At 47.7% G+C, this 127,877-nt stretch overlaps 42 protein-coding genes across 42 annotated transcripts; 23 read left to right on the forward strand and 19 right to left on the reverse strand.

The window, feature by feature from the left end:
- Window positions 1–10,563: 10,563 nt before the first annotated feature.
- Window positions 10,564–13,773, reverse strand: HO173_011776 (uncharacterized protein; the record flags this gene model as incomplete). Its single annotated transcript, XM_037313654.1, has 2 exons — window positions 10,564–11,643; window positions 11,701–13,773. The coding sequence occupies 2 exons, from the start codon at window positions 13,771–13,773 to the stop codon at window positions 10,564–10,566; spliced, it is 3,153 nt and encodes a 1,050-aa protein (XP_037159420.1).
- A 3,818-nt stretch (window positions 13,774–17,591) lies between these two features.
- Window positions 17,592–19,414, forward strand: HO173_011777 (uncharacterized protein; the record flags this gene model as incomplete). Its single annotated transcript, XM_037313655.1, has 3 exons — window positions 17,592–17,807; window positions 17,867–19,040; window positions 19,098–19,414. 3 exons carry the CDS (start codon window positions 17,592–17,594, stop codon window positions 19,412–19,414), a joined length of 1,707 nt encoding a protein of 568 aa, XP_037159421.1.
- A 1,802-nt stretch (window positions 19,415–21,216) lies between these two features.
- Window positions 21,217–22,473, reverse strand: HO173_011778 (uncharacterized protein; the record flags this gene model as incomplete). Its single annotated transcript, XM_037313656.1, has 1 exon — window positions 21,217–22,473. The coding sequence occupies one exon, from the start codon at window positions 22,471–22,473 to the stop codon at window positions 21,217–21,219; it is 1,257 nt and encodes a 418-aa protein (XP_037159422.1).
- Window positions 22,474–24,156: 1,683 nt separating this feature from the next.
- Window positions 24,157–24,931, forward strand: HO173_011779 (uncharacterized protein; the record flags this gene model as incomplete). Its single annotated transcript, XM_037313657.1, has 3 exons — window positions 24,157–24,317; window positions 24,459–24,570; window positions 24,746–24,931. 3 exons carry the CDS (start codon window positions 24,157–24,159, stop codon window positions 24,929–24,931), a joined length of 459 nt encoding a protein of 152 aa, XP_037159423.1.
- Window positions 24,932–25,735: 804 nt separating this feature from the next.
- On the forward strand, window positions 25,736–26,906 carry HO173_011780 (uncharacterized protein; the record flags this gene model as incomplete). Its single annotated transcript, XM_037313658.1, has 3 exons — window positions 25,736–26,343; window positions 26,417–26,495; window positions 26,598–26,906. The coding sequence occupies 3 exons, from the start codon at window positions 25,736–25,738 to the stop codon at window positions 26,904–26,906; spliced, it is 996 nt and encodes a 331-aa protein (XP_037159424.1).
- A 1,100-nt stretch (window positions 26,907–28,006) lies between these two features.
- Window positions 28,007–28,231, forward strand: HO173_011781 (uncharacterized protein; the record flags this gene model as incomplete). The annotated part of the gene is made up of 1 exon (XM_037313659.1): window positions 28,007–28,231. One exon carries the CDS (start codon window positions 28,007–28,009, stop codon window positions 28,229–28,231), a length of 225 nt encoding a protein of 74 aa, XP_037159425.1.
- An 861-nt stretch (window positions 28,232–29,092) lies between these two features.
- Window positions 29,093–29,272, reverse strand: HO173_011782 (uncharacterized protein; the record flags this gene model as incomplete). Its single annotated transcript, XM_037313660.1, has 1 exon — window positions 29,093–29,272. One exon carries the CDS (start codon window positions 29,270–29,272, stop codon window positions 29,093–29,095), a length of 180 nt encoding a protein of 59 aa, XP_037159426.1.
- A 447-nt stretch (window positions 29,273–29,719) lies between these two features.
- On the reverse strand, window positions 29,720–31,343 carry HO173_011783 (uncharacterized protein; the record flags this gene model as incomplete). Its single annotated transcript, XM_037313661.1, has 2 exons — window positions 29,720–31,242; window positions 31,295–31,343. The coding sequence occupies 2 exons, from the start codon at window positions 31,341–31,343 to the stop codon at window positions 29,720–29,722; spliced, it is 1,572 nt and encodes a 523-aa protein (XP_037159427.1).
- Window positions 31,344–34,761: 3,418 nt separating this feature from the next.
- Window positions 34,762–38,145, forward strand: HO173_011784 (uncharacterized protein; the record flags this gene model as incomplete). Its single annotated transcript, XM_037313662.1, has 3 exons — window positions 34,762–35,189; window positions 35,256–37,987; window positions 38,057–38,145. 3 exons carry the CDS (start codon window positions 34,762–34,764, stop codon window positions 38,143–38,145), a joined length of 3,249 nt encoding a protein of 1,082 aa, XP_037159428.1.
- Window positions 38,146–38,390: 245 nt separating this feature from the next.
- HO173_011785 (uncharacterized protein) lies at window positions 38,391–39,658 on the reverse strand (the record flags this gene model as incomplete). The annotated part of the gene is made up of 4 exons (XM_037313663.1): window positions 38,391–39,213; window positions 39,276–39,380; window positions 39,451–39,469; window positions 39,523–39,658. 4 exons carry the CDS (start codon window positions 39,656–39,658, stop codon window positions 38,391–38,393), a joined length of 1,083 nt encoding a protein of 360 aa, XP_037159429.1.
- Window positions 39,659–40,066: 408 nt separating this feature from the next.
- On the forward strand, window positions 40,067–41,251 carry HO173_011786 (uncharacterized protein; the record flags this gene model as incomplete). The annotated part of the gene is made up of 3 exons (XM_037313664.1): window positions 40,067–40,076; window positions 40,127–40,632; window positions 40,691–41,251. The coding sequence occupies 3 exons, from the start codon at window positions 40,067–40,069 to the stop codon at window positions 41,249–41,251; spliced, it is 1,077 nt and encodes a 358-aa protein (XP_037159430.1).
- Window positions 41,252–42,380: 1,129 nt separating this feature from the next.
- Window positions 42,381–43,259, reverse strand: HO173_011787 (uncharacterized protein; the record flags this gene model as incomplete). Its single annotated transcript, XM_037313665.1, has 1 exon — window positions 42,381–43,259. One exon carries the CDS (start codon window positions 43,257–43,259, stop codon window positions 42,381–42,383), a length of 879 nt encoding a protein of 292 aa, XP_037159431.1.
- A 1,905-nt stretch (window positions 43,260–45,164) lies between these two features.
- On the reverse strand, window positions 45,165–45,899 carry HO173_011788 (uncharacterized protein; the record flags this gene model as incomplete). The annotated part of the gene is made up of 2 exons (XM_037313666.1): window positions 45,165–45,715; window positions 45,779–45,899. 2 exons carry the CDS (start codon window positions 45,897–45,899, stop codon window positions 45,165–45,167), a joined length of 672 nt encoding a protein of 223 aa, XP_037159432.1.
- A 390-nt stretch (window positions 45,900–46,289) lies between these two features.
- Window positions 46,290–47,304, forward strand: HO173_011789 (uncharacterized protein; the record flags this gene model as incomplete). The annotated part of the gene is made up of 2 exons (XM_037313667.1): window positions 46,290–47,007; window positions 47,096–47,304. The coding sequence occupies 2 exons, from the start codon at window positions 46,290–46,292 to the stop codon at window positions 47,302–47,304; spliced, it is 927 nt and encodes a 308-aa protein (XP_037159433.1).
- A 652-nt stretch (window positions 47,305–47,956) lies between these two features.
- Window positions 47,957–50,618, reverse strand: HO173_011790 (uncharacterized protein; the record flags this gene model as incomplete). Its single annotated transcript, XM_037313668.1, has 4 exons — window positions 47,957–48,022; window positions 48,075–49,996; window positions 50,045–50,218; window positions 50,282–50,618. The coding sequence occupies 4 exons, from the start codon at window positions 50,616–50,618 to the stop codon at window positions 47,957–47,959; spliced, it is 2,499 nt and encodes an 832-aa protein (XP_037159434.1).
- Window positions 50,619–51,189: 571 nt separating this feature from the next.
- HO173_011791 (uncharacterized protein) lies at window positions 51,190–51,784 on the forward strand (the record flags this gene model as incomplete). Its single annotated transcript, XM_037313669.1, has 2 exons — window positions 51,190–51,198; window positions 51,254–51,784. The coding sequence occupies 2 exons, from the start codon at window positions 51,190–51,192 to the stop codon at window positions 51,782–51,784; spliced, it is 540 nt and encodes a 179-aa protein (XP_037159435.1).
- Window positions 51,785–52,065: 281 nt separating this feature from the next.
- On the reverse strand, window positions 52,066–53,246 carry HO173_011792 (uncharacterized protein; the record flags this gene model as incomplete). Its single annotated transcript, XM_037313670.1, has 4 exons — window positions 52,066–52,215; window positions 52,269–52,818; window positions 52,870–52,984; window positions 53,081–53,246. The coding sequence occupies 4 exons, from the start codon at window positions 53,244–53,246 to the stop codon at window positions 52,066–52,068; spliced, it is 981 nt and encodes a 326-aa protein (XP_037159436.1).
- A 446-nt stretch (window positions 53,247–53,692) lies between these two features.
- On the reverse strand, window positions 53,693–60,862 carry HO173_011793 (uncharacterized protein; the record flags this gene model as incomplete). Its single annotated transcript, XM_037313671.1, has 6 exons — window positions 53,693–54,403; window positions 54,457–55,256; window positions 55,304–60,174; window positions 60,225–60,319; window positions 60,408–60,578; window positions 60,638–60,862. 6 exons carry the CDS (start codon window positions 60,860–60,862, stop codon window positions 53,693–53,695), a joined length of 6,873 nt encoding a protein of 2,290 aa, XP_037159437.1.
- Window positions 60,863–64,323: 3,461 nt separating this feature from the next.
- HO173_011794 (uncharacterized protein) lies at window positions 64,324–65,336 on the forward strand (the record flags this gene model as incomplete). Its single annotated transcript, XM_037313672.1, has 3 exons — window positions 64,324–64,589; window positions 64,706–64,948; window positions 65,180–65,336. 3 exons carry the CDS (start codon window positions 64,324–64,326, stop codon window positions 65,334–65,336), a joined length of 666 nt encoding a protein of 221 aa, XP_037159438.1.
- Window positions 65,337–65,513: 177 nt separating this feature from the next.
- Window positions 65,514–68,872, reverse strand: HO173_011795 (uncharacterized protein; the record flags this gene model as incomplete). The annotated part of the gene is made up of 6 exons (XM_037313673.1): window positions 65,514–67,078; window positions 67,135–67,234; window positions 67,286–67,854; window positions 67,926–68,191; window positions 68,261–68,522; window positions 68,590–68,872. 6 exons carry the CDS (start codon window positions 68,870–68,872, stop codon window positions 65,514–65,516), a joined length of 3,045 nt encoding a protein of 1,014 aa, XP_037159439.1.
- A 334-nt stretch (window positions 68,873–69,206) lies between these two features.
- On the forward strand, window positions 69,207–70,097 carry HO173_011796 (uncharacterized protein; the record flags this gene model as incomplete). Its single annotated transcript, XM_037313674.1, has 2 exons — window positions 69,207–69,472; window positions 69,557–70,097. The coding sequence occupies 2 exons, from the start codon at window positions 69,207–69,209 to the stop codon at window positions 70,095–70,097; spliced, it is 807 nt and encodes a 268-aa protein (XP_037159440.1).
- Window positions 70,098–76,187: 6,090 nt separating this feature from the next.
- Window positions 76,188–77,111, reverse strand: HO173_011797 (uncharacterized protein; the record flags this gene model as incomplete). Its single annotated transcript, XM_037313675.1, has 3 exons — window positions 76,188–76,463; window positions 76,545–76,770; window positions 76,876–77,111. 3 exons carry the CDS (start codon window positions 77,109–77,111, stop codon window positions 76,188–76,190), a joined length of 738 nt encoding a protein of 245 aa, XP_037159441.1.
- Window positions 77,112–77,445: 334 nt separating this feature from the next.
- On the forward strand, window positions 77,446–78,930 carry HO173_011798 (uncharacterized protein; the record flags this gene model as incomplete). The annotated part of the gene is made up of 1 exon (XM_037313676.1): window positions 77,446–78,930. The coding sequence occupies one exon, from the start codon at window positions 77,446–77,448 to the stop codon at window positions 78,928–78,930; it is 1,485 nt and encodes a 494-aa protein (XP_037159442.1).
- A 369-nt stretch (window positions 78,931–79,299) lies between these two features.
- HO173_011799 (uncharacterized protein) lies at window positions 79,300–81,003 on the reverse strand (the record flags this gene model as incomplete). Its single annotated transcript, XM_037313677.1, has 1 exon — window positions 79,300–81,003. The coding sequence occupies one exon, from the start codon at window positions 81,001–81,003 to the stop codon at window positions 79,300–79,302; it is 1,704 nt and encodes a 567-aa protein (XP_037159443.1).
- A 318-nt stretch (window positions 81,004–81,321) lies between these two features.
- HO173_011800 (uncharacterized protein) lies at window positions 81,322–85,181 on the forward strand (the record flags this gene model as incomplete). Its single annotated transcript, XM_037313678.1, has 5 exons — window positions 81,322–81,359; window positions 81,414–81,573; window positions 81,628–82,838; window positions 82,889–84,774; window positions 84,874–85,181. 5 exons carry the CDS (start codon window positions 81,322–81,324, stop codon window positions 85,179–85,181), a joined length of 3,603 nt encoding a protein of 1,200 aa, XP_037159444.1.
- Window positions 85,182–89,142: 3,961 nt separating this feature from the next.
- Window positions 89,143–91,509, forward strand: HO173_011801 (uncharacterized protein; the record flags this gene model as incomplete). Its single annotated transcript, XM_037313679.1, has 2 exons — window positions 89,143–91,122; window positions 91,180–91,509. The coding sequence occupies 2 exons, from the start codon at window positions 89,143–89,145 to the stop codon at window positions 91,507–91,509; spliced, it is 2,310 nt and encodes a 769-aa protein (XP_037159445.1).
- Window positions 91,510–93,181: 1,672 nt separating this feature from the next.
- HO173_011802 (uncharacterized protein) lies at window positions 93,182–93,903 on the forward strand (the record flags this gene model as incomplete). The annotated part of the gene is made up of 4 exons (XM_037313680.1): window positions 93,182–93,313; window positions 93,385–93,499; window positions 93,567–93,641; window positions 93,713–93,903. 4 exons carry the CDS (start codon window positions 93,182–93,184, stop codon window positions 93,901–93,903), a joined length of 513 nt encoding a protein of 170 aa, XP_037159446.1.
- A 324-nt stretch (window positions 93,904–94,227) lies between these two features.
- Window positions 94,228–94,647, forward strand: HO173_011803 (uncharacterized protein; the record flags this gene model as incomplete). Its single annotated transcript, XM_037313681.1, has 1 exon — window positions 94,228–94,647. The coding sequence occupies one exon, from the start codon at window positions 94,228–94,230 to the stop codon at window positions 94,645–94,647; it is 420 nt and encodes a 139-aa protein (XP_037159447.1).
- Window positions 94,648–95,916: 1,269 nt separating this feature from the next.
- HO173_011804 (uncharacterized protein) lies at window positions 95,917–97,185 on the reverse strand (the record flags this gene model as incomplete). Its single annotated transcript, XM_037313682.1, has 2 exons — window positions 95,917–96,345; window positions 96,493–97,185. The coding sequence occupies 2 exons, from the start codon at window positions 97,183–97,185 to the stop codon at window positions 95,917–95,919; spliced, it is 1,122 nt and encodes a 373-aa protein (XP_037159448.1).
- A 2,866-nt stretch (window positions 97,186–100,051) lies between these two features.
- Window positions 100,052–100,645, forward strand: HO173_011805 (uncharacterized protein; the record flags this gene model as incomplete). The annotated part of the gene is made up of 1 exon (XM_037313683.1): window positions 100,052–100,645. The coding sequence occupies one exon, from the start codon at window positions 100,052–100,054 to the stop codon at window positions 100,643–100,645; it is 594 nt and encodes a 197-aa protein (XP_037159449.1).
- A 1,278-nt stretch (window positions 100,646–101,923) lies between these two features.
- HO173_011806 (uncharacterized protein) lies at window positions 101,924–102,599 on the forward strand (the record flags this gene model as incomplete). Its single annotated transcript, XM_037313684.1, has 3 exons — window positions 101,924–101,933; window positions 102,186–102,323; window positions 102,436–102,599. The coding sequence occupies 3 exons, from the start codon at window positions 101,924–101,926 to the stop codon at window positions 102,597–102,599; spliced, it is 312 nt and encodes a 103-aa protein (XP_037159450.1).
- Window positions 102,600–103,105: 506 nt separating this feature from the next.
- HO173_011807 (uncharacterized protein) lies at window positions 103,106–104,717 on the reverse strand (the record flags this gene model as incomplete). Its single annotated transcript, XM_037313685.1, has 2 exons — window positions 103,106–104,638; window positions 104,691–104,717. The coding sequence occupies 2 exons, from the start codon at window positions 104,715–104,717 to the stop codon at window positions 103,106–103,108; spliced, it is 1,560 nt and encodes a 519-aa protein (XP_037159451.1).
- A 1,314-nt stretch (window positions 104,718–106,031) lies between these two features.
- HO173_011808 (uncharacterized protein) lies at window positions 106,032–108,850 on the forward strand (the record flags this gene model as incomplete). The annotated part of the gene is made up of 2 exons (XM_037313686.1): window positions 106,032–106,091; window positions 106,184–108,850. 2 exons carry the CDS (start codon window positions 106,032–106,034, stop codon window positions 108,848–108,850), a joined length of 2,727 nt encoding a protein of 908 aa, XP_037159452.1.
- Window positions 108,851–108,946: 96 nt separating this feature from the next.
- Window positions 108,947–109,102, forward strand: HO173_011809 (uncharacterized protein; the record flags this gene model as incomplete). The annotated part of the gene is made up of 1 exon (XM_037313687.1): window positions 108,947–109,102. One exon carries the CDS (start codon window positions 108,947–108,949, stop codon window positions 109,100–109,102), a length of 156 nt encoding a protein of 51 aa, XP_037159453.1.
- Window positions 109,103–109,810: 708 nt separating this feature from the next.
- HO173_011810 (uncharacterized protein) lies at window positions 109,811–112,375 on the reverse strand (the record flags this gene model as incomplete). Its single annotated transcript, XM_037313688.1, has 3 exons — window positions 109,811–110,713; window positions 110,763–112,156; window positions 112,213–112,375. 3 exons carry the CDS (start codon window positions 112,373–112,375, stop codon window positions 109,811–109,813), a joined length of 2,460 nt encoding a protein of 819 aa, XP_037159454.1.
- Window positions 112,376–113,025: 650 nt separating this feature from the next.
- HO173_011811 (uncharacterized protein) lies at window positions 113,026–114,376 on the forward strand (the record flags this gene model as incomplete). The annotated part of the gene is made up of 3 exons (XM_037313689.1): window positions 113,026–113,859; window positions 113,922–114,281; window positions 114,332–114,376. 3 exons carry the CDS (start codon window positions 113,026–113,028, stop codon window positions 114,374–114,376), a joined length of 1,239 nt encoding a protein of 412 aa, XP_037159455.1.
- Window positions 114,377–114,560: 184 nt separating this feature from the next.
- HO173_011812 (uncharacterized protein) lies at window positions 114,561–116,367 on the reverse strand (the record flags this gene model as incomplete). Its single annotated transcript, XM_037313690.1, has 3 exons — window positions 114,561–115,405; window positions 115,468–115,923; window positions 116,079–116,367. 3 exons carry the CDS (start codon window positions 116,365–116,367, stop codon window positions 114,561–114,563), a joined length of 1,590 nt encoding a protein of 529 aa, XP_037159456.1.
- A 976-nt stretch (window positions 116,368–117,343) lies between these two features.
- HO173_011813 (uncharacterized protein) lies at window positions 117,344–119,323 on the forward strand (the record flags this gene model as incomplete). The annotated part of the gene is made up of 2 exons (XM_037313691.1): window positions 117,344–117,580; window positions 117,671–119,323. The coding sequence occupies 2 exons, from the start codon at window positions 117,344–117,346 to the stop codon at window positions 119,321–119,323; spliced, it is 1,890 nt and encodes a 629-aa protein (XP_037159457.1).
- A 563-nt stretch (window positions 119,324–119,886) lies between these two features.
- On the reverse strand, window positions 119,887–121,366 carry HO173_011814 (uncharacterized protein; the record flags this gene model as incomplete). Its single annotated transcript, XM_037313692.1, has 3 exons — window positions 119,887–120,734; window positions 120,799–121,258; window positions 121,319–121,366. The coding sequence occupies 3 exons, from the start codon at window positions 121,364–121,366 to the stop codon at window positions 119,887–119,889; spliced, it is 1,356 nt and encodes a 451-aa protein (XP_037159458.1).
- A 974-nt stretch (window positions 121,367–122,340) lies between these two features.
- HO173_011815 (uncharacterized protein) lies at window positions 122,341–123,985 on the forward strand (the record flags this gene model as incomplete). The annotated part of the gene is made up of 3 exons (XM_037313693.1): window positions 122,341–122,534; window positions 122,597–123,046; window positions 123,109–123,985. 3 exons carry the CDS (start codon window positions 122,341–122,343, stop codon window positions 123,983–123,985), a joined length of 1,521 nt encoding a protein of 506 aa, XP_037159459.1.
- Window positions 123,986–125,608: 1,623 nt separating this feature from the next.
- On the forward strand, window positions 125,609–126,311 carry HO173_011816 (uncharacterized protein; the record flags this gene model as incomplete). The annotated part of the gene is made up of 3 exons (XM_037313694.1): window positions 125,609–125,693; window positions 125,844–126,111; window positions 126,179–126,311. 3 exons carry the CDS (start codon window positions 125,609–125,611, stop codon window positions 126,309–126,311), a joined length of 486 nt encoding a protein of 161 aa, XP_037159460.1.
- Window positions 126,312–126,776: 465 nt separating this feature from the next.
- On the reverse strand, window positions 126,777–127,733 carry HO173_011817 (uncharacterized protein; the record flags this gene model as incomplete). Its single annotated transcript, XM_037313695.1, has 3 exons — window positions 126,777–127,205; window positions 127,290–127,374; window positions 127,519–127,733. The coding sequence occupies 3 exons, from the start codon at window positions 127,731–127,733 to the stop codon at window positions 126,777–126,779; spliced, it is 729 nt and encodes a 242-aa protein (XP_037159461.1).
- Window positions 127,734–127,877: the final 144 nt, after the last annotated feature.

The following is a 127,877-nucleotide window of genomic DNA, read 5'->3' on the forward strand; positions in this document are numbered from 1 at the left end:
ATTCGTAAAGATCTTAATAGAAATATTAATATATTTTAATTTAGAATATTAGTATTTAAGATAGCGAATAATAATTAATAACTTCTTATTATAGATCTAATAATTATATTTAATTAAAGTTAGATTTTTACTATAAAAGGCTATCGAGTAAAATATTCTCTTATTATTATATTAAAAAAGAATATCTTTATTAATATAGTCGAAAGAGTTAATCTCTAGAATAATTTTCTTTATTCTATTAAAATAATATAGAACTAAAATTTTAATAATAACGACTTTAAGAAAATAAAAGATCTCTTAATATATTAGAAATTAATTAAATATAATCTCTTTTATTATAAATTTTATTATAAATTTAACTATTTTAGAGAAGTCTCTAATAAATCGTCGATAAAAATTATAAAATTCGATAAAGATTTATATCTCTTTAAGATTAATAGATATAGTTTACTCGATAATAATCTAGATTTTAATAGAGTCTATTTATAATCTATCTATAGATATTAATAAATCTAGAAATTTAATTTTTTAAATATAGAATTCGTATTTAAGAATATTTATCTAAAGATCGATATCTTTTAATTTCTAAAGAATTTATCTAACGTATTAAATATATTTCTTTTTTATCTTATTATAAATAAGTATATTATCGAGATAAATCTAATAGAAATCGTTTAGATATTCGAATAGAATATTATTTATATATTATTAATATATAGCCGAGCCGTTAATTAGATCGAAGAGAAGAATTTAATATTTATATACTTTAAGAGAGATAATAAAAGTAGTAAAATTCTCGCTATTAAGATATATACGTAGTTTATTAAACGCGGCTATAATATCTAATCGAGTAAGATATTTATATCTCTAGATTCTTATTAAAATCTTATCTATTAATAAAATTAAATATTAATTTCTTTTAGTAATAGCGTTTAGCTTTCGATAATTTATATAAAAATATAATTCTTTATTCGACTTTTTCGCGAATAGAATAAATAAAACGAATAGTATATAGCTTAATATTATAAATCTCTTCTTTAAATATTTATTTAGATACTTCTTTATCTATTTTAATTTATATCTTAATATTAAATAGATTCTACTTTTTAGAAATTTTATTTTATTAAAGCTATCATTAAATTTTAATTTATAATTATAAAAATAATATAAGAAAAGTATATTCGTCTTAGTTCTATTAAAAATATTAAGATAGTTATAATACTTCGTAAATAGCTTATATTTTATCTTTTTAGAATTAATCTTATTAATACTATTAATCTAAATAGAGTAATTAAAATTATAATATCTTTTATATTTCTTTTCTAAGTTATAAAAATAGAGTTTATTAACTAATATATAAGAATCGCGAGATATTTAGATAATAGAAGATATATATAATATTAGCGAGTTATTATAGATCTTATTTATTATTAATATAAATAGTTTATTATCTTTTTTATAGACTAGTTAATAGTAGATCGCTATATTAATCTTAGCGATATTAATAAACTTAGACTTCTTACTATTCTTATTCTTATTTAATAAAAAAATATTTAAATTAATTTTATTATTATAAGTAGATAGAGAAGAGCTTTATTATTTTAATATAATAGATAAAGAGATAAATAATATAAATAGTCGAAGCTTCGAAGTTAATAGAAAGAAGAGTTCGTTTATTATTAATATCTAATTATTATTATAATTATATCGATTAAATAAAAAGAGTATCTTATCTTATAATATATTAAGAACTATCTTATATTTATTTATTTAAAATTTTTTAATTATTATATTATATTTTAATAATATAATTAATATTAGATATATTTCTTCTTAATAGTTTTTTACTATTATCGTAGAGAGTAAATAATATATAATTAATTATTTTACGATTTAGTCGTTATAATCTCTTAATAATTTAAATTATAATAATAAAAGTAATTTTAAATATAAGGCCTTATATATTACTAAAATTAAAGACTTATTTATAACTATATAAATATTAATATATTTATTATCTATAAGAGAGTTCTTAAGTAAATAGATTCTCTCTTATAAAGAAAGCGTAATTTATATATAAAAAGAATAACGTGCTAAGGCGTTATTAAGAGTATCTACTAGATATATTTTATAAGTATCTCTTATTATAACTTTAAAAGAGGCTATTTATTTCTCGAATTTAATAAAGAATCGTCGCTATTCGTAATATCGATATTATTAATTTTAAATTCTTTATCTATTTCTATTATATAAAGTTATACTTTCTTAAAGATCTTTTTATTAATCTCGATTTAGATAATTATTATATAATTCTTTTAATAGTAATCTTTCTTATTATAGTTATAGTATATTAATTCTCTTAATTTTAAATTAATCTTAATATCTAAAGGCGTAGTAATTATAATCTTAATAATAGATATAAGATATATATTAATTATAATTTATATTATAATTAACTTAATAATAATCTTTATAAACTCTATATCTTTATATCTAATACGATATAAGTTATTTAATTTTCGAAGATATTTCTTTATAGTCTTTAAGATAATAAAACCTCTTATAATATCTTATAACTTTCTTAAATTCTTTCTTAATTTATTTAAAAGATAATACTCTATTATAATAATTTCGTTAATATTAAAAATAATATCTAATCAAATAAAGTTTAAATAGAAGTTAATAAATAATTAAATCTCTTATTATAGAAGTATTTATCTTATATTATATATTATTATATTAATTTAAATTCTTATAAATATTAATTAACTTATTTATAATTTTATTAATAAATTAATATAAATTAATAAAGTTTTAAAGTCTTCTATATATAATATATTATATAGTTTTATCGCTAAGTTATAAGACTACGTAAACTATTTTAAAGTCTTTAATAAGATAATAATCGCTATTAGTCTTAAATTTCTATTTTATTCTAAAGAATTAGTCGTTTTAGATAAGATTAATATTATCGATAAATAGAGATAAATTTAAAATCTTAATTAATTTCTCTTTTAAATGTCTAGATATATATTCTTTCTCGATCGAGAGTAGCTATAAATTCTTTATCGATTATAAATTAAGATTATTAACTTTTCGCTATAAAAAAGTTATATTCTTCTAGAAATCTTAAATTAGTTAATTTATCTTCTTGATTATTCTATAAATTTAATATAAATCATTTATAATTAGATTCTTTTCTATTATAACGACGTAATATCGAATAATAATCTCTCGAAAATCGTCTCGCTTTTAATAAATCTTATTTAATATAATTATAAATTTGTCTAGATTAATACTTAATTTAATATTATAGTTATAAACTATTAGCGATATCTTAAAATATATCTATTAAGTCTATCTTATTAACTATATTATCTAATAGAATTAATATTTATTAAAATTTAATTTATTTTAATAAGATCTTAATTTAATCTATTTTTTTAATATTAAACTTTATTATAAAAAAAGAAGATTTAAAATAAAGTAAAGAGGAGTTTAAATACTTTAAAAGAATAGATATTAGAAATATTAGATATATTAGAGAATAGTAAAGTTTCTCTAAGACGCGTCGAAATTATTCGATATTAAGAATAAAAATTTTTACTATAAAGTCTAAGAGATATTTCTTTACGAGGGCTTAATATACTTATCTCTTAATTATTTAAGATATTAAGAAGACTATAAATACTTTAAATAATACTCTTTCGAGTATACTTACTTTATTTAGAGAGTTTCTTATCTTATAGAGAAGTTATATATAAGAAAGCTTATAAATAATATTTTAATAATATTAACTATTTCTTTTAATTCGCTAGTTATATAAATTGTCTAATATCTTATTTATCTCTCGACTACTATTTATCGAGTTCGATTCGCTTTAAAATCGAATTATCTATTTAATAAATTTATTTAGAAATATAATAACTTAACTTAATTTCTTATTAAAGTCTCTATTAACGCGTTTCTTTAAATTTATTTACTAATATAAATAAAATAAGTAGATTAATCTTAGTTATAGTATTAGAATTAATATAAATATAATATTAATATAGATATATTAAATAAGATAATTAAGATATCGAATTATATAGATAAAAGAGAGATATTAAATAGTAGATAATATCTCTATTAAGATACGCTAGACTCGAATAGATAAGAGAGCTAAGTAATATATTAAGAATATAAAATACGCTCGTAATAAAAATCTATAAATTTTATTTTTAAAAAAAAAAAAATTTTTTTTTTTTTTAAAAAAAAAAAAAAAAAATTATAAAAAAAAAAAAAAAAAATTATTTTAAAAAAAAAAAAAAAAAAAAAAAAAAAAAAAAAAAATATAAAAAAAAAAAAAAAAAAAAAAAAAAAAAAAAAAAAAAAAAAAAAAAAAAAAAAAAAAAAAAAAAAAAAAAAAAAAAAAAAAAAAAAAAATTTTAAATAAAAAAAAAAAAAAAAAAAAAAAAAAAAAAAAAAAAAAAAAAAAAAATATTTTTTTTTTTTTTTTTATCGCGATTTAAGATTATAATACTCTACGGCCGCTATAGCGCTACGAAAATAATCGTTCTTATATTTATTAATAGTCTTTTAAACGAGTTTCTCTTACTTAGAATAGAATATAAATATAATATAATAAAATTATAATAAATTATAATATAGAGTATTAAATCGCGAAAAAACGCGTCTTTGAGACTAGTACGTCTTTAAGTTATAAACTACTATAAGCGAAGCGAATAGTCGAACTACGATTAATATTTATAATTAAATTTTTTTAATTAGAGCTGTCGAGTTAATTTTGATAAGCGATCTTTAATAAGCGATATCTAAATTTCTTATCTTTAAATATCTATAAGACTAAATTTAGTAATTCTTTTTTTATATAAAAGCTTATATTATACTCTATAATTTAAATAAAAAATTTTAAAATTTTAATAGAAAATAAAAAAGTTATTCTAAAATTAAATAATATATATATATTTTTTTAATTAGGGCTGTTCGGCTGTCGAGCGAACTCTAATAAGCGATATTTGAATTTTTTCCCTTTTATAATTTTAAAAAAAAAATTTTAAAATTTTTAAAAAAAAAAAAGAAAAAAACAAAAAATAAAATTAAAAAAAAAAAAAAAAAAAAAAAAAAAAAAAAAAAAAAAAAATTTTTTTTAATAAAAAAAAAAAATTATTTTTTTTTAAAAAAAAAAAAAAAAATATTTTTTATAAATAAATTAAAAAAAAAAAAAAAAAAAAAAAAAAAAAAAAAAAAAAAAAAAAAAAAAAAAAAAAATTTTAAAAAAAATTTTTTTTTTTTTTTTTAAAAAAAAAAAAGTCGATATTAAAAGTTCTAGATATATTAAGATAAGAGTTTAGATAGAGCTAAGTACTTAATATACTTTCAAATTTCATAAATAGTATTATTATTCTTTATTTTAATAAGTATTAATACTCTATATAATAGCGACGCTATATATATATACGAAGTATATATATATAAAGTATATATATACGAAGTATATATATAATAGCGATATTAATAGAATATATAATAGCGATAATATTAAAGTACTAGTTATAGCGTAGGGGAATAAGAGAAGAGTATAAAGACTTTTAGTATATAAGTCTCGTTTATATAGTATAATAGATAGAAATCTTCTTATTATTCTCTATCTTAATTATCTTTTATTAATATATCTAATACTTAAAGTATTAATTATAATAATAAAACTTGAATTTAAATACTTACTTTAACTAAGACTAAGATTACTATTAAAATTATTATTATAATTATCGAAATATCTTATTAAATTATTAGTCGACTTTAGAAATAAGCTTATAATAGAGGATACGATCTTACTATATTTAAAAAGCTCTTAATATTATATATTATAGATAAGCTTAGATTCGAATATCTCTTAATTATTATACTTATACTTAAGAGTATAATTCTAGATACTATATAAAAAAACCGCTATAGTTATAAAAAGACTTCTTTTATACTTATTATTAAATAAGAAATCTTATTTATAATAATATTACGAGTACTTAGATATAATAATTTCTAAGCCTATAAAATTATTAAAAAATTATCTCTTATAGAAGCTATAATAAAAGTATATTATTAATTCGCTTTATAATATAAGAACTAGATTATAGAAAACTAAAAAAGAGTAATTTAAAGTAATAAGATTAGTATAATCTTAAATTCTCGGCGGGGAAGAGTGCGTATATAGCGTTAATCTAACGAGATCTTCGTTAAATCTAATATACGACGTCGTTTTATAGATACTATAAAGTTTATATTCTAGAGATATTTTTTTTATAATAAAAAGAGTTCTTACTATATCTAAAAAGTCGAGACTACTACTAAAAAGAAGAAGTATATCGAGAATCTCGCTAAAATTAATACTACTCTAGAACCTAACGCTAAATAAGCTTAAGAACTTAAGATCGATATAAGACGTATAGGCCTTCGGAATCCTCCTGGTAAAAAGCCTATATAAAACTTTACTACTAAGACTAAGAAAGTTACTATTAAGGGGAAGAAGGGGGGAATTAATTAATATCGCTATTAGAAAAAGATATATATCCCTATATTTCTTATATTTCTTCTTCTTATTAGATATAGATTCTTATTTTAAAGCTTCTAAAGTTCGCTTAGAAGTATAAATAAGAAAGACTTAATATAATAATTATAGAAGATAAAGTCTTAATATACGTATTAAAGTATTAAAAAGCGATATTTATATTATTTAATATCGTTAGAATAATCTAATACGATAACTCTTCGAATCTTAATATAATTAAGTCTTATTAGTTATAAATAAAACGTTATATTACTTAAAAAGATATATTAAAAACTTATAAGAAAGTTAAAAGATAATAACTATATTATTAAAATTATAAGTTTATTTAAAAGAGGATTTAGAAGTAAATAAAGCGAATATCGAGATATATTATAAAGATAATATATCTTAAAGATAATAACGAGTATAGAGAAGATCGTAAGGAAGGTAATATATAATTATATAACTTCGTCGAGCGAGCTAATAAGTATATACGCAATTATATAAAGTATTATTATTAAATAAATATAACTATATAGAAGTACTAAGAATATTAAGAGTACTAAGTATTTTAGCGCTGTCTAGAACTTTTAATATCGACCTCCGTAAAGGTCTATAAATTAAATTCATAATCATTTTTTTTTAATCGGGGCTGTCGAGTAAATTTTGATGAGCGATCTTTAATAAGCGATATCTGAATTCCTTATCTTTAAATATCTATAAGACTAAATTTAGTAATTCTTTTTTTATCTGAAAGCTTACATTATACTCTATAGTTTAAATAATTTTTTTTTAAAGTTTTAATAAAAAATAAAAAAGTTATTCTAAAATTAAATAATATATATCTACTTTCTTTTGATTAGGGCTGTTTAGCTATCGAGCGAACTCTAGTAAGCGATATTTGAATTTCTTACGCTTTAATAATTATAAGATTAAATTTTAAAATTCTTAAAAATTCGAAAAGCGTAGACTACGCTTTAAAATTAAAAATTTAAAATCTTAAAAAGTTAATAGAAAATAAAAAAGTTTTTCTATATATTAATAATATATATCTATTTTTTTAATAATTACGAACGCTAATTTATTTATCTATAATATTTAATTAAAAAGCGTAGACCTAACGAATTAATAATTAGCTATATATATAAATAATATATATAATAGAATAAGATAAAACTAAATTAGAAAATCTTAAATTTATATATAATATATAATAGAATAAGATAGAGCTAAATTAGAAAATCTTAAATTTATATATATAGCTAATTATAAATTCGAATTCGCTACGCTCTTTAATTAGATCGACTAAGTTATCGTAAATAAATAAATTAGCGTTCGTAAATATTAAAATCTCGCCATCCCGCGTCTTTCTTATTAAAAAAATAGACGTATATTATTAACATATAGAATAACTTTTTTATCTTTTCTTTAAAACTTTAAGATTTTTTTTTAAATTTTAAAGTGTCGTTTATGCCTTTCTATATTTTTAAGAATTTTAAAATTAAGTCTTATAATTATCAAAGCGTAAGGAATTCAAATATCGCTTATTAAAGTTCGCTCGATAGTCGGATAGTCTTAATTAGATATATATTATTTAATTTTAAAATAACTTTTTTATTTTCTATTAAAGTTTTAAGATTTTTTTTTTAAATTATAGAACGAAATATAGACTTTTAGAAAAAAAAGAATTATTAAATTTAATCCTATAATTATTAAACTGTAAGGAATTCAAATATCGCTTATTAAAGTTCGCTTACTAAAGATCGCTTATCTACTTACTCGATAGCTCTAATAAAAAAAAAAAAAAAAAATTTAATTTATAAACCTTTACTCGTTTATAATAATAATATATTTATTAAATAAAGAATAACTATTTATATAACGTATCTTAGAGAAAAAATCTAGTCTTTAATTACTACTTTTAGCGATTTCGAAATAAATAAGATTACTTAGCAAAAAAAATCGCGTTTCTTCTCCGACTTTATTATTATAAATTCAAAAAATTCAAAAAAAAATCATGTTTTTCTTATCTAAATTTATGAATATTAATTATTAAGAAGTCTTTTCTATATAGAATCTAGTTTTTTTAATAAGTTCTATTAGTCTTTTTTTATTAAGTTTTTTAAATTAAATTTTTATTTTTATTAAGTAAAGTAACGGGCTAATTATCGAATTATATCTCGAAACTATAAATTCTTATCGAATTATATCTCTAATTACTAAATTATACTTCTATATTAAAATTTAAGATATAATTCGATAAGAATTAATTACTTAAGATATAATTCGATAATTTATTAAATTTACTATATAGACTATTAGAAGTAAAGACTAGATATAAGAGTTATAGACTAGATATAAATAAACTAAGAGGTTAAATTTAGCTTACTATTAGCTAATATCTACTCGACTTTCGTCTAATATATTTAAGATGATAGATTACTTATTAAATGCGATCGAAGATATTTTCTCTTTTCTATAGTCGAATAGCCTAGATCGCGAATTTTCTCCTTTATAATTTTTATTATAAAAGGTAAATTATCGAATTATATTTTAAGTAATAATAAATTACTAAATTATATTTCTAGAGATATAATTTAGTAATTAGAGGTATAATTCGATAAGAATTTATAGTTTCGAGATATGAATTAGTAATTAGCTCTAAAGTAACGAAGTAAATATACTCTTCTATATAAAATTAAGGTTATTAAAAAGATTCTCTTAAAATTAATCTAAAAAAAAAGTAATAAAATTAGTAAATTAGTATAACTTTAATATAAATAAGATTAATAAATAATAAAAATTCATAAATCTAGATAAGAAAAATATAATTTCTTCTAAATTTTTATATATCTTTAGTAGCAAAGCCGAAGGCTAAGCGCGATTTTTTTTATTAAGTATTCTTATTTATTTCGAAATCGCTAATTAAAATACGTCTACGGAGGTCGATATTAAAAGTTCTAGATATATTAAGATAAGGGTCTAGATAGAGCTAAGTACTTAATATACTTTTAAATTTTATAAATAATATTATTATTCTTTATTTTAATAAGTACTAGTACTTTATATAATAGCGACGTAGTATATATATATAAAGTATATATACGAAGTATAACTATATAAAGTATATATATAATAGCGATATTAATAGAATATATAATAGTAATAATATTAAAGTACTAATTATAGCGTAAAGAAATAGAGAAAGAGTATAAAGACTTTTAATATATAAGTCTTATTTATATAGTATAATAAATAGAAATCTTCTTATTATTCTCTATCTTAATTATCTTTTATTAATATATTTAATACTAAAAGTATTAATTATAATAATAATATTAAAACTAATATAAATACGATACTAGTATAAATAAGATAGATTAAGAATAATAAGACTATCGAATTATATAGGTAAAAAGAAGATATAATATAATAGAAGATATCTTCGTTAAGACTCGCTAGCTATAGAGCTAAGTAATATATTAAGAATACGCTTATAATAAATAAGACTCGAATTTAAGTACTTATTAAGTCTTATTAGCTATAAATAAAACGTTATACTATTTAAAAAGATATATTAAAAACTTATAAGAAAGTCGAAAGATAATAGCTATATTATTAAAATTATAAGCTTATTTAAAAGAGAATTTAGAAGTAAATAGAGTAAATATCGAGATATATTATAAATATAATATATTTTAAAGATAATAACGAGTATAGAAAAGATCGTAGAAGAGATAATATATAATTATACGACTTCGTCGAGCGAGCTAATAAGTATATACGTAATTATATAAAGTATTATCGTTAAATAAATATAACTATATAGAAAGTACCAAGAATACCAAGAGTGCTAAGTATTTTAGCGCTGTCTAGAACTTTTAATATCGACCTCCGTATTAGACTTAAATATGCACGCTTACAAATCGATTATTGGACTATCAAGACTAATAGTCCTAGACTGGTCTATTAAATACCTAGACTAGTCTAGGACTATTAACAAAATCATCGGACTAGTCGATAAATAGTCCAGGACTATCGGGCGCCTTGGGCGGAGGTTTTGTGGTGAGAGATGGCGACTCAGCGGCCTGTGCTGAAGCATACGATGCCGCTGTTACGGCGGCTAGAGAGGAAGAGGCTGCAGCAGCTGAGGCCGAGGAAGAAGCTGCCGCCGCGGCTGAAGATGCGGAGCTCGGCTGCGCACACGTATCGTCCTCACCGTCATCTTCACCGTCTCTCTTCTGCACAGTGAGTGGGCATCTGGTACTTGCCCTTCCATCGAGGCCATTCCAAGCCACACGCCACACGCCTCCAGGCCGCACATAGGCTCCAGGACCGTCTGTGTAATATTGTTTGGTAATCCGCTGATAAGCTGGATAGTCCTCCTCCTTACCCGAGAAGTCAAACGGGCATGATGTCTTGCCCATCTCATATACGATCAGCCCTGCGATGGAGGCAGTAGCACCCGAAGAGCCGTCGCTTTGTTCCTCCAAGGTGACACCATCTTTGTTGGCGCACAGAGCGTTGACCCCGGGAGCGTAGACATCGCCCTTTTGTGCCCAGTCAGGGAGGACACCCTTGTTGTCTACTGCACCAATTCTCATTAGCCAAGGGAGTTGCGTTTTTGCCAAAGCCGCTGGATAAGTATAGGCTTCCCAATCTTCCGAGTCAGGGTCGTCACCATCATTCCCCGCAGAACACACGACCACGACACCGAGATTCATAATACCCTTGATTGCATCGCTGAGTAAAGTGATGTATTTGCTGTCAGTGGTTGGCACATTCAATGAAATGCTGACCACGGTCTTTCCGGGTAGGGATTGCCCCTTTTTCTGCCGTTCTGGGATATCCTCCAGGGCCTTTTGGAGGCCCGAGACGAGTCCTCCTAAACTTTCTTGTATGACCACTGGAATGATGGTTGTCTGCTTTGCGACCCCACTTCTTTTGCCACATATCCTTGAGGCCATGCATGTGCCATGGGACTTGCGATGATAGTCTGCTTTAACTTGGGGCGCACCAGGTCCATAGATCCAATTGTCGTCGATATTGGTTTTATCGTAGTCATGGCTTGAGTCCCAATTATTCCGAAACTCCTGATAGCAGCATCTTAGTATTGCTCTAGACTCATGACAGGACTCTCTGACACATACCCAATGGCGATACGCAACGCCACTATCAATAAGATAGACCCAGGTATTCTCACCCTTGGTTTCTTCGAATATGTAGTCAATGCCCGCGATAGATGGTACACCAGGCGCCCAAGCGAACACGGAGAGATTTTCTGGGTAGGTGCTCAGGGGTCGCTTTTGTCGGACTAGTCGCGTGCCCACATCTCTTTTTTGCAGGCCGTCCTCAACTTTGGTCTTTGTCTGAACATGACTACGAACAACACCAGAGCTGCTTCTTGAGCCAACGTTGCCTCGGCGATGTTTGGGAATGATGGATGCTGGTAAAGTCGCCAGAGACGATGGAATCAGAGTGACAAGCGACACTGTAGAGTCAACGGTCTGTGGGGGGGCCGGAGGGCTGGACCCAGGCCCGAACATTGACACTGTGGCACAACACGTGACGAGAGCCAGAATGTCGCTTCGCGAGGAAAGCTGCTCTGCTTCATTTGAGTTTAGCCCATAATCTACCCACGTGCCACCGCTGACTGATGTGTCACCAACATCAGGCTCGTAAGATCCTCCTTTTTCGGGGTCAAACTCTCGCAGTGCTTGCTCTAAGTTAGTCTGGTCGGCGCCTACGACTGCAACTACAATATATTTTATGGCGGATGCTGAACTTGACAAGGTCCGGCTTGCAGATGATACTGTTGATAAAGGCGCGATTGACCTCGACCTTGACGTCATCATGGAGGTAGTAGTCGACTCATCTTCGTTTGTGGCGGTCTTCTTCTCAGGATCCGCCGTCTTCTCTCCGTCGTCGGAGCCCTCTCCGTCTTGCGGGTAAGGTGGATCCAGTGTCAGATCGATACCAAGAACAGCACCTCCGGGATATCCAGGTGGGCCTGTTTCATCAGGTGTACAGTCATCGTGATCAATGAGAACAAATAGGTCAAGGCCTACGTCAACAGCCCCACATGGCATGTTGCAGAGTGCGGGTCCACCAATGCAACCTATGCCTTTGCCGATCTTCCATAGCCGATTCTTTGGAACTTCGATGTGTCCATTAACTCCGATTAGCCACCATCCTCCCTGTGTGGTGGTGTGTCCATCGACCACTTCCACGAAATTGGTCGAGATCTCGATGGGCTGTGCGTTGTTGTATCCGGAAATTGTTTCGGGACTGTACTGTATCACGCTATCACTTTGAGTCACAATTTGTGCATTGAAATCTGAAAACGCCGTTGCAGACGGAAGAGTAGATAGCTGGATGGTTGTAATGAGACCATATCTGGAGACAGCAACCTCTCCAGCGCAACCTGGGCCCGCACTCGCTGATATGAGTGATTGACTCGGGCTGGTATTGGTGATTGAAGATTTTCCATCCGCAAGAGTGGTGATGAATCCAATCCCAACAATGGCAACACCGTCTGAATGTGAGCAAAATGAGATGATCGCTGGCCAACTTCCACCACTTGTTTTGGTACTGCTGAGTCCAGATGGGACATGAGTTATCGAAGCAGTGGTTGCTTTTGCTGAAGCAGTAGTGGCAAGAAGGTGTGGTTTTTCGGTAGCAGCTGCAGTACTTACAATGGCGCCCGCGCGGCTTTGAATTTGGCTTGACCTTGATAACCTCCGGTTGGTAGTAAAGTTACCGTTAGGACCCGGAACAGAAGTCACTGCGGCTACTTTATGGGAATCGCTTGATTCTGGAGACCATTCTGACAAGGACTTGAACTCTGTAGTAAATGACCCGTTGCCCAAGCCCGCAGCCGAGTAGGGAGAAGTGGACACTCTAGCCGAGTAATTGTTTGGGTTGCTCGATCCAGTGCGGAGAAGCTGAGTATGAGCACTTCCTCGGCTCCATGTTAGTCCTAAGGTAGCTGGAAAGGACTCATTCCTAGCAGACGGTGTGGTTCGAGTTAAGCTGTGTTTCGAAGTGGTGTTTGCAAAGATCACTTCATTTCGAACGGTAGATGAGGTCTCCCTGGTGGTCTTCTGTGAGCCCTGGGATGTATGCGATGATTCAGCAATTCCAGAGGGGGATGAAACGTTGTTACTTGTGGCCCAGCTGCTGGACAGTGCTGGTGTTGAAGTAGTATGAGCCTCGATGACCATAGGAATAGTGGACTCTACAACCCTAAATCCGCGTAAAGAGCCTTGAAATGTCTGGGATGTTGGACCACCTGTTGTGTTTTTGCTTGTTGCCAAGGAAGAATTACGTGCCTGAGTAGGGTGCACGCTCAAATGTGTAGAAACCGTGTGGCTGGTAAGTTTAGCAACGTGCGTTGGAAGATATGTTGCGCCATTGATAGACTCCGTGCTAAGGACGCGATCTCCGACAACATTAGCAAAGCAAGAAGTGGGAAAAATTATCGTTGACAAGAACAAACAGGACAAGGAACGCATACTGTCAGTGCAGAATGAAAGTAAAAGAATGAGGTGGACTACGCATGCAAAAGAACGTGATAGATCTAACAAGAGATTATATCTCGGACGTCGCAACACACACCCCAATGCCGGACGAAACATGGCAATATGTTTATATTAAACAGCTGCGACCTGTTCGGCCCATGATGACCGCCAAAGCATTGGTTATGAAGGCTAAGACGAACTACTCGTATAATCCAGAAGTGGGTTCTTTGTTAGAGTGAGGACACCACCAGATTAACCGGAATTCGGCTGAGTGGAAGGATTTACTGGTGTCCTCGCTCTATCAAAGAATTCAAAAGATTTTGGCGTGCCACTTTGCAGGAGCTGACTTGTAATGGCCATTTGGAAATTCAACAAACCAGTAGAAAGGTCTTTCTTTGGCCTTTTTTATCGTTGCATGAGTTGGTAGATAAGGTAAGCTAGTACATCAAGGTAGCTTAGGCAAGAAGCTAGTGTCTGCGTTAAGTGGAGCTAAGAGAAAAGTTGCAAAGTAGACTGTTTGAGATTGAGGGAATTCTTGGCTCACTCAGCCAATCAGCATGACCCAACTCACATGTACATTCGCTATGAATATCTTCTTGGCAGTCTGGTGCGGGAATACCCGCCAATCAAACAATCTACTTAGTCGAGGAAACGCGAAGTACTAGGAAATACGAAATCTTAAAGCCAGAGTGAGGAATGCCAACACACCCGTAGCCCACGGAACCCTGAGCTTGTGATACTTGGCAGCAGCAAAGAGTGGGGCTCCAGCTCCCAGCAAACTTCGGAAGGAAGTGCTGGCAGCGATTGCACTGTGGGCGTACCACTTGTAGCAATCGACTAAGTAGCTGAGACCTGCACGAAGACGATGAGAATGCCCGCCCCGACTGGGATTCCGGCGAAAAGTCGCGAAACCCATAGCTTGTGGACACCCGGAAAGCTGGACCCGCCCCACCAGAAGAGACCAATGGTCAACGATGCTCCACCAAACATCATAGGCGGAAGCCTCTCTTCAAGGAGTACTCGTCCATTTGTCTCTAGCTTGTGACGATAAACCTTTTTTGACCACCATCCGATGTAGCCACCGCCGAAGAAGACGCCAACCACGATGGAGAGGAAGGGGAGGGCCCCAACGCCTTCGTTTCACCCACGCTTCTCTCAGAAGGAGATAAGGAAAGTTTCGAAGAAGAGGTAGAGTATGCCATACACCAGACCCATGTATCTGGATATGTAGAAAGTGGTCAGTCTGTGGCCTTGTGTGCTGATGTAAGGAATGGGAAAGCTACTGTTTTGAGCTTTCAGGGTGACACGCACGAGAACAGGTTCTCGCCATATCATCGTGAAGGGCCTGAAGAGATATTCTTGTGCAATGACCAGTGCATTGATCTCCATTTCATTCGCTGCAGCGTGAATAGCTCAATTCTTGGTCTTCTAACGGATTCGTTCGGCCTGAGTTTGGGTTTGAAGGATCAGAGGGGGGCAGGTCTCTTGAAAAATGAAGGGCCCTAGGACGAAACCAGAGAAGCCGAAGATCACGGTGATCCACTCCGTCCACCGCCATCGCGGATAGCTGATCGTAATGAATGAACCTATGACTGGGACAAGGACAGGACCGACAAATGTCATCATGGCGAACATTCCCAGCGCGGAGCCACGCTCGACAGGGTCTCAGAAATCAGCGAGAGCTCCTGAAACGACAGCGAGAGGCGAACATCAGAAGAATCCGGCGAAGAAACGACATATCATTATCGAATTCTTCTGCAGTGACTTATGGACGCCGTGCTGAACATAGTGCTTGCAAATGTGATGATGGCCAGCGTCATAAGAGCCATCGTAAGGGAGACCATCCATTTGTGGCCTTTTGCACAGTTCATGAGGTTCAAGGAAGGGTTCAAGGAAGGGTCCCAAGTCTTCAAATTCGATGAGATCTGGGTCTTTCGGCGGTTGGGCGGGATCTTGATGCGCTGCAGGCGTAGCGTTCCCCTCTGTAGTACTGGTTGCTTTTCGAGGTCTCCGCTGTCGCAGTCCAAAGTGCCAGCTGGCGACTGTTCGATGGATGTGTCCTCGTTAAGACAATTTTTTGATGGATTGCCGCGCTATTCTCATTTGTGAATGCAGACATTGCAGAGGACTGGTCATCGGCTCCCAATAAGGGTAAGGAATATTTGTTGTTTTCAAAGAGATATGGGCTTGTTCTCTCATGAATATGTCGAGAAAATAAGAGCTCGAGGCATTGAAGGCCTTCAGGGCTAGATTCCACAAAATTTTGGGACGTTGGGTGTGAGAACGGGGGAAGAGAAGGGCGAAAAAGGATGGAGAGGTGGTAGTAGGAGAGGATGATGCAAAATCCCACAGGCAATTGGCAGCTGCGATGAGGCTAGGATCTAAATCGTGCCAGCTTTAACACCAAGTATGGGAGAAGCGCATTGCGTGATGGAAGGAGTCAACGTGGCTATCGAGGTCAACCAAAAGCGAGCGGGAAGCGAAAGAGTAAATCAAGAACGAGCGGAAAGCGAGAGGTCAGCAAAGAGTCAGCGGGGAGCGAGAGAAGACGAGTTGTGATACTGTACACTGCTTCATACCAAGAACCCTGCGTTCCAGTCTGCCAGAACAGACAGCCGAGGACGCAGAAGCCAAGATTTGGGATTTGAGAAAAGGAACGATAACCGTCTCACGCACTTACCTCGATAGCGAGGTCAGAGCATTGCAGGATTAGGAGGAGTAGGAGGAGAGGAGGTCAAGTCGATTAATAGTTCAACTCTCGCTTCCAAAGTTGCCGAAAGTCCGAAAGCGCGAGGCAGCGTCTGGAGACTTTCCTCTTCTTGGCCTAGTGGTTGGTGATGGCTTAACGCACGGAAGATGCCGAAGCCATCGCCGGTGACCGGACAACAAGAGTATGGCTCTGCCCTTTGTTTGAAGCACAGCATTATTCATTGCTGATTCTTCTTGCAAACGCATTCTCTTTGCTTGCAGTTCACACGTCTCGATATCATGCCCTGGCCTTTCTCTCTTCTCCGTGATAATGAACAACACTCCTAGGCTTTGCCAAGAATGTTGCACTTTTCTTGTAAAACACTATCAAATGTGTAGGTATCATCCTTAACAGTGTCAGCTCACTTCTGAAAGGATTTTTTGGTACCCCTGCATTTAATCTCGTCAGCTGCGTAACGATAGGTATTGATTGTCATGAAAGATGAAATGCAAGGGGGTGTGATAAATGTCACCACACCTAAATCTTGATCCGTAGACATATGCAGTTGCGCCTATGTCGCTTTGCGAAGTTCTTCCTCTAGTCAGACCGTGCCATCGCCGGTCATCGGGAAGTCCAAGCCTGAGGTAGGTGGCAGTGTTTTGGCCTCCTAGCGGTCGTGGTGAACCTGGGTTTCGGAGTCTGTAGAATTCCAGTCCGAAAAAATGGAAGATATTAGTCTAAGTGATATTCTTGCTTCGATGTCTCATGCATGAGAGACATATATTACCTTGGAAAAATCAGTGCATCTACTCTTCTTACCTGGTGGACAGACATGGCCATCTCACAAGGAAACAGTATTCAAGTTGAGGGACTTCTGGTGAAAGAGTTCAAAGACTCCAGTCTGTCGAGAGAAAGTAGTTCATGGATTGATGATTCACTAGTGCAGGAGCTGAGAAATGCGCTGGGTAATTCCACGGTATTGACACCGGAATCCGAAGGTTATCAGGCTAGCATCAAACGCTGGAGTGATGCAATTGAGAAGAGAGCCGTAAGTCAAATATAGAGATGTTGTGTGCCCGATTCCGAGAATTCGCTGACAATGAAAAGGGTGTGGTCGTGTTCGTAGAGTCAGCCCAAGACATCTCAACCTGTATCAATTGGTGTCGCCAATATCTTATCGACTTTGTTGTTTGTGGCGGGAAACACTCATCCAGCGGTGCATCTTCCATCGAGGGCGGTCTAGTGATTGATCTTTCTTCGAAGCTGCGAGAAGTCAAAGTTGATCCCGACACCAAAACTTTGCGCGTGCAAGGAGGCTGTATATGGAAAGATGTTGATGAAGCTGCCGGAAAGTATGGACTAGCCATGGTTGGTGGGACTGTGAACCACACCGGAGTCGGCGGTCTAACACTCGGCGGGGGTTATGGTTGGCTTTCAGGACGACACGGTCTTACTGTCGACTGCTTACTCGAAGTGGAGATTGTGCTAGCAGATGGCAGCATCAAGATCGCTTCCGAAAATGAGAATCCTGATCTTTTCTGGGCAGTCCGAGGCGCTGGCCACTCATTCGGTGTCGTCACAGAATTTAGATTCCAGGCCCATGATCAGAAAAACGAAGTCTGGTCCGGCCAAATCGTTTTCGATCCCGCAGAAAACCTCGTGCCCATCATTGACTTCGCCAATCACCTTGCCAAGGTCACAGACGGAGACTCCGGTATGGCTATGGCTCTTGCGACACCACCGTTCATGGATTCACCGGCAATTATCGCCACACTTTTCTATAACGGCCCACAGGAAGAAGCGGAGTCTTTGTACAAACCACTCCTTATCTTGAACGCTGTCAAGAAGATGACAGGAATGCGGCCATATTCGACCATGAATTCTATCCTAAACTTCGCCGTCGAATACGGTGGGCGGAAGTGCACAAAGGGTGCCTCGGCGATCACACCGCTGAACCCGAATTTCGTCCAGAATCTCCTCCTTGACATTGCCCTCTTCCACAAAAGTATCCCTAACGTCAAAAAAACGATGGTGAATATTGAGATTTTTAATCCCAACAAATGGTGTGAAGTCCCTCGTGACGCTACTTCGTTCTACAATCGCGGTCGGTACCAGAATGTAGTGATTGCACCTTACTGGGAAGACCCGCAGCATGACACAACATGCCGCCTCTGGGCCAGAAACATTGCCAAAAAGTTCAGAATTGAGATCGACTGGAGGAGCAAGATGTTTGGGGACGCCATGTCAACGCAGGAGATTGGAGAGTACGGCAACTATGATGGTACGTGTTCGTCCTACGTTATGACAAATACTACCTTGCTGATGGCAGTAACAACAGGACTCCGAGCAGATTCGCATGTCATTTTTGGCAGCAACTACAATCGACTGGTGGTCCTCAAAGAGGAGTACGACCCCGACGACGTCTTCAACAAAGACTACGCCTTTCGAAACTCGCAAATAAGCACGGACACGTCAGATACAATCATTCCGAACAAAACTGACCTTCACCCTCTCCAGAATGGATCAGCAGTTGCTGCTAAAATGGAAAATGGAAGTGACAAAGCGAATACCAACGGTATGGGTAGCTATGAAGGCGGTATACCGACGCCAGAGTCGATGCAAGATCGAAGCGAGATGATCGACACTGTCGGGTGAGGTAACCGGAGGACAAGGGAAGACCATGTATTGCTTTTGCTTTTGGGCGTAGATTGAGGCGTTATCCGAACATGATCGTTCCGTCCTTTGTAACGAGCTGATGCACATTGCAACACATTCGCAAATTACCTAGCACCGGTTCATTCAGCCGTTGGGCCATCGATCAGACGTTTACACAATTTCACCCTCTGTCAAAACAAACCTTGATCCTTGCCCCAATTCTGGCATCCAGAAGCAGGCAGTGCAGATCCTCCTGAAACTAAGCCCAGCGGAGCCCTCGCCAAAGGTGCTGACCTGGAGATCTTTTCGTCGGAGACCAGTCTCATCTCACTCATCACGGCAGCGAAACGATGACCGCCACGTGTTAGGGCATCGTCAGTAAGAAGATCGACATATGGAATCTAAATCCGGTGGGCGTGCCGACCGTAGCCCGTCTTTCGGTGTACGAACTCGTCCACGCTTCGACTTTTTCGGTCAGTCTGACAATCATGGCAATCGGCGCCCCAGTAGCGAACATGCCTAAGCTGCAAGGGTTACTCGCAGTGGCGAGTGTGCATTTGCGGGTTTTTGGGCGGTCTGCTTTACGTCCAGGTGCCGAGGGATGTGCGAACGGAATCGATTCTGTTTCTTGCGAGAGGCGAGGACGCCAGGATGGAGATATGTATACCGGACCCTTCCTTCATCGTGATCGTTAGCAGCGCAATCGACAGACAATACGAGTACTCACTTCCTTCCTTCCTTCCTTCCTCGTGCACATGGCCAATCCCCCCTATCCCATCGTCGACAAATACCAACAACCATCACGCACACCGCCGCGCTCTTCCTCTCCCTCCTCAGTCCCATTTTCATCTCCATCTCCACCCTCCCCCTCACCACAAGCGACTCCCCTCCACCGCCGCGACCCAGGCGACACGCGAGAAACCGTCGATATCTCCGACCGTACCACTGCCTTTGAAACGGACTGCTACCAAATTTACACCGCCAGCCCACCGACACCGCTCGGACCGGCCCCGCTGCCGTCGCTCGTGACCTGGACTCAGCGGACTAAACTCCGGCAGGGGGATTTCTTCAACGTGGCGACCAATGCGGGTGCGGTTGTCTGCGGGCGCCGCCAATAACACTGCTGGGTTGTATCCACCGTGTTTTAGGGACAGGAGACAGATGGGTTGTGAAGACGGCTGGGGGAATGAGTGCAAGAGCTAGTGTTTCTGTATGGGTGTGAGTTTTGGACGGGTCTTGTTTTGCCTTGTCAATTTTGGGCCTTGTGGTTGTAGGGACCGTGCTGATGGTGCTTACCGTAGGCGATTACAGAGGGTATGTCTGGGTTTTGTTCTGCGCCCGAATTATTTTGAGTGGAGTGGTGGCAGAATTGGGGGCGTTTCGGTGGCAGAGATGGTGCGGGATGGGGGTAGCGCTTTTGACGGTGGTTATGTTATTACTTTCTGCTTACCTTGGGATGGACAGGTGTAGTTTCTTGTCGTGTGGTGGGTTATGAGTCTGTAATCTTTTAAATAAATCGAAACCAACTGAGTTTGCATTGTTTTGTTCTATGATTCTCTATCGAAATTGTGTCTCTTTTGAGAAAAGAAGGCGTCTACAATCTGCGAGAATCCAGGAAACTAGATCGTAGAACCTAGATTTCAGTCTGGTCGCCATCGAACGCCCAGAATTGAAGACCAGAAAGTGGTCTAACGGCAGCGTGTTGGCCATGTTGTCTCCCGTTATCATATTTCTCATCCTTTGGTTGCCAGACAGTAACAACATCTGTTACTGCGATGTGCGGTGCTCCCGCATGTCCCGATTCAATCCCTCGGCGTCTCAAGGGTGACACGTAACCTCTTCTGAAGGTAGTATACCAAATCCTCATAAGCCTTAGACTCATACTTGCTTTCCTGATCATCTGGCCCAGTGCCGCAAAAGAGATGTTCGAATGTCTTTATGAGCGCGCTGACTTTGGAAAGCTCAAGTTTGAGAATATCCAGTATCATCCTCTCTTCATCCTCCTCGTCGAGCTGATATGCACCCATTGTTAGTCGCACGGGCACTGGAGCTAATGATGGCTTCGTCATGCCGGTGAGCGATCTCGGCGAGGCCAATGTGGAATGGTGCTCTATGTTGATGCCATTCGGTTCAGATGACTCAGCGCTGTCCCCGTCGCCGATCCCAATATCAGTGAAATATGTGGATTTAACAGCGGGCCTTCGACAATAGCCCTTCGTGAGGTGATGCGATCTATAGATAGTCTCATAAACGGCGATGACTTTGGCTATAAGCGCAGTGAGGATTAGAACGAAGGATATATCACGGTGCTGATGTGTTTCATGGTTGAGTATGCTGTGACATAGGGCAATAATGTGTTTGTTTTGATTCAGGGCGGCATCGAAGGCAGCTGGCACGTCGGGTGTTGCGGTGAGGGTGAGCAGCTGCTGCAAGATTTTGCGACCGCAAAGGCAAGCATCATTACTTTGGAAGAGCGGTGATTTTTGTGCCTCGGATAGTAGCGTTGAACCAGAAAATGTCCGGCATCTGGATGGTTGGGGGCTAATTTGAGGCCTGGCAGCGAAGGTGTATCGGGGATCGAATTGGAAAGTATTCAGCGACAGGTCAGAGTGACTTTGCGCGATACTAGGCTTCCAGGACTGCTCTTGGGGGCTTATGTTTTTGTTATTCAAGTCCATGGAGTTGCTTGGTAGATATGGATTGTCCTCTGCCAAAAAAGACGACCAGTCCGTATTCACAGGCATAGAATCCAGGATCGACGAGAACGCTGGCTCCAAAGTTCGGCTGATCTCGGCCGTGGAGAAGGTCGGTATCGGAGTGGATTCTTTGGTGGAGTCTTTAGCCGACAGTGGAGACTCTGGTGAGGGTTTCTGGACGTTACTCCCGTTTGCTCGATGCTTCCCAGCTCGCAGAGATACGCCGTAGACGCATTTTACCCCCTGAGACTCGCATCGGGTACAGGAGGGTCGGCTCCGGGAGCACTTGAGCTTCGCAAGGTTGCACGAATCGCATGAGTTCCTCAGTTTCTGAACTTTGATTGAATGGCTATTGGCAGGCATGGTAAGTGCCTGGTTCTCTGGCATAAGTCTCTCCGCAGAGATGTGGAGACAGATGCAAGTTGGCTGCGCAGCACAGAATCTATCAGCGTATCAAATGGAAAGGTGGTGGACAAGCTAACAGAAGGATTTGCGCTTTCATCTCAGGTACGCTCAAAGTGATTATTTCAACTACAGCAGGAATATGAGAGACAGATTATGAATCATCAGACCGCCTCTGATCTTGACTGATACTGGTGGCGGAACAGGGAATGTTGGTCTGGAGGCTTGGACTGGGCCCGACTAAGCATTGAAGAGCATGATATTACATCGACAGGAAGATCGCTTGCTGTCAACATGACGCGTCTAGATCCCTCGTTGAATGGTACTTGACCCCTCTCACATTTCATGAAAACATGTATCGATACTGAAATTTCAGTGACTAGTGGATTTAGCTCGATTTCATGAACTTCCTAGCCAGGTGTACCAAGATTCGCTTATCTAGCTTATCTGAAGTATCTGATTTGTCGATCCAGTCTGCTCTGAGGCCTGAAATCCTGCCAACTGTTGAGCCCTACCAGAATCTTAGCCCCAGCCCAGTGGAAGCTCGGAGTTACCCGATCGGGTTAATCTAGTACATTTCACGACTTCCATCGATAAAATTTCCGCGAGATTTCATGCCAAGCATTTCGAAATTTCGAGACTTCCTAATCCCCAGTTGTAGTACTCATTGGTGCATCTGCCATGTCTGTAATTACACCTATCATGCAAGCCGATGTATCGGGAAGGTGCAGAAGGAACGCCATCTTTATCGTATCGAGGTATTCATGGCGCCTATTGGATAAAAAGCAGTGACTTCGGGAATTTATTATTTTATAGTGCAGTCCAGGACTAACAATAAGCCTGACTCGTCCACACCATCAGGTATCTCGCTGACACATCTCGAACGGGCCAATTCACTAGTTCATACCCCCTAACTGTGAGATCCTTAAGGTACCGAATCATACCTCCATACCATGTTGAGAGTATGATGCAATAATTTACCATCTTCAATCGCATGCAGCAAGAGTTCTACCGATTCCGAGGCATTTAATACAACATCAAGCGAAAGCCGAGTAGACAGCATTTTCCACTTGAAGTCCATATCAGGTACTCGTACCATAAAACTATCGTGTTGCTTCCCTATTCACTTGCTTACTTGTTTGCGTCCATCTCAACCCTACCGGCACGTGCTGCTTGCTTACACGTGCTGCCTGCATGATTACTTGCATTGCTTACTTTTTGCTTACTTGCTTATGCTTACTTGCTTGCACGCGTTGCTCAGCGATACACGCCGCTACAGAGAGACCTGACCCAGTGCCGAGCCACTACACCTCGAGGTCACACTGTTAATTGACAAACGCTAAAAAGAACATACAGGCCCCGAAGAGTGAAAGTTTTCATAGAATGGGTAAGCTGGTTTTGCGCCGTCGTGAGAAACGAATTATTACATCTACAAGTTGATTCCAAGGTAAATTACCGAATCACACCGCAAAAGTCGCTGTGGAGGTATGATTCGGAAAGGATTTCACAGTCTGGGGTAACAATTGGTAATTTGCCCGGGCTGACGTGAAACCTATTCCGCCTGGCCAACCCCAAGATTGGCTGATTTGCTTCGTTTTCAGCGAATCACTGTCCGTCCACATATTGAACAGCGACTTCCTCACGATGCCTACAGTGGCATCTTACATGCTCGCATGCGACAGACCGCCTTCTCGTCTGCAAGGTGTCAGCGTCACCGTCAGCAGCAAGTTTACCAGGATGCTGAAACGCCACCATGAGTGTCAACAACTGATGATATGTATCGTGATATCTGAGGTAAGGAGCATGTACGCAATCCCTGTATTGATATCTGACACGTTCCTGTCTCTACAAGGCCGCGTCACTTCAGCTTGGGAAAATAAGCACATGAATGCGGTACCGGTCCAAGCCATTCCAAGCTTGAAGGCCTTTTTCTGAATGCTCAATAGGCCATTTCAAAGTCTTCAAGCCTACATAATTACCACAGAGGTTTACTATGACTCACGAATGCACATGGATGTGGTGTGGGCTAGCCAGCCAAATCCAAGACAGAGTGAGCTCGTAAGTGCTCACAGTGATTGTGTCTCACGTTGGCCGCGACTTGATCACTAGGTTTGAAATCCGTCATGCCAGGGCCCACGCTCTCCACCGTGCCTGCGTAGGAGCTCCCTAGGATGCTAGAATATTGCAATGGATGAAGTAGAGACCAGTTTAACCGATATGAAAAACCGCACAGTTGGGTCTTTGGGATGCAAAAGACGGTCACTTTCGGTTTTCGAAGTCAACTGGCAGAAAAGCTAAACAGTCGTTCCTCAATTACATTTCTCCTCGTCCCGGTATATACATGTCAGCCGGACCAACAACAACATTGGCTTTGGGCTCTTTGCGCCATGCTGCTTGGTTCGACATGTTGAAGGGGTGATCGATGGAACCTATACTACCTTACATTTCAGATAGTAAAGGTTGATAGATATGAGACTACGAAAGACATTAGATTGCTCGGAATAAGAGCAGTTTGGGCGACTTCTTCTAATGGGCAATGCTGTTATCTCGAGGTTGGCTTTAAAATTCTCAGTGCTCTTGCTGAGCAGCAAAGCACTAATACCTTTCGCAGCTGTCTCACTCGGTTGTTCAGCGGGCTGGGCCCGGTCTTACTCGAACGCTCCCGCAGTCTAGCATACACGGGGACGACAGTGACTGCACGGAGTCCGTCGTAGCCCCGAAAGCGCGAGAGCCGGCAGGAGCCGGAACTGTCAAAAGAGGACGATTACAACGTCTCGGGAACTGCACGGCAGTAAGCCAGAGACCAACCCGAAGCGGGAATATTTGACATCGTTGGCCGATGCTACGCTTGCCGCAACCTCTGCTGACTGCGAAGAATTGTTAGCGATGCCATATGGGCCTTTGAAAAATTAGTACTATACCATACAACGTCTTAAAGGGACATAATTACAAGATTGTCGGCAATAGGTCAGTCTAGGATCTCTTCGGGCCAAACGCCGACCGGTCGGTGAGCGGGAGCTTCTACAGCATGTCGGATATTTCGCAGTCTCCGTTTCCACAAGACACAACATCGGTGCCATTGAGTAGACAAGCTTAAGAAAGAGCTCCATCAAACCCTTAGGCCTCACTCTCATCACATCAGAAAATTAGACCCTCTTGTACGTCCGACAGCGCTCGGTACTTCTGTAGAACAAGTGTTGAATTCCAGGGGAGATCTCACAGAATGCCTCACAAGACAGCAAACCAATCGGTCCACATAGTCCTCGGCACAGCAGGATTTGGCTCAGCCAAAGACCCCCAAGCCAAATTCAACGATGCCACCAGCGCCACCCCTCTCCTCGATCTCTTCCGCTCTCACGGCCACACAGAACTCGACACCGCCCGCGCCTACCCCGTCGAAGCGGGCGGAACTGCGGAGGAACTCCTCGGCCGTCTCGAGGTCGGCTCGTGGGCCACGATCAACTCGAAGGTGAAGTCCTGGACCCCCCACGCGCACCGCAAGGAAGGCATCGAGAAGAGCGTGGCGGATTCGCTCGAGGCGTTGAACGTGGACAAAGTCCACATCATGTTCCTCCACGCGCCCGACCGGACGACGCCGTTCGAGGAGACTTGTCGGGCGATGGATGCCGCGCATCGCGAGGGGAAGTTTGAGCGCTTTGGCCTCAGTAACTTCACGGCGGAGGAAGTTGACGAGGTGGTGGCCATATGCGGGAAAGAGGGGTTCGTGAAGCCAACGGCCTATCAGGCCAAGTATAGTATCATTGCGAGGGGTTCGGAGGAGGACTTGTTCCCTGTGCTACGGAAGCACGGGATCAGCTTCCATGCTTACAGGTAGGTTCCCTCACTGGCACAGGCGGTCTCAGGTGCAATTTGGTCCGTATGAAGCTGACGAGGCGTCGACAAGTCCATCTGCGGCGGGGTTTTTTTCTGGGAACGTCACCCGCGAATCTGTCAACTCCTCTGGATCACGTTGGGACTCGGGAGTAAGTATGATGTTGCATTCTTTCTCGGTCTAAGATGCCTGACTGACCTACATGCTTTCCTTCAACGAAGACTCGATGATGCTGACCTCTTCCCCACCGCAGACCCTCCTCGGCAAAATCTATCAGGGCGATTACTTCAAGGACGAGATCTTCGCTGCCGCTACACGGGTCAAAAAGTCGGCTGAAGCAGTCGGGCTCACAGGCCACGGTGTGGCTCTGCGATGGACCCTGTATCACTCACTGCTAAGAGCAGAGCATGGGGATGCGATCATTGTGGGATGTTCCAGCCTCGCGCAGATGGAGCAGAACCTTGAGTACATCGAGCAAGGCCCGCTGCCGAAGAACCTGGTTGAGGAGATGGGGCAGGTTTGGGACAGTGTAAAAGCCACGGCGCCGAGCTATCATAAGTAACGCGGTGGTCTGAATGAATGAGAGAGTGCTCGTTAGATGATTTGTGGTTGACATGTGCGAGTGGCCTGGACTGGAGTATCAGAGTAACATCTTTTGAGTAAATCTCGAACCTATCAAACAACTATGTGGCTTCTTGATTTTTCGAACAAGTAAACGCATGGGAATATTGACACTCAAGACACAACGATTAGGGAAGACTATTACTCGATTCACTGATTCTGGCACTATTTTAAAGAAAGACTTCGCAGGACCAAGCACAATTGGCAACGTAGACTCACTATGCGGACTATTCGGGCCATGCATTGCTCCAGTGACAGTCAGGATTTGAAAAACGAGCGGAAGAAGCCCAAGGGTGAGTAGTTAGGTGTCATGTGTCAATAGCAAAGCCCAAGGATCTGTGCGTCAAGACAGCAGTAAATGTTGTAAACGCATTCGTAGGAGTAAGAGTCCCTTTGGTATTCTTTATGATAATTTCTGACTTCAGTGTGGATTATTCCAAAGCGATGGAAGGGAGGTGTCGAATAGTCGGGGAAGTGTCCCTTCGACACATCCGTACGAGAAGTCTGAGTTTTGAGATGGTTATTTTAGAGAGCACCTGCAGCAGTGCGAGGGTAGACGAAACTCGAGAATGTTCCGACACTGATTGGCGTGGCAAGGAGGAAAGTTTCGAGAAGAGAGGTCTTCAAACCGCTGCAAGCGGGGTCGACTTTGAATCCGGTCCTGTAAATGAGATGGAACGACTCCAGCGTGTGGCTGATTTTGCCGGTTGGCAAATCCGGATCGTATCAAACCCTCGACGATCTCCCTTGGAACCTTGCCCGTAACCTGATGATCAGCCCTCAGTGGTGCCTAAAGCCCTTGCCCTTGAAACGAGAGCGCTGCAAGGGCATAGGATACTTTTTGCATAAAGCCGCATGTCCTCGAGGTGCAAATGGCTTTTGCATCATCTTTGTATTCCGTTCGTCTTACAAAAATCTTAGCAATGATAAAGACTCGATTGCAGAATCGTTCGTAACAGCGCCAGTAACGCCGGAACCGAGCCAGAGACAAGCCAAGGTGCATACAAACAGCAATCAAAACAATTAGCTTAGGACGCTCTCATGCTGTTTGTGAATATGTCTAAGACAATCATCACTCTGTGCAAACCCTTTCGTCGAATACTCGCAGTCCGCAAAGGTGCAGGAGTATTGGTTGCTCCTGCGAATGCTATGACGGCTGGAAACATGGCGTTTAAAATCTCGAGATCAATAGAAGCCTTTGGCGGTACAGTCCGCGACGCTACAGGTGTAATCCTTGTTATGGGGGTTGAGATGTTTGCTGTATAGGTGCGTCAGCTTTCTGTATAGACGAACAGTCGGCACGAAGCTCGAGACGTAGGCCTAACTCGGACATACTTGTATTTATGCTTCTGCGAAAATTCTTTGCGGCATTGTGGACAGCGTAAGGATAGATGAAGCCTCTTTCTCTGGGTATTATTAGAGCTACCAATGTTCCCGTTATACGTTGAGTGTAGAGGATACGCCGACAATTTGGACGGCACGATAGGGACTGGGTCAAAAGACGAGGGTTGCGATTTCGATTCTGCTGAAAGTGTAGGGTCTGACGGAGAAAGAGCCTGGACGGTCGAGGGAAGAGCTCCAAATTTGTCAAGCTCAGCATCTGCCTCCCATGACTCGTCTGGCAGATATGAGCCGGTTCTCGTTCTGCGGCTGTTGGTATGTTGCTATGAGGCTTCAATCTTACTAGATAAATCATGGGAACAAAGTGACTGACTGCGGGGAATTCGCCGTCCACACTGTGTGACACTGTTGACAATAAAGAGTGACCCTGGGAAAGAGCAGGAAGACTGGACAATAGACTTTCGACCGACGCGCGCACCAAAAGATCTTGCGGATATACAAATTGGGGGAGATAGCTTGTTTCGTATCCTTCCGTCCCGTGGCGGCTGCTTTTGAGTTCCAGAAAACCGATGGTGGTCGATTCCCAGGAGCTATATCATCCCGAACGTAGACGTGAACAAGCTGTTGCGCGACTCAGCGCAACATCGTCTTACAAGACCTCGATAGGCCTTCGATGCGACACGAACAGTAACATCTATACCTCAAACACCGCAGAATGCATCCGAAGCCGGCAGAGTAGAGCCTGGAATGCTGCTCTTCTGCGTTCAAGCTTGGTCTTGATCGCTTCTAGAGAATCTCTTCTGCTCTAGTACGCTCACTGGCGTCCGACGAGGCCTCTTCCGCAAGCGCTCTATAGTTGCTATCATCTGCGTTGTTCCGATTGGTGGTTTCGATGACGGACGAGTCTTGGTCTGCGCGTAGTTGTCTAGTTGAAGTTGGTGCCGTTTCTTTCGCAGTCAAGTCCATTATAGGGAAGTTTATGAGAGGAAGGAATTTCGGAAACTGAATGTGATTAGAACCTATGACTGGGGCTCGCGCCCCAGGTGTACCGCCAGAAAAAGTGGCAGTTGGAGTGATGGAAACCCCTTGAATGTTGACAATATCAGCACGAACTTCGAGATTTATGGTCTATGAAGATCTTAGTTCGCTCTGTTTCTGCACGTCCGTTGCCAGATTATTGGTTCGTTGCCTATGATTGCACTAAATTTAGAGGACGCCAGTGCCCAGGGCTGTCCCTTTCCGTGGTAGCTTTTCCTGGCGCTAAAGTAGCAAAGGCTTAGCTAGAGATGTAATTCATTGAGTTGCAGAGCAAACGTACTATGATGAGCTCGACCTGCAGCTGCTTGCCATGGTGTAGAGCATGCCTTCAAGCCATGCCATCCATGTGCAGTCCACAACTCCAGCCCTCAAAACTCACTGCAACATAGCGACCAAACACCTCCCGTAGTCTCCACTCGTTTCCCCCCGGACTCTCCCAATCAGATCCTGCCTATACCTCGCCTTATACGCCCCTTTTATTTGCTGCAGATGCGCCGGGTCCCAATGCAGCTTCACGATCCTGGTAACCAACATTTCATCCTTCGTCCCCATCCCTGCCATGGCATGTTCGATGTTGATAGCGTCCCGCATCGCCCTATCAGTTCCGCATCGGACCATTTGCACGAGAACGTCTTCCATATGACCCGAGAATTCGTGGATAAAGACCTTTTCAAGCGACCGTCGGTATCTGTGTTCGTATGCGTGGGCAATTGCACGAATCTGGGCGTCAGAGCGCTTGCTGAGGAGCGAACAGACGGTCAATTGTTCGGCGCCTACTCTAGCTTCTGTACAGCGGTGGATTTCGGTGACGTCTACTTCGATCGATTGAGGGATCACTGGGGCTGATTCTTCTTGTCGGGTAGCGGAGAGTATCATAGAGAAGAGACGTTCAGTCTTAGCAGAGAGGTCATCGCGGACGTCGTGCTCAAGACTGCGGTGATAAGTGTGGTGGTAGGCTTGTTTGATGGCTTGCATATCGGCGTTGGAGCGGCCGATTAGAACTTCGTTGAGGAGATCCTCGTCGGTTCCGGCACCTTTGAGGGCTTTATTTAAACACCAGACGTCTTGTTGAAGGGGACCTCGAAGGATAGAGAGAAGGCAGAGCTCGAAATGTCCGCTCACTTCCTTTTCGACATCATGTTCTAGGTCTCGGCCATGCCGTTGTCGGAAGGTTTCCTTTATGACTGGGACTTCGAGTGGTGCGATTCTTGTGAGAACTCTGATAAGTGCAGCTTCATCCGTACCGAGCCCTTTCATGGCTTTCCGACACTCGTCTGCTTGACGAGACATATCGACATGGGCTACTTGGCCAGGAACGTATCCAGGCGAAGGTGGAGTCGGCACTGTCTGAGGGGCGCCGTAAGATTGAGGTGGCGGAGCTCCATAAGGTAACGCTTGGGGTGGGGTACCATAAGTGTTTTGCTGTAGTGGTGGAGGTTGTCCATATCGCTGATTTGGGGTAGGGGCACCATACTGCTGTGGTGGGTATTGGCCTTGGGGCGGTGGTGCTCCGTAAGGTGACTGTTGGGAGGGAGGATGCCCTTGCTGCTGTGGATTTGGGCTCTGAGGAGGAGCCCCATAAGGCTGCTGAGGTGGAGGGTATCCTTGCTGAGGAGGGTATGGACTGTGAGAAGGAGCTCCGTACGGTGGTTGTTGGGGTGGTGGGTAGCCCTGATTGTAATGGGCCTGCGGTGCATATCCTCCCTGCTGCTGCTGCTGTGACGGAGGCGGCCGACCTGGTCCGATTGTAGCACCTTGTAGATACCCTCCGTGTGGGGCTCCACTCTGGCCACCCTGCCCATAGCCTTGAGATGGTGGAGGAGGGGGACCATAGCTCTGGTGTTGAGGTGGGTATCCTTGAGGAGGGTATTGGTTCGGTGGAGGTTGCTGGTATCCCTCTGTCCAACAGTGAGTAAGTTCCAAATGGCAGATGAAAACCAGTATACTGACGTGGAGGAGGAGCGCCATATTGCTGTGGATAGCCACCTTGATACGACATGACTGGAGGGTTTCGCAAATCTAGCTTCAACAACGAAAAGAGAGATCGTATGAAATCTAAGGATAAGGCTGCCAAAGACTCGGAATAAAGGGAGGAGAAGGAGGAAGAGGAGGAGGAGGAGAAGGAGGAAGAAGAAAATGATTTAAGTGAATGCGGGTCAGAGGAATTGAAGACATGTAAGACATGTTGAGGCTGTGTGCGATCCTTGGCGCTCACAAACATGAGCGGAGTAGAGTATTATGGAAAATTCCGGTACCTGCGCCTGAATGACGAACTCAGTGAGGCTGAGATGTGGCGTTGCAGATTGCCTGCATTAGCGTCGTCGATGATCGCGATTACAGTATCATCAGCGTGCTCGAACAGCTACAACATATTCCCCCTGCTGAATTTGAGGAAGACACGCTTCACTCATCCAGGTGGTTCTCATACTGCTCATCTCCAACAGTCGCTGCTCAGTCCTTGACCGTGACCACTCCAATTTCATTGGCATCCTTTTACAGGAATCCTACCATACTTTGGTCACTATTCAAGAGTCAAGATCCAAGGAGCGATGCTCATGGCGCGGCAGAATTTGGATTTATTCACAATTTCACGGGAAGTTTTCGCGGTCCGATGGGCTTTTGGTTCTCACGGAATCTTTACGGCACGTCATGGCTTCCGGGTCGTACTTTAGAAGCCGTAATCTGGGCTGCGGTCCTCAATTTGCAGGGTATACTTCCAGCACTTTTTCCACACCGCATCCCAAGCCCAGTGAAAAATCAGAAAAACGTGAGCGTGTACAACATGGTCCAATTTGCTGCTTTTTTCGAAGTGTGCCACTTTTTTGGAAGAATCTCTGGAATCCCTGACGAAAAAGACTACATCAACGACCTGTGAGAAGATAAGATGGGAAAGCTAGTTTGAAGGTCGGCCTGGCACGGTATCTTTTTGTTTGTCATCCTGAATCTCACTCCCATGATACGTTTTCTCCACCTTCCGTTTTATCGTTACACACCGTTTTCTCCGTGCTTCTCTGCTTCCCTGCTTCTTTGGCTATTGCCATATCATGTACTACAGTACTCCTTCACCGTTTCGGCCTTGCCTTCAGACCGGAGGAGCCGAGGATATGGTTGTAAGATCAAGGATCAAAAGTCACCACCAACTCTTGGCAATGAAAGCAGCGAAGTCCGACACGTAGGTCACGAATCAGCCCAATGCAGATTCGTGTCCGGTTCCGAAAATCCACGCCGATGGCTCTGATACGAGTTTCCGTCTCCCTGATGAGCTGGGTCAAGATCTCTGCGACTGAGCAGTCGCTCAACTTGCGACATTTTTGGACCAAGGTCCACGTTGAAAATAGTAACAACTTGAGCGCTCGAGCAATCTTTGTTTGTAAACGGAGCTCGTTCCCTTATTATTTCTCATCAGATCAATCATCCTTTCATCAGCTTCTCAATACTATCAAGGCTACTTCCAATCTGCCATTTCGGAAAGACTTGCACACGTATTTTCCCTATCAACCTTAGCATCCTACGGGACAATTATTCCAAATACCGCGGTTGACCTGTGCTGCGCAGTAGTATTGTTCTGTGGCTTCCTCGTTAGGGCTGACGAGATGTGTTAAGCTATCGCTAGGTGAATTCAGGACCTAGCTTCATACAAAGGGTCAAATGAGCAGACCTCTCCAAAAAAAGAAATCCGATCTCGAAGCAGCATAGATGGTCCGTTGGCAATAAAGTCACCGTCGTAGCTTGGATGGATATTAGGCTCGCCGGACGGTATTCTGATCGGTCGAACGAGACTCACAGACATTCCCATCAGTCTTTCAGGGGGGATAATTTCGTAAACAGCTCAATGTAGCTTGAGTCTTAAATGTCCGAGGTACGGCCTAAGGATCTGGTACTTGGTGGCGTTGTGTATGGGACTGGGGGAGCAAAGCGACTTGAACCGGATGTATCTTATGCGTATAGTCTGTTCTCAAAGTGCTTGTTGCCGTTTGTACTTGTTCAATTACAAGAAATTCCGGTGCGTGAGTTGCAGATTTTTTGGAGGGGAGCAATAAATGGATTCGAAAGCACTACAAAGGGAGATACAAGCGCCAAGTTCAGTGAAACAGCTGTGAGAACGACGAGTGCAGATATGGAATCAAAGGGGTTGCCGAGTTTGGAAGCCAAATTTTGTTGGAGCGAGACCATCTGTTTTCAGACCCTTGGTATCAAGACCAGTCGTGACCACCTTATAATCTACTTAAATGATGCTCCCAGAACATACAGTAGGGTGCAAATGCAGGTCCCGCAATCAACTGGCATCTCTCGGTTTTAGACTTTTAGCTCTCATGCATGCCGTCGTCATCATCCGAACGACATCTCAAGCTGCACGCCGTACCCCGACCCTCTCCGCATTCAGAGCGATGAAGTCGAGCGCAGTCTGTACAGCAGTCTGTACAGGGGAAATAATGCTCGCCTGCGCCCAAGAAAATTGACTTGGCACTGCTAGCTCCATATAGCGCATTCTTCGCGCGAAAGTCTGAGCGTTAGAGCAGTCATTTCTCCTGGCTTACCACCGGATGAAGAAAGAGGACTATATGCTATGACCAGCACGAATCGAGGTTATAAAGAGCTTTCAAATTTGGCATACCTAGGCAGGAAGATTAGCCCATGGCGATGCCCGTTGGCGGAGTATATTGTCGGTCTCGGCCGAGGGATCATCTAAGATGTCCCAGACTCCTGGCCTCGCCAACTCTACAACAGCAAAGCCAGCGGTCAAAGCACATCCTGGTCATGGCTAGTCGGAATTGGAAGCAATGATGAGATGATGAGGATGGTGGAGCAATCGGTGGATGCCAACTTGGTCGAGAGTCTGGGGATTAGCGTTATCCCTGTCAAGTGGTTTCAGGATTGTTTAGAGTGTTTGAAGTTGACTATCTACTTCTAGGGCCCTAGGCTGGCGATAGTGGCCTCGGAGGCACCTAAATCTAAGACCTAAGCAGTCAGCAGAAGGTCGGAGTTAAAGTTCGAACCCCACATACGAGTACCATATCTTGTATAGCACTCGCTGCTTTCCAACGACTTCTCAGCACCCATCCTCCACGAACACACTACTTCTGCCTTGCGTTTTTAGCGAATTTCATATCTCTCTGTTTCATCCAACAACAGAGCACCCTCGAATATTTCCTCACAGCCACCCCAACCTTCATCTCCCGGTTAGCCAGTCTCGTGTGCCTGGCTCGTGTCTGCCTTGAAGCCAGCGCAACCCAACCTGAACCTTACAGATTTGCCTACCACCCTACCAGCTACCGATAGCCATACAAATCGATTCTGAGGAGAAGGCATACACACCTCGCCCATCCTCAAGCGCTTTCGGTCCGAAACATTGCGCAAGATCGCCCGCACTTGCGCTCCAACAACAGACATGCGACAGGTTCCCTAGCTCAACCAGTATGTCTATGATAAATTGGGGCATTGGTGATCTCTTGGCCGTTACGAAGCTTGCTTGGGACCTCTATCACAACTGCTTCCTCGTTGCGCGCGAGGCGCCCGATGACTTCAGACAGCTGGTCAATGAGCTAGCTTCACTGCAAGCTTGTCTGCGCACACTACGGGACGATGTCAACTCCGACAAGTCCTTTCTGGACAGGCTGGGTGACAATAGAAAGCAGACATTGGAACGATGCTTGGCAAACTGCTTTGACACCCTGCGTCAACTGCAAAAGCTAGTGATCAAATACCGAGAGCTGGGCGTCGGAGATGGCTTGCAGTTCTGGAGGAAGCTGAAATGGGTGGGGAAACAAGGGGAGATCGCAGAGCTGAAGTCAAAGATTATGGTGCACACATGCAACATTAGTCTATGCATGAGCTCTATCGGGAAGTAAGTATTAACGTTCTAGCCTTCCTTTGTCCCATCTATAGACCTGCGCTAACAACCTTGACGCAGCTCTTCTCTTGCCAGGATAGAAACCTCGATGATAAAGGCACTCGAAAGACAAGAAGCTTCGACTTCCGCTCCCCAAGCCCAAAGTCAGGATAAGGAAGAAGAAGACGAGGTCGATGAACTCAGCCCTCTTCAAAAAGCTAAGACTGCCCCACAGGCTGGCCGCAATGGGTCTCCAGAGGTTGAGGGCCTGGGATTACAAGGTTTACGGCGCGCGTTCACTGGAGCGACACTGGTGGATAATATGTCGAGCGTATCGCCTGAGACGACACCTTCAACAACAAGCGAAGAAGAGATGTCAGAATTTGGATCGCCCAAAATGGCCAAAGAGGTTCCCATATTCAAGAAGACCCCTACCCAAATGGGTAAGATGAGAAAGGAGTCATCGGCGAGTATAGATCATGGCCTCAAAGCTTTTCCACCGAGCCCTAGGATTTCCGAGGATTACACCAGGGAGATACCGAGAAGTAGTCCTGCTGGTGACGACCTGAAGAAGCCTCGCTCGAAAAGACTAATGTCGACTAGCGGAGAATCGGTAATGAAGAGCAATGGAGTTGGCAGCAAAGCTCCTAACGTTGTTGACGTCGTAGCTGAAGCAATGCAAGAGTTGGCCAGAGTCCGGCAAAGAGAGCAGTCAGCAAGGCCATTACGAATCGTACGGCAAGACCCCGTGCATAGACCTCATGATGCTCTCAAAGAGCGGTTCCAAGAGCTTGCAGAGGACGAACTAAAGATTCGGAGGTTGAATGCGAGAGACTGGCTGAGAGTGGCCACTTGGTGGCTACTGAAGGCAAGGTTCAATACGAGAGTAGATGAGCGGTCCCAGTACACGAGTACACGCGGAAGCCTCAGCGTTTCCGGAATTTCTGGAGGAGGGAGATCAGCAATTAACCAAGCTTACGTTGACCTGCTGAAGGCATCATGGATACTTTACAACATAATATTGAAAGACGATAACGACAAGGCATCTTTAATGACAGACGAGAACAGGAAAATGTTTTACAACCTTTCAGATGGCATTAGCGAAGACCTGAGCGACTTTCAACCCGTTGACGCGCCAGAAAAGGATACACTCCTGTGCCAGAATTACAACATATGGGAGCTTCTTCAACCAGAAGAAGAGACGTATGATGAGGAGGACCTCCTACCCGGTCTGGAGAACGGTCGATGGATTACAGTCGAACAAGACGACGCAGGAGAAGAAGACGAACAAGTGCTCTTCCGAACGTTCGTCAATGCAGCCATTGGTGGGAAAAGATACAGGATGAGGTCAAAGGGTGCTCCTTACATGTTGCTTCTGTCCACCAAGGAAGGCGAAAGTGAACCGAAAGTCACCCTCTGCAATCAAAGCGGAACATTATGTCTGACACGCGACTTTACTATCGAAGACCTGCAAGACAAGGAGTTGCCTATGAGCCCTTTTGCAGGATCAGGCATAAGTCCCAGAGACGCCATACCGCTAAATTTTGGCCGGATGAACCTTACCGTGGCGTTTACCAATGAAGACGACCTCCAACAATTCATGTACATTCCGAGAGCCTACTTTGACGCTGTGAAAAGGAGAGAGCCTCGGCAATTCGAGAAAGCTACTGAGACTCTGCTGTTTAAGAGCTCTGTAGAAGTCTTTGAGCAGCTAAAAGCGTCGACGATGAAGCCGATGAGTCCTCGACAAGTCTTCCGCTCATGCGATCTTCGCGTCCTTGAGACGACCAGCAAGGAGGGATGGCGAATGACGAGAAGAGTAGTGATCAGCTCCTCTGCCGGCGAGCCAAGACCTTGGTGCACGGAGCTGTTCTTGCCTCTAAGTCGAGTCCAAATCCGAAGAGAAGGTTTAGCACGACAACTTACGGTGAAATGGTCCGATTGTACGCACGAAAAGGCCGACAAGACAGACGGCAACTACAATAAAATCTACACTTATGTCTACGATGACAGCAACCCGAACATCGCCCTACAACTCCTTTTCCGTAATTGCCAAGACGCCACCGACTTCGAGCAGACCGTCCTGCGCCTCTCCATTGCCCCTATTTTCTCCACCGCTGGTACCGATCCCCGCTTCGTCTATAACATTTCCGACACCGAACCGAATCCAAAGAATTACAAAGCCCTTCTTTTAACCCACACTCGCTTCGATTGGCGATATAGCGAGCTCTTTTATACGTACCGAGACACAGACTATCAATTCGACCGCTCAGCCCTCCGCGTCCGCCTGCCTCAAGTCTACTACACAGACTATGTCTCCAGCTTCGTCGACAAGCTCTACAAACCCCCTCCTGGTGAGCCGCCCCGCTTTTCCCACTGCGAAAAACGCGTCGGCAACACCCCTCTCGACTTTGACGACGAAGCAGTAAGCTTCGGCTTCATGTCCGCCCTCACCGGCAATCACGAACTCATCTTCTCTCGCCGCGCCCATTACATCACCACCAAGCCGCCCAAGAAGTTCGGCGGCACCAAATCAAACAAAGGAACCGCCGAAGTACAACTCTGGCTCAAAGGCAATACTGTGCGTCTTGTCAGCCGGTGGGAAGACAAGGTCGAGGATAAGTGGATCAGCATGCAAGTACCGAGGGATGGTCTGACACATTCGAAGGACACGAACCGTGCTAGTTTTCCGAAGACCGAGTATGATCGGGGCAGAAAGGTTGACATGGCGAATCTTGTGGCAAGGGATAGTAGAGAGAAGGAGGCGGGAAAGAAGGTGGGGCCTGTTACTATTGCTTTTGAAAGCGTAAGAGGTACGTGAACGCGTCTCGTTCCCGCTCGATGACGAGCTAGGAACGCCCAGCTGACCTTGGCTTTGGCAGACCGAGAGGAATTTGCAGCGGCGCTGGAAGGAAAAGCACCGCCTCCCACTAACCAACGAAGTGCATTTGACGATTTGATGGACATGTAGTGCTCTTTTATCTGTTTCCACTGTTCTTTTTCGGAAAAGCCGCTTCAAGTATATCTATTCCCATTTGATTTTTGTGGTGATTTGTGGTTTGATATTTACCTCGCAAGATACCTATTCTAGCCGAAGCGTTGTGTCCTGCATTGTCTTTTCTCGTTTCTAATATCTATCTGGCGTCTTGAGGAATGCTGAAAAAGCACGTCTATAGTATGAGTGAATCTGTCTATAGTCAAACCAAAGTCGACTTTTTAGGTATCCTTGATTAAGCTTCCATCGTCCATTTGACCCTCTCTCTTACCTCCCTCTGCCCTCCATGTCTCAACAAGCCCTTCTTTAGGATCTTCGTCCGGCAGCCCGCGCTCCTTCCTCACCCTCAGGACTGCACCACGGACTTGCATCGTACATTCCTCCCTCAGCCTCATGGCCTCGGGACCATACTTTAACTCCTCGCTCAAGACTCCCACTTCCAGCTCTTGATCAGGCTTTCTCGTCCGCCTCTCATCCTCCACTAACCTCCGCCACCTCTCCCTCAGTTCATGAAACACATTCCCCTCGCTCTCCCCTCCGACATTCTCCCCAAACCACACCCCGCATCTTTTCCCAGCCCTTGGCAGCCACCGCGGCGCGGCTCGGTTCTCATGCATGATTTCATCATTACCCTCAACCCACATGGGTACTATATCAGGACAAACATCCGGCTCGAGTATCAGGCGCGCGACGCCCCACTTGAAATACCGCATCGCCTTCTGCGGGTGCTGATGCACGCGGCCTTCGGGAAAGATGTGGATCCAGCTGTACTGCCGCGTTGCGTATGCAGAGGGCGCAGGGAAGGTATCGATACCGTCGGTTGTGTAGGTGAAGTGGTGGTTGGGGGAAGAAAAAGGGTCTGAGATATCCGGCGAATTAAACGAGCGGTCGACTGGTAGGGCGGAGCTTGTAGGGGAGAAAGGAGGACGGGAGAGCAGGCGGACGGCTTCGCGGAGGGTGGGTTGGAAGGGCCCGCCGTGCGGATCTTTGTGGAGGCGGTGCGTGGGGAGGACTTGGCCGAGGACGAAGAAGGTGGACATTGCTCTATGGTTGGAGTTTTGTTAGATTTGTTGCGAGGGATTATAGACAGGAGGGGGGGGGCGGACTTGTTCTTGAAGACGATGTCGTAGCTGCCGAGGGACCAGCGGTGATTGCTGGGGTTGAAATGGTAGCGGAGGGGCAGGACACCCCATATTAGAGGGTCGTCAACGCTGGAAAATGGCATTCATGAGCTGGTGGAGGGGTGGGGCATGGTGTTTTGATTTCGTGATACGTACGTACACGCAGATGTGGTTCGATACTGAGAAGCATTAGTCAGTATCAAGGCCACATCAACGACTCGTTGCGGCATACCGGTGATGAGGCCTCTCTTTCTGCCATCCACATTTGCTCTCTTATCCAACAGTTCCAGAAATCCGTCGAGCCCATGGGCGTCTTGCCAATTAGGCCCGTGCATGAATGCCCGTGTTAGGGTTCCTACGAAGCCCATGATCGCTGCGGAGCCTGAACGCCATAGCAGGCTGGGTGGCGGAGGGTCGTCCGCCATCAGACGATCAATGAAAGAGCGTAAAAAGGCAGATGCTTGTTGTTTGTTTTTTTCGAAAGTCAAATTCCGCATTCTCGAATTTTGCCGGCGCTTAGAAATTTAGGCGCGGGTACCTGCTTTCAACAATCGAATGGCTATTGGGGACAATTTTGTGCAAAATTACGCTCTTCCAGGTTCAATCTCCGTACCAAACATATCTTATCAAGTCTCTCGGCTGTAGAGTTGATCTCCGGATCCAACGGTGGTATTTGATTCAGCATGAGGGGATAATCCAATGCACCTAACGTAGTAACTCCAATCTCCAAAACTTCGGCTTCCCAGGCCATACTAAACAGCCTTCTCTGCACGGAGATGTCTCATAGTAAGTCAGCTATCTCAGTGCTTGATGATAGATACTTAGTTCAGCTCCAGGCAAACGAAACACTTCTCTCGCCTTCTTCACTTCCCATGAACGATCACTTCTCAAGTCGACCTGGGGATCTCAAGCCACTCGTCTCTCCCGAGACTCCTTCCTACCCTTTGCTTCGTGCCAGCTCTGCCTCCGAATCGCCCGAGATCCTGTAGCATGCGCCTCGAACGGTGACATTTTCTGCAGGGAGTGTGCCGTCAGCAATCTGCTTGCGCAGGGGAAGGAGATCAAACGGTTGAAGAAGGAAGGTGAGCGACGGCAAAGGGAGGTAGAGGAGGAAGAGTTGGATCGAGGAGCGGAGGAGGAGGAAAGGGCAATTGCGCAGTTTGAAAAGACTATGATGGGTTTGGAGGGTGGTGGGAAGAAGGGGAAGAGTAATGCGTCTGAAGAGATGGAGCGGAGTGAGGGCAGAGGTGTGAAACGGAAGTTCGAGCTCGATGAGGACGAGATGTTGAAGAATGCGAAGGAGGAGAGAGCGAAGGCGAGGAAGGCACTTGATGAAGAGAAGGTACGAGATAGGTGGTATATGTCTTACATTGGTGTGCACGGCCAGCTGACTGTCCTAGTCCGCTAAGCCAACGCTTCCCTCATTCTGGGTACCATCTCTCACGCCGTCAACAAACCATTCGCAAGCAAGCAAAGCTGCGAAGCTATCGCCTCTCTGTCCAGCCTCGTCTACTGAGAATAAACACTCCCTGTCGCTCAAATCCATAATCACGATCAACTTCAAGACCATCCCGAATGCTTCCTCGCCAACAGAACCACCAACATGCATATGTCCGGCATGCGAAAAGAATCTCACTAATACCATCAAAGCAATCCTTACTATACCGTGTGGCCACGTTCTCTGTAAACCCTGCGCTGCGAAGTTCATGTCACCCGATGAGGGCCCCCCAGATCCTCACGCTTCTCCTACCAAACAAGAGGCGAAGAACCGGGTGGTATGCTATGTCTGTGAGACTGATCTTTCGGGTAAGAAAATCACGGCGAAGGACGGAGAAGATGGAGCCAGAGCAGAAAAAGGGGCAGTGAAGTCAGGAACGGTGGAACTGAGAAGTGAGGGAACAGGCTTTGCGGGTGGAGGAGATAACATGGTACAGAGAAAGGGTGTGGCATTTCAATGCTAACAGTGTTGGAACAGTCTGATAATGAAAAATAAATATGGATAACCCCAGCTGCCATTTTTCGCATGCTGGCAATTCTCCAGCGGATGCACAAAAGAGTTGGAAAAAGCTTGTTTGGATTGAGTCTATCTCAATCTATATGGACTTGGTGATGGTAGATCGATAGCCTTTTCTCCTTCCTGCTTCCATCGTCCAAGTGAGACCTGAGAGGGATACAGTGGGATGACAAATGTTCGAAGTGATGCGAAAGCACCAGTGAGATAGTGGTTCAGCTGCAGACTGTCGGAAGGAGACCAAGGAGCTGGTGGAGCAGAGTAGCGGATGGCGGATGAAGGGCGGACCTGAAGCCAGTAGCTTTGCAGGGCTGACGTCGAGAGCCGTGATGGTGCTGTCGCAGTAGGCGGAAATTGACAGGAATCGAGTGATTCTGAGACGCTCGGAAAAGACGATGAGCTTGGGTGAGATGCTGGAGCATGGTGGAATGCTCGACATTGGTTGCAATTGATAGGAGTTTGAAGCACGAGTTAGCCCATGGAAACTCAAAGAGACCGCGGGAAGAGCTTACCAGACCGAAACCGAACAACTCGCTCGAAGCCAAAGCCCGAAAGCTCGGCTGGTTGGAGTACAACATGATGGGTGTTGTAACATCCCGGACCGGACTTAGTTTCACCCTCCTTGCAAGGAGAGCTACTTATCCCCAACACCGCGAAAAGGTGCCAGTCCGTTGCTGGAGGGGCGCTCCCATGGTCAGCGCCTCCCGCCTGTGCCCTTGGTACTTGACGCTAGGGATGGCTGGACATTTGTATTCAGTGAGTCGATCGTGGTGACGCGGACGATCGCTCGGTGACCCTCCGGACGGTAGGCCTGCCTTAGCGAGGCTCCGCATGGGATTCGAGGTGATGTTTGGTGAGTGACTGTGGTGGCTCGGACAAGTCACTCTTGCCCTCCAGTCGGTCGGCCTGCCTTAGCGAGGCTCCGCAGTGGATTCGAGGTGGTTTTTTTGTCGAGTAGCTGTTGGGGTTATGCGGCAGCCGCTCGGTTCCCTCCGGTCGGTAGGCCTTGCCTTAGCGAAGGGTCCGGATCCGGATTCGAGGTTTTCTGTGGTGGTGAATGATTGTGGGGAAGACGGCAATCATTCGATGCAATCAAGTTCGTCCATGTCCTCTGCGACAGGAGCAGGGATCGCCTCACGGTTTTTTTTCTTGAGGTACTTGATTCTTGCTATTTGTTCTCTGTGAACGCAGCGCCTGTGGCACTGTGGTGACGGACGCGAGCAGATGCATGCGGTCTCGTCGTCTCCAACCCCGATGAACTTGTTCGTTCGGATCGCTTGTGGTATGGTTGGGACTCGTAGGTTTTTGACGAGGTGGTAGTTTCTACCGGGGCACCGTTTCTTGCGATGTTCCTCCTCATCGTTGTGGAACCAGACGCCGCTTGCTTTTCGGCCTTGGTCCCATGTGCGGGCTATGCCAGTGACATACTCCCAAATGATCTTGTGGTTGATGTGGTTCGCTGACAGTTCGGTAGACCAGCACCTCCACACAAAATCTAGCTCTTCGGCATAATCTGGCCGGTATTGGACATTGCGCCAGTCGATACCGTAGTTGTTCATGGTCTCGGACAGCTCGAGAGCTGCTGGTTCGACGACTGTTGGCCATACTTCTCCGCCTTCCCAGTTACGGGTCAAGCGCGCAGTATGCCTCGCTTTGAGGGCAAAGTCCTGGAGAAGCAAGCACATGTTTTCTCTGTGCCGCTCCGTGGTGATGTTGAAGTGTGCATACATGTCTTGCTTGACAGGCCAGTTGGTCGGCCAGGGGCGCTTTTCGACTTTAGACGATGCTGCTTTGGGGGTGGTGGAGGTAGTATGACCACTACCTTGGCTGATTTGCAAATTCTTGATACGTGCAATCAGTTCAATGGGATCTATGCCCTCATTGTTGTTGGTTTTCATGGTGATATCCGCAATTTTGCCTTCAATCACGCCCTGTTTCCTCGGGCTGATCCTCTCCATGATGATGTTTTCCTGATGATAATTTTGCGAAGAACAGTCACGTATCAATGTCGTACGACCTTGAATGTAAGCAGTTCAACCGGGTAAGATTTTGATATCTCACTGCTTCTACACTGTGTGTGAAAGCTATCAGTCTCATGCACAGAGTTGTTGGATGGAGAAGAAATTCTTCGTCCTACGAAGGGGTCTTATATCTTAGCCGTGAGTCACTCGCTACCAAGACAATGGTGAACGTACGGCATTCTCCCTCACCATGGCAGGCTCTTAGAAGTCACTGGAGGGTAAGAAATCTTTCATCTCACGCCACAGATTGCTCTCATATCGGCCCTTGGCATGCTTTGACTCACTTAAATTGCTCGCTTTCCTCTCATCCGGGAGTTCTAGGCTGTTATTTTCAGGTTTGAGGCCTTGCCAAGGAGTTGTGTTACCGTCTCGAGTGTTCGATGTCCTTGGCATCATGTCAAAATGTGCTCAAAACGTCCTTGCGTGGCATTGTCAAACTCCGACAGAGCTTCACGTGATTCTCATATGTGCGTCTTATGAGAAGGTACTCATGGTCATGCTGCACTTCATGGAGACACTGATGTGTTTATGTGACTTCTTCCAATGCAATTCTCAGTTCGAGGCTGGCTAAGGCGGCGTGTCGAGATATGGCTCAATTCTTGGCGTTCCCCCTTTCTTCAATCCAAGGTACTGAGCACATCAGCAGTGATCAAAATTTCTCTTAATTACTTTGCTGCCTGCTCTCTACCCATCTACGAAGGCTGGCAACGGATCACCTGTCGTGGTGGCTACAACCCTCGAGTTCCTGCCTTCGAGTCTGTCGCCTGTTTAGTGGCGTTGGGTTACTCGTGCTGTTGGGCGTAAATATGTCGGCGTGGCGGTTTGGGTTTTTATTGGGTGTGATCGGATCTGTCCACGGTTAGGAAATGGTAATACGCGGATGGGGTTAGTCCCCTATTGTTTATTACGGCCTTCGTATACCCCCATATATCTTCCTAATATTAGCCGCCCTCGTGTGTTTAATTGTATAGGTTTTTAAATCTAATTATTTTAATACCTTTGGGGTTTGTTTGTTCTTTGCAGTTTCCGTTATGTTATGTTGTGTGTTTAGGTTGGTGTATGGTTTGCGGCGACCCCCTACCCATCTACGAAACCTGGGCGCCAGGATGAGATTTAAAGCCTGAAGTTTTCTTGGAAGTAGTCAAAAGGACCGTATCTGCTTCGAGCTAGAAAACATACTAGGAGTCCAGTCCCTGTAGTCTAAATGCCTTCCTTCAGTGCTGTGCAAGCACAGCTCTGATTTATATCCTACGCCAAGAGCCTTGACATGAACTCATGTGAATGTTCATATCTTTGCTCTATTGCTCTCACAAACCCTCAATGAACCTGTCCCTTCCACGGCGACATCACACAATGTCTCCTTTCTGTGGTATCTATGCATACTCACGTATCCCGTTCTTTCGAAGATGTGGGCCGCCAATCTAATGGCCGATTCAGAATGGATTGATGCCATCAATGTGTCATGGCGTGTACGGTACCCCTTTCTGTCTGGCTGATTTGCATATACCCTTAGCATGAAATCAGGTCATGGCTTGGCTTTTTCGCCTCAACGTTCATTTTGTTGACGGTGGCAGCGTCGTCCATACCACTCAGTCCCTACATGGCGCTGAACCCGCTCATGCTGCTTTGGTGATCTCGTGGGTAGTAGTCACGTTTCAAGTTCCATCCTCCTCGAATGCAGGCTGTTCTATTAGGCAATATGTCGACATCTCAATTTCATCCGGAGTGCGATGCATCCCACACCTCCATCCCTTCCCCTCCCCTTCCCTTCCATTCGTACAATCAAGCGGACCCTTTCGCCATATTGTAGCTGCAAGCAGTACCGCTCTCCATATTCAACGTCTAAGGTCGATCTCCGATCCACGAATCCAGTAGATCCCGGGGAGCATCCCGGACGAGGACGTGCACATGCTCCAAACCCCGAACGCTTTGCAGCCCGGTCCAATTTCTGAACCAGAGCACTCGACCATGCTGACGGTCAGAGTCCCCAGCGACATCCTCCTTTGATCGTTGAGAGCTCAGAGGTTCGACGAAAGTCCTCTGCACGAATCGTTCAACCAAGGCAGCCGATTCCGGTCTCAGGTAGCCTTCCGGCTTCTGCTCCGCTATGCGGACCTTAGACCAGATAACGATATGCGTGACGTCGGAAGTAAACCCATAGGGCCAATCATTTAGCAGGATTTTGTAGTCGTTGGGGTCAGTAAATGGGACGGTATTGTTGCACTGAAACGATGGACTCTCTCCATTCACCAAGGGTAGAGCCTTCCAATATAGTCGCTCGCTAAGTATGAATGCAGTGATAGAACCGTACGTATTCTTTGTCTGGTTCGTCCATTTAATATAGCGGCGTAGGTGTGAGGGTTTCCGCTTCAGTATTGCGAGGTTGTTGGTCGCTGCGACAGGGTGAAGAATTGGGAATCAGACAGGCTCACTCGAGGAAGATACATGTATACTACCTATGATATCTATGAGATCGTCCCAGTCGTGTGGCTTGAAATTCTCATCTCCTCCTGCCAGGTTCTCTCGATCGGTTGGTGTGAGCCCGGGGAATGAGCCAAGCTCAACATCGTCTGCCATCTTTCAGATTGGCGGATGGTGGTATCCCTCAAAGTATTCTAGAACAAGCAAAAAGCAAAGGGACCGATTGTATGCGAAGAGATAGATGATCTCGTGACTGTCTCATTGACTGCATTTAGCCGAGGGCGGGTAGACCTGCGTCTCAACAATTGTATCACGCTCCACTTTCAAATCACATTCACCACGTCACGCAGCCCCAATCCCTTCATATTTACCATCTCTTCCTTATCACAAACATGGAGTTACGGTCCTAGAAGCCAGAGTCTACCTTTCCCACCTAAGACGCCTGCGGACCGTCCAATTCCTCCTCCTCCTCCAATCCCTACGCCCACAAAGCACACAACCCCCACGATCCCCTCAAGCCACCTCTCTACAATTCCCTCCGCAGCAATGCACACAATACTCATGGTCCTCCTCCGCCTCCTCGCCTTCTACCTCGGCCTCACAACCACCTTCTTCACCCTCTCCTACTTCTCCGTCCCCACAGCATCCTTCTACGCTCGCCTCCTCGCCTCCTACGGCTGCTTACTCCTCTGCGCTACCTACGGCGTCTTCGCCTCCGTCGCCCTGCGTCTATTCGGCAAGCACCGAATCAGCCAATGGACCGTCGCGCGCGCGTTCAGCTACACCATGGCGCTGACCACGGGCATCCATTTCGAAATCGTCTCCGGGGCGGAGTACCTGAACACGAGACCGTGCGTGCTGATCGGGAACCACCAGTCCGAACTCGACGTCCTCCTCCTCGGCGCCATCTTTCCCCCATACTGCAGCGTGACGGCCAAGCGCTCCCTCCGCCTCGTGCCCTTGCTCGGCTGGTTCATGGCGCTCTCCGGCACCGTGTTCATCGATCGCTCCAACTCCGCCTCCGCGCACGCGGCGTTCGATAAAGCGGCCGCGGAGATGCGGAAGGAGAGGCAGAGCGTTTTCATCTTCCCGGAGGGCACGAGGAGTTATGCCGAGGGGCCGGAGATGGGGGCGTTCAAGAAGGGCGCGTTTCATTTGGCGGTGAAAGCCGGGGTGGATATCGTACCGGTTGTGGCGGGGAATTATTGGGGCGTGCTGAGTGTGAAGGAGCAGAGATTTAGGAGTGGGAGAATACCGGTCAAGGGTGAGTTGGGCGCCGTCTACTACCTACGATTTTACTTTGTGCGCTTCGAGGACCCAACGGAGGAGGTTTGCTGATCTGGCTGTGATAGTACTACCGCCGATACCAACAGCCCACCTCACAGCGGCCGATGTTGAAGAATTGACACGGACGACGCGGGAGAAAATGCTGAAAGAGCTCGTGGCGTTGACCGAGAGTCCGATGGGCCAGAAAGCTACAAAGGCTCATGTCGAAGCGGGAGAGGAAGATCTCGCAAGACTGGCGACACCAACTGCGATGGCTAGTGGTCTTGAGCGGTAGCTGGGCGAACCTGCAAAGATGAGAAGGGGAGTAATGAGGAGGTGAAGCGAGAAGAGCAGACCAGAGGTCGTGAAATCACGAAATCTGTGTGCTTGTATAGGCCCGTGAGATTTGGGTAGAATATGAGGCTGTGGATGTCGGACGTATCGCAGCGGTATGGGAAGACGAGCCAGGAGACGGGAATACCCCTCTCCGCTGGACTGGAGAAAACGCCGGCTCCCCCGTGTGGATGATAAGATTGGAGGGCGGAAGCCTCGAATCCTTTGCTCCGCTCAAGCATGGTAGCTGGAAGGCCAAGGGGGGAAAAGCGGACAATTCCCCGTTGACTTAGAAAGCTGAAGACAAGATACCCAGCGGGAACACGAAATTGTTTATTCTTTTTCGCTTCTGTTCCATCAAAGATTGGATCGTGAGTCTGCTCGAACTTGATCGAGTATTGCATGAGTAGTGTCTTGCACTATGGTACAACCCCAAACGCTCATTACCCAACGCCACGCTTCATGCGGTCAGCTATCTCACATGTCTTCGGTCGCCCATGCTATTAGGGGAAGGCACTTCTACGCCCTTTATTCACGAATGCAACGCCACCCTGATGCATGTCCTGCTCTCTGCCCAAAATCATCGATCATATCTCTCAGCTGCGTCGTTACGATCACATATCCTCGTCGTCATCGTCATCTTCCATCTGCTCCATCGCTTCTTTGATGTAATGTGAAGCCTAGAACGAGGTTAGTGACCATCTCCCACAAGTCCTAAAAATAAAGACTCACCTTTGGGTCCAAATTCAATGCCATAGTGAAATGCCTGATTGCACTTCCCTTCTGCCTCAGCTGCTTGTAAGCCCTACCTAGCAAGAAATGCACGTTGGCCTCATCCGGCGCAATGTCCTTCAGAACCCGCAACTCCACCAGCGCCCGCTCAGGCTCCTGCAACGTCATCAGTACCCTTGCCTTCTTGAACCGACATAGAGCACTCTTCTCTGACAGCTCGCATGCTCGGGTATACTGTATCAGTGCGGCTTTGGGATTCTTCAACTTCTCGAGTACCAGGCCGATGCAGCAGACGAGAACGGCGTTGGTGGGGTTGATTGAAGCTGCGGTGCGGTAGTGTTGTTCCGCAAAGGCGTATTTGCCTTGCTTCTCGAAGACTTTACCCAGACCGTACCAGGCGTTGTAGTGGCGGTTTTCGGCAGCGATGGAGGAGCGGTAGGCGGAGAGTGCTTTGTCGTATTCTTCATTCGCCACATGCTCATGACCTTGGAGAGTGAAGGCGTAAGCGAATTTGGGATCAAGTTGGGTGGCGCGTTTGAAGCACTTGAGAGCCTGGTCATGATCGCGTTGGAGTGAGAAGCTGTTGCCAACCGCACACCAGGCTTGGGGAGAGTTGCGGTCGATGTCGATGATTTCGTGGGCAAGAAAGGCGAGGTCAATGTCATTTTTGAGATGCCAGAGGGTAGTGGAGTATACCTCCATGTCTTCGAGGCGGGATGGAGCCATGGCTTTAATTCGGGTAAATGTCTTTTCGGCTTCCGAGTAGGATGCTTGCTCATAATAAGCGCGGCCAATCTGAGCGAGCACCCAGGGGGTGTCTCTCTGGCTTGGAGAAATCGAATTGAAGCATCGTAGTGCATCCTGGCACTGGTAATGGCTAAGAGCGAAGTAGCCGCTTCCAAGCTTCATGAACAGGTCCAGAAGCTGTTGGAGGCCTTCGAACTCCTTCACCTTCTCATTCACTATAGGCTTCTGCGCGGCGGCAGGGACTCCAGAATGTGCAATGGGCCGCTGCTCCTTGCCGTCAATGTCCATCGGGTCGCCATGTTTTCGGTTTCCGCTGACAACACGCCCAACATTGAAGGTGTTCGCGCTTCTGCCTTTCGTGCCGGTTGCCTTCGCCTTCTTGAGCTCCCTGCCTTCTTTCGCGCCGATGCTGCCCGTAGAAGCCGCAAATCTGCCGCTTTGCGTTCTCATATGATTAAAAAGCCGTTGGCTTCGTCTCTGAGGTGCTCCTGGATCATTGGATGTGTCAGCTTCCGGCCGGGAACCGGCTGCTGTTGCTTGCGGAGCCTTGCCCGAAACTGTCCTTTTCAAATCACCAGCACCGTAGCTCGTTGTCGATGATCTGCTCATTGTAGCATTGTCTTGATCTCCAGAATCGCCCTTACTCCTCGACTTCGATCTTACTGTCGAACTCGAACGCATCTTTGGAGGGGCATCAATGCTGAAATCCATACCGAGCCCAGGCAAAGTCCGCTCTTTTCTGGGTGGTGCCAATGGTGGCTCAGTCGATATCGGAGCAGCTGCAGCACGACCACCGATCTCTTTCCCCAAGAATATTGATTCTTCCACGCCTCCGGTTGGACCCGTAGGAGTGTCAAATATCTGGGGATCTGGACGGATGATTGGCTCTATTGGCGTCACATTATTCTTTTTGCTATTGAACTTTTCGAACAACGCCAAGCTACCAGCGTTGTTGCGAACGTCCCCATTTATACGATTCTTGGATATGCTGAACGGATCGTTGCTTGAAGGTGGTTGGTTGGCGGTATTTACATTGACTTGTGATTGTGAAAGAGCATTTGAAGGCGGAGACTCGTCGAGTACTCCTAAAGGTGTCTCTTCGTTCGTCGAGCTCGACAATATACTCATCATCTCTGGAGTCATCTTGAAGATATTCGGCATCCGGATGTTGACTCCTTCATTGGGTCAGCAATACTTCCGCATCCCTCCTCGGAGCCACGTACCTAAAACGCAAAGCCCAAGGAACGCATCCCACATGAAGGGATTCAGCTTCAATGCCTCGGCGTAGCATTCTATAGCTTTATTCGCATCACAATGGGCTTGCCATAATTTGCCTTGCAGACACAAAATTGCCGCCGCATCTGGTAAATGTTGTCTTCGTGTGTCTGTGTGTTTGCCTGTGGCGTTCAAAGGTCAGCACCTGCCCCCTACGTTCGAACGGGCCTTCCCCATAGACGTACCCCAGCTGTTCCTGGCTGACCACAATCCTTTACTCCGGTCTATAGCTGTCACACCTTCCACGTATCTCTCCAAGCCCAAGCATGCTTGCGCAAAGACGTAGGAGCATCCCAGATGTGTCCCTCTCGACCCAGAGTTCCTACTGCTATCGTATGCCGCCTTCAGTTGTCCCAGCCGTAGATGGCATAGTGCTAGCAGGTATGCAGCTTCTGAGGACCTCGGCTCGTATGCATGCAGTCGGCCTGCGAGGAAGAGAGCGTTTCGTAGGAGGTTGCAGTCTAAGTGATAATAGATAAGCTGTCGCAGTTGGCTGATCATATAAGGGTTCGGGGGAGGCATCTTGTAGGAGGTCATATAGTTAGAGTTCTTGTGAGGAGTCGAAGAGGGTGTCGCCAGTCTTTGGTGGGATCGAAGTGATGTTCGTAATAAGTGTTAAGGTGGATGGTAGGCCTCCAGGGCGGCCTTTCAACTGAGGGTATCCTAGGAATAGTGTAGGATTGCTGCGGACCACCTATACCGTCATGCGAAGACTTCCATATCCAAGAGGGCGTAACTGCTGTCTGGATTGTCGAAGGAGGGACCTTCCGTTCGAGGTACTGATCTGGTAGCAGGAAATGGCTTTGTTACTGAGAATTATACGCTGTGTCTGTTCAACACCAAAAGCACTGACACGGCAAACCCGAAGACTCGAAGTAAATATGCTTTAGAGGCGAAGAGCATTCTTGGCTAGCTATATCTTGTTTCTGGCGTTGTGAAGCTGTTCATTTGCGATGAGCATTTACAAGAACGTGATGTTTTGACGGCCTGCAGGCGCTAAATGTCAGCCCTACGGCGAAAAGTTGCTACCGACAACCAACCACGGTTGACACTATATCTATCATTGCTAATTCATCAGTGACACTTCTCGACAATGGCACAGGTACGATCTGACTTACTGTAATTGAGTGCGGGTACCATGCTGACACATCCACCAGAAAGCAGCGAAGCAGCTCGCCGCGCGCAACACCACCAAGCTCAACCAAACACATCTAATCTCCCTGGGAAACAACGTCTTCTTCCTCCTGATGCGCCTACTTGTCTACCGCTCCACCTATACACGTAATACACTCCTCCTCTGGATTCTCCTCTCACTTCCCGCTTGGGTCGTCGAATTCTGGCTTGAGCAGATAGGGCGCCCCACATACGCCGAGAATGGGGAGCTGAAGAAATCCGGAGAAGATCTCGAGGCGAAAGGATTGACAGATTTCATGTGGGATTTGATATATTGGACATGGGCATGTATCACAGCTGCGGCAATGGTTGGGAATAAGGCTTGGTGGATGTACGCTGTGGTGCCGGTCTATTCGGTGTGGGTCGCTTCGACTACGGTGATGGGATTGAGGAAGGGTATGGCGGGAATGGCTGGACAAGGTGATGATAGTGCACAAGCAGCAGACGCTGGTGGAGATAGCAAGAGGCAGAAAAAGCTGGAGAAGAGGGGAGCTCAGAAGGTGCAATATCGATGATGCATTTCTCTACATCAAGAGTTGCCAGTTGATGGCCACTCTATATGTGATATACTGTGATTTGTGCGACTAGCTGCTCGATTCGATACCCCTCGTTGGTTATGGCATGAGAGTAAGGCTTCTTGAAGAAATGAAGCTCGTGCGGGCTTGGCCAGCGCCAACGCAGCAAGGGAGCATGCAGGTCTATGCGCTTCCCCCACCCAAACGCCTCAAAGACATACAACAGCAGGTTTGAAACTGGGTATATATCGCCGGGCGGGACTGGAGACCGGCAAAGGGTATCAAAAGCAGAAGACTTGATCGCCCAACTTGCTGACGGGCCTTGGCTTCTCGTAGCCTAATGAGTCGGTTGCTTTCTTCATGGCACTGATCATTGGTGGAGGTCCGCAGAGGAGGAGCTTCATATCAGGGCTTGGAGGAGGCAGTTTAGCCTATGCTCTGTCAGCTAATTGCAGGTACATAGTCTGCCGTATTTGAGCCCTACCTTAATCATGTCTGGCGTGCAGAATCCGACACCGCCATCCCATTCTTCCGGAGGACTGTTAAGGACGTAATATACCCTGAAATGAGGATCCTCCTTTGCCAGAGCATCCAGGTCCTCTTTCAACAGAATATCTTCGTAGTTGACGTTTGCAAAAATGAGGTCAACCTCTGTAGTGTCGCTTCCCCCATTCCTGGGTCTCCCCCTAACAATAGCTCTGATTATCTGCAGCATCGGCGTGATCCCAGTCCCACCAGCGATCATGCCGAAATGCTTGACCAGTCCTGGTGCGTATACCATAGCACCCTTGGGGCCCCTGACCTTCATGGTGTCTCCAATGTTGAGAGTTCCCATGTGTTTCGAAATGTTTCCCTGGGGGTATGATTTTATAAGGAGGTCAAAGTAGCCGAGATTCTCGTCGGAGGAGATAGGTGTGTAGGAGCGTATGACTTCTTTAGATTGGCCATTCACATCAAGGGTAGCTGCAACGGACATGTGTTGGCCAATCGGGAGACCAAGGATTTGTGTAGGAGTTGGAAGGCTGAATCGGTAGCTGCGAAGCGTCAACAGATGTCCCGCATGGTGCACAGAGTAAGGATATTACATTGCCACGTTGTGCGAGAGTACTGTCTTCTCCTTCAGAGGAAAATCCTGAAAAACATCTGGCTTGAGTGCGTTCGTGGCCATCATTTTCTCGGGCATGGGGGCCAGCTCTGGGGCTTTGATATGAGTCAACGTTAGCCCTCTCTCTCTCTCTCTCTCTCTCTCTCTCTCTCTTTCTCTCAATGATCCCGTAACGAGAAGGCATAGCTAACCGGCACTGTATATCTTCCATGCTCCTAGTACCAGCGACACAGCTATTGCAAAAGGAAGCCACTCAAATTTGACAATGCCCACACCGAGTATCAGCAGGCTAGAGGGTATGTAGACGCCATTAATGAATTGCGAGGAGAGGAGAGAGGATTGCTGAGTCTGAGACATAGCTGACGAATATGAACCTTGAGTCCAATATCCAACAATCCTGATTGAGGGGAAGCGCCCGCTGTGAACAATCAAAAAATGAAGAGGAATTGTCGAGATCTCTGCATTAAGGTCCATTTTGATGAATTAATCCGGACTCCGGCGTTAGTCCTATCGTAGCATCCCAGGTCAACACTTCCTGTTAGCTATCCATAAGGGTTCCAGATTAAACCCTCGAAAGGAGCTTTGGGGTTGGGAGGAAGCTTATGAAGATTTGGGAGTCCTTGCGCAGTTTAGGTTAATTAAGCCATGAACAACCTTTCGGTCATTAAATACAATCAGGGTCTATGTCGTCCACCGAATATACAACGCCAGTCATCCCCCACAAAACATTGAAGACGCACATAAAGGTTCTTTTAAACAAGCCAATGTACAGCTGTGCAAAATGTGTACTCCTCCAACCAAAATCAGCCTTTCAGATATGTGAATGCCTGCTCCCGTTCCTCGATAGGCATCGTGTCCAAGAACTGTTTAAGTCCTTTCATGCCACCGTCCTTGTTGGCACTGAGAAGGGCTCCAATATCGGACGCCACGCTCTCCGACTTCAGCCCGTCCAGCTTGGTCTGCACACCTTTGCGGTTCTCCTCGTACCATGTCGCCACTGCCCGATCATTGTGCTCAAAATCTTGAATACCAGTCCAGGCGCGCAGGGTCCGCAGGCTGCTCGCTCGGGCCTTTGGATCACGAGTCGAAGCTTGTGCCATCTTCTTGATTAGAGACTCTTCGTTAAGACGACGACGAAGGCGCCAGTAGAAGAATTGACGCGCGTTCTTCCATTGAAGTGGATGACGAATTGTGTTCTTGGCCTGCATTCTGCCTGCACGGTCGTGGAGATCGGCGAACTGGAGAGAGATCTGCGAGTAAACGGGCAACAGTAATTGCTCACGCTCCTGCATCTTGACCTTGATATCACTCTGCTTGTCTGAGGAGAGGGATTTGTCCAATAACTGTGCTTTGAGTTCCGCGTAGGTGGCATCAAGACGAGCCATCGTTTCGAGCTGCCTGTCGCGGCGGAACTTGATATTCACAATACCCTCGGGTTCCAAAACACCGCCGCGGGCATCTTCATCTGCGTACATCTCCATGTGATCTGGGTTAATAGTAGGATCAACCACAACCTAAGCGTGATGTTAGCACTTATGATTTGATTTGTAGACTTAATCAAGCTTACCCATGAACCTCCCCGAAGCTCACCAAATGGTGGAATGTAGACGAAGATTGGCTGCTCGTATTTGACCAAGGCGTCGACGATGTATGATCCGTATTTGAGGACCTCGTTGTACATGTCGCGTTGCCCACCTGAGAAACCTCTCCAGTTGGCAAGGATCATCAATGGTAGCTGCTCGCCATTGTTGAAGTCGCGGATGGCCTGTGCGGTCTTGAAGGCCGAGTTGGGATACCACACCCCTCCAGCTTCTTGCGTGATCTGTTCCATCGAGTCTGGATTCGCTGGGTCTGCAGGGGTGACGTTCTCCACGGAGCGTGTCTCTACCCCAATGACACCTATTGGAATACCGCCAAGTCGGGCACGACCCACAACCACAGTGCGAGCCCAGCCGCCTAAAGATTCTTGAAATGAGTCTCTGTCGAAGAGGCCAGAAAGGAAACCTTCCTCGTCTTCCTTGCCAGCTATAAGCCATCGGACATCGTATGTTTGCTTCGCTGGTGGGAAATAAGCGACATTACGATCCCATGGATCGGAGTGTAATCCAATCGGTATGGGGCTGTTCTTCTTATCAGGCACAAAAGACATCCAGTCAACAATCTTCGAAACGCCTTCAAAGTCATCAGTCGCAGTCATGTGTGAAACACCATTCTTGTACATAATTTGGGTGCCACCAAGCTGAAGATTGGAGGTGTACACCTCACGGCCCAAAAGCTTGTTAATGGCCGCTGCGCCAGTCAGTATGATTGGTTGCCCTTCAATCTGGATGGCTCTCTGCCCAAGGCGAACAAGGTACGCGCCAATACCTAGAAAGTGTTAGCAGAAAAATTTAGCATACTCTGAGTTTACTTACCAACTGATCGACAGGTGACCAATGTGATGGTGAAAATGTCTTCGTAAGCTTTCGAGGTCTCGCCAGCGATCAGACCAGACCCTTTGAGACATTCAACACCTAGACCGTCCTCCTGACCGATGATGGTGGTTATCCTGTGTCGTACTTCCCCATGCTCTGTGATTTTCTCTGTTATTACACCCCTTGACTTTCCATCCTCGAATCGCTCCTTCATGGCTGGGGTCAAGTACAAATATTTGAAGCCGGCTTGGGGTTTCTCTGGATCATTCCACGCAGCTGAGAAATGAGGAATCAACTCTTCGGCCATGCCTATGCGGGCGCCAGAGTTTGCTGATAGGTATATCCGCGGGATACCCAATTTCCGCGCAAGCTCTGTACATTTGAAGAAGAACTTGTCTTCTGTTGGGCCAAACGAGCCAATCTTGAAGGTTATATCGTTCGCAACAATGATGAATCTTCGACCTTTGGGATACTCAGGTGTCTTTGCTGTGACAAGCCATCCAACCATACCATGCGTGTTAGTACCGGCCTCGCGAGAGACTTCCGCGAGATCGTCATGCTCGTCAAGGACCAATTCACTGTAGTCCATGCATTCACCGACTTCGGGCTGTTTGCTCGCCAGAGAAGGATGCTTGCCAACAGCCTTCTGCCAGCTGTTCTGATAGGCTTGTCGAAAGAGATCTGGGAAATCGTAGACGTATTGGGTTCCCATAAGATGAGCCTTGTACCTCTTGGGCTGCAGCCATTCTTTGGTCGGGTAAGGCGTGGAGACCGGTCTTAGATGCATAGCACCAATCCTTGTGGTGCCGCCAATGCTGTGGAAGAGCCATTCTGGTCCTTTGTCAGACTTCTTCTCGGCGTACATCTCGACTTGGATGACATAGCCCGACGTATTGGTAATGACGCAGCGCAGAGGATAGGGCATTCCAGTACTGGGATCTGTACAGATGATACGGATCTCCGCACCTGTCACACGTAGCCGCCAGGCCCGTCGACCAAATCGCTCAAGAAAGCCAGCAAGTGCCTCTTCAACTTCCTGTGGCCGGAGAGGAAAGACCGTGGAGAAGTTGATGAAGATGTGATTCAGGTCAGAATTGTTGTTGCCAATGATCTCTAAAGCATCGAGGATGTCAGTCATAAGTCTGTCGGCTTCTGAGATAAGATATTCAGCTGTGGGGATCTCGTCTCGTAGTCTGCCTGGTCGCACTACGGCTCGCGTGAAGTATCTCTTATCAGTGGCCTTGTCGCTGTTGTCCGCCTTGCCGATGGCCTCATAGACGTGGATATTTCTATTTTCCGTAAACACTGGCTTGATGCGGAACTTGGACAGTCTTCCCAGCTCAAGCTGGAAAGCAAGAGCTGGCTCTATGTGTCGAATGCTGTCATCCTCCTGGTAGGTCGGACCACGGAACGTAAAGTAACCAGGGTATGTTCCATCCTTGTGCCCACAGATGAAGCTGATCCGTCGTACTCTCCGCAAGAGCAGCTCTGACTTGAAATCATTGACGACGTCAGTGATTCTGCTTAGTGTCTCATTGTCGTCGTAGGATTCAACATCTCGAATAGCGACATTGCAGACAGCTGTGAGGTCCGGTTCTGGTTCCCGTCTAGGAGAAGGCTTCCTACGTGAATTTAGTTCCGGCAACAAACCAATCTCGGACTTCTTTCTCGCTCCCATAGCTGGGAATACCTCCAGTGCTCGCTGTAGGTATTCTTCAGCCTCGTCGAGATATTGCACAGGGACAATGACACCCTTTCGCAAAGGCTCCGCGTCTTCTCGGTTGGCGAGATATGACATGTCACTGATGGAGCTGATACGATTGAATGGGTTGCCCTCTGTTGTGGGTGTGGCGGGCGTCGAAGGAAATGAGGAAGTGACGGGCATGCCGAAATCCTGATGGCCAAGTTTGCGAAGTAAGAAATCCCAGGAAATAATGAAAGGTGGTTCGTAATCAGTGTGGTACTCGATAGCTTTCAGCGAGTAAGCTCGGTATGCACGGCGAATATAGACCTCGAGTGCGGCCAATGAGACCCAAGGGTCATGGTATCCGAAGAACTGTGGAAGAACGTCGAAGACAGTATATTTGGAATCAACCACTTCCCTGAGCACGTCCAAGTTAGGTTCCCGATGATCCCAGCCAGTTTCACCATATTTTGACTCGACTACAGAGGACCGAAGGATGTGCTCCATTTGTGATTCTCGCTCCTCAAGAGACGGCAGAGCGCATTGAATAAGCACCTCTCGAGCCTTGAGAGTAACTTTGGCTGTCGCTCTCGATTCCAAGTCGGTCAGCTTTCGCAGGTGTGATCGGAAATGCTTTGCGACGTTGACAGTATGTGGTTTGTTCGGACGGTACATCTCGAGTATTGCAAGAACAAGATTATTCTTAGCTCCAATCCTGCTGTGCGAGAGTACGGTGTGAACGACCTTGAGTATGTCATCTTTGTTTTGTTCTCTGAGCTTGAGTACGACGTCCTCATCACGTGAGTTCCGGGTTGACCAAAGCTTTTCGACGTCGTAATATTGGTCAAGGAGATTGCAGAAGACTTCGTATTCGTGAACCTTCAGGCCCTCAGTATAGCGATCCATTACCTCCACCAACGGTTGAAGAGCGGACTTCAACACGTTGACGTCTCCAGGGCTGACGTTGTCTTCGATGAAACGAGTCATTGCCTTGGTCAATTGCTTTGCTGGAAATTCTGACTTTCGCGATTTCGCTCGCTCGACAATTTGTGTAAATTGCGAATCTAGCTTGCTGGGCATTCTGGCGTGTAGAGCTGAAAATTGAGCATTCCATTCGCCATAGGGTAACTCGGGGTCACGGAGGACTTCAATCAACTCGTTTAGTGTAGAAGCCATGATGACTTGGTTGTCGAAGCCTTGAAGAATATTTTGTAGGATACTGTGCAGCAAGGCGAATCTCTGCGGCGGTTTGTTACCAACCACTTGAGGTGGTCCAAGAGCAGGCAACTGAGCTGAGAACGGCTGCGCGTGCTTAACACGAGATGGGTCGTCCAAGGCAAGTACACCCAAGATGTCGCCTGCTTCCAGGACTGCTCCGGGCTGCTTGATAAGGTTCACTGTGCCTGCTTCCTGCGTAATTAATGGCATGTACATCTTCATGACTTCGACCTCGGCAAATGCCTGTCCAGCTTTGACGTGCTCGCCATTCTCTACGATGAACTTTACAAGCTTGCCCGGACTGGGTGTTCGCAGTTGAGTAGGGTCGTTCTCTTGCTCGAGGAGACATGTCTTGCTGTCGACGCTGATACGAGTGGCACCGACTTCTTCCTTCCAGTAGACGTTGTGGCTTTTTCCGCTGAGCAAGATGAGAAGTCCACCGTCGGCAAGAGCCCGCACACCAACAGCGCACTTGGATCCATTGATGAAGAGATGGTAACTATCCACACTAGACCGTGTCGCCGTGAACTTGTAGCGAATGCCTTCGTAGATAAAGTCGACCAGGAAAACGGTCTTCAGAACATCTTTCGCGGGGACCTGGCCCTTTTCGAGACCCTTCCGATACTCTGCTATGCAGCCCTCACTCGCGACGTGAGCTTTAGTGACGGCTCCAGAAACCACAGCTAAAATTGGATCAGGTCTCTCCGCCGTCAACTTGTTAGTGATCAGCTCATCAAGCCAACCGGTCGTGATCGTATTGTCCTCGAAAGCAGGTGTCTCAAGGAGCTTGATGAGGTATTCAACCGTTGTGCGGAAGTCACCGCGGATACTAAGTTCCTTCAGCGCGACGACCATGTGTTTTCTAGAAGCAGACCGGTTTTCTCCATACGCAAAGATGTGGCCGAATTGGCTGTCGGAGAAGCTGTGGATACCTCCCGCAGTACCGACAGAGAAGTAACCCCACACGTTCGAGCTACTTCGGAAATTGAGTTCATGCATCATACCGCTCGAAGGCTTGAAACCCTCACCAGGATCTTCCGACGTGATACGACATGCCGTCGTGTGGCCTTTTGGAGTTGGTCGCCGTTGAGATTTGAGACTGTCTTGGTTGGAGAAGTCGAAGTCGATTTCCGATGTTGACTGGGGGTCTGCACCGTACAATATTCGAATATCCCGTATTCGGTGAAGGGGGACACCCATAGCTATTTGCAACTGGGCAGCTGGAAGGTTGACACCGCTGACCATTTCCGTTGTTGGATGCTCTACTTGCAATCGAGGGTTCAGCTCCAAAAAGTAGAACTTGTCATCAGCATGCGAGTAGAGGTACTCCACAGTGCCGGCGGAAACGTAGCCCACAAGCCTGCCAAGCCGAACGGCAGCCTTCTCCATGGCTCGAAATGTCGCAGTATTGGCGATTGTGACGGGAGCTTCTTCGATAATCTTTTGATGTCTCCTTTGCACTGAACAGTCCCTTCCGAAAAGGGAGATATTGTTCCCGTACTCGTCGGCCAGCAGTTGTACCTCCAAATGCCTAGCATTTCCGGCAAGCTTCATTATGAATATGGGCGATCCAGGCACCTCACTTGCAGCGGCATTGTAAAGAGCTGTAAAATTCTCCTCATTGTCCACTTTGCGGATACCCTTCCCTCCACCTCCTTCTGAGGCCTTGACCATCACAGGAAATCCGATCTTGCGAGCTGCTTCTAGACCCTCCTTGGGTGAGTGTGTGCATCCTTTGTCGTAAACGTCATCGTCGACCGCCACAATGCCTTCCTCGTCAACTCGAACCTTGTCGACTCCCTCACCAGACCAGGGTATACATGGGACTTTTGCGTGCTGCGCAACGATTGTGGAGGAGATTTTGTCACCCAGGGACCGCATTGCCGAGCCCGGGGGGCCGATAAAAATGATTCTTTTGGGCAATGCTGCCAAAGATTCGGGCAACTTTGGGTTTTCTGAGGCATGTCCCCTATGAGAGTATTAGCCCTGCCCAAGACAAAGAGCAGAGCGAATGCTCACCATCCTGCCCAAACAGCGTGGACGTTCATTCGCTCAGCGATATCGACGATCAACTCCACGTTTGCGTAATTGTTGTTGTTCGTGCCGCCGGGGACCTGTGTGCACGAGATCAGCACTTGGTTTTGCCATCCGGAGCATTTTGGTGCCAGAACGCTGGCAGCCTTCCCGAGGAGATGTACTCACCTCAACGTATTGATCCGCCATCCTTATGTAGTCTGCATTCGCGGCCAAATCTTCCGGTGTGGCCATCACCGTAAATTGTATGGCCCGCTCGTCTAAAAAGGTTTCGTAGGCCCATTTTCGTACGGATCTTATTTCCTTGACTGCAGCAATACCGTTGTTTGCAATGAGCACCTATGTAGTTGGTCAGTCTAGCACAATGCCACTTCGGAAGCTGTGTCTGGGAAGCTTACGCTAGTAATGACGGTGTGCCCATCGTTGTTGGTAACGAAGTCCTTGACGGACCCTGCTGCAGCTACTCCTAGATGATTGCCGCCGATGAAGTGGGGTGGCATCTTAAATTTGGCGGCGTAAGAGCTTGAATGTCTCGGACGCGATTGCTCTTTGGTGGGGTGCGCATCGCCATTTGTCAAAGTGCCATTGGTCTTGGGCGCCCCGTTGGCCGTCACAGAAGCCATCTTGTCAGTGCTGCCAAAATGGCAGGAAGTATGGATGGTTAGTCAGTAAGAAGTGGTCGTGGATGTTATCGGAAGGATTCCAAATTGCTAGCAACGGTGTCTACAGCCCAGCTTAGCTTGAAGATGTTGTTGAGAGGGAGAGTGGGAGTGCTAGAAGATGGAGTGAATGAAGCGGTCGATGATCAACAATGTTGTACTGTCGCCGATGATGTTAGAGTCGGTGTGAAGAAGTGTAAGAGTAAGAGGACCCGAAGTAAGAGACCGGCGTAAGAAAGTGTTAGAATTCGATGCCGCCGAGAGTATTCAGCTATGTACAGTCAGCCGAACTGCATGAATATATCATTGACTCCGCTTTTTTTCGGCGACTTCAAATGAGGATGCAAGCCGCTTACTAGTTCGGCCCCCCACCGTAGAAAGCTACTCTACCCCTTCTCGCTCTTCAATTTTTATGCACCTTTCGGCAATCTACGGGTTGTCACATAAAGCGACTCTTACTCTTCGCCATAAATATTTACATCGGCAATCACGCGCCATCAGGACTATCTGAGGCTCTAGAATGAGAATTGGATGATGAAAAGACCATTGTTGGGCCCCCAGGCACTTCTAACTTCCGATGAAATTTTTTGACAGAGGCCCTTCGTTGGGTGGAACTAAGTTATTTTCGGTAAGCGTAAGTACCAGCACTAAAATCTCTCAACCAGACAAATTTTCTTCCTTCTCTCGTTCCTCGAGGCGTCCAAGGACGACGACTATTTTATATTGATGCTCTTGCTGTTGATGTTTTCAGCGTCGAACATGCTTGTCGTTCTCTAGAAGCCAGAGAACCTTGTGAAAGTGTACTACCTACACCAGGTTAGGATGTGGTAAAGGTGAATCGGACACCGAGAAACCTATCACATCCCTCCGTCTCCTCAATCCTGCCACACCTAATACAATCCACCGTTGCGTTGGCTTTGGACCCGCAAAGTCATTCAAGCTGTGCCTTTGCTTTATTTTGCAATTGTTGAGGACATGCCACCCAATTCCTCGCGCACATTCGTCGTCGCCTCTTCCGCAGTGTCAATATTCAGTTAGCGAATGTTTACCAAAGTGTATTCGAAGTCTTGTGAGATTCTTTCATTTCGTAGAGGTTCGGCTATATACACAGCAGGTGTGTTTCAAGTCTTAGCTCATGGCTATATTAGAGAACCCCTCTCGCAGACAGGCACCCAGAATGACGACTGCATCTCTCCTTCATTGAACAAGATCGTTCATTCGCATATCAAGGTCTCATCGTATGCCTAGCTCTCATGACCATCTAATAAGAAATCATCTCAGAGAGCAGCCATGACAGTCAGCCGAACTGCATGAATATATCATTGACTCCGCCTTTTTCGGCGACTTCAAATGAGGATGCAAGCCGCTTACTAGTTCGGCCCCCCACCGTAGAAAGCTACTCTACCCCTTCTCGCTCTTCAATTTTTATGCACCTTTCGGCAATCTACGGGTTGTCACATAAAGCGACTCTTACTTGTACTCTTCGCCATAAATATTTACATCGGCAATCACGCGCCATCAGGACTATCTGAGGCTCTAGAATGAGAATTGGATGATGAAAAGACCATTGTTGGGCCCCCAGGCACTTCTAACTTCCGATGAAATTTTTTGACAGAGGCCCTTCGTTGGGTGGAACTAAGTTATTTTCGGTAAGCGTAAGATTAAGTACCAGCACTAAAATCTCTCAACCAGACAAATTTTCTTCCTTCTCTCGTTCCTCGAGGCGTCCAAGGACGACGACTATTTTATATTGATGCTCTTGCTGTTGATGTTTTCAGCGTCGAACATGCTTGTCGTTCTCTAGAAGCCAGAGAACCTTGTGAAAGTGTACTACCTACACCAGGTTAGGATGTGGTAAAGGTGAATCGGACACCGAGAAACCTATCACATCCCTCCGTCTCCTCAATCCTGCCACACCTAATACAATCCACCGTTGCGTTGGCTTTGGACCCGCAAAGTCATTCAAGCTGTGCCTTTGCTTTATTTTGCAATTGTTGAGGACATGCCACCCAATTCCTCGCGCACATTCGTCGTCGCCTCTTCCGCAGTGTCAATATTCAGTTAGCGAATGTTTACCAAAGTGTATTCGAAGTCTTGTGAGATTCTTTCATTTCGTAGAGGTTCGGCTATATACACAGCAGGTGTGTTTCAAGTCTTAGCTCATGGCTATATTAGAGAACCCCTCTCGCAGACAGGCACCCAGAATGACGACTGCATCTCTCCTTCATTGAACAAGATCGTTCATTCGCATATCAAGGTCTCATCGTATGCCTAGCTCTCATGACCATCTAATAAGAAATCATCTTTCATTGGTACGACCACTCAGAGAGCAGCCATGATGGCAATGAAAGCGCCGAGACATCCACCAGCCGACGCAACAGCATTGATAGTGGCACCAGTGAATTGAGCAGCGCAACTCGAGGTCGTGCTCCCGCTTCCGGTTCCCAGTGATGAAGATGCAGCTGTGGAAGAAGTTGTGGTTGATGTGGTTGGGAAAGGTGGGGCAAGGGTGGTAGCTGCAGCACTGCTTGCAACGACAGCTGGGTTTGAGGATGTTGAAGGTGTCAAGCTGGAAGAGCTGATAGTAGAGGCTTCCGCTGGTGTTGCTGATGCCGCGCAAGCGCATACAGCACTTGCTGAAGCCTCCAAACGGTTACGGCACCGCAGCCTTTGAGGATGCTAGAGAGAGAGCTGCAGAGTTATTCGCTGCTGCTGAATCTCATGAGTAGGAAGGTCGTTGTTGATGATGGACTAACCCGAATTCGATGGTAAACATTGACATAAGAAGTCGGCGGGGCCGCTGCAGATTCTATCGCGCAAACCTCTTTTTCATCGTCAGCTCTGTGTCAACAGAGGACCGCAAGATCAACATGAATTACAGCGCAAAGTAGCCACACGCTGATCCTGAGCTTGAGTGATCGCCGCGAGGCCGAGGCCCAAAAAGATTGCATCAGGCATCGTGATTGCTAAAGAGAGAACCTTTTCGAAAACCTTCGAGCGAGTGAGCGGCAAGCAAGTGTCCATATATTCGGAGGGTAAGAGATGGATCAGACGAAGATATGAGCGGTTGGGAAGGGGACTGGTGGGGATATTCAGATATTCAAAATGGTCTTGACCAAATCTTAGTCAATGCCAGTACTAGTACGGGAATTGTGTCAATTATGTGGAGATTGGTATTTGCCTTTGGAAAACCTGCCCTGACGCCAATGATGACCCGCTCAGTATGTTACAGACCGAATTGGTATTCATCGGCACTATACTATTCTTATCCAGATACTCCGTAGTCTCAGGAAAGTACATGTACTTAGAGCCTTTTGATACTTCGTGGCGGGGTGGATAAACAATCTTTCCGGGAGAAAATTCGTTTCCCTTGGCCGGAAACCCTTCCAGAAGGCTCCGGTCAGACCTTGGCTATCATCTCTCTGATGTTCTCGGTTGTCCGGTGGCAAATATTGATGTGGCTCAAATCAAAAATCAAGGGCATTCCCACCAAATTCTTCATTGGGGAGACGCTTCAAAACAATGAGGTCAGCCACGTGGTGTATGAGGACTTCTTACCCCAAGCTTTGACGGAAGGGACATATGTTACGGCGCCGGAACCCTTCGTCGTTGGCCATGGTCTTGAGTATATTCAGGAGGCATTTGATGTCCAGAAGAAAGGCGTGTCGGCGAAGAAGGTAGTTGTGACTTTGTGATATATTCCGGTTGACTCGAGCATTGGAATCGAGGGAAGAAGGGTTGCGAAAGCGTATAACCTTAGTTCACGTCGTTACCGAAAATGGCTATTCTGGAGCTGAGATGTTAAAGGATATATTCAAGAGACCGGGATGGAATGGCATATGGACTGGCTGTCGAACAACTGAGACTAGCCATTAGCAAAGGACGAGCTAAGTGCGTGGCACGATTGGGCAATAGTAGCGTCTATGATGGATTGCATTCGAGCTTTTTGGAGAAAGCGTTGGCGACTGGGACGCAGAGTGTCACGCTGGCTGTGGGTCAGGCGCTGCCGGCGGCGGAGGTTGGAGTGGGGAAGTTGAGTAAGGGTGGGTCGTAGGATGTTTGAGGTGAAGGCTGTTGTCGTTGTTGATTATTTGTTGAAAGTTTGACGGAATGGTGGAAACGAGGTCTATGATGTAGCTGCGCGTGTTTGGATGGATATCAGCCCTTGTCTCTTTTCTGTTGGTCTTTCTAGGGAAGTATTCCCTTCACAAATGCCTCAACGGTGATACCTGGATACGTTGGCCCAGCTGAAACAGTTCCCCATACCTGAACGCGTAACAGCATGCTGCGGCAAGAGGTTAAAGGAGCGGTGAAAGAGATTGGGTTGGACGAGGTATATCAAGAGAAAGGAGCTGCGCAAACCGTTGACAGAGCTCTATGGACTGAACGCACTGACTGGTCTAGCAGTGTCACAGCTCCAGCCTCGTCGCGCTACTGACAGATTGACGTGAATCGTAACCCAATGCCTTTCTCTCTCGCTAAAATATTAACATAGCATGCGCATCAAGGGTATCTATTAACAGGAACAATCATCGACCACCACACCACCAATGCACGAGAAAATATCCCATATCATAGGCCAGTGACGCTCAATACTCTCCTCCAATCCTCCCTTTCAAAAGCTATACACCCTCACCTCGTTATCGTCCCCCCCAGTACACATGCGATTGTCGCTTAATCCTAAACAGCTGATTGGGCCTGCATGCCCTGTAAAGGTGCGCTCGCACTTCCCGGACCGAGTATCCCACACCTTGACCATCCGATCTTCAGCTCCACTCACCACGCGTAGGGAGTCCGCTGCCAGTGCCCAAACGCCCTCGACGTGCCCGAAATACGTGCGTAGGCATCTGCTTGTGTATGTGTCCCAAAGCCGAATGGTAGAATCCAGAGCACCGGTCAGCATGTAGCGGGGTGGCATTGGGCGGTCGCATGCTGTGAAGCCTCGGCCGTAAGGTTCTGCGATTGGTTGGGTGGCGGATTGAGGACACTGCGGATGAGATTGGGTGCTTGTGGTTGAGGAGGCGCCGTCGTTGTCGTCGACTTCTGTGTCTTCGAAGTCGAAATCATGAGGTAGAGTTACGACTTGTTGTACTTGTCCAACATGACCCTCAAACGTCTTAATACAAGACTTGGTGTCCAAATCCCAAAGTTTAACGGTGCAGTCGTCGGAAGCGGAGAGGACGGTACGAGAGGCGGAATCCACTCGAACGGCATTGACCCAGTCGGTGTGGCCACGCAGCGTAAATCTTGAGCTATTGGTGAAATTCCAAATTTTGATCGTTTTGTCCATCGATGCTGTCGCTAGGAGTGATGAATCGAAATGCAATCCGACGATGCCATTGGAGTGCACGGCGTGGGTCGCGATACATTCTCCCTTCCTCCAGTCCCAGATCTTGACAGTCCTGTCGATACTGCCACTGATGAGTTTCGAATCGTCGAACTGGAGACACCGAATTCCAGAGGCATGCCCCGTTAGTGTTCGGATCTCTTCGCCCGTAGCTATGTCCCATACTTTTATCGTTGCATCATATGACCCCGTTATTAGGACCGAATCGTCAAATTGCAAACACATAACCCCGTTCTGATGTCCTCGAAAGATCTTGAGGTCGTGGCGCCCATATTTCCAATTAGTTCCGACGCGGAAACGATCCTTATAGACGTCCTTCCATGGTCGAGTTCGTGGTCGAAAGTACGAGTCGTCAGCCTGGGTAGTCACCCGTGAAGGCACTTGGTTCTTGACGAGAGGAGCCATGAGTTCAGCCATTGCCGACATCTGATCTTTAGCGCCAATGTTCGGGACTACTTCCAAGGCAGCCTCAGGATATGGCGTGATATCTGGTGACCACTCATTCAGTCCCCTACCAGTAGCTCGCAGTTGAATCTGTCTCTTTGAGGCCCTGAGCCTCTTCCTCTCCAGCAGTGGTAGACCCCAGCCGCACTTCGTACACTTTCTATCGATATGCTGCTCGCACATCCTATGCCATACCACATCATCATCGGCGAGCGACCTCCATCGCTGGCTGACTTGAGCTGCTTTACACAAGGATGTCGTGTCCAGAAAGCAGAGAACTTTGTAGGATATTTCTGGTGGTAGGGCGGTGAGGAAATCGATGCGGATGAGATCCCGGACATTAGTTGACAAATACGACAGTTGTGGGAAGCAACATTGTGTGAGTATTCCTTTTCCACATGTCAGCACAGATGAATGTTTCGAGCAGACTTGTTGTGGAATCTACCCTGGAGCATGAGATTGCGATGTTTGGCCGGAGCAGCTGAGAATAGTGACCACACATGAGCAATGGCCTGCTGATCGCTTTGCGAGAGGTCTTCAAGCTCCTACAGATAGTGAGCATATTTTCGTTGGTCAGGTGACACAGGTGGACTTACGTGCTGGAGCTGATCCATTGAAGGCTCGTTGGCCTGTCTCCTACACTTCAAATCCGGCCGATGCCTGTAACAGTATTTGGTATTCGGGTCTTTCACTTTTGCATTTCCTGATGAGTCCAAGCCCCCTGCAGGTGCATACTGTTCCGGGATATGTTTGGCGAGGAATGGTGCGACTGTTTGCTCTGCCTGCTTGGACGAAGCTGATATAGAGATATTCTCATGATTGTCCTGACAGACGTCTTGGCCGGCATCAGCGCCCCGAGTATTAGAGCCTTGTGGTGCTGGAAGAGCATCCAAGAACATGTCTTGTGGTAGTGTGATCCTCCTCCTCTTTGAAGGGCTTTCTAAGTAATGGTCTGTTTCGGAGTATCTGCAATGGTCTTCTCCTGGGCTCGTCATTATGTTCGCAGAGCCGCGTAAAAAAATGTTGCAGAGCCTCGAAGTGATCAACAACGGTCTTTGTAGGATGTTTGAAAATGTATGTGCTGGCTCGGAAATGTTCGCAGATTCGCAATCGATGGCGTGCGAAGGCGAGTTTTTTGTGATTGGTCGTTCAACCGGCAGGATTGCTGTCAAACGTGATATATAGCAAATATGATGAGCTGGAAGAGCCAAGCTCCATTGGTTATTTTCATCTGACGTGGTACAACTTCCCTATCACGACCGTTCAAACTTGCCATATCGGCCAAAAGCAAGCTGGTCCGACTCCACTTTTGCTGTTCCAGACTCCGGGTTTTGCCACGGTCGCTTATCGCGGCGGCTAAAAATGGACCCTTGCCAAGCGTGCTAGCTTTGCGAACCTTTTGTCTCTTGCTGGAGTGCTGCAATATGCAAATCCGCCCGATCAGCAGCTCGCAGGTAACTACACCAAGGCCCATGATGCCGTTCAAATTTGGCTTTCCTCGACTTTCTTCGACTTCCGTTTGACATATTAGCAGGCGCAATGTCAAAAAGGTCAAGCAAGTGGAGCGTTACAAGTCCGCTGAAGCTACAAAGACAATATCAGCCCAAACATGAGGTTTCTTGTTTTCGATGATGGATCCCTTCTCACTCGTAGTCGGCGCCACAGGTCTCCGATATACCAAAAGCTTGGCGGTGCTGGCCAAAATCGACTGAGTCAGCTCAAATCGCCACTCAGTGACAAGGATCACAAAGAGGCTATCGTGCAACTCAGAGCCTTTTCCCAATGGTTCCAATTTGCTTTGACCGTCGATGGCTGCGCCTTGCTCTCCAAAATCTCATCAGATGTGTTAGCCATCTTGACGAAGCAATCAGATACCTTCCAGTTGCTAGGGGACATTGACCGTTGGACCTGCTCAATCGAGCTATCACTGACAAATCAACCCCGAACCTTGAGGGATCGTCGCGCTGTAGATGAGCGAGAGAAAGGTCCTGGACTGGTTGTCGACCGTCAAACACGAACAAAACAACCATGACATTCACATGCCACGAATTGATGGAACCGGAGAATGGCTGCTGCATGAGGTAGCATTTCGAAATTGGCGTGATAACCCCAAATCCCGCGACAATGTTTTGTGGTGTAATGGTATTCTGGGTTCTGGAAAGTCTGTGCTTGCGTAGGGTCATTCCCAATACACGCCCAATAGCAACGGTTGACAGTCTTCAGGTCTCTGGCAGTCGATCGGCTGAGAGACGTTTTGTCGGATCAAAATGTTGTGGTAGCACATCTCTATTTTGAATTGCGAGATCAAGATTATCAATCAACAGAAAATATGCTCGCAAGCTTACTCAAATAGCTTGCCATTCCGAAGACAGAGGTCCCTAAGTCAGTATTGGAGCTCCATCGGAGAATGAATAGCCTGCCAAAAAGGCCACAGCAATAAGGATTACAGCAAGCACTTGTCTTTACATGCCAGGACTATGATTGTTCATCGTCATTGACGCAATTGACGAATGCTACATGAATAGCCATAAAAAAGCTTCTTTGAAAGCTTTAGAAACGCTTCGAATAAACTCAAGCTCAAGTATCTTGATTACTAGTCGTTCTTACCCAGACGACATCAAAAAGACTCTCGGAAGCGCTCCCCAGATCATCATTGGCGCTGACGATGACAATTTGCAGATATACATCTCGAGGGAGATAGACGGGAGCGACAACGTCGATGTCATTGATAGAGAGTTCAGGAAAGAAATCATCGCGATCGTCAGCCAAGCCGCCCAGAAAATGTGCGTCGAATGTCCTTCACTAGATCATTAGATTGTTTTTCTGATATAGGCATAAATCGAGGCTAAGCTCCTGTCGCTCGAAAGGTTTCTATTAGCGGTACTCCAGATCCAGGCGATCCTCGCTGAGCCTACTTTTGGTGAAATGGAAGAAACCCTGAGCACCATACCTTGGGGTTTGAATGGCGCTTTTGAGGAGACATTGCAGAGGATCCACAAATTACCAGACGGGCGCAGAAGACTAGGCTTGAGCACGCTGATGTGGGTGTCTCATGTGAGCAAGCCCTTGACGGTCACCGAATTAACCGATGCTCTTTCAATAAAGCTAGGCCAAATGTTTCTAAATACGAAGTACTGGCTCTCACAAAAGATGATCGTCGATTGTTGTCTGGGTCTAATCACCGTGGACGAAGAGGGTTCTGTGATCCGCCAGGTGTACTCTACGGTTCAAGAACAATTTTGCAAACAACTAGATCAGACCTTTGCCTTAGGCGAACAGACGAATGCGGAACTGTCGATTACACATCTACTGACAGAGTCGTTTGCGCAAGGATGCTGTCCGGACGAGATCAGTATCATAGCGGTGATATCTCATCACCCCTCCATCAAATATGCAGATCAGCTCTAAGGATACCACGTGCGAGTTGCCAACAGCGAATGAGCTAATAGACTCGCACTGAATCTCCTCAAAGCTGGATCTCAGCTTGCATTTTTCGATTAAATCTTGCATCACATGCGATGTTACATAGAAACATACAGGGAAGCCAAAGAAGCCAGCAGGGTCAAAAGTCTGCATGTTGCCGCTTACTTTGAGCTCGAAGACCTCTCCAAGCAGCTTTTGGATACTAAAGTAGTTGACATCAATTCTGCAACTAGTATGGGGACGACAACTCTGATGCATGCCTCAGCAAGCGGGCGTATTGCCTTTCTAAAGATGCTCTTGAAAGAGGGGCGGATACTCGAAAGGAGAATTGGTATGGTACTGCTCTTCATTGCAGTGCGGAATCCCGCGAGGTGTCATCTATCATCGAGCTACTAGGAACGGGGATCGACCTCCACTATCCATCTATCCTCAAATCATCTACCGACGCCCCTTTTGTTATTATGCATTCTGAAGTCGTGCTCCACAACCTTCCGACCCTGGCGTAGATAGCAGCAGATGGGCTCCGTAGTGTGAGTCCGTAGACGGTTTGAGGCGGCATTCCCACCTTCTTAGTTGCTCTCCTAAGGGTGCGTAGCAGAAATTGAACTACACCAACAAGCCACAATCAATTCTCTAATCCATAGTAATCAGTGTGTATTCATTGAATGAAATCATTGTGGAATACTTTAAACTTCCCCAGCCGAGCCAGCCCAGCACATGAAAGCATGAGGGTGCGTAGCGCCCATCACGCTACTCAACTCCTTTTTCGACGACATCTCTTGGTACGGAAATTCATCCTCGCCTGTAGTGAAGCAACCATGCTGGAGACATGATGTTGAAGAATGGTGCGGCATCCCGAAGTCGTGCGACAAATTCTCATCTGTTCAATTGGAGCAATGGCTGCGGCTGCGAGATCAGGTAAAGCGTCTCTGAAGGGGAAGCAGACGCTTTCAACCCATCGCTTTCTTGCCACAAGCATCTTGCAACAGTTATATTGTCGCCTTATGAATTGCAAAGCCTTAAACTGATTCTTTCCATGTGTCACTGGAGGCGAAGATCGTCAAAGTCGTGACCGTAGAAGCCTTGATGGTGAATAGACCATGTGGAGAACAGGATCATTGGAACGCAGGAGCCTCCGAGGTCACAGCGAACAACCGACCCCAAGAATTGCTTGGGTATGAAGGCCACTTTCATTCTCGTCGAATGCTCTGATAGGGTATCGCAACGCGTAGCGATCGCCAAACTTCAACGCTTTGCCCATGGTAACGTACTCGAGAGAGTGGCGCCTCCGGACAGCTGGAAAAACACTGCACTGAGCACACAACCTCGTTTATGCTTTTATTACTCCTCTAATGCCTCCGCGCTCTCTCAAGAAGCTTCGCTCTGTGAGGCTCGTGAACGTGTAAGAGGGAAGAGGAGGAGGAGGAGGAGGGTCGATGGAGTTTCCTGACAATGTTAGCACTTATTCGAGGAAGGGCCGAGAGAAGTCGCAGGCCTTTGAAGAGTCCACGTAATTTGTCTGTTTTGACCGGTCTAAATTGTTGCTCCAGTTGCCAGGCGCAAAAGGGAGGGTCAAGACGCCGTAGATGAAAACAGGACCTTTGAGAACACCACCAGAGACAGTGGGGATGCGAGACAATAATGCTGACCGTCATCGAAGTTAATGCTGGCTCTTCAAGAGCGAGACGATGGTGTGTGTTGGTTGGTGAAGCCCGCTGGAAGGGCGTCCGCGTCTAGGCGTGAGATCATACGCGAGATCCATAAGGCTGTATGGTATGTTCGAAGCTCCTGAGTTCGAGCGCCTCTGCTTTTCTGGTGGATTTTTGTTTCACCCTCCGAAGCTGTCAGTCTTGCAAATACTTTTTCCCCAGTCATTGCTGTATGGTTTTAGGAATTTTGCTGCTTCTTTTTCTGGCCTGGTACGGCTATACTTGCATTGTGTTGGTCTTTCCACCGTTGCGACCGGAACTTGCGTCCCTTTCTGGCCGCCACCACCCCTGCCAACGAACATGTAGACACCGTTTACTGGTGACGGGCGCTTTGTGACGATTGCAAGGCTTTACATAATCGAAGTATGACTTTCAGTAAAAGCCTTTACTTTATTTTGAGGGTGGTGCGGGAACATTGTTGACATGCTATATAATTGAAATTGGAAGATTTCTTTCCATCCGGGGCAGTGGTCTAGTTTTCATCGCTTTCCAAATCGAGTCCGCTAACAAAATTACCACAGATTACTCAACAAAACACGACTAAGCATCCCCCCGACCCTTCCAGCTAACACCGATTAGCCTCCCGATTCACCGACAACTTTGTAAGCCCGAGGCTATGAGGAAGCATTTCATAGCTGCGAAACCTGACTAGAAGGTTGCCAGTTCGATTCCAAAACTGGTAGTTTGCTAGTGCGAACGATAAAATTAGCTGAGTTTGCTGGTTTCTCTACGATCGATTGTATACATAACATGTGCGCAAATATCAACACCGAGTAAGCACAACTTTCATTCAAGACCACTGCCCAGTTTTCTTTTTGGATTTTTTTTTGTGCCCTCGGTTTTCACAGAGCTTCTACTTGCACAACTGATCATTCGCTTTGAACATGTAACGCGGGAGATGTTTTTGTTTTCCTACTTCCCGAAAGTTGTATGGATCCACGAGGACCCGTCCAACACACCTGGACCGGCGCGTTTGCATTCTGCTAATCTCGACCCGGAATCGCGACACAGCTCTTCTATGCGATGACGAGGAAACAGATAACACTTTCTGCAGGCTCGGTTGCTCATATAGTTATGCTATTACTGCGAAATTAGCAAGCTTGAGGGCTTGAAGCTATCGGTTACTGCTACTGCTATAGCTATAGACCTGGGAAGCTTGAGGTTTAGTCTGTGGATTTGCTGTGTCATGCATCATTGTTGTCCAAAGTCATGCTTAGTATATCATTCATAGCCCGTCGCATCCTGCCGCTTGCAAATGCAGTCCAGGTCGATTGACACACTCGCCGCTGAAGGACACACGCTTCATATGCCTGTCTTCAAAATATCAGTCAGAACCGCTCTAGTATGCCCCATATTCATTACTTCACTATTCTAAAGGCAATCTATCTGCTATTGTACAAGCGCACCATTTCATCCTATCATCCTGATACGAGGTGAGCCACCATATTGCGACCCTTCTGCAAAACTTGGTAGAAGAACCCGGCAACCCAAGTACGCACACTTTTCCAACGCGGCTCTCTTACTTGGTGAACCAGCCAGGGCATGGTACGTACACATAGTCGAGCTCCAACCACAAGCCACAATTTCTCCTCGTCGGTTGTTACACTGACAATCTATACACCGGCAGCAAAGATCAAGAGTCCAAGCAGCCACCAAGCGCTCACATCCCGCCAGCCGACGCTCTTAAATTTTCCATTGCACACAAGCCTCGGTTCTTTCTTTGGGATGCCTGCGTAGTCCTCAGGATCCTCAGGATTGCCTCGCACAATGTCTAGAACATTAGATTGTATCGGAGCAAGCGTGGTTTCGAACCAGGAACGGACTTCGATTTTCCACTGATCTTGCGGTACAGCGCGACAGACTCTCGAGTTAGTCAAAGCATGTAGGCTCCATTTCCGTTCCCAACCTTGTAGGAACTATATCACACAGATTCGCCCTTCGGAGGGTATTCGTAAGCAGCATCCTGGCAAGCTCTTCTTCAGTCACCTGAGCGTCATCGACTGTCATAGTAGAAGACTGGTTGGCCTGATAGCTCGAACATTGACCTGAATCTGGATCACAGACCATGTTTTATCGATGCAGCCTAGTATACCTGGCCTCGGGTCGTTGTTGATGTAAGCGGTCGTGTTCCAGCTGTCGGTCTCATTGAACCTGGCCACTGTTGTCTTGGAAACGGCAGGGAACCCCGGGTCCTGGCGATACTTATCGTAAATCAATCCCTTCGAGTAGATCAGAAAGCTGTTCGCATAGCTGGATCTGGTGAGATCTCTAAGGGGAATGGTGGAATAGACCATATTCAGCCATTATTCGGCCGTGTTGCACAGATCTAGGATCAGAGTCAATATGACCGTCGTCATAGCCCAGGAAAGGATGAATTGATGCTGACCCAAGTGCAGCGTTTTTTTGTATGGCTCATTTGCTGTGAAATCCTCCAAATGATGAGAAGGCTCATCAGCGAAATCATTCTTCCAAGGGCATGCTTTTTTGAGGTTTGCAAATTCATCGTCGGCTTTGAAAGGAGAACATGTTGTCGTGCGGCGGAATTGGAAACGTTTGAGGGAACTTATGCCAACGAACCGAGCGTCGATCAAGCCGGTGTCGTGAGTAAGAGCAAGACTTGCACCCAGTGCGCATGTCTCCTCAAGAACGGGCACTTGTCTTCGGACCTCTCCGCATAAGTAAGGCTTTGGTGATAGAACGAACTACATCCATCTGCTTCGGCGTTGGCCTAGTAGCATTGTTTACTGTAGACAGCAGGATCGAAGTTTGAGCGTCTATCGTGTAGAACGTTGCGTTTGGGTGACGAAATTAGTGCCATTGTGTCGGTGATTATGTTGGCAGATAGGACACCGGCCGAAGATTCTGCCACGAAGATGCCAACAAACAGAGCTGAAAGGAGTAGGGAGAAGAAGATGTCGAATGGGCGCTGCAGAATGTTCTTCCAGATTCTGCGCATGCTCGGAGTACTTGGTCAAGTTTGCTTTTGAACAACTGAGCTGCTCGGGAGCTCAATACGACCTGGCCTAAGGACCTTCCACACATTTTCAACAAGTGCAAATGCTGCTCCAAGCTCTGAGTGTGACTCTTCAGTTGCATTCAGATTGTCATCCTCAAAGTGACCTTATTGTGGCTGTTGTGGAGTTTGGGAGCCAAATCGATGAACCAAAGGCGAGGACAGCCTGGACACAAGCGGAAGATGCATGGAGCTCTGCCGTTTGTTCTTTTGTCTGGAATGCCTTGTGTAGACATCAATGGCGTAGAAGAAAAGAGCTTTGAGTATGATCCAAAACCTTAGTTCCGCGAGGGTCAAAGCAATCGTCACTAAATTGCTAAGGATTGATGCCTGATACTAAGATACGAGGAATTGGCGACCTAGCAGTTGCACTGTTAGCAAAGATACGAAATTTGCGGTGATAGCCCTAGGAGATCCCTAATGACCCACGCAGAAGCCACGGCCGATCGTAGTCAGCCCGACTATTCAGCCCATGCTGTACATATGTCGACCGTACGTTGTTCATCGCCTAGCGGGCAGAAATGAGATGCTTCCTGGTTCTGATGATAACAAATTGGGATAGACATCTGAAGAGTTTGGTTATAAGGAGCAAAGACATGCTGGATTAGTACATGCTTCCAGTCTCAACATGAACGCCCACAGCCCGAAGGGCCACGTAGCTAGGCTGAATTGACGAGCTGCAGGAAGATAAAAACGAGATACTGACGCTGCAATTAGCCTCATATGCCAAGAAGCAGCCAGAGTGTTGGAGCTGCCAAGGCTCGAATGCTCGCTCTCAGAGCTGCAAGATGCCTGAAACTGGTCTGGATTGTGAGGCTTTTAAAATACTTAATTGCACAGTAGGGATACACTGAGCTCAGCACTCCATTTCGCTCGCACATCACGCAGGAGCAGATCGTGGTGTTTTAAGTCAAAGACTCTGCAATGCAGAGATCCCTTGCATGAGCTAACAACGTCAAGCACACTAGAGCCAAATTGCATGAACCTGAAATGCGCCCGCCAAGTATAACATCCTTCGCCGCAGCAACAAAACAGAGTGCTGAATTATTGACTGGCAGGAGCTACGTACAAATAGCTCATCGCCAAGCCTTGCCAAGCCTCTTTCAATTCGTGCAGGGCAATCGACAAGGCGGGGGGTGGCCTGTCTGAATTCCGCCCTGGTTTGACTACTCATGTTACTGAACAGTGGGCGCGGAGACGATTTTGAGCGGCAAAAAAGGTGCACGTAGTCATAAGTAGCATAGTCAAAACCACTCGAACACTGTGCCATCGTGTCGCTGACATCTCATGATCGAACTCCTGTCCTCAATTGCAAGCGAGCATTTGTTGAGAACTTGAGGTCCCAGAGTCTCGTCACTCAGCAATCGTCAGCGCCTGGCGGCCTATTCTGACCAAATCATGATTCTCGAGCGGTTCCTTCTCGAAGCCATGGATGATCTCATGAAGCATAGCGGCCGAAATCTCCGCAACGTCGACACTCGGCAACGACATCACATACTTCATGACCATGGCAAATATCGTCTTCAGATATTGCCCCCGCGCCGTGATGAGCCCAGGCTTTGCCACACACGCCTCCACGGCGCCTTTGTGCTCCGCGGCGAACGCAAGGACCTGAGTCTCAGTCTCGCCCTAGACAGTTGCCGGAACCGTCAGCTTCGGCGGTCGTTGCCACGCCAGGATTCACACGAATGGCGCGTGTTCAGTACTCACTCGCATCAAGCAATACTCCGGCATCCAGCTTGGGGTCTTATTCTGGTCGCGCTCCGTCGCGGTGCCGCTCATGTACAAAAAGCGCAAGGGTGGGGCGCCACGACTGCCACCCTCGCTGTGCGCCTTGAATATGGCTCGAAGCCCAACGAGCGTATACTCCTGGCACACTCGACGTACTTCATCGAAGTCGAGCCCGCGCGATTTACTTGGTGTAATCGCGACGGTCCTAGTAACGGGGATTTAGTCACTTGCCAGGCCGACTGAGGCACAGGCAAGGGGCGAAGACGTGAAAAGATTTACAAGGGAGGCAAGGGAAGATTGGCGAACACACCAGATACAAGTGTCCGCGCCGGCTAGCTGCCTAATCGCATCATCCGGGTAGTTGCCGTAGTTGTCGAGAACGACGCTGTGTAGCTTGGAAGCGTCGGCACCCTGGCCAAGGTTCGAGGGTGTCGATACAGGGCGGCGGGCAATTGCGATTACGGATGAAACCTTGGGAATGCTTAGGCTTTGACGGATGATTTCTGTGGCGACAAAGCCGGACGCACCAGCCACGATGAGCTTCATGGCCTGTTGGGTGATACTTTAGGGTCTCAAAGGAGAACCCTCTTTGTGACAGACGGAGGAAGCCACTTTACCCTAATCAGCCAAGCGCATTAGAGTCGGCTTCTCGCGGCAACTAATAAAATAGCTCATTCCCAAGCTTTGCTGCACATCCTCGTCATTGTTGACTTCGATTTAAACAGATTAAAAGGTTAAAAATTAATGAGCTCGATAATATCGCTGTCGAGCAATCTTGCACGCCAGCTTCAACATCCTAATTGGTGTTCACCACGCGCACGTAAAAGCAGGTAAATACCACCGCCCGCTAACATCTCAGGCATCAACCTCGCCGTTCCCCATGGCCTCCTCAACCTCTTCCCTCCAGCCACCCTCTCCACCCCCCGGTCCCTTTTCCGCCGCAGGCATAGCATCTTCGCCCCTCGAGACACTCATCCCTCACCTCCTCGCCTCCAAACGCTCCCTATCCTCCATCAACCACGTCTGGCGCGCCAACGAACTCTGCACCTCCACCCGCACGTCCCTCGAGAGATCCACCATCACCACCGCCCGCACATCTTTCCTACGCAGCGGCATCACATCTCAGCTGGCTGTTCTGCGGCAGGTGCATCGAAATTCGGAGACTACGGCTAAGCAAGGCAGAGCGGAGTTTGAAGCTGTGATTCAGGTTTTGGATGAGGCGGACGAGAGGTTGCGTGATACGCTTGGAAAGCTGAGGAGTACGATTGTGGAAAAAGGGTTGAGGCCGGGGGATGAAGAGAGGAGGAGTTTGTTAGATTTCATGAATGAGGAGGGTGTGGAGGGGTTGGTCGGGGTGATCAAAGAGAGCCTTGATGGAGCGGGGCAAGGGATGAGGGAATTTGAAGATGGCAACAGAGGTTTTGGAGAGGAGGTTGAAAATGTGAGGAAATTACTATATGGTGACGGTTTGAAGGGAGGTAGCGGTCTGGTGGGTAGTGCAAGTCAAGGGCGTGTAGTGCAGGGTCAGGAAGGGTCGCCCGTACCACAGATACTTCACGAGATGGAAGATCGCGCAAGGGAAATGGCGGCAGGTTTGGAGAGTCTTGTGAGCCATTATGATCTTTGCGTTACGGCTATCAAGCAAACGGAAGGAGGGGGCGATGCTGCTTCGAAGATTGCCGGGGATCTGCCTGAAGGGGTGGATGTTGGGCAGGACGCTGGAGGTGCACCACCTGAGCCTATGGGTGATCAGGAGAGAATGGAGATGATGAGAGTGCTTGAGGAAGATGCAGGACAGGTGGAGGATGTGGTGATGGAGATTCGAGATCATATCGCCGAGATGGAGAGTCTGCATTCGCGCGTGGAGATGCATACCAGCCATCTTGCAACGGAGCACGTGAATATGACTGCTGCCTTTAGGATGCTTGAAGACTTGGGCCAAAAATTACCGGGACATATCACGAGGACTCAAATTTTCTTGATGCGCTGGGATGAAGACAAAGTGGCAATCGACGAGCGCTTGGAGGAGCTTGAAGGTTTGACGGAACTTTACGATGGCTTTCTGAGAGCTTATGATAATCTGCTGATAGAAATCGGAAGGAGGAAAGATCAAGAGCTAGAGGTTGAGCAGGTCGTCCAGGAAGCCAGAACTCGACTTGAAAAGCTTTACGAAGACGAGGTGGAAGAGCGTGAGGTTTTTAAGAAGGAGCAGGGCGATTTCCTTCCTGTTGATATCTGGCCGGGTCTCAGGGATAGGCCACTGCGGTATTCGTTATCTTCTGTTGATGATCAGGCGTCGCGGGTACCGGACATCTCAAAGTCTGTGATCTATCGAGCCATACAACGCGTACACGGCAAGCGGTGAAGCTTCCAGTAGTCATTTCGGGACAGATTGGTCCCAATTTTGGGACCTGGGGGTCGTCTGCATAGCGAATCGTTAGCGGATTGCATTATAGGCCGGTAGCAGAGCGATCGGAAACAAAAGGATTCTCAGTGCTCTCTTTTCTCTGCATCGAGGCCATTGAAGGTCTCAATCCCTGATTTCACCAGGCAAATGATGCTCCTGTGCAACCAAGGAACGCTGCATCTGCAGGTGGAGGGAATAAGTTCAAGTGTGGTGTGGTTCGTCATTGAAACAGCCGCGATCGAGAACCGTTCTCTCCGTACCTTGGAATTGCCTTGAGAGCCACAATCCTGGCCCGAGATGTCTCGTATATCTCGATCCCCTCGAAACTCAATGCTTGCGTCGCGTGGAACCGCTGATCATTTGCTTCTTGATTTTCTTCGGAATTTTCTTCTCTCGCTGTTCCTTTTTCTCCTCCTTCACTTGCTTTTTGTGGTCCTTCTTAGCATCTTTGTCCTCGAAGCGTTTCCCACGAGGTGCTTTCTTCGCGAAGGGGTCAACATCGTTGTCACCCTCACCCTCACGCCCACTCTCACAGTCAGGGGAATCTTGGGTGTCATGCTCCAGAGCATTGGCAGATTCTCTTTCACCCGCCACTGGCACCTCGGGTGCTAGCTTTTCTGCCAGTAAATCACGGTAGACAAGATTGTCCTGACCACCCTTCGCAACCTCTCCCACGTCTCTTTCGACATCATACACCTGCTCGAGCGTCTGTGGAATGTATTGATTGCGGAAGACTTCGGTATCAACTTCTGCAGTTGCGTTATCCTCCTCAACCTCTTCGAGCCTATTTTCGAATAGCGTTTGCAGTGTGGTGGCCAACTCCTCTGGGCCCTTACCACCTTGGGCAGCAGTGACAAACTCAAAGGTGGTCTTCTCCGAAAGCACATCGACACCCTTTCGGCGGAAGAAATCGCTGACATTCTTGATATCCATTCGCAGAAATTCAAGACTCCGAGGATGATCATGCTCGACGCTCTGGCTTACATCGATAAGCCACAGCTTGTCGTTGTGATACAGAATATTGTATTCGCTCAAGTCAGCGTGAACCAATCTGCAGTTTTGATACAGGATACGCATGTATCCTAATAGTTGCAGGTATAGCAACTTCCACCTTGCTTCAACGTCGCTGCCTATCAGCTCGACATCTTTCAGCCTGGGCGCAGGAATACCTTTCTTATCACCCAGAAATCCCATGACGAGGACATGAAGACGTAGATGAACTGGCTCTGGACACGGTATGCCTGAAGCATATATCCTTTTCAGATTCCTCATCTCCTTCTCTGCCCAGACCTTGACCATGGCTCGATTGTTGCTCTTGCTGTAGCCTTGTCTGAATCTATATTCTCCCGTGACATATTTATCACGATCTTTGAAAATCAGTATGCTAGTCTTGTACACTTTGATTGCTCGGTGCAGTGGAGCAACAGCGGCCTCCGAACCATCTCCCTGCGATGTGGAAAGAGCATGGTAGACATTGGCTTCCTTGCCGGTGGACAAGCATCCGTTGACTTCAGACACAACATTACGATTGATCATCTGGAGTAGTATCATGCGAGTACGCGGATCCAACACTTGCTCACTAGTTGCACGATCACTCTTGTCTGCGACCCTGTCATGTTTGACCCCAAGACCGGATTGCCGGTCGTCCAACTTCAACTTTCCCGCATGCCTGGAGAGTGATGTGACCTGGTCGTCTATAGCCGCAAGCGTATTAGCAGTGGGCTTCTGAGGGTTAGCTTTGGGAAGGTTCGTTCTGGAGGCATTTGGATCCGATGAGACTTCCTGAAGCCGGCGCTGTCTGTTGTAGGTCTTTGTGTAATCTGATGGGTTGTATGATGCGTAGTCCTCGTCATCCAAGTCTTCGCCCGCAAATATGTCCTCGTAGTCCTCATCCAGGTCTTCTTGATTCTCGTCTTTCTCTGTTGCAGTACCCAGCTGCGCTGTTGCAATGGTGCTGTTTGCATAACCGTGGCCGGGTATGAACGTGTGTGTTGGCTGTTGACCTCCAGCAAGATCTTCGGGCTTCGACATCAGGTCAGTCCCCTAGCTACTACCACAGAAAGAGTTTTTGGGATCTTCGACGCACAAAATTACCAACGAGTCAGGCAATCTTAGCGCGGCCGACGTTTCCCCGGCAGTAAATTGAGTCGCGTCTGCGCGTGGTTCAAAACTTCGACTGCGACATCTCTCCCATTTCTATTTCAAGTCAACCCTCTACCGATTTCATGATAGACAGAGCATAGCATGGCGTCCCGATAAGCGCCAATCTCTCCCAAATCTGAGCGCCTTCGCGCACACGCGAATTAATCCAGCAAGACCTGCGATACCTCTCCCGCGCAGATACTCAAGATGTACATCAAACAGATAATCATACAAGGCTTCAAAAGGTACATTCGCGCTGCATTGGCGTCAGATTCTTCGCATGCTAACATCAAAGGTAGCTATAAAGAGCAGACAGTTATTGAGCCCTTCTCTCCAAAGCACAATGTGATCGTTGGACGCAATGGCTCTGGGAAGAGCAATTTCTTCGCCGCTATCCGGTTTGTCCTCAGCGATGCCTACACGCAAATGGGCCGCGAGGAGCGGAATGCGCTACTTCATGTATGAGACGTTGATAACCCCAACACAAGGATGCAACCCTGACAGCGCTCTTAGGAAGGGACAGGCGCAGCGGTCATGTCTGCTTTCGTGGAAATCATATTCGACAATAGTGACGACCGCTTTCCAACAGGCAAACCGGAGCTCATTCTACGACGGACAATTGGGATGAAGAAGGACGAGTACTCTCTAGATCGGAAGAACGCTACCAAGTCGGATGTCATGAACCTACTGGAATCTGCAGGCTTTTCGCGCTCGAACCCATACTATATTGTTCCGCAAGGACGTGTCACTGCATTGACAAATATGAAGGATAATGAGAGGCTGAACCTGCTGAAAGAAGTGGCTGGTACACAGGTCTACGAAGCTAGGAGGACAGAGTCTTTGAAAATCATGAACGAGACGAACAACAAGAGGGAAAAAATTGATGAGCTATTGGTATACATCAAAGAACGATTGACCGAATTAGAGGAAGAGAAGGAAGAGTTGCGAGATTTCCAGGAGAAGGACAAAGACCGCCGATGTCTCCAATACACTATCGACCATCGAGAACAAGTCGCAATTGCCAACGAGCTAGACAACCTTGATGACCAGAGGCAGGGTGGCGTTGATGACACGGAAGAGAGCTCGGAACGCTTCATTCAAGGCGAAAAGGAACTCACTGAGATCAACGCACAGATCAGCGAGCTGAAACAACAGGTTGAGTTCCTCAAAGTGGACAAAAGGCAGCTCGAAGATGAGCGCAAGGAAAATGCCCGAGCCAGGGCGAAAATCGAGCTGGAAGTCAAAAGCCTTAGCGATGGCCAGTCTGCGGCTCAACAAGCAAGATCGCACTACGAATCGGAATTAGACAAGGTTCAGACCTCAATTAGAGAACACGAAGAAGAACTGGCACAGGTTACGCCTGAGTACCTTGAGAAGCTGCAGCAAGAGGGGACCATCAAATCCGAACTCAGCAGCGCAGAAGACACTCGTTCAGGATTATATGCCAAACAAGGTCGAAATTCTCAGTTCCGAAATAGAAAGGAGCGAGACGAGTGGCTGAGAGAGGCGATCAACAGCAGCTATACCGACTTATCGAAGGTTAAGGCTGTTCGAGTACAGACAGCTGAGGACATAACAGAGTTGGAGAATGACATTGCGAATGCCAAGGCCGAAATCACGGAGTTGCGAGAGCAGATGGATAGCCGTGGAGACAACAGCGAGGCGATACAGAAAGATATCCACAAGGCTAAGGCACTACGGGACAAGCTTATGGATGAGCGCAAGTAGGTGGTGGAAATTGGATCACTTCGGACAAGGCTGATTTGTTAAACAGGGAGCTTTGGAGAGACGATGCAAAGCTGGATTCTGTCATGCAAAATGCGCAGAAAGAACTTCGGCATTCAGAACAGGAACTTTCTTCAACCATGGACCAGAATACTAGTCGTGGCCTGGCAGCTGTCCGGCGAATAAAACGTCAACATAACCTTCATGGTGCTTTCGGCACCCTAGCTGAACTGATGGAAGTTAACGAACGCTACCGAAGAGCCGTTGAGGTCACAGCTGGCGCCAGTCTCTTCCATTATGTCGTGGACAACGACGACACAGCTTCTAAGATCATCGAGATCTTGCAAAAGGAGAGATCGGGCCGTATCACCTTCATACCTCTGAATCGAGTGAGGCCGAAGAGCTCAAACGTGCCAAAGGCCAATGATGCCATTCCGATGATCGAGAAGATCCAATTCGATCCAATGTATGAGAAAGCTTTTCAGCAAGTGTTCGGTCAAACCATCATTTGCCCGACTCTGACCATTGCGGGACAGTACGCCAGAAGCCACAATGTCAATGGTGTTACGATGGATGGCGACCGATCAGACAGGAAGGGTGCTTTCACCGGTGGATCTCTCGACAATCGATCTTCACGTCTTCAGGCTGTCCGAAACGCGTCGAAATGGCGAGACGAGTGCGATACTCATAGAGCTAGGTCTGTTGAGATCAAGCGGACGTTGGAACGCAAAGATCAAGAGATTACTCAAGCGGTGGGCAATCTCCAGAAGATCGAGCAGAAGAAGGTGCAACAAGAGAATAGCTACGGCCCGTTGAGGCAGGAGCTAAGAAACAAGGAGGCCAGCGTCGACAACAAGAGAGATACTCTCGACAAGAAGCAGCGAGCAAAGTCAGGAATCGAAGCGAGTTTCAAGCGTCTAACAGATCAGCAGAACGCACACGAAGCTGAAATCGCGTCTCCGTTCAAGAAAGATTTGACAAGTGACGAGGAAACACAGTTGGAGAACCTGAGCTCCAATGCCATAGACCTTCGACGGCAGCTCTCCGAATTGACTTCAAGCCGTAGCGAGCTTGAGTCAAGGAAAACTATTCTTGAAATCGAACTCCGAGAAAATCTCCGTCCGCGCCTCGACCAGCTCAAATCCCAGGAATTTGACAGCCAAGACAGCGGCAGCCGAGGCAATCTCAAACAAAGCCAACAAGAGCTCAAACGTATCAACAAGTCTGTAGAAGAGGTCGAGCGAAAGCTGCAAGAGACTAACACCTCGATCGAATCCGCCAACTCTAACATATCGGACCTTGATCAGCGTCACGCCGAGATCATGCATGCCCAATCCGAAATCGCCAAATCTATGGAAAAAGCGCAGAAGCGTATGGAGAAATCCATCCAAAAGCGCCGCATCCTCACGAAGCAAGCTGCCGAAGTAGCGACCAAGATCCGCGACTTGGGCATCCTGCCACAGGGGCTCGAGAAGTATGAGAAAATCAAGAGCGATGCGATCGTCAAGCGCCTTCACAAGGTCAACGAAGCATTGAAGAAGTACGGGCATGTGAACAAGAAGGCTTTTGAGCAATACAACAACTTTACGAATCAGCGAGAGACCTTGGAGAAGAGAAGTGGAGAGTTGATCGAAGGCCAGGCGAGCATTGAAGAATTGATCACGGTGCTGGATCAGCGGAAGGATGAAGCCATCGAGCGGACCTTCAAGCAAGTTTCCAAGGAGTTTGCGAACGTGTTCGAGAAGCTCGTCCCGGCCGGCAGAGGACGACTCGTCATACAACGGAAAGCGGACAAGCCGCAAGCCGGGGAGGAGGAGTCGGACGATGAGAGGAGGGAGAGCGTGGAGAATTATACCGGCGTCGGTATCAGCGTGAGCTTCAACAGCAAGCACGATGACCAACAACGCATCCAGCAGCTCAGCGGTGGGCAGAAGAGTAAGCCGATCTTCCTCCCTTGTTTCTCCCATCCATCATTCCCCTCCCCCCAACCCGACTCAAACGTGTGGACATCTGACCGACCGTGCAACCCCCCAGGCCTCTGCGCCCTCGCCCTCGTCTTCGCGATCCAGCAGTGCGACCCGGCCCCCTTCTACCTCTTTGACGAAATCGACGCCAACCTCGACGCCCAGTACCGCACCGCCGTCGCCAACATGCTGCGGTCCATCGCCGACAAGTCCGGCGAGGCCGGCGGCGGCCAGTTCATCTGCACCACCTTCCGGCCCGAGATGCTGCTGGTGGCGGAGAAGTGCTACGGGGTGCGCTACCTGGGCAACAAGAGCAGTAGCGTCGTGGTGGTGGGGAAGGATGAGGCGTTGAAGTTTGTGGAGGGGGAGAAGCAGTAGGGTTTGTGAGGAGGGGGTGCTTTTGTCTGCGGGGATGGTCAGGGGTTCGCGAGGTGGGAGGTGTCGGTACGGTTCTCACCATCCGCAAGGCGTTTGGCTTCTCCGGCCGTGGGGCAGGCCGGATGATGAGGGCGTCCGCCGGCGCTGAGAGCGTGGGTCGTTTCTTTATCATGCATACCTACTTCGTGCCTCATCATCCATACCCGGAGCGTTCGCTCCGATCAGCTACCTACTCTGTCTGCCATGTAGCTACGGAGATTAGCTACCTACTCTCTCTGCCATATAGCTATGTACGGATGAAACCGATCTATTCCACAAAAATGCGTACCACGCGTCCAGATCGCAGCTCGAACCCGAAGGCGAAAAGAAAATAGAAAGGTGCGACATCCCCACCGGGTCAATGCTGAGAGTAGTGTCAATTCACGCAGGGAAAAGGCGCGCATGATGATGCGGGTTTCTACCTATTGTTTAAAAACATGTAAAAGGGCCGTTACGTCCCCCTGCCGAAAGGACCTGCACGCAACTGTCTGATTCGACGACTCGAGCAGGGTTCCCATCATGGCTGGACATCATGTCTGGCCGTCTACGATAGGTAGGCATACTGTACCGTACCGTGATATATCTGACGAGGCGGACTGCAAGTGCAGGAATTGGCCCTGCGTCTTTGCCTTTAAGAGCAGATGGAGGGGTCCTCAACATGCTGAACAGTGTGGGTGTAGTGTGGACCGGTCCAGATGGTTTGTATTGGTCAATGAGTATAGGTACATAGATGGATATTTGAGAGGTCGATGGCAAGAGACCCACGGTATCATCGACGACCAGGTATCAGCAAAAGGCTCTACTTTTACAAAAGTTGGTCACGATCACGCCTCAATATCAATCAAAGATAGAGGCAGGATCTTGAAGAGCTGCTAGATTTCGATCATACATATTGATGTATTACTGTTATTGTGAAAGGTCTAGTGAGTGAGGCTTCCAAATGGGTTTCCCCTTGGTAGGAATAAGGTTGTCGAAAAGCTAGGGAAACAGCTTCCGACATCGCTGACTTCCCGACCCTCTCCGGTCGGTGCCGGTTCGTGGGCAGAACTGCCCCCTACTTGTAGGAAGTCTTGAAGCAGGCGAAGACGTCTCGGGTGTGATTTCCTCGAGCGGCTCAGAGTGACAGGGGGTTGAAGCTTTGAAGCACAAATGAGATGATCGATTACCAACTTTAGAGACCCCTCGGACATTTAGTGCCTCTCTTGCCCCTTATCAACAAGTGAAGGGCATTTTGCTAGGGCAATTAGTTACCCCAGGTTTTCAATAATGTTGATACTTCGATCGGGATCGATATATTTCATTAGCGGAGACTTTTCTTCCTCCCGCGTCTTCCAGGAAATACCAGGGTGAAGTTAATTGTCTCAAACAGTTTGGAAGCGAAGTCGGCGGTGGCAGTGGAGGGATGGCCAGCATGTTGGTAAGGGGAACTGTGGCTGTACCTATGCTCGGGCCTCTCAGACTTCCCCGTGGATACTCTAGTGAGTGATCCTTCAGGCCTGGACGTGTGTTTATGATATCGTGTCAGGCTGACCTGAATTGAAGGGTCCCTCTGTGCTGGTGTATGCCTCTTCATGAGCACGCATAAAGTAACTTCTTGCCTCATGTCGAGCCTATCTTCGGAGCTAAGCGTGGATTCAGGCTTTTTGACTTTGAGGCTCTTTAGGCGAGTTTTTCGTGTCAAACTTTCGCTTGCTAGCGCAACAGATGGCCTGCAGCTTGCCGCCCCAATTCGAGACCAGGGTCCATGATGGTGGGGCAGATAAGCGGGGTGGGGCGAAAGAAAAAAGATTTCGTTGGGAGCTTTGCTTTTCGCGCATCTTGACTCCATTTTGGAATCTCTGCTTCATCTTGACTTCGAGAGCAGGAGAGAGGTCAATCAATACTGCTGCTGAATCTTGAAAGTCCAAATCTTGCTCAGCTGTAGGGCCTAAAGCCCACGGCCGCGGGCGTATCCTTTGGTCGTCAGCATTCCCAAACTACCTACACATTCGAGAATTCTCGGACAAAATCATTGCTCGACACGAATTTCGAAGCCTTAGTCCGTGGTGGCAACAAACCCTGAGCACCCGAATGTTGGATCTATAATCGTGGCCGAAGCTGCGGGCCCCTGAAGCAATAGTAGACATGAAAACCGTCAGCTTGGACCCTTGACATGGATCATAGACTCATGTTCAATATTCTGTTCCAGACGCTCAAGCCCAAGGTAATCGGACCGTTCCCCACAGCCAAGCATAGCTCGAGTCCAGAAGGAGGAAGCTATCCCCGCAAGAATGTGGATAGCCCTTGTTGTCTTGAAATAGAAAAAACTGTGAAACCATTGACCAGGATTCGGAAGCATCCAATTGATCTCCGACTAGTTGTGGAGAATGGTAGAAGTAGACTGGTGGTACCGATGCTTTAATTCAAGAGGCAGAGATCCATGATGCTTACTGTTTTAATGTGGAGACGAAGACGGTTACTACCTCTATCGAGGCACGGGTGCACCGTTCAAAGCGAAACGCTTAGCGTGGTGAAAGGAATTGCGTAAGATGTTATGCTTAAGCTCCTGTCAATTGTCATGCCCTTTGCCACGATGTGGTTGGCCGGAAAGCTTTGGGAAGAGGATAGGCCAGCGTTTGAAAGGGCGCAGGAGAAGCTTGCATTATCAATTGCTGCAAGGAAATAAGAGGAAATAAGAGCAAAGTGGCGGCGGATCGCTTCCAGATTATTGGACAAGAGGAAGAAATGCCTAGCCGATGATCAGCACGTTGATACGCAACCACGCTAACAAAAGATTCTGATGGTGATAGCAAACCTGGGCCCCACCGGGACGCTCAAAACAAAGTCGTCCTCATCCAGACCCTCTTGAACTGATCGACAAAGTCCGCCCGTTCGCATCGTACGAGGTACATAAGTACCTACCTAGTTATCGGCGGAGGCATGCACGGCGTGGGGTTTGATCTCTGTATGTGTTGTAGAGTACCTAGCTAAAAGGTGTTGAGTTGGAAATTGTCAAGTGAAGATATATTATTGCGGCCTAGAAGCGCCATAGAGGTTTGAATGCAGGCACGCTGCATTCACGATGGTGTGGTGTGAGCGTGTGAGGATGGCATGAAAGATGGCGTGAAGGTCGCGTTTGTCTGACTCTGGGTGGAAGTTGAGAAGGTTGTGATCAGCGACGCTTTTTCATTGGCCTTTTGCTAGTTCCAAACTTTCCAAATCTAGCGGAAAAGTACTCAGCAAATTTCCCATGCGCCGCCATCGGAATCCTAGTCATCCTACTTTATCTATCCCGTTCAATAATTATGTTTTTCTTCTTTGTTTACTGCTACTCCTTCACCTACACCTTTCCTCCTCCAACTCCTCCTACAACACCATCATACGTTGTCTGAGTCTTCTCGGGAATTTGATCTTTGCGGAGTGTTGAGAGAGAGCATTGCATGACACAATTCCTTTGTTCTTTTCCCTCCGGATAGCCCCACCGAAATCAATTCCGAGCGATCGGTTAGGAAGAGAGGCTTGTGCTTTGAAACGCGACAGACACCTGCAGGCAGTGTAGTCCATAAGTTCATTTACTTGGAGTCGCCCTCAAAACAGTGGATTGCTCCACCGGCCAGTGGCATTGTTCTTTTCCCTGGCTTTAACCGCCGCATCCGGTGAAGCCCTTCACTTTCACCGGGCCACTTCCTTGTATGTCCCACTCTGACCCAAACATTCTCCTACAGCAGAGAATAACACCAATGATCCTATGTAAATCATGTTATAGCCTCCTCTTCTTGCTTTGGCTGATCAAAAGATTCCGAGCAGATCTTTACCACGCCACTTTATCCAACGATTCCCATGACTCCCATGAGTTAATACTTCCGTTTGACGACCTACCTGATGTACATATTATCTTTACATTCTACCATCATATCATCCAACAAACCTCCTTGTCGAAAGGATGCCGTACACACCACCAACCAAATCTCCTGTCGCCTCAAGACCTCAAACTCCACATCTGAGCCGTTCCCACTCATACAACAAAAGCCAACCCCACGATACATCCGCCTCAAGCCATGCCTCGAGAAATGAATTGCCGCACTCGACATCATCCAGAGCCTACCTAAACAAACACCGCCGAAGTCCCTCAATCGCCAAGCAGTCTGAACTGCCAACTCCTGATGCTACTCCACAAGAGAATATAAGCTCAGATAGCGAGGATCAAAAGAGCGAGGAAACCTTGGCTACGAAGAGTCGCCTTTCTCCTACGGTTGGCCCAGCGGTTTCATTAGAGCCTGCTCTACCCGTCTCACCCCAGACCTCCAGCGATGACGAGACCGCGACAGAGCGGGGTAGGGCCAGAGACATAGTGGATTTGGCTGAGCTGCAGGCGGCTATCAGAATAATTGAACAACATCGAGCGGGTTCTCCCGACACGCACGCAAGCGAAGCTACAAAGAGAGCAAGATTGACCCTTGGTCTTCCGTCGCATCAGATAGACCCGTCGAACAAAGACAACACATCAAAGCCTGTGCTCTCGCCTCGGTTGCGCCTGTCAGCTGAAGCCCGCAAGATTTCACACTCGAGGTCGACTACTGATGCAAGCGCGTTCTTCGACTTCCCTCGGAATAAATTTGACTCGCCCGCACGAAGTACATCTGAGAGTGACGGAGAGGATGTTGAAGATGATGAACTACGAATAAAGCCGTCTCTGATTCGCAAAAAATCGGGCGAGCTTGTAAGGCCGGCCTTAAGGGCATCGTCTACGAGGAGAAGACCGTCAAGCATGCCCGGAACACCAACATACTCAAAAGCTGTACATTTCCAAGACAGCAGCCTAGAACACGTTCGTCATTTCCTACAGGTAGATCGACCAATTGCTGTCAGTGCTGGGTCGTCACCTGTCGATCCCTATGATGAAGAAAACGAATTTCCATTTGGCGACGATGAATCCAGTCCACCGTCGCCTCCATTCGAATGGGAAATCCGAATGACCAATTTTCCTCAAGTCAGTCTTGAGCGAGGCGCTTTGCCAGTCCGGACTGAGCGGGTATACCTATCACCCGATACTAAGATTCTGAAAGGAGATGTGGTAGTGCGTAATCTCGCTTTCCACAAGCTGGTCATTGCGCGCTTCACTCTTGACTACTGGAAGACGACATCGGAAGTTGTGGCAGAGTACAGCAATGACGTGCGCAAAAAGCAAGCAGCTCATGACTGTGATCTGTTTACTTTCCGTATCAAGCTCGAAGACCAGGCAAACCTCGAGAACAAGACTATGTTATTCTGTGTGAGGTACAGCGTGAATGGCCAGAATTACTGGGACAACAACAACTCCGTTAACTATCAGGTGGATTTCTCGAAGAGAGCTAAGCCTCAGAATGGCAAGCAAGGCGCGCAAGCGAAGAGCTCTCACCCGCTCAATGCTCTACCTCGTAGCAGACCATCGGCAAACTTCTCTTCGCCAAGGCCTCGCAGCATGCCATCTTTCGATGACTTTGCTGGTAGCGTAAATCCATACGAATTCTCTTCGTTACTTCAGCCGTCTGCGCTTGTTGGTGACTCTCCCATACGGTTCAAGAACAAACCGTCTGCGAGAGGAATTGTCCCGGATGCGCCAGGACGTCCAAAAGCCTCGACCAATCAACAAGCTTTCGGGAATCGGTATGATTTTGGTGCTTCATTGTCTGCAGCAATCCAGGCTGCTGGTACTTCTATTGGTGACAAAGGGGAAGTGCCATCGAAGCCACCGTCTGACAAACACACCGAAATGCCTCCGGTGGTCAAGGTCCAGCCGTCTCCGGACGCCGGGAAAGCCGTCAATAGCAGCGAAGCCGGCCAGCAAAAGGTCGCAGATCTCCCAAAGCCTGTTGCTTTGACCGCTGAGAAGCCATCGCTACAGTCACAGTCTTACCACGAGCTCCTCGACAAATACTGCTTCGTACGTTCTGGACCTAACAAAGAGAACAAGGGCATCTTGAGCTAATATATACTGCAGTTTGGATCTGCGAAGCCATCCGCTCAGCCTGCCAAGCCTGGACCAGCTCAGGTCGATGGTGCCCCTGATGACCTACCAGAGCCTCAGAACGAGTCTGGCAAGCTTTCGGGATCAGCTAGTCCCTCGCCCCCTGGAAGTCGTTCGCCACCTGTGGCGGATAGAAAGTCATCGAAGATCTCAAGCCCCCAGGCTTCAAGATCATCATCTCCTGCGACCGGGTCCGCTGTTGGTTCGAGGACCGCTTCACCTCCATCATTCAGATATCCGTTTCATCAGACAATGCAAAATGGACTGTTTGAGACGCATGCACCCACTGCGATTCGTGGGTGAACTTTATCTGGTCAAAGTGCCATAGAATACAAAGCCAGCAAGCGCACTAGCTAGGCCAGAATTGGACGGAGGAGACATTTGTTCCCAGTCAACACATTCGATTGCTATTGCAATCAACAACCCGAGAAAGCTTCGGCGGCTATTGACGGCCGGTGCGAAGCAATTTCGAAATATTACGGATACGCAGTCTGAGCTTCTTACGAACATGAGAACGAGTATGAGTCTTGTACTTCGAGCGTGCTTTCTTCATGCGTGTCGTACGGCGTCATCCGGTTGGGAGGGATTTCTACTCATAGACCAATTCTACTGCTTGCGGACTGCTTCTTTTTGGGCGCCAAGTCATTATGGGTGGAAAATTGTGCATTTTTCAAGCGGCGGCGTTGGTCTCATTCCCAAAGTCCTCTCTTTGGATGCATTGGGGGCGGTGGCGGAGAGAAATTAGACGAGAAATGTCAGTACAGGCTTGTTTGTTGATGTGGATTCGACTCAACCTATTCCAAAATCAGACATGTCCATCATCACTTATGAAGCCAACCATTCTGACCAATGATATATGCATGACTCATCATTTCTGGCCACTTTATATCATGCCAGGAAGACGGAAGGCTGTCTGGGTCATGGTCGCGCGACCGAAGGAGGGACGGCGCCGCTGCTTGATTCCCTGCCTACGGGATAACATCGTGGTCGGACGCAACAGTAGCGACGGTAGACATGTTGATATCCACCCGATCCTCTTTCGAGTATACTAACCGTCTCCGCCATCCCCAATACCCTTCGATCGTTCGCTCTCCCTACTCTCTCGCCCTTCCTCTCTTCCCTCCCTGCTCAGACCGCCTGCCCGCTACCTTTCCCCCACATCGCTGTCTCCAACGTGCGCCTCCATTTCCCGTCTCGTGACTCTGCGCTCGGGCTTGCATTGGGCTCTTTTTGACCCGATGTTGCGAGGTGTGACGAGAACCCAGCGAACCTGCTGATTGATGTATTGATGTCTCCGTGTTGCCTGCTTTGCAGTTGGTCATGTGTCCAGCGTAGAGGAGTGAGGCTTGATGTGATGCTTTGAGTTCTGTGGACGATGTGCGTCCCGACGCGGCATTAGGCTCCGCTTGGAAGGGATCTCGCATATCATGTTCTCGTCCATTCTGGCGCCCTGATGAGAGCGCGCTGGTTGCCTTTTAGTCGGGGAGGCTTCGGGTCGGTCTCGGCCATTGGGGACATGGAGGTGGATCCGATCGTGGAAGCGGAGTCTGCGATAACGGAGGTTTGAGCAGCGTTATGTAGATTACTTTTCGTTACACGAAGCAAGAAACAGAAGATGAGGAGGATCGCAATGAGGGAACGTGATCTTTCACGGTTCAATATACTGCATTCCCAACTTCGAAGGTTCTGTAGAAACCTGGGGATGGCCTGCCGTCATGGGGCATTTGCTTCAGTGAGGCAACAGGTGGTGAGGAATCACGGACATTTGCCTGCCTCCGATACCGACAGTCGTGATCGATTGGGTACGAGATGATGATGCGCACCTATGCGCGGACGGCTCCTGATCGCGAGTTCTGCTGGCAGCCGAGCCGCTTAGACAGTGCCAGCACCTCAAGGTTGGAGGAAGCGTGGACACCGAAGGAATCGTAAATACCGGCCGAACCAGGACTGACTTTACACAACCTTCATCTCAAAAATGACCGCACTCGCTACCGACTTTCCTTTTGCGAAAGATCTCAAAGACCTTCATCTCGTGTATGACTACAATGCCCACGACGCGCAGGGCAAGCCTGAAAAGTGGCGCTATGAGATCTGGTTCTTCAGCGAAGTAAGTCTCCGCCTTGGATCCGGTTGCTAGAGAGTTGCGGGACACTGAGTGATCTTCACCTTCCATCGCAGGATCGCGTCGTCTACAAGATCCACGGTGGTCCGATGGCCGGCCGAGCCAACTTCCAGACATGTAGCTTTCAATGCATCAGACCAGGCGAGCTGTGGCAGTGCAACTGGCTCGAAGGTACGCATTCCGCCTCCGAGGGATCAGCAATGGTCGCCATAGCGACTGACGGGAGCCATCCCGGCAGAGACGGGGACTGTCGTCTCACTCGTCTACGACATTGTCAAGAAACGGATAACGACGCTTCTCGCTTTCTCAAAAGGTACTGTTATTGCGGGGGGCACTCTCCCTTTTGACCCAGGCGAACAGATCGCTGACGGGGGCGATTGCAAGGCCACTGGGAAAATGCGGAAGCGGCACACGGGGATAAAAGGAACCCGGCGGATCTCGAGAGGTGGCGCGGTCTGGCGCGCATTGGCATTCAGACGGACAGGCATATGCTCCCGGAACAGGCTGATCTTGTGGATATCTTCAGGGGCAAGGGTGAGTTGGAGCCGATCGAACACTCGTGGCCTACTTTGTAGGAAATGTCAACGTTCTGCACAACCCTTTCCCGAACTTCCTCTCTGAGATTAGATATAAGTAAAGAGGCTTCACCGTTCTTGTTTCCCTAAGATGACAGGGTGCTTGTTCAAGTGATTGTTGACTGGAGCGAAGCATCATGCTACAGTAGTACAGTTGGGACTCCAACTAGCTAGAGTCACCCTAAAAGCGGCGATTTTGGGTGGGATATTTTGGCCTTTTCCTCCACTTCTTCGGGTGCCAAGAGTAATGCCGACGGGACAATCACATCAAAATTAGGTCCTCAACGACGTCCCCCTTCCTTCCCATCATTAAAAGCCCTCCAAATGTTCCCCCGCCTCCGCACCCCCATCCTCCAAAACACCGGCTCCACGGCGCGCGACCACCTCGCTTCCGAACGGACCTTCCTCGCCTGGCTCCGCACCGGTCTCGGCTTCGTAGCCCTGGGCATCGCAATCGAGAGATTCGGCCAGCTCGACCCCGTCCCCACCCCGGCAGCCAAGGGCAAGGGTGGGCATCCCAAGAAGGACAAGGGCGAGGACCTCGTGCGGGGACTGTTGGCGACGGGGACCGGGAGCATCGCGTACGGCACGGCGAGATACTTTTCCAACATGAGGATGCTGGAGAAGGGATCGTACAAGCCGAGTCTGTACGGCGCGGGCGCGTTGAGCCTGGCCGTGGTCGGGTTGACGGGGGCGGCGTGTTGGGAGATTGTGAGGGGGAAGCGGGAGGAGGGGGAGGATTGATGGTTGGGATGTTCCTTCCGACCAATACGACGTTACGGACAATCCTCACACGGACGGGGCTTCATTCCGTCCGTCATGTCACATTTTTACTCACGGCGACGGGGTTATAATGATATCAATACGAAAGATACCACCTGGCGTATCAGACGTTATGGGCACCTGCCAGGCGTGAGGTGTAAGCGCATTCGAAATCTGCATGGGAACAGGCACGTCTACGAAGCCGTGTTCCCCAGAGGCAGTACGATACGTGTCGGCGAACGATGACTGGAAATTCCATGGCCATTTGGCTTTCGCCAACTGGTCGACAGTCCATCTATGCTTATGGATACAAGACTCTGTCAGCGTGAACCAGGATAATCCCGTGGCAAGGTCGTCTTCTCTTATAGCACGCAAGGTGTCTGTTAATGGAATGGCTTAGGATGGCTTACACCTTCTTACTATGGTGAAGTTGACTTCAACTGCATCAGAGACTGAGTAGCATTGTTCGTGTAGGACCAAGACATCTAGAAGGATGAGTTCGCGTTCAAACGGGACTCGTTCGAATATTACGTATCTTCTTTTGTGACACGTCATCTGTTTGCGCTCGAGGGAGTCTTGAGCTTCGGGTTTCTAGCGTGTGGTCAAGGTGACTTTCCATGTATACCTACCAGACCAAATGCCCGTGCGGCGGACCTGCTTGTTCCACGAGAGATCAATCGCCTTTCTACCATCAGCCTAACAATGTCTATGCCCTTGAACACCGACTGTCGCAGGACTGGGCAAGTCTTGAGTATCCTCTCTTGGGTCGTAATTGCGCTGTGAAGGCAATCGAACAAATTCACGCTCGAATGAATGTTCCAAGCAGCCCTGACGCAACGCCAGAAAGAAGCAGATTGGCAGCATAGTCTTCCGTACTTGAATGGCCTCGACGTCTGACCATTCAGGCAACTTTCATAAAGTCTCAGTTCTCCATTGGCTAGTCCGAACGTTGCGAGGGTGCTGGCGAAGTAGACCGTTACTTTCGCATTCTCTCTTTCTGCTCTCGCGCTGCGGATTGGCCTGTTCCGCCCGGACTGCGAGATTCCTTTGGTGGAGATGTATCCTTTGCATCTGGTGCCAATCACTTCAAACTCCTTACCCCGCAATTGCCACCATCTTTGTGAGTGGGACAATTCCCTTAGACCTCCGATACGACGTCATGGAAGACTATCCAGAGGGCCAAACACTATTGCTGCCAACGTCTGTTTCGCATTACAGCGTCACGGCATGGGAAAAGTTGCCCGATTCTGATCATTCGCCCTTCCCCTCGTCGAACCACATCTCCATCTCCCCTATCTCCTCCTCCCCTTGCCACCGCCCCACCAATTCCTTTCCTTCGATCAAGTTCCTCACATTCTCCCTTACACCAAATACCAAGTTCGGCGCAGAAGGTGTTCCCTTCTTCTTCTCCCTCTCTTTTCTTGGTGTTGTCGGATCGTACACCATATCATTGTCCCCAAACACCGCATGTATCAGCCCCGGATACACTCCCACACACGAGTAATCGATCTCTCCCTTTCTACCGCGCTTGCACAAACCGGCTTGGCCAACGTCGAATGGTCCATCGAAGTGGGAGTAAGAGAGATGGTAGAGCATCTTTTGGGCACCGGTGTAGGAGAGAGCGTAGGCGTATGAACAGACGCCGCCAGCGGGGCGGTATACTACGCGTGTGGTGTGGTTCTAGATTATAATTTTAGGGTCAGTATTACCGATCCGAGAGGGTATGTAGGGCCTCGAGGCATGTCTACAGAATATACCATCTCAAGACATGTCTCAAGGCTCAAGAGTTGGTCCAAAAGTAGAAATATGAACTCGGAAAATACGTACGTGCAGAACGTCGTACGTGAGGATTTCTTCAGGATTCCACAGACCCCAGCGGCGACCAGCCGGGGGCATGGTTGTGTCGTTGGCAATAAAAAAGCGCGCGAGGGGTTTTGAGGGCAGGTCTTGCGCGCAGTGGCCGAGCCAGAGCATATCCCAACCGTCGCCATAAGGGGACAGCGGCTCAGAGGACGCGGGCGCATTGAGAATGTGTCGGCTCCCGAGAGCGAATTGGGTGAGTTGGGTCTTTAAGGAGACGTCCCAGTCAGCGTCGTCTTCGACGATTAGGGCGGACGAGAGGTTATTGTCGAGGATTGAAGCTGCAGCATTCATGTGAGCGCGCCAGCTGCCGGTCCTGCTTGCCAGGTCTTCTTTGTAGAAGCCTGGCCAAGCGACGTGCGGGATTTCCTTGCCGTCGATGCCTGGGACTACGGTGTATGAGATGTTGGTGACGGAAGTGAAAAGGCGGAGGGCATCGAGTTTGTCAGTTCGGCCAGGCATGTTGATCATGTAGATGTCGCCGAAGCCAAGGGTGCTGTTGTAGATTGCCTGGATGCTGTTTGGTGAGAGTACATGGTCTTGGGTGGAGCCCGTGGAAGGAGCTGGGTGATACGATGAAGGGAAAAGGCGTTCACGTTGGAAGTGGAAGCCTAGAGAGAGTATTGCGAAAGCAGCAATGAACAGCAAGGGCTTGAACATGTTTTTGCAATGCTGAGAGATGGCCAAAGACACAGTAGACACAGCATTGACTTCGTGAAAGGGTGGATACCTTCCCAAGTTGTGAGGAAATGCATTTGGAGAAGTGATAATAGCTGCGTGCGAAAAGGTGGAACATGTAATGAATCATACAAGTATCACCATGATTCGGCCGAAAATGCCTCGGTAATAGGAACGAGAAAGACCAATTGGGGAAGGTCATATATAAGGTAGTCGTTCTAGATTGAGATCCTGAACAGCCAAATAACAAGGAACAATAGTCTCCAGGTTTCAGATTGTAGCTGAAGCATACTCGTGAACCTCGTCGATGTTGGTCACTGTTAGTGACTGATTGTTGGTTTTGTCTCTACCCAGCCTCAAGATACCAACACGTGCGGGTTCTCCAGGGTACACACCTGCAACTCGACGACAGGCATCAGAATGTAAAGTTGAGGTCAAGTTTCAACAGGAAGAATGGAAGACTGGAAATTTGTTGGGATGGAGGCTGTCTCGACTCTCGAGGCTGTGTGCTCGTGCCGTCATCTACATTCTTGGCAGGACGGCGCGGCTTGTAATTATATACCCACTACAGAGGTCTCACCGAAAGTCCTGCACCCGCCAAGACTCTTGCGCTCAGACTTCGGATAACGCCCCACCTAAAGGGCTACCTGGACAATGCGTCTGAAGTTCTTCGGAATCGCATCTAGCCCTAGTCAGGTTTCGAGGCTTAATGCCTCTATTAAGCTAAGAGAAGTACCTAAAGTCCCATCCATGCGCTGTGAGAAGATATTTCTAGGCTTCCCCTCTATAGGGCCGCTTTCCGAAAATAGGGTTAGGGCTGCACTAGTGCGGGTGCAGGACTTTCGGTGCAGACCTCTGATCCGTCCCGCCATCACCAATTGAACTCGAAGGGCCAGGCCTTGGCATGCGGATAAACATCGGCGGCTTGGCGTATCAATCGGGCAAATTGGTGGCAGTACGATGAGTTTAGCGACTACCCTTGGGATGAATAAAAAGCACGTCTTTGATGAGGAGGACCGACTTCAACCCTATTAAATGATCGAACCTAATACGAGACTATAAAATTGAAAATACCTCCGCCAAAACACCTCAGTTTTTCTTTAAAGGTTTATTAATTATTGCTGGCTGTCAGAAATTCAGAATAAAAGTGGCAGTTTTGCCGAGGTCGGCCCACCAGGGAAAACTGCCACTTATTCTGACAGCCAGCCTGCACCAGCGAGGGATCCATCTCAGATTACAACTGCTTACTCAATGATTGTTAGTGGGGACCCAAAATAATCAGGCTTGCTTCATTAGTGAAGAAAGGCATCAATCAGACCCCAAGAGACAGAGTGGAATCCTAGAGGATAGTCGGCTCTTTAACGATCGACTTCCTAAATGGATATACGATGGCCTGGGAGAATCGAGTCTTTCCCATCTAAAAAATCAGAGTAAAAGGGTCCGTACAATACATATCGACGCTTGCGTTGGCATCGCAACGTTATGCCGCCCTTTGTCCCTATTGTCTACACGCACAACAGCTGTAGTACTCATTGCGAGACCCAAGCCAGAATCCAGATATGCGTAAAAACCCTGGGCGGAATCTGGACGAGACATCTCGGTGACTTTGTGGAGACTGGGAGCAAGCAAGGTAGGGATAGCCTGTACCACCAAACGTCTTGAACCTTTGTGTATCTACTGGATACGTGATTCGAAGACTCAATGAGAAGAGCGAATTTTTGATTGCTGTGGCTTGATGAAGAGAGGTCTTAAATCCACAAATCCGGGGTGAGTTTTGGGGGATACCCTCCCAAAAACCCACCCCGGGCTTACCCACGCCCCGTTACGCGGCGCAGGGCTTACAGAATTCAAGCAGATTTTCCACAACTTCTTGAAGCTCTAGTAACCTTGTTTTACATTCTATCACTTGATTTTTCAATTTTTTTATATTACTGTTGTGAAAGGATGAATTACTGAAGTGGATTTTAGACCGTGCATTACCAGGTATCGGGCACTTCCGGGTATATACAAGTATGAGTACAGGGTGGCATCTGCATAGAATTTCAAGGAAAGAACCAGTGACGTTGGCTTTTTGCTGACCATGAAGCCTATCCTACGGGCGCTGTACCATTGCATCAACGACAAGGCGCCAGTGCCATCATTCTGCAAAGTACCATCCATACAAGTTTTGAACAGTGTGGCTGATGCTAGCTTCCCCCATAACTAGAGGCCCGCAAGCCACAAGGCCAAGATCTGGGCGTTATTCAAACTTCGGTTGTTTCCCACTCTTGGTCTCTGAATGTTAAACATCGAACTCCTCTACTCAAGACTTTGCCTGGTACTGTGGGATTGGGTTGACTTCTCTGGCTGGAACGGCTTTGGGTTGGCGTCAGAGCTTCAGAACTTTGAAGAGCAATGCGTCTATTCCTCTGTCTCTAGTCCCCTTTTTGGCGTTTCCGCCAGCCTTCGATTGTGAAGGCTGTCATTCTCTTTAGTGTCGCTGGCTGGCATGGACGCTTTGGAAAATCACGGACCATTAACTACTCTGCTCCGAGTCGTACCAAGGAATTGGCTGTAGCATAAGCTTTGACATTAGCTTTCGAAATCCACTGCTTGTGGACTTGCTGGAAAGGCAACCCCGCTGTGACAGCCATCACTGATACTTGTGTAGGCCCGCTCGCCTCGCTATATAGTCTCGACTTCGGCTCACTCTTTCTAGATTTCTCTTTCTCTACTAATAAACAGCACACGACTCGCTTTGTAAAGCGCCCTGTTCTTCTATAGTCGCCCGTCGGAAGTCCTCCTCAACAACGTATTTCTTGTCAATCCTGCAGTCCACGACCCAGGCTTGCACAACACTTTCTCCAAGATGAAGTCCTTCTCCATTCTTCCCCTCATAGCCATCACTATCTCCCCAGCTCTCTCCCATCCTCGAGCCGGCGCAATCGACGACACTCGCAACTCGGCGTCTCTGGATTCCCGCTCCAACCTAGTTCCACATGCCTGCAGCAGAGCGAACACGCTAGTCTCCGAACAGCTAGCCGAGATCTCGCAGCTGCAATCGAGAAATCTCCCCACCCCTGCTGACTTAGCCGGGTACTTCTTCGCCATCATCCACGGACGCAGAATTCTCGGATGCCCCTCCGATCCCCTTCTCAGTCCAGACAATAGTTCTACTTCAGCAGCACAGCATCCGAAACGCAACAGCGAGCCGAAGGACCCCGACGGACAATACCCAGGCTGGGGAGACCCCTGTGGGACAGTGAAAATACTAATAGAACAGGTCATGGATCAGATGACCGTGCTGAGAGACAACCAAATACCTGTCCCGCCATATCTCGCAGGCTGGTCGTTATTGACGAGTGATGCGAACACCGAATTGAAATGCGGGTTCCTTGGCGCGGGCATGGAAGACGGCGGTAATTCCACGGGCACGTCTTCGCAAAATGCATCGTCGACATAGATCAGTCATGCGCAGCAGGTTGAGGGCACAGGCAGCCATGTTCATCTTTGTGGGTGGGGAGCGTCAGAAGTGGTCGTAATAGGATAATCTAGAAACCCAGGACTGGTCAAGAGGACTATCATAGACGTATCACAGAAAAGTCTTCAAGGTGCTCAATCTCTTCAGACATTTACATATTCGAATTGTGACGCAACATAGACTGCGAGCTATGTATTCGTTCTGTCCAGGAGACCGTGACTGGTTTGCTCGACAAAACCCTGGGTGTTTACCAAAGTGTAGCCAGTGCGTTCGCCAAACTAATCCATCCGCGCTACTGCACAGGGATTGTACAAAAGAACACGATTCAATCAAAGGTGATCCTATCAATGGTGGAAGCTCATGAGACCCGAAGCTATTATCGACAAGCAAGCATGAGGATACATACAATGGTGGTCACGAACCAGCGAGCTGGAACTTCCGGTAGACTGCGCTGCATGTTAGGGGACATTGACAAAGGAGAGCTCGCAAACAGGCCATCTCTGGATCGTAGGTGCTGGTTCTCGATCTGGTGTGAAAGTTGGACAAGTCAACTCTGGCAACTGCTCGAACTCGTTGGCATCAGCAGGTATCTCGGTCCTGGGCCACGGCCCATTCAAACTAGACTCGGAATAAAATCTATGCTGAACGTTCCACGCTCGATCGCGATAGTATTGCCAGCTCTTGTTTTCCGTCAGGAAGTCGCTATGGGGTCGATCGCAGTTGCCCAAACAACTTTACCTTTGATCGTGTAGTTTTCCTTTCATCTCAGTCTCAGAAACTTCGTTTCATCTGACAAATAATAAAGCCATCCTGCAATCCCCAAAGATAAGATTGATGTAGTTCCTTCAACGTGGAGCGAAGGGAGCTGAAGTTCGCGCGAGACGACAATTGATGTTCTCTCGCTTAAGTTACCTAAATCCATGATGGAAAACGCGCTAAAAGACCAATTCCTCACCAAAATCTCAGCCCTACAAAGTGACAAATTGACCGCTCGCTTTCTGAGCTTCGTTAATAATGATTTTCGCTAGGCAGAAATGCCGTGAGTTTGTCTTGTTCCATCACCCATTTGTTTTTTTTTAGCGCAATCACTCCTGCCCAGCCGCCAGTACTTAAATCCCTCCCATCCCCACCCTCTTTCCTTTCTGATCTTACAGCGCCTCCCTTGACCCAACGATAGACACCATTTTCATCAACGACTACAACTTTGCATCAAACAATCATCAATAACGTCATACTCACTACATCAGTTAATCTATCATCATGACTGGACGTAAGTAACATCTCTGATATACCGTCACCACGCCCTCATCCCCCTCATCGTGGCGGTCGGCATCGCTGCCACCGAAATTCATCATCGCTTTCGGTGTTGCCATGTCACCCAACGCGTCTCCTCCCACCAAAGCACTACCCCCTCTCCACCATCACCTCCCCGCCACCACAGCTCCTCTCCCATGTTGCCACCCTACACCTCACCACCGCCCACCCCTCTCCTCATCCAAGCATCCACTAACATTCTTCATAGGCGGAAAAGGTGGCAAAGGCCTCGGCAAAGGCGGAGCGAAGCGTCACCGCAAGATCCTCCGTGACAACATCCAGGGCATCACCAAGCCCGCCATCCGTCGTCTCGCGCGTCGTGGAGGCGTCAAGCGTATCTCGGCCAGTAAGCCTACCCTAATCTTCCCTGCCCTGCCCCGCGTTGCCTTCCCTCCCTTGAACGTTTTTCCTTTTCCTCACGTTGCCTTACCGATGATGCTGACGGTTACGCGTCACAGTGATCTACGAGGAAACCCGCGGTGTCCTCAAGACCTTCCTCGAAGGCGTCATCCGCGACGCGGTCACCTACACCGAGCACGCGAAGAGGAAGACGGTGACGAGTTTGGATGTGGTCTATGCGCTCAAGCGTCAAGGGCGTACGCTTTACGGTTTCGGTGGATAGATGTCCATGTGTGCTTGCAAGTGGTGGAGCGATGAGTGGACATGGCATGGAGATTGCTGTATCTTTACTACTGGCGTTGGGCCAACGAGGCGTCATGGGGCATGTGTTTGGCTTGCTAAGCATACGTGGGATGGATCGAATGCTTGCTATCGCCGATGATGGCTGCTTAACTGATGACTGATACTATTTGTTCCATCTTGCTTGCCAACGCGATTTCACTATCTCTGATGTGTCCCAATGTAATCTCACTCAACACTGGCACGCGCTGCTTCTCTGCTACCGGCACATACTGACGCCTCCCACTTTTCCCTACGCCCATCTCATTGATCGATGAGTCCGCCTTCAATCCAGCCTATCCTCAGCTGTGTGGCCCAAACCTTTCATGGCCGTGCTTGCTCCTTGGCCTCTCTGTGGCAGGACTGTTGTTGCAATGACCTTCGCATGATGCATTGGCTTCGACTCTTCAATCACGTCGAGTACTCCATTCGTCCTGTTTTCGTTCCTCATCAGGTGTCCTCCGTCTTCTTCAGCCTGGCATTGGCCTCCGTCGCCAGGTCTCGGCTCTTTTCTTTGACCACTTGTATACCATCTGTTGCCATGTTCGCGGCCTGCTGTTTCCGCTCACCCAAGTTCTCGGCCACATTGGCCGCTGCCTCTTGTGTCCAAGCTCCAAGGTTATCCGTCATCTGCCCCGCTTGTGTCTTCGCGCTGGCCGCCCTTTCATATGTCCAATTCCCACTACTATCTGCCACATGGCCCGCTTGTGTCTCAACACTGACGGCTGTCTGCTTGACGTGCTGTCCAATGCTCTCTGCCATTCGCCCTGCTTGCTCTTTTGTGGACTCAGCTGATTCCCTAATATTTTCTGCCGTACGGCCGGCTTGCTCCTTCGCCGATCCTGCCAGGTCTTCAACGTTTTCTGCGACCTGCACGGCTTGCCCTTTCACGGATACTGCTAGTTCCTGTGGACTGGGATACTTCTTGAGCATCGTGAGGATGCTGTAGTAAAGCTGGATGACAAGCTTGTGGACTGCTTCCTTCACGATCATCGTGATTCCGTGACTGAAAAAGCCTTTCATTACTTCGCCCCCAAGACCCTCATATAGCGCGCCGAGGCCTTCGGTCTGGGCGATTCGAAGAATCACAGTGAAGACATTGCTAGGCGCTTTTTTAGGTGCCTCAGTGCCTTCCAGCTTGACGGTGGACAAGCTTTCGCGTTTATCGAGGCCAGAGGAGGATTGTAGACGTGATTTAGCCAGTGAGAAAGGGTAGGTTATCGTTGATGCCATGGCTTTGCTGATTGCAGCCAGTAAGAAAATTGCCTGCGGTGAGGGACTCTGGCGTTGACTGCGCGGAAGAAGAGTGCGTTTGAAAGCTTCGAAGAAGAAGAAAGTGAGAGATGGGTTCAAGGTGAGGACCAGAGATGCTGAATAGCCTGACCAAAAGCCTTGCACGCCCTTCTCTGCCCGAATCTGCGAAGCGATTGAGCGTAACGAGCCCTGGTCTGTGTCTCTGCCCGAATCTCGACCTGAAAGCATTGAAGACGTCTGCTTCCGGGTAACAATGTTCGCAACAGGTGTCGTAAGAAATTTGGAAAGGGCTCCGGCCAGGAAGCCCACGCCCAGTTCGTCTATGACCGGGAGATGCTTGCTAGATGTTCTGGAGGATTGTATTCGAGTCTGACGGAGAAAGTTGTAGGCCAAGAAGAACAGGAAGGAGTCGGCAATTGTCTTCGAGGTGTCTGAGACGACGCCGATGTAGAAGCCATTAATACCACCCTCCCTGGTATATATTTTCTTTGCAGCGTCTCGAATAGATTTATACTCCTCCGAGTGGGGCGAATTGGCGTTCTTGCGTAGTTGTCGTTGGATTTGGAGCCGAGTGATGATGAGGGCGAGTGGATACGTACAGACGTTCGATATCGCTGCCCCGGTTGAGCCAGCAATGGCATGACCTAGAGCCGGTAAAGCTGGACCACCGAGAATGTAGGGGGCTTTTTCCGGGGATTCTTGAATCTTGTGGTAGAGATCGAAGGCATCCTATGGCTCTGTCAGTAACGTTGTCTCAGGTAATGATACTCAGAGTCTGTACCAGCTGGCCGTTGTAAACTTGCGCCATATTGAAGGGGATCTAGTTTGCGAGAACCAAAAAAGAATCGAGAATGAGCAACGAGGACTTGTCTCGGACTGAGCAATTCACTTCACTTGACAATGTCTGGACTGCATCTTGGCCGATTTCCCCGGATCTCATCAAGAGATCTCCCGAACTTTGGCCGATAGTGTGGCGCTAGAGTTTCGAAGTCACAATCTCTCCGAGATATGTTAAGTGCATGCGATCAATGGTTCAGCGTCTGTTGACATATGAATAGACTTGTCACGACAGTAGTGAGTTCAAAGACGATGACTAGGAGAGCCCCTTTTCCACTCATGCAGGCCTTCAGGACATAGCTTCCATGTAGCTGTCTGGATCGCGGCATAGGCAGGATTGTTTGTAAGTCACATGGGATTGGAAGATCAGAAAGTTTTTCAAACTGGTAAAAGGCGAGCAAAACACTTGCAAGGTTCTATGTAATGTGGATAGACAACATACTCGATCCTTGGTTTTCTGATCCTACGTCTTGACGCTGAGGTCTCTCAAAGTATCAGGGTCCGCTTGTGACCACAAGAAGTGAATTATCCGACTTCTCTGCATGAAGAACATTGAAGAAGCGTGAACGCGATGTCAGTTTCATTTGCAGTACAACGGTCTGCCGATTGCTTTTGAGCAGACCATCACGTCTTCGACCGAACTATTACTGCTCTTTATTTCGCCGAATTGCACCATTGTTGGGGAGAAAGGTACCCTAGTCTCACTCATTTGCTGGAAATTGACGTCTTTCTATAACGGAGTGACAGACAGCCATAAGCTTCTTGTTGGACTGAGGCATCACCATTCGCCAGACAGCGTTCTGAAGCTGTCCCACAAAATGATAGAAATGATCAAGTGACCTAGAACCTTTCAAAGTGCTAGGTTTTGGGGATTCAGGCCTTCGTCTCTGAGGTGATAAGCCACATGCGTCTTGTTCGGTGGATTTGAGCAAAAAAGAAGGCAATTGCTTTCATCAATGGAAGGAACTTCGGGTCGGAGCAGGCCATTCAAGGAATGATGCCGACACGCGAAGTCAGTGTTAGCCTATGAAATAGCAACTCCAAAGTAGAGAGAAAAGCAAATGTCATCCACCCGAATCCTATCATGTGACCAGTGTAGACTATTTCGACGAAAGATCTAGACTTTATGCAAGAGAAGCGGGACTCCTGCCTCTACTTTACAAGCTTCGTAGCAACATGCCCTTGCAACAGATGTCTCGAAAGGATTCTAATCACTTGAGATCTGGGATATACAGCTTGCGACCTATATCAGATACATAAGATCGTACGGCTTGGTACATCAGCCATGGCGGAGGCTACACAAAGCGGCGGCTTACTCGACCTCGAGAAGGAGCTGACTTGCTCTGTGAGCCTCCATACACAAGCCTGACATGCCCATCTGGCTTCCACAACTCAAACTAACACAGCGGCTGACAATGTTACGTTCTCTACTTTCAGATATGCATGCAAGTTCTCCACCAGCCCCTCACCCTTCTCGACTGTCTCCACACCTTTTGCGGCTTTTGCCTCAAAGAATGGTTCGTGTTGCAAGCCTCTCGAGCATCATCATCGAACCCATATCCAATCTCGTGCCCGTCATGTCGAGCCTCAGTACGGGATACCAGGCCAGATGCAAAGGTCACTACATTGCTGGATATGTATCTACAAGCCAATCCTGGCAGAGCCAGAGATGATGACGAGAAAGAAGAGATCAAAAGCAAATACACACCAGGGGAGAATGTGCTACCGAGGGTTAGGAGGAGTAGGGAAGGTAGTGATCAGGCTGAGGATAGGAGGATAGTAGAAGAGGTGAGGGAGATGAGTTTGAGAGAGGTGGGAATTGGAGGATCGGGGTCTTATCAGAGGGGTATCAGGCATCGAGTAAGGGACGGCGCAAGAGACGCGAGAGATGAAGATGCTAGGCAACAAAGAAGAGACCGAGAGGGAGGGTCAAGCAGTGGTGGTGATCTTGGTGAAGAAACTGCGAGACCCTCTTCTGCGACAGATGCTGCAAACCAGGCAAGACGGATCGGACACCAGTCTAGTCTACGGTCTCTACTGAGCACCAGCGATTTGGACTCTTCGGAGATGGAAGAGGAGATCCTGAGGCAGATTATCGATGAGGGGATTCTGGATGGGATTGACTTGAATAGCATTGGCGTTGGGCAAGAGGATGAACTTAGTGAGAAGATCGCTGAGGCATACAGAAGACGGCATGGAAGGATGTCTAGGAGTCAGGATAATCGAGCTGAACAGCGAAGAGTCTCCGGTTCGCGGGGGCAGAGGTCGAATTCGAACGAGCCAAGACAACAGAGGAGACCAGGCAGGTCTCCCAACCCGGCTGATCAGACTACGCATTCTTCTCATCCCCCAGTCTCGAGACCGTATCTATTGGAGGCCTATCCTTCAGGAGAGGGACACAGGCGAAGGACGTCCAGCGAGACTAGGCAGACTAGGCGGCAGACTTCTCCGACACCCCCTTCGTCTAGCTCACGGACAGCTTCAGAGACGCAGAGGCAAGCAGCGCGGTCAGTCACAGATCTATCGAATAGACCGCAGACTTCTAATGCAGCAGCGCGGTCTGCTACCGACTTGTCCGGCAGACCCCAAAGTTCTTCAAACCAAAGGGTTCGCCCAAGGGACATTCCAAGCGGTGGTAGGCGGACAACAGATCTGGCAAACGTTGTGGTGTCACCGCCACGAATCTCAGCTTCGGACTCACCTTGGGCCGCTGGCCAAAACAATCGACAGGTTTCTCGTCCAACTGACAGTGCTCGCTTAGCAGCCAGGGCGCCATCTGAGCCACGGATAACGGATGCAGTCTCCATTCCCCAGCCCCCAGCAGAATTTCCAGTCCTATCAATAGCACAAGTCACATATCCAGAACCTTCCATCTCTTGCGAAAGATGTGGCAAGGTCAATCTGGAGCATGAGTTGCATATGAATTGCGATCAATGCATCGAAGGTAGGTATAACCTTTGCCTTCGCTGCTGGCGTCTCGGACGAGGCTGTCTCCATTGGTACGGCTTTGGCCATAACGCGATGGTCCAATGGGACAAAAAATCGACTTCGGGGGCTGGCTACCCACCAGAACATCCATTGCCACACATCCTCACTGGTCATCGATATCTTAGTCCATCATCCGATAGCTGTCAGCACACAAATGGGAGTGAGCAAAGGCTTATGACAACATCAGATCCTAGCAAACGTCTCCGGTCGGGCCCTTTCTGTTCCAACTGTTCTGCCTTTACACCGGAGTGCTTTTGGGAATGCGAGGTCTGTAACGATGGTGAATGGGGTTGTTGCAATGCTTGCGTGAATCAGGGCAAATGCTGCACACATCCACTACTCCCTGCTTCTTATCCCCTATCTACTAATCCCGGCGACTTCGGACCGTCTAATGCGACACAACATGTTTCATCGACCACCTTTACCCCCATCATAACCTCCCGGCCCCAGTCGACGGAAGAGCCTTTCGACGAATCGCATATTCCCCTCACGTTCAGCACCAAGTGCGACATTTGCACCTACCCTATCCCACCATCTACTACTCGCCTCCACTGTCCCCAATGCAATGACGGCGACTACGACATCTGCACCACATGCTATCTCCGTCTCGTCAAAATCGGAAGGATCAGTGCTGAGAATGGACCCAGAGGCTGGCGCTGTTGTCCCAACGGTCACAGAATGATCGTCATCGGCTTCGAGGACTCTGTCCAGGGCCAAAGACGCGTTGTCGTCGAAGACCTTGTAGGTGGCCACGCACTCAACGATACGACAGACTCCGAGGGAAAAGTGTGGCGTTGGCGAGACGAAAGCCAGCAGACACAAGCGAAGACAATCTCGACGGCCGTCAATGGTAGAAGCTTCGGTGGCTCTAAACCGCATCCCAATAACCCGGCCGTTGGGAGGTATCCACCTAATGGAGGCGTGGGTATGCGCGTGCTAGCATTGTGGTCGTATTGGCCGCAGGAGGGTGTGGAAGATGAGCTTGCGTTCCCAAGGGGCGCCGAGATACGAGAGTGTGAGGACATCAATGGGGATTGGTTTCTGGGGATCTATTGCGGGAAAAAGGGTGTCTTTCCCGGGAACTACTGCAGGATACTGGAGAAGATTGGTGTTTGAGGACCGTGAAATGACAAAAGCATTAGAGGAAATAGTTTTGAACGATCTGGGCAGAGTCTTTGAGTACTGGCCCAGGGTGGATATCTACATTACGAAATGTCGCTTGGATTGACATGTTACCTTGTTTTATTCGACAATGAGAAGCTGTACCATGCCGCTGCTGTGCAAGTCGAGAGTCTCTTTCCCGCACCTGCGAACGGCGGCATCGTCTATGAGATGGTCTACTCGGACGTGAGAGATCATCTGAAGTAGCAGGCCAAGAAGTATCCTTCGGATTCAACTCCTCCACCCCCGTCCGCTGTGTTCTCGTTCAACTTCGTAGACCAAGAGCCTAGGTAAGCTTGTTCGTGAAGCGAAACCTGATCTTCTGGGCGCGATACCATGGTATGGAGTCCATTTTTTGAGCTTCATTGACGCCATCCTAGAGACGAGCGTGTCACCGGATTTTGAGAACGAGGTGTAAGCGCTTGAAAGGTTGAGCCAACACCCAGATAGATAATCGGTAGCTAATCGGCTTCACTTCTAGCTTACTTATTTGGTCGAATGATTGTAAAAAGCCACTGCTCCGAAAATAACCCAGGGCAACTCATTCACGTTTGAGGAAACCGTCGGCAACTTGGCAGTGATCAAAGACGCAATAATTGTGAAGACAATCCTGGAAGAGAAACAGGACCTGTATTCCAAGGATACACTTGAGCATTTGATACGGACGAAGGGAATCAGCAGCTGTGAGCAGAAGCGTATTGGAGAGGACTGAGAAGAGATATCTGGGTATTCTCCCGCCAGCTTTGGGCAAGAAACCGGGAATCATTATTGTTGATGTCTATGATTGGGTCAATCAACGTAGACGCTGCTTTTTTAGTGTTGCTGTTGTCACTGTTCAAGAGATTATTTACCATTTCTACTGCCAAAGTTTGTGGCCTTTTTGCCTGATGTACACATCAAAATCAGTCCAAATTCTCAGTCGGCATAACCAACATCCCGATGTTTAGACCCGGTGCCATCGAATGATGGTGTATCATAAGTACCACTCGGATCTTCTCCATTCTTCATGATGTACTCTTGCACCTTTGCAAGGTCGTGGCGGATACCGCCGAGCGTTTCGTGCATGTCCAGGCGAACCTTCTCATTTCTCTTCGCCGCGCCCCTAATAGCAGCCTCAACGACATGATATCTGCTCACACCATTCCGCAGCATCATATCCAGCGGCGTTGTCGTGCTGCCCTCCTCACTATATGCTGCAACGCTCACACGACTTAGACTGGGCCTACCGAATAGCAAGCCCTTGATCTCGTCCCCGTAGCCGTGATAGTTGAAATGAATAGGACAGTCAGCTGTGAAGAGAGCATCGAAGTCCTCATGCGAGAGAGCGTGAGGATGTCCACCTTGATGCTTGAGTATCAAGAGGTCCGTAACATTGACAACGCGCACCCGCAGACTCGGAATAAGCTTGCGCAACATGGCTGCTGCTTCAATGACTTCAAACGTGAGTTCGGCACCGATACCAACAATCACTACGTCGGGGTTGAGACCGTCGTCGGTGCTAGCAAATTTCCAGACCGAAGCGCCTGCACGACAATGATTGTCAGCCTCTTCTGGAGATAGGAAGACTGGTTGAGGCTGCTTCGAGCCAACCATCAGATTCACGTAGTTGGTTGAGCGGAGGCAATGGGCAAGGGTGGAAAGAAAGGTGTTGGCATCTGGGGGCAGGTAAACCCGGGCGGCGCTCGGTTTGAGATTCAGAACGGCGCCAATGAAGGAAGGGTTCTGGTGCGAAAACCCATTATGTTCTTGACGCGTCCAGGTGCTAGTTTCGAGGTAGTTGAGGCTGCTAATGTCCTTTCTCCAGGTAGTCTCCCGAGCCTGTGGGAATAGTCAGGGTATTGCCAAGCGATCACGTGGAGTAACTTACCATCTTGTTAAACTTACTGTACTGCACCATCATCGTGTGGATGATGCCCAAGAAGCTCTCATATGAGGGGAAGAGGCCAGTGCGTCCAGTAAGTGTGTATCCTTGCAGCATGCCTTGGCAGGTATGCTCGGACAGAATCTCGATGACTCTGCCGCCACGAGCATTTGAAAACTCGTCCCATTGAAAGTTCCTCCCAGTGTGGTTGAACACAGCATCTAATTTGTTGCTAACAAGCTCGTCGGGCGAAAACACTCTCATACACTTAGGGTTATCGATTAGGACCTGGTCAAGGAGCTCTCCAATGGTCTGCATGCAGCTCGCTTGGCCACCTTTCTTGACGCCATAATTCTTCCAATCCGGAATATTTAGCACTTCGTGTGAGCCATATGTGTCTATTTGCTGGCCCAACCTTTTGCTCTCGTCGGCGGGAATGATGTCCAGGATTGCTTTCACGACACCGCCATCCTTGGTGAACAATTCGTCCGGCTTGTAGCTCTCTAGCCACTCTTGAAGCTGCTTCAATTCACTTGGGTCGGACTTGGCGGCCATTAGAGGTACCTGATGCGCGCGGAATGATCCCTCAATGAACTGTCCGTGGACCTTCTTCGGTGCTCCCCAACCCTTCGGTGTCCTCATGATCAAGACAGGCCACCTAGGCTTCATGATCGGCTTCCCAGAGCGGGCTGCTCTCTGGATCTTGTGGATTTCAGCCAAAGCCCATTCCATAGATCGACACATATCCGCATCGATGTCTTCCAGGTCTTCAACAAATCGGCATTGGTAGCCATAGCCGGTGAACAACGTGACCATTTCTTTATCGTCCATGCAGCCATAGATGGTACGTTCGCTGATCTTGAATCCATTGACATGCACAATTGGAAGCACAGCCCCAGATTCCTGGGGGTCGATGTACTTTGCAGCATGCCACGCTGTGGCTGTTGGTCCACTCTCTGACTCACCATCGCCAACCACGCAGGCAACGATGAGATCGGGCTTGTCCATGACGGCACCGAATGCTACCGATAGAGCGTACCCGAGCTCTCCGCCCTCATGTATAGCACCAGGTGTCTCTGCATTGATATGGCTTGGAAACCCACCAGGAGTGCTGAATTTGGTGATGAGCCTGTGCAATCCCTCTTTGTTTCTGCTATACTCCGGATAGAACTTTCCCAGAGAACCTTCGAGCCACAAGCTCGAAAGAATGCCAGGCGCGCCATGACCTGGACCAACGACAAAGATGATGTCTTGTTTCTGTTGTGTTGCCAACAGGTTGAGGTGAGAGTATACGAGGGTCAAGCCTGGGCAGGTGCCCCAATGGCCGAGAAGTCGAGGCTTGATGTCTTCAAATTGGAGGTCGCGTTCAAGCAGGACATTGTCTTTCAGAAAGATCATAGCTACCAGCAGGTCATTAGGATTGCATCAGGATTCTTGGAGGAGTCAAGAGGCTCACCAGCAGCAATGTAATTTGCAGCGCGTCTGAACTCCTGCAGTCCAGTGTACGTGGACTCGTCGAGCTTTTCATTGCCCAGCTTGACGGCCAATTGTAAGACATGGTCGTCAATTTGGGAAGGCAGAGGCTGTGGATTGGGCCGATCTATCTCTTCTCCAGGCATGTTGAAGGTGTCGATTGACTATCTGAGGATAGGTGTTTTGGCTTCGTGGACTGACGGTGGTAGAAGGAATAAAGTGATTGTCGAAGCAACTTTAAAGAGGGGTCGTCCAGGAATTGCCAACGAGAGTGCAGTACAAACTTCCGTAGGAGGCCGCCGTGCCGTTGTCCGAAGGAAAGGAAACAGGGTCTCAGGGACACGAGCGACTGGGGACGAGTTGACGTAAGGTAAAGTAAAGTAGGTTTTTGCTGCGGAGACACTTCCGCAACCTTCCTTGATGAATAACATCCCATCGCCGATGCTTCGTTGCTTCTCTTTTACTTCGCATTTCCTTCTTGGCATTGCTTATCAGCACCATTGCCACTATCCAGGCCGAACGTCAGTCATGAACTCGACGCAGTAAAAAGGAATTTCCTCCATAATACTTATACTGCCTCAAGTCCATAAATCTTAAAGCCTAACGCCGCTTATCGATAAGCAACTCCCCACCACATGCAAGCATCACCAGCGAGCCTCCATCTTCGACTCACGTTCTGAGCGCCGTGGCTTAAAAGCCTGAAAAAGGTCTATGAGTAACAGCAAGGAGCAGGAGGAACGGATTAGGAATCTATAGCTCAAGTAACTGGCGCTTTCGAATCCGACACGCCCGCACCATGGCTATCATTCTCTCCATCAACTCCGGATCCTCCTCCGTCAAGGTCTCCATTTACAAGTCAGCCGCCCAAGGCCACCCTCCAACCCAGCTCGCCGACGCCTCAATATCCGGTCTCACAGCTCCTCCAGCCCAATTGACCTACGAGCGCGGCTCCGAGAAAATCAAGAACCAAGAAGTGAAAGGCATAAGATCAAATGAGGATGCTTGTGAATACATATTGGATCATTTGGTCAAAGACGGAGGACTGTCCGAGATTACCAGCAGAGACGACATCACACATGCATGCCATCGAGTCGTACACGGAGGGGACTATCCAGCTGCTCATGTGATCGATGAAGATACATACCACCATCTTCAAGATCTCACAGACCTCGCACCCTTACACAACGCTAGCGCCCTCGCCATCGTCGAAGCTTGCATGAAGGCTTTGCCAAAAGCGAAGAACATCGCATACTTCGACTCCTCATTCCACTCAACAATGCCCAAAGAGATAGAAACATATCCGATTGATCCCGAGATAGCGAAGAAGAACAAGCTGCGGAAGTATGGCTTCCATGGCATCAGTTATGCCTTTATCACGAGATCAGTTGCGGAGTTCCTGAAGAAGCCGGAGAGTGAGACGAGTATTATCGCGTTGCACCTTGGTAGCGGGGCGTCGGCTTGTGCGGTCAAGAACGGACAATCGCTGGACAATAGTATGGGTCTGACGCCGTTGGCGGGTCTGCCGGGAGCCACGAGAAGTGGCGACGTGGATCCAAGCCTGATCTTCCATTTCACCCACGACGCTGGAAAACCAAGTCCAGGCAGTACTAAGGAGCTGCATATTAGCACAGTATGTCCATCATAGAGCAAGTGACTGGAGATTGGGTGCGCAAGTGCTGACCATCATGATAGGCGGAAGAGATCCTGAATAAGAAATCTGGCTGGAAAGCCCTCGCCGGCACAACAGATTTCGGCACAATCTCGTCATCATCAGATCCCAGATGCAAACTAGCATTCGATATCCTCGTTGACCGCATCCTTGGCTTCATCGGCAGCTATTACGTCAAATTGGAGGGAAAAGTCGATGCATTGGTCTTTGCAGGAGGTATTGGGGAAAAAGCAGCGCTTTTGCGGAAAAGGATATTGGAAAAGTGTAAATGTCTCGGATTCGAGGTTGATGACGAGAAAAATGACAAAGCAATTGAGGATGTGGTCCAAGATATTGGCAAGGAGGCGCGGCATCGGAGTCTGGTGTGCCAAACAGATGAGCAGGTATGGAGACTCAGTCTGCGTAACCGCCAGATATACTGACTTCAAAATAGTTTGAAATGGCCAGGCAATGTGCTGTGGGTCTGCAGACAAAGTAGAAATTCGAGCCAGATTTGATATGTGAAAAAAGAGAATCAATACACGAGAGAACAATAAATGGGGCTTGAGTCCCATGTTCATAGGGGTTACAGGCTCTAGCAGAACTGCTCTGTCAACATATAGACGGCATGTGGCCGATAAAACGGTAACGACGGATATGAATGGACCAAAGATTGTATAGTCTTAGTCCTTGGTCTCGCTCTTCTCCGCCAGCTTTTCATCTAGATTGTCAAGCAATTCCGTCGCTCGTACCTCTAGGACGGGGACCGCACCGGCGATTTGTGGTCCTGTAAAGTCCTTTCGCCCAGATATAAGCCAGGTGATGATACTAATCAGCCCGATGATGCCTATTGCAGCGCTCGTGTAGTTCATGTTCCCCGAGTCCACGGGTGCCAAGGTTGGGAAATTAAACGTTATCGATGTAAAGACGAGGAAACTAAGACCAACCACATTCATGATTATGCCCCATCGTCCAAGATTGTAAGGACCCGACAGTATCTTTACGTCTCCTGTGAACCATGAGAGGATGCGGGCAAGCAGTGGCATTGCGTATGAGAGATAGAAACCCTCCGTTGCAATCGAGATCACAGTATTGAATCCGGTCAAGGTACCAAAGTAGATCGAGTTGAGCGCCATTTGTACCGCACAAGCGAGCAGGATCGCATAAACGGGCACCTGTCTTTTGGACTCCACTTTGGCAAAGAGGCTGGAGAACGGGAGGCCGTGGTCACGCGCAAAAGCGAATAAGCTTCTTGAGCCTTCAGCCAGTAGAGCGTTGGCGCAGACCAACACGATCACGACGATCAAGGATGAGAGGAAGCAGGCGCCGACAACAGATCCGGTGGAGTCGTAGAAGATCTGAATAAGGGGTACGCCAGTCGTTGAGGAGGCTGTTGAGGAGATGTCGCCGATACAGAAGCAGACAGATATCAGAAAGATGAATCCTGTTATTGCGCCAATGTAGACAGACATGATAATTGCTTTAGGCGCCTCCTTGGAAGCATTCTTCATCTCCTCCGTCATGTGAGCTACGAAAACGCTGTTAGTCAAACAGTACCAAAGTCATGGGTATGTCTCGTATGAAACTTACCTGGCGCGTCGTAACAACACATCCCAAACGAGCTTTGCAAGAGCCCCAGTATCGCTGCAAAGCCGGTACTAAAACCAGTGAAGTTTTGAAAATCGTGGAAGACAAAGCTGGCAGGCTGTTTGTGATCATTGGTGGCGAGGATCGTTATGACAACAATGACAAAAGAGAGGATATTCCAAAGGAGAATGAAGCGGGAGATTCGGTCTAGCAGGTGTGGCCCGTAGATATTAACGCCAGTACTTATCAAAGCGATGAGATAGGCGAGGAGTACTGTGTGCCAGCGTTCGATGGTGTAACTGGGGAACGAGAGGTTGGCTTGGCCCAGTATAAAGTTCGCACCAATGAAGTTGTTTGTTGCTCCCATGGCGAGAATACCAGTGATCATTAGCCACCCGGTAGCCCAAGACATGCCTCTCGCTATCTTTGGAGGTGCTAGCACGGCGACCCATGAATATTCTACGCAGATTTCGGAGTCAGCAGTCTTCATTCGAAGTAGGAGGTGGAGTTGCAAGACAGATTTGGGGAGTAGAAAGGTCTTCTTGCTCCCGAAACATGTCTTGCGACTCAACTTCGTTACCAAATAGGAAGGTTCAGCTCCGATATGTACGTACGCCCACCAGCAAGAGGATATGCTGAGCACATTTCTGCCATCGAGTACGCGACTGCCAGGGCGAAGACGCTGATACCTATCCATGAGTATATCATTACCGGAGGACCACCGGACTCCACCCCAACGATCAAAACACCACCAAGAGCTGTCCAGCTTGTGACGATGCTAAAACTGAATCCTATCATCCCCAAAAGGCCAAAGGATCGCTTGAGCTCCTGCTGGTAGCCCAGGTTCTCCAGCACGGTGTCCTCTTGGACATCCTCGCTGAAGACTTTCTCATGGGTCGACATGGCGAAATTCCTTCCGCTTGCCAACGTATTATAGAAAGGAAACTTCCACTTTTTGAAAAGAAAAGAAATAAAAGAGAATGCAGCATTGTCTTAAGACCATATATGTGAACTACAGAAGTATGTAAGATCATTGCTCGACACCTTCCTGTTCGCGACAAGCATGTATGGCTTGGTAGATAAGCTTGACCATGTCGCTGTGGGATTGGCCACGTCGTCCCGCAGCGGGGATCTAGCGCAAAATCTGCAGATCAGCGAGGCATATGGATATCTACGGACCAATACCAATTATAGGAAGCAGTGCTATTCGAGTCCATAACTGTCAGAGGGAGAACAACAGACTACTGAAACAGTGAAAGTATTGTGAAAGCAGAACAATACTAAAAAACTAGAGATTAGTACAGGGTACGTAGGGAAGGCTTAGCGTTTGGGACCTCAGACGTTATGGCGGAATTTTCCCAAGATGTAGGAAGAAATACAATGAGAAAACGAATCCCAGAGATGGGAAAAATATCATCCCATTGAGGAAAAGAGATTGCGGCGTCAACAAAAGAATTCATGTTGCTAGCCGACAGCACGCTAGAACTTAGTGGCTTGGCGTTTGTTGAATGTTGACGAAGTAACTTCCGTTCACTTCAAGCTTCGGCATCGACGACGGCAACCATTTCCAGAGGCTGCGTCCAGGACATTCGAATCGCGGGATCTGGTGATTTTGAAGAGGAGAAACTTGTTATGGTATTTCAAGAAAGATATTTCTTGCCCACGTCAGGAACGACGTTACAGCGCTCACTACGAACATCGCGCCTGGTGATCCTGAGCTTTACACTTTAGACTGATTCCGAACTGTTACCGAAACGCCTATTTGCTGCCCGGACCTGGGCATCGGAGGCTTCTTGACCTACTCCGCCTCAGCTCTTGGCGCGAGTCTTCAACTGCCCACGCGAGCCACATCGCCGCCTTGGACCGGCTGCCTCCAGTCATGCCAAACCTTGAGGACTCGATCTCTTCCTCACCGCGTATATCTTTGGACTCCGAAAATTCATTGGCATACTACAAATCACAATATGAGCAGCTTGAAGCCGAGCTTGCGGACTTTCAAGCGTCTAGCAAGGAGTTGGAGGCTGAATTGGAAAAGGATGTAGAGGCTGCAGAAAGGAGGGAAAGGCAGTTACAAGAGAAGGTGGAGAGTTTGGGCTTTGAAGTCGAGGAATGGAAGGTAAGCTGGGCCAAACTGCGAGCGACGGGCCTACCAACAGAACACTGTCAATACACTAGATCTTACGGCTTATATCTAATATTCGAACAGAGCAAATACAAACAGTCGAAAGCTGAAGCGAATACAGCACAGAATACACTCCAGAAAGAGATCACGACTCTACGTGACACCAATAGGACCCTGCAGCTTAGATTACGGGATATAGAGGTTTCGAATGACGACTTCGAACGACAGGCACGGAATACAACATCTTCGTTAGAAGATCTAGAGTCCAAATATAACGTTTCTATAGAGCGTGGAGTCATGGCCGAAGAAGAGATCAAGACTGGCGAGCAAGAACGAGAAGCTCTCCGAATTGAAACGCAGCGGCTACGAGATGAACTCAGCGATCTCAGAATCGAAGCCGAGATTAGGCAGGATAAGCTTCGTCGTGCAGAAGGCGCAGCAGAAAGGCAGCATCGGAGGCAGCTACCACCGATTGTGCCAGACCTTGCCCGGCCTCAGTCAGCTTTATCAGAGATATCACCAACAACATCCACTTCGTCACCGACCATCGCGACACCACCAACGAAATCAGCGTCTTCTGAAGTATCGGAGACACTTACACCTCCGTCCCCACCCGTGTCTGAAAGATCTGTTCCCACAACCATTACTACACCTGCGCTGCCAGTAGCAAAGTCGAGGCTCTCCATGGCAGACTCAAACACAACACCACGCCCAGCTTATCAGAAGAATTCGTCACGTCAGCCGAGGCACTCTCGCGGTCCCTCCGTCTCATTGACCAATGATCGCACACCATCGTTCGCACGCCGAACCACGTTAAACCGCCCTGAAGTGGAGCAGAGAGGTCCTGGTCTCCCACATTCCGGATCGCTCCATCAGATTCGTGGTCTGAGGACTAAGATGACGAACCTAGAGGAACGACTCAAATCGGCACGCTCGAAACTCCCAGCGCCAACATCAACCCCGCCACGGGCTCCTCCACGCAGCAGCTCTGTTGTTGGACAGTCATTCATCCCAGCTACCGTCACACTGCGCAGCAACAAGAAACGGATAGGTGGTTCCAATGCTTCTTCCGTCCATACGCCCACGACAGAGCGTCCGGCCAGCCGTCTATCTTCAGCCTACACTCCAACCGTTGATCGCCCATCCAGTCGGCTATCATTCGGAATCCCACAGTTAAGTCCTACGCGTGACATGCACAGTAGTCGGCCGCCAAGTTGTGATCCCCACAATAGTCGACCAAGCTCTCGTGCAAGTCTTCACTCTCGACAATCAATCAGCCATCTACCCGGCGCCACTTCCTCGAGCACCAGTCGTCCAAGCAGCCGGCAATCTAATACTGGTAGCCAGACGCCTCTCGGTCATTACGCCAACAGTACCACGCAATCCGAGTCTCGCCGCCCTCGATCTTCGATTGGAGGTTCTTATGCTAGCACCCACGGTCACGGCCATTCGGCAAGCGTAAGCAGACTGAGCAACTACGGCTCATCTTTCCAGCACCAGGAGGAAGAAGAAAGTGGCGAAGTCCTCACCCCTACGCCTTCGAGGAGAACCACCATCGGCAAGGGCGACGGTCAATCTTCCATTCCTGGTATCGCGCCCGCGAGTGCGAAGAAGAGATTCAGTGGCTTGGGAAGCGGGCGGAGAATAAGTTTGGGCCCAAGCACTGGGGGAGGGGAAATGGGACCCCCTGAGAGGAGAGGTGCGAGGAAGCTGAGTGGAGTGGGGGAGACATTCTGAATGGGTTGCTTGTTCACAAAGGGTTCGAGAGGTCTATGAGGAAGAGGAAACATGAGGGAGCATGGCTTTTATGTGGTTCATGATCTACGTACTAATGTATTCATGGCTTATGAGAGAGCACTGTACATACCCGAGCCTTGACATTGCTAGTAAGAATCAACTACAGATCTGCCCGGTCGGCAGTCTCTTGCTCGATAACTATCCTTCATGATTCTTCATTTCAAAAGCATTTCCGTTTCAATGTCTGAGCCAATCAGATGATAGATTCGAAGCTGATTAATCATACGATTGTTCTTCGCTGGCTAGGCCCCTTCGGGTTAACCCTTCTGCTTATCTTCGAACGCTCTGACGGTCTGAGGCACATACAAGCAGCTACTTTACACGTTATGCATTCATTGTCATTTTTATGATACACCAATCTCGTAATTGTACCACATAACTGTTAGCTGCATTTGATCGCTTGATGTCTATTCACTTCGTTCCCTCCAGCTACCGCTGCAAAAATTCCAGTATCCCATCCCTCCCCGATTCTCGGTCGTCACTCTCGCGAATGATGTTGATTGTCAGAGCTGACCCTCCGTCCGATCCTTTGACCGGACGATGGACTCAGGGTGTCCGCTACGGAAGAGACTTGTGACTTCCCAATACCCGGTGCGAGTTGTAGATGCAGTCGGGGCTGTTTCTGGCTGTAGAAATGCTTTCCACCATCGTGTGCCACTGGATTTGCTCTGCCTGGCGTTGCTGGTCTCAAGGCACGAGTGTGGTAATATAGATTCTATTGAAAGCCCAAGCTCGGCATCTCGAGCAGATGAGTTGGTTGTGGCTATCTCTGTGCAGTGATCATGGTCCGATGGTGGAAGGTGGCTGTTGAATCGTTGATCCAGACTTGCTGTCTCCTCAGACTGTCTACCTCCTCGTATCTCAGTGGCTATACCTGCGAGCTTTGCACTCGGAATCTGTGGGAGCCCGTTGGTCTCATGGGTATCATATAGATCAGGATCAGGACGTCGATGCGCAAACCTTCTCCTCTTCTCGCTCGGCGAGTCCCTTTGTTGTCGTGGTATAGGAGTCCTTGCTGGACTCGGAACGAAGAGGGAGCGAAAGGCAGAAACGGAGCACATGAGAACTGCAATGCTGCACTCTTGTTGCTGCCAGAAAGCCAGCCAGACAATATCAACGCTACCGCTGCCTCTTTGTCTCATGCCTGCGACTCTCACTATGGTCACTACTACCATAACGCATGAAAGGCAGAGCGAGAATGCTAGACCGATCTTTTGTCGAACGCTGATACGGACTTTCCATAGTATGCTGACAGGCAGAGATAGGACAAGAAGATCGCTCATGATATCCATCACTGTCGTGATAGCAGTGTCCCGTATGGTTCTGTGATCTGCAGAGGGTCCTGCACATGCTAGTCAACGACAAAACAGCGTCAGTTAATCATCCAACAAGTCGGTTTTACAGTCTCTGCTCACAAAGAAGGCCTCCAATAGTGAAGTACGGGCAAGTCAGCCAAGAAGCGGCTACGCTGACTAAACCAGCAATTATGGTAAGTGCGGTAACAAACCACCACCATACGTTTAAGCTCCGTAATCGAGAGATTAGCCTGCGAAAGAAGAACAGAAAGGCCATTTTGACAGAGAAAATAACGAGCCACCATAGGTTTGTTGCAGCGTTCTCTTCTTTCGATATACTCGGTATTTCTCCAAGCAGCCGGAATACTATATCACCTTCGAAGCCATGAAGGACCAACTGAATCAAAGCGTACTGGGCTGTCAGCGTGGCGTATGCCAAACCGGTGGCGGCGCAGAGGGACATAACCGCAAAGAGCAGGATGAAGTCTTCGACATGGACTTTCTTATGAATGCGGATACAAATATAGCTTCGGATGATGAATGCAATTATGGCAAGACCGAACAAGGCTCCTGTGACCCCCTAACACGAGGTCAATCGGACGACAACACATTAGACGGGGCGGAGGGTTCTCCATCTTACCTTGTTTACATCGATGGGCACCTGCGAGGCATTTCCCGCTTGAGACATTATGAGATTCGTACAACGAGTGTACTAGAGGGTTGGTTACCAGTGAAATGACTTGTGAAAATCAGACCTATCGTTTCATAAAATAAGGGGGTATGAAACCCATATTATAGCCTCGCCAGGGAAACAATCCAGAAATCTACCAGGCGAAGATGGGCTGAGCCTCGACATATCGCAGAAATAGAAATCAAAGTAAACGGAGCCTAACATGCAAGGCATTGCAGAAGGATCCACAATTGATCTCCGCGCACTGCGAACACGTTGCTGAGTAGTAGCGCTTATTATAAATCCTATCTTCAGCTGCTGTAAAGCATACATCATACGAGCATAATGAGTGGTAGAAAGAGATCTCGAGGTGTCGTTGTCCTGCAGCTGGGCGCCCGTTGATCAACAGCTGCGCCATTTAAGTATGCCCGCACGAGGCACGGCCAATGAAACCCCTGCTTACGTAAGATCTTAACCGCTTTATGCAAGCACGACCCACGTAAGCAGGCTGTGTTTCAGGATACTTTCGGCACACTTAATTGCCTCATGGTCAGGCTGAATTTTGTGGAGAGGCCAGTTGAAGTCTTTTCCTCCAGCTGCCCAGGAACCCTAAAGGCTTTACGAGTAAGCATGAGCAGATCGAATAATGAATGATGCAAGGATCCGATTACCTGCCGATAACACAATGTTTCATTGAGATTCACGTGGATCTTTGACATCGCTTCTTTCCACTTTGTCACGCATAACTTTGATTCAGATGCTACAAGTGGAGCCCAGTGACAGGTGACTTATTACATCAAATGCAAGTCTTGCACAAAAAGATCACCCAGACATAATCTACGAGCGCTTGGTTCTCACATCAAGTCGGCAGCAGAAGCAACTTTCAGCAAAGATCCATATCTGGAATAGTCGCCTCTGCGTTGTGATAAACACCAGTCCTTATCAGCTTCCTTCGAGAATTACATGGAAGCCGTGCCCTCACCCTGTCAACAATGGAAAGTGGCTACAATCTCCCCTTGCTGCTCATTTTGGCAGCAGCAGCCGCTGCTGCGTGGTATGCACTTGATTATTTCTGGGCTCCGAGGCTGTCTCCAAAAGAGCCTCCCTTGCTTCCTCACCCCATACCCTACATTGGTCATATTCTTGGACTTCTACGACATGGAACTAGATACTATCAGATGACGAGGTCGGTTGCTCTGTTGCTTTCACTAGCGGAACAAATTTACGCTGAGTACTCATTCAACGCAGTGCAAAGTGCAAACTTCCTATATACACTCTGAACATGCTGAGTGGCAAAGTCTATATTGTCACCTCTCCTGACCTGGTCAACGCGGTTAACCGTAATTCCAAAAAGATAGCGTTCAACCCGTTTGTCGCTATGCTCGGAAAACGCATCACGGGCCATGATGAAGGCACAAGTCAAATAGTCCAGCACAATCTAAACGGCGAGCATGGCCCGGGCTATGTTATCGATGTTCATGATCGTATAGTAGCTTCCTTGGCACCGGGCAAGGATTTGCAACAGACGACAAAGGCTATGCTATCCCAGCTTTCAGCCTACTTCGAGGCACTCACACCAAATGCAGAAATCAATCTGTTTGAGTGGACGCGATATACGGTCACTATGTGCAGTACTAGAGCGCTCTATGGGACCGAGAATCCATTCAATAAAAATACAAAATTCGTGGACGCATTTTGGTGAGTATTGACAAAACACATGCTCACATGCTAGAGAGATTATATACCAACGTGTCTTTTAGGGATTTCGATCACGCTCTCAATCTGCTCATAGCCGATGTGTTACCCGAATTATTTGCGCCAAAGGGGTATCGTGCCCGCATGGAGCTTGGTACTGCTTTTCAAGAATATTTCGAGAACTATATTCCCGCAAAAAGTGCTGCAATGATACAGGGTCGTTACTCTGAAAACAGTCGCTATGGCATAACGCTTCCCAATCAAGGACGCCTTGAAGTAGGCACGCTGATTGGAGTACTTGCCAACACTATCCCCTCGATATTTTACACACTTGTGCATATCTATTCAGATCCAGGGTTGGTCTCAGACATCCGCGACGAGCTGGAAACTTCAGGATTTGTGGGTACGCCAGAGGATATAAGTCAGCATTCCGGTCTTCTCGCCATGCCAGAAACTTGTCCCCTCCTGTACTCGACCTGGCAAGAGGTCCTTCGCGTTCATGCATTAGGCGCTGGTGCCCGATACATCCTCGAGGACATCATGTTAGACGATACTTTCCTCCTCCGCAAAGGCATGGTGGTCCAAATGCCGATGGCAGTAATGCACAGTGACGTCGCGGCCTGGGGCGAACACGTCGAAGAATTCCGGCCAAGGAGGTTTCTCAAGCAGAATTCTACGATCAAAGGAGGATTCAAGCCAAACTTTACGGCCTACCGACCCTTCGGCGGAGGCGCCTCGATGTGTCCAGGGCGGCACTTTGTGACCTTAGAGACCATGGCGTTGGCGGCGTGTATGCTATCGAGGTTTGATCTTATTCCGGTAGATGGACAATGGAACGTCCCCCGCCAGAAGCAGGAGAGTCTGGCCACCAATGTGTTTCCCCCTGAGAAAGATATCAGGGTTAAGATTGCAACAAGAAAGGGTGTTGGAGCGTCAAAGTGATAGCTTCAATCGAACACGCAGGGACGGGTGGTCTCGTTGGCTTCTTTCGTCATATACTATCCGGCGGTCCAATAACCAGACACAAAGATTTCTCATGAGTCGGTAGCTGTAATATGAGCACTCGGTATTAGGATCATAGCTTTCATGATCGATCCATCATCTCTTCTCCCTATTGGTGCATCAATTACCGGCGCGAGGCCGAGGCAGGAATCTTGGCGCGACTTGCTGACAAGAATAAAAGGCATAAATTTACGCCCAGCTCAATCATCGCTCCTCCGGGACACCGGATCAGTGGCCACGGCCAATCCTTTGTATTTCCGCGAGCACGGATCTCACCGCATGATCTCCCCACCAGCATCCGATGCAGCCCCAAATCTGCGCATGCCAATATGCAGGGTGCCGCGCTGAAAAGGTTCGCAATATTTCCCAGTATAGGACGTGTTGTGTCGTATTTCCTTGATCCTCGGAACCTGAACGCTGTCCATCTCAAGAAAACCTGCATCCACCATTTAGCGTATGCATGTATCCTACACCATTTGGCCTTGCGATTTACTGATAATGCTCCCGCATCCCACGTCTGTTATGTATGACCAAATTGTCAACTCTGAGATGAAGTAGGTACGTTTTTTCAACGTCGCCGGACAAGCTGGCGTTGACTGGTTCTGTTATCACTGAAAGGAAGTTTGAGAGTTGTCAAAAATCTTATTCTACGCTTGATAACTTATTTTTCTAAATGTTTTATAGACTATTATGAAAGGATCAATTATTGAAAGATTCGGATTTATCGTATTCTAGACCGTGCATTATCGGGCAACAGGCGTTTCCGAGTGGCTAGCGAAATTATGTATCTGAAACGTCGTCAGACTTTTACGGATTCATTGAATATGTTCTGTTTTTGTGTTGTTTTTTGTCTCTCTTTTAGCATGTAAATTCAGAGGACATTATTACCAGTGTGACTAACAGCGAGATACCCAGGAGTAGTCGCAATGCTGAGCCTTTGCAGGATTCGTGCATACGCTAAATGTCATGGACGAACCCCACTCCCCACACCACAAATCATCACGACACCGACAATAACACTTACACTCTGGAGAGCCGGGCCCAAGGCGCCAAACCCGAGCTGAGCGACTGAGTGAAAGTGACTGGGCAATGAAGGAGGGGTAGATCTGGAAGGATCCTGTTCCTGGATGCTGAATCATGAGGACAGTTTGAGGCTTCTGGGATGAATACTTTAGCACTTTTTGATCATTTCAGCAGCCAAGCCGGCTCGAAAGAAGGAATTGTGGCGTTTCGATCAGATCCTAGAATATCACCACTGTACTTGACCGGACATGTCCGAAAGGCCGAGTGGGGAAAGACTACCTTATACAACTCTGGCCGTTAGGTCTAGAGCGCGTTTCTCCGCGTAGGACACACACACAACCCCCCCCCCACCTTCCTCCTCACCTTTCAAAGAAATGGAGTTCAGTTCTCATATATACCTTCCCTCTGCAACTTCAGACTATGTGAAAAGGCCGCGTTGATCGATTCCTTAAATCTGCATGGGATGAACAGTCAGCAACTGACCATCGGTTCAACATTACCATCCCTTATTACCCAAGCATAAAACGGTGAACCATAAACATGCGTCTCATCTCACCCTCTTTGCTGGCTTCGCTCGCCCTCGCTGCTCCCTATGTCAGCGGTCAGGCCTGTTCCAAGCATCAATGTAGGTCTTGTCAAAATCATCATCTCTCTTTTGACACCGAACCTTGACTTGTTCCGGGAGCATCTGCCTCCCGTGTAACCCCCACATACCTGCAAACTTCTCAACGCGTCCTCAGACGGCAATGCTGACCTCGGAACCTCCCTCGTACAGCATGGAACATTTCCGAACTCGCGATATTCACCGCCGCCCCGGGCAGCGAATCCAGCGACTTGATCGACTTCGCCGTGGTGGATCCGTTGGTCGACTACCATGTGAACCCGTCGGAAAGCTGGAATTACTTCTGTCAGCGAGAACTGCCGGCTGGGAACGCGGGATCCCTCGCCGATCCTGTCGATTACTACACTTGCATCGGTTCGCCGACGCAGTTCAAATGGGACGGCGTGAGACTGTCTTTGAAGGAGGTTGTCGAGTGTGGAGGGTGAGTCGCTGGATCGACTTGAACAGGCTGCGTCGTGATTTCGTTCATTTGCTGACTGTGGTGAAAGTAACAATGTGACTGCAACGGGTACCAGCAAGCCCGTGTTCGCTACGGATTGCTATGCGACGGATGCCAATGGTGCTGATGGGGAGTGGTGTCTGGCTACCTACGATTTCAACATCACTATTACGTTTACTTGAGGTTGGGGAAGAGGGGAGAGTAGCTTGACATGATGTGGTGATCCATGGTGGCAAGAAAGGTGTGTCACAGCTTTCATGAGGCGTGATGAGCGATTGATAGACGGACATACAAACACAGCGTCAGGCTCTGATGGATTGAATTGACGCCGTCGTCTGTCCTGCAAAACGAGTCGATCCTTGACGTGCAGCCTTCACTCAATCGCTCCGTAATACATATGGCCAACATCTCTCGACAGCTGGAAACGCTTTTCTCAATCACCATGTTCATGTATATCTGCTCAGTGAGCAGACAAATGTCATGGAAAGTCCTTGTCTCCGAGCAAACTTTGGCCGATCGGCTTCGAGCCAAGCAAGGTGCGGATTTCTAACGATTAAGACTCAATGTACTCAGATGAATCTTCATCCCCAGCCTTCACAAAGATCACAGCTTCCTATGGCTTTCCCGCTTCACCGTCTAGACGATTCTTAACAGATGGATTTCTTGATCTTCCTTCTCCTCTCCAGCTCCGCCTTGAGCTTCTTCATCTTTGCCTCATTCCCATCCGATTCTGAATCCTTATCTTCGTCTTCATACAGCCTTTCTGCTTTCCTACGACTGCGTCTGTTACGCCTTCTTCTCGTCAAATGAGCAGAACCACCGCTATGTTCCCGCGGGGTTTCGTTCTTGCATGGTGGATATGTGGGTGTCGAAATGTGCGCTCGTCTGGGCAAGACTTTGAGTTGCTCTAACGAGAGACACAACTGTTCATTACTTTTGCTTCCATTCTCTTGATAGTCCCACTTAGCCGATGCGGTCGCGGTTTCAAGCGCATTTCCCATCTGTCGCCTATGACAGCGTCTGCTCGTCCGTACTTTTCGCCCACAGGATCCGGGCAAATTTCTTGATCTCGTCTTCTTTAACTTCAGTTTTGAGGTCGCTCTTTGCGATACGTCTCATATTCATCTCTCACATCTCGAGTGTTGACTTTTTGTCCACACCTTGGGTAGTAGAGCTTGCCATTGGACCCGAGAAGACAATATTTCGTCAAACTCCGTCACAACACTGCTAGAGCCCGTAGGAACACTGCGATCTTCGGTCAACTTGACCAGAGACGGCTGGAGCGGGGGTCATACCTGAAATTATACCGTTCCGTTGCAAGTTCGCCACCCTTTTTCTCTTTCGGCGAGAAATCGGTCAGCTCCGTCTGAGTTGAGAACGGAGACTCACTTATAGGCCACGTCGAAGTATCCGTTCGACCGTTCTTCAACTTGACCTCGCGTCGTATCAATATCACCGCAGGTAATGGGGAAGACTGGCCTTCTTCTTTGTGCTGCAGCGCGCTCGGCTGTGGAAGTCTTCCCAAGTCTCAGGACGCCATGCGACAGTATGATCAGATCTCTACCTTTCCCTAGGATCACATCTGTTGAGAACTCCTGATTCATCTTTGTCACTTCGGTAGTCGTCGTTCCGGGACCCTTTTTTTTGATGCTGAATCAAGCCCTGCATAGCCTTTTCATGTTCTTCCGGCAGGACGAGGCGATTGAGGCCTTAGTTCGAGTGGCAATTGATGTCGTCCACAATGCTAA

The sequence above is a fragment of the Letharia columbiana genome (assembly GCF_014066305.1).
Source record: "Letharia columbiana isolate WasteWater2 chromosome Unknown Sc0000067_s1, whole genome shotgun sequence".
Taxonomy (NCBI): domain Eukaryota; kingdom Fungi; phylum Ascomycota; class Lecanoromycetes; order Lecanorales; family Parmeliaceae; genus Letharia; species Letharia columbiana.